Here is a 144,179-nt window from a genome sequence, read left to right on the forward strand (position 1 = left end):
ACATGTATAAACTTTTATAGGATTCTGAACATGATTTCATTGGAACTAACAGGACAGTTTTAAAATACAGAATTTTCAAATATTTGAATGTTTTCTAATTCAAGAAAGTTTATCCACAATTTTTTAAAAAACTCCTAATTGTGTTTTGTATTTATTATGGTAGAGGTTTTGCACAAATTTTGCTATATTTTATTCATAGGCATTTAATGTTTTTTTTGTAATTAATGACATTATTTAAACACTTCTGCTTATATTCTAGAAAACAAAAAAAATAGTTTTATAATTTTTATTCTATAGTGGATTTGCATATGCATCTACTGGGTGTCTTTATAACAGCTTTGAACTAATTTTTATTATACTATTATATTTGAAAAAAATATTATATTTGTTAGTTTTAACACCACAGGTCTTATAAATCTGATGTACATAGCCATGGAAGTTCAGGTTTAGAATAAGTTATTTCATGAAAAATTCCTCCTACTCAGATCCCAGATTCATGTACAGACAAGTGTTAATATGTTGTACTTGTATTAGTGTTATACTTTTTTTCCTCTCTGGTCCAAAGTACTGCTTAAAGAGTTTCACTTTAGATACTCTGATTTTATTAAGCTGTCATTTTCTACCTCCCTAAATCCAAGCCTTGTCTCTAATACTCAGCTGAAGAGGAATATGACAAATCTTAACTTACTAAGAACGAAACTACTTCTGAAACAAGAGGTTATCTATTATTTCTCCTGTGTTCAATGCAAAAAATGCAGGAGGATTTGTACTAAGTAAGTGAGATTGGATTTTTAAAAAAAATTTGAATATATAATTCACAAGCTGCTAGGTTAAGATAGGTTTGGTTTGGGATAATATACTTTGAACTTTTCATTATGTCTATGTATTTACATTTGAATGAGTATGGCAAATATCTCGTAGTTAGCAATGCTTCAAGACAAATAATGAACTGCTTTTTACTTAGATGCTCCAAAATAAATAATGAAGAATAGTTACTTGGTGTTAGCAAATTGGCCTACTTCTCTAAATGCTAACTTCTGTAGGGAGAGTTTTCACTTTAGCATTGAAAACAGGAGAAGGGTTAAGTGCTCAGGTTTCAAGGGACTTCTGTGCATACAAAGTAAACTGATACAGGTGCAGTTAAAAATAAGTAAGCGTTGAATTAGCTATCAGTAAGATTGCTGAAGGAGACATCAAATCTGTAAAGCAATGACATTGTTGATAATTTGGGAAGTAATTTTTCTAGAGTAATCAGGGGTTGATGATGCAATCAATAATAAACTAGACTTGTTTCTTTCTGGATTATTCTAATATTTAAAAATTAATATTTATACATTAATCAGTCAGCTAAGGTATTCACAGTTCTGAACTATTTTTGATTAAAATCTGAATCTTAGTAATGTACTATGGTTTTTTCATGGGCCAGTTAAGGTTTGAATTTATAATTAAATGCATAAGGATTTCTTAAAAAAAATTCTGACTCAATTTGCAAAACTGGAAAAGTAAAAGTCTCTATGTTTCCAGCAATTGGAGGAGTTGATATGTGAGGAGTAGGGGTGGTAGTTATTCATAGGCTGTTCTCACTTAAAATGTTACCGTATTGAATATTTGTCATGGTAACAACAGAGATGGCTTACTGGTGTACAATAATTTATTTTATATATGTAACAGAAGAATATTTATGTTTTATTTTATTACTAAAGCTATTATCCATATTAGTCATTCCTTAAGATTTGAATAAAAGTAATCAGTAGGAACTCAATTGCTTTTTAGGAAAATCCTGTAAATCACAAATATCTACCTGTTATTCTATTCATGCTTCAGGTATGTCAAAATCCTGTGACCTGTTATTAGGGGAATATAACTTATTTGTTTCATAATCCAAATTCAAAACAAAGAGAAACATTGACATTTTAAGAATGGTTCTATAACCAACTGACTTGGAGATGGTATAAAAATCACTTTGTGTTTATTGAGCATACAGTGTACAAAATCATGATGCAATCTCTTATATATTCAAGGATTCTTATTAAGAGTTGGCCCAGGAAACAAAAATTTTATCAGATTTTGAGATTTACATTTTATTACAGAGTTGATTCTCAAAGAAATTACCAACAAGGAAGAATTAATTATTTTGGAAATTTTGCCTGAACATAAGTTTTTACTTTCTGTTCCATGTTTTTAATCCAATACATGGCTAAAAGAACCCAGTTTCTATTATTTGTACTCAGTAATGCTATTTTTTTGGCGGGGGAAAGGGTACCTAAATCCTTCTATTTTCTTGGAGAGCTTTCTTTTAAGATTTTACTTATTTATTCATTAGAGACACACAGAGAGGCAGAGACATAGGGAGAAGGAGAAGCAGGCTCCCTCTGGGGAGCCTGATGTGGGACTCGATCCCCAGAGCCTGGGATCATCACCTGAGCCAAAGGTAGACACTCAACCACTCAGCCACCCAGGTGCCCCTGGAGAGCTTTCTTGTTAACTGGTATGTCAAGATGTCCTAGATTCATCTCGTATTTTTTTCTGTCCAGAATGGGACAGAAAATTAGTCATTTTGAGAATGAGAATTAGTCATTTTGCCACAAAACTTTGGTTCCTTCTAATAGGATATGATAAATCAAGATTATTATTAGTGCTAGGAAAGCAAATTGCTGCTATCCTAGTCATTGTTCTAAGATGTTTTTAATGGGTATAACTAAGGATTATACTAAGAATACTAGTTAGGAAAGATACATGTGTATATGTGTGCATGTGTATGTATACATATATGCTGCATATAAATATTTGAAGGTAAAATACCTCATGTTTTATAGTGATATTTCTACTCTGTATGTGGCATTACAGTATTTTTTTACTTATTTTTTACAGTATTTTTTACTTAGCCTCTTCTATACTACATCTCAATCTCCTTAATCCCACACTAATAGTTCTAGTTTTCTAGAAGAACAGGGCTGATAGAATTAAATTAATTCATAATTACATATTTGCAATGCCTTCTTTACATTTACTAGTTTTAGATTAATATTAATATTAGATATTAATACTGTTATCGCTAATTATATTTTACTAAAAATGAACAGTATTGATATATGCTGGCGCCATTATCCTCCCCAGTTTTCAATCACTGTACTGTATCTAAATTATCAGATCAAATAGGCATTGCATGCTATTCCCCCCCTTTTAATTCCCATTTAATTTTGATTCTATAAGAACTATATATTCAATATTCACCACCTCTCCCTTATCCCTTGTGTCTCTAGTCATTTTGTTTGTCTGAAGCTTATTCTAGAGCAAAATCTTTAGGAGGATGTCACAGAAACCATATTCTCTAAATTTGTACTGGCTGATAATAGTTTTGTGTTTTATACATGAATGTAAATTTTCCTGGATATAAAATCCATGGTTCACATGTTCTTTCCTTGAATAACTTAAGTATGTTACTCTATATTTTTGCATTAAAGTTACTGTTGAAAGGTCTGATGATAACCTAACTTTATTTTCCTTCCAAGTCACATGCTCTGCCTTTTACTAAAGAGGTCTTGTTGATCATTATGGTCAATATTCTCAGATGTACAGTATGTCTGTTAATGTAAAGTTTAAATATTTTCTAAAGGGGATCCCTGCGTGGCTCAGCTGTTTCGCGCCTGCCTTTGGCCCAGGGTGCGATCCTGGAGTCCCGGGATTGAGTCCCGCGTCGGGCTCCTGGCATGCAACCTGCTTCTCCCTCTCCTCTGCCTGTGTCTCTGCCTCTCTCTCTCTCTATGTCTATCATAAATAAATAAAGATAAGTTTAATAAATAAATAAATAAGTAAATAAATAAATAAATATTTTCTAAAGAAAAGTTTCCTTGAAATATGCATTTTGGTATTTTCTCTGGTGCTTTCCCAAGTTCTTTAGTACCTGTATCTCAATGGTCTTTATCGATCTTTAATATATATCGATCTTTAATATATAATCTTTTATCATTTCTTTTGTTACTTTACATTTAATTTCTTTTATTTTCTACATATACTTACCTTAAGATATTTTTTATTGTGTTGTCTTGTCATGTGTTTCTTCTAACTTAGTCTTCAGTTTTAAAGCTATTTGATATTATTTCTAGTTATGTGTAGTTATGTTTTAAATTCTGTCACCTTATTTTTTAGTGTTTGTCATTCTATGTATGTTGTTATTTCATTTTGAGGGGTATATTTTCTTAACAAATAACTTGGTTTGATATAGTACATTGCAATCTGTGCCCTTTAATTTTTTCCCTTAGCAGTTCAATACTTTCGATAGCTATAAGGATGTGATAGCATCCACATTATCTTTCCTTAAGGTAATTTTCTCTTAAATTTAACCTTGATATTTTTCTGTAGTGCATTTCTAGTTAGATTTAGTTTTCTCAAGTGTAAAGAAAAACAAAACAAAACAAAAAAAAACGCTGGACTCAAAGTTTTATCTAACTTCCCAGAGCTCCCCCTTCTGTTATTTTAGGGTAGTGTTAAAAATTATCATAAACTGCTCTCTGAGATTTTCTCCCCTCCACTTTTATTTGGATGTTCTTTTGCCTGTCTCTCTCTGGTCTCTCTCCTGCTTAGTTGTGACACCATCTTCTGCAATTGTTCCTCAGTACGAAAGGAGCCCTCAGTCCAAAGGGAGTAGATGCTTCAGACATTTTAGACCTTACTCCTAGCCCTTACAATTAAATCCTTTTGGAACATAAACTAATCTGTTTTGGTGGGACTGAACCAGAACACTGTTCACACTACTAGAAGTTTATTACCATTCTCTGACTAATTTTACCAGATTAAAAAGAAAATGTTTCAATATCAAAATATATTTGCAAAAAAGAGGTAGGTTTTGGTATTTGTTTTTTTGTTTCTTTGTTTGTTTTAACTCTTGAATCAAAAACAAAGTGAAAACCCAGATTTATTTTCTTTCACTGTACATTTTTCTTGACTTCAGCTTTCTTGTTTTAGGAAAATTCACAAAGGTAAGGTAGAAATGAAGGCAACCTTGGAGAAGAATCTGAGCAAAGATCATGTTTATGTGGATATTCAAACCCATTCAATGTTGTCAAAATTAGACGAATTGCTATTGTTGCCTGATACTGGCATAGAAGTGAAAAGAATGTCAAAAGTTTCCATAGCTACAAGCCGAGAATTCTAAATTCCCAAAAGTAGGAGGTGAATTAATATACATGGTTAGAACATCTTTAAAAATATATTTTTGTATTTGTGGCTTTGGAAACATTACCAATTTAGCAGCAGATATGTATAACACATGCTTAAAAAAATCCTATAAATACTAATATTGTAAACAAACTCATTATTTTCTTACATATATGTACTGTTATCATCTCATAATGGGCACACTTGACATAACTTTATTTCTCAAGTCACTTAATATGCTATGTTTTATCTGAATATTTCATGCCATTTGATTATGTAGTATGTACATACTGCAGAATGCCAAAATATGTATCAAAATGCATATGCTTGAAGCAAAGTCTGAATAATATGGAAGTGAGATGATCACCACAGTGCTTTAGGACACATATTCAATTAAGCAACCATTTGTTTAAAAACCAGGGGACCAAAATGTTCATGTTTTATTCAAAATTAATATCTCCTTAAGCAAATTCTAAAATATCATAGAATTTTGGTCTTCTGACTGTCCTTCCCCATAGGTTTGTTAGTCTTAATGATAAAAACTCAGTAGTTGAGATTTTCATTGCTAACCATCAGAAGTTCTCTAGAAGGATGTGCATGTTCCCTTAACAGGCACTGATATTATAATAAGTTAAAATGAAAAAATCTTATTCAGTAAAATGAATGATGATCTATATAAAGGAAAGCAATTTTTTCAGGATTCCAAATACCATTTGAAAATGTACATACTGTATATTTTACTTGCCCTCACACATAAATACAGGTATTTATTTCTTTTTGTTCATGCATGTAAATATATAAATTTATTAGGTGTACATAAATATTTAATAATTCACAAAATTAGTGAAATATATATTATTTTAAAACAGCTTCATTAGTATGTTATTTCTTTCATTAGTATGTTATATTTTTATCACTTCAGAGAAAAAACCTTCGCCTTTCATTTCTCCTCAAGCCTTTACTTCACCTCCTCCTATCCCCAAAGCATAAGGCTACTACTAATCTACTTTCTTTCTCTAAAGATTGCCTATTCTGGACATTTTAAGTAAATATAATAACATCATAGGTGGTATTTGTGACTGACTTCTTACACATAGCATGTTTTCAAGGATTATCCATTTTATAGCATCTACAAATATTTTTATTTTATTCATAAACAATATTCCATTGAATGCATACACCATTCTTCGTTTATTAATTGTTTCCACTTTTTAGCTACTATGAATAATGCTATGAATATTTTTTGTACACATTTTTGTGTGGATGTATGTTTTCATTTATCTTGGGTATATCTAGAAGAATGGCTTAGTCGTTTACCTTTTGAGAAACTGCTAGAATGTTTTCCAAACTGGTGCATCATTTACAAGCCTAACCAACAGCATCTGGGGATTCCAATTTTCCACATTCTTACCAGCACTTGTTATTATATGTCATTTTGATTATAGTCATCCACGTAGGCATGAACTAAAATCTTGTTAGGTTTGGAATTTGAACTTTCCTGATTGTTAATGATATTGAAAATCTTTTCAAGTGATTAACAGCCATCAATATATCATTTTTGGATAATGTTTATTCAGATGCTTTCTCCACTTTTAAATTGTATTATTTCCTTTTCATTGGGTTATAAAAGTTTATATAGTCTAGATACAAATCCTTTATCAAATATGTCATTTGCAAATATTGTATCTCATTTCCTTTTTAACTTTCTTGATGGTATCATTAGAGCACAAAAGTTTTTAATTTTAATCAAGTCCAATGTATTTAGTTTTTTCTTTTGTTGCTTGTATTTTTGTTATCATGTAAGGAAGACATTTTCTTCAATTAGTTTCAAAGTTTAGCTCTTCTATTTGGATATTTCCATTTATTTAGATCTCTTACTTCTTACAACAATATTTTTTAGGTCCAGAGAATGAATTTCGCATTTCTTTTATTAAATATGCATATGAGATTTTATTTCTTTTTTTCAAGTTATTTATTTAACTAATCTCTACCCTCAATATGGGGCTCAAACTCACAACCCCGAGATCAAGAGTCACATGCTCCTCCATCTGAGTCAGTCAGGCACCCCTAAGATTTCATTCATTTTGGTACTATTACAAATGAACTCGTCTTGTTTAGTATATTTTCTGGATTACATACTGCAAGTGTATAAGTAATATAAATTACTTTTAAATATTATATAAATTATAAAGTATATGAATGACTTTTCATATTAATATTAAATATTAAGATTAAATATTATTCTTATATCTTGTAACTTATGTGAACTTACTTCTTAGTTCTAGTTTATTCTAGTGGATTTCTTAAGATTTCCCACATACAAGATCATGCATCTATAAATAGAGATACATTTATTTATTCTTTTATAATCTGCAAAATTTTTAATTTCATTTTCTTGTCAACCTGCCATGACTAGAACTTCCAATACAGTGTTGTAAAAATTGAGAGCAGACATCCTTGTCTTATCCCTGATCTTTTTTTTTTCTTATCCCTGTTCTTAAGGGGGAAAGCGTTCACTCTTTCCTCACTTAGTATGTTAACTGTGTATGTTTTTTAGATACCCTTATAAAGATGAGAAAGTTCTGTTCTAGTTGTTCTAATTGTAGGATTTTTTTTTTTTTTTTTTTTTAGTGCTTTTATAATGAAACTGTATTGAATTTTGCCAACTGCTGTTTCTTTATCTATTGTCAGGATCATGAGGCTTTTATATTTTATTTCATTGATATAGTAAAATTTTACTGATATAGTAAAATAATGAATTAACTGATTTTCAGATATTAAACCAAACTTGCAACTGTGAAATAAATTCCAACTCTTCATGGTGTAAATCTTTTTATATGCTTAATTCAGTATTTTCAAATTTGGTCAAGATTTTTGCATCTATATATTGGTCTATAGTTTCCTTTACTTGTTTTATGCCTTGGTCTGTTTTTGGAATTGAAGTAATATAGGCTCCATATACTGAGTTGGGAAGTATTTCTTCCTTGTGTTTTTTGGAAGAATTTGAGAAAAAAATGATATTTAATCATTTTTAAAACATTTGGAAGATTCACCAGTGAAGCCATTTTGGCTTGGACTTTCTCTTGGGTACTTTTGTTTTTTTAAATTAACTCAATCTCTTTACTTGTTGTAAATGTATTCAGATTTTTCATTTTTTTTTCTTGAGTCATTTCCAATACTTTGTGGCTTCTTAGAGTCTATCCATTCAACAGTTATTGGGGGGTTTTCTGCAAGTATAACTTTATCTCAGAAGCATTAATAAGCTATTTTAATTTTTAATCACCATGAGGTATTTTTTTGTTTCCTTTGTGATTTCTTCTTTAACCCATTGGCTACTTAGGAGTGTACTTAATTCCCACATATATACTAATTTCCCAAATTTATTTCTGGTTTTGAGTTCTAATTTAATTCCACTGTCATTAGAAAGTAGGATTTCAATTCTCTTAAATACACTGAGTTTTGTTTTATGGTCTAGCATGTTGAGAACATTCCATGTGCGGTTGAGAGGGGGAATATTTATTCTGCTGTGATCAGTTAGAGTGTTCTACTGGTCCTTGTTAGGTCAGCTGCTTCATAGTGTTGTCCAAATAATCTATTTCCTTGTTGATTTATTGCCTAGTAATTCTATCCATATTTGAAGGTGGAATATTGAGTTCTCCAACTATAGTTGAATGATCTACTTCTCTCTTGAATTTTTTAAGTTTATGTTTCATGTAATTTAGGACTTTGTTGTTAGATACATATATGTTTAAAACTGTATTATCTTTCTGCTGGATTCCATACTCCATGGCATTAACTTTTTCCAGAACACCTCACTGTCTACTCTATCCATTTATAATTTCTTGTTTTCTCCTATACTCTTTCCTACAACCCAAACCACAGACTATCTTAAGGGGATGAAAACTGTGAGATTTAGTTGGGATGACACTACGTAATAAAGAAGCAACAAGGCCAAGCTTCCTCTGACTCAAATTTCTCAGGCAACCAACTTACTATTCAAAAGGTATGATTATATAATGGAATTACTAAATATAAACCCCCGGAAATGGACTTTAAAACTATTGGATCTACAGCAATGCAGTATTGATGAAAAATTCCAGTACATTTGATAACATAAAAAGCAACTTAAGGAGTGGTATGTATAGATGGAGGAGGAGAAAGCCACAGCCCAGAGAATAAGGGATCCCAAATGCTTGAGGATACAAGAAAGGCTGTATATTATACATATTTAGTGCAGAAGGGGAAGATAGTGGTACAAAAATCTGCATTAACTGAAATTCACAGCAAAGAAGATCACATCCCCAACAAGTTCTTATTCTTCTACATAACCAAATGTTATAGGTAGCCTAAATAATTAGTTCTATTCCTTTGAAGGAAAAGCCTTGGATTTTTTTTTTTCAGGGGTAGAAACATGCAAGTATGCACTTAAAACCTATAATACCTCCCTCCTGGTATTTACTCAATATTGCTTAAAATTATTTTAACTATTTTCCTATAACCATAGTGTTAAACTCATATATTTAAGCCAAATTCTATCCACAAGCTGTGAGTGACCTCTCAAACCATATAATTTTTGTCTGCTTTAGTATTGGTACATGTTAAATAGAGGTAATAATAGGACAATAGAATATGATTAAATGTCAAATCACATAATCTACATAAAGCTCACTCACTCATTAATTTTATAATTTCCATCATAATTTAAAAATTTAAGTTTTCATCTATTTCCCAGTTGTTATTGATTTTGATAATAATACTGTTAGAAATCAGCAAGTCCCTGTGTTTTGAATTGAGGAAATAAAGAGCACTGCAAGGGAAAAGTCAGCATCAATAATAGGGTGTTTTAGATATAAAGGTTAAAATCAAGAGCATATGAATGTGAAAACAATATCTACCACTTAATAATAACTTTTGTTTGAGCTCATACAAGTAGAAAACCCTTTAAATTGAAAAAAAAAAAATGGCCTGTCTCTGTGTTAAATAACAACAGTACAGACATTGTTCCCTATGTTAGACAATACTGAGGTCAAGCTAAAATAACTGAGTTACTTTCTCTGGGAAATATTTGCTCCTAGAGACAGGACTATGACTCACTTAACAGTCTACTTATCAAAACTAAAATCCTGCTCATCACATACTTCAAGATCCCTGACTTGCTGTGCCAACCAATCCTGAGCTATTGTATCAAAAAATTTTACCAACCCTCACTAGTACCCTTCTTTGTAAGATGCCCCTTAAAATAATCCAGTCCAAGTCCTAAAACCAGTTTTTCCTCTAATGTCTCCCTCTGAGGCAATGTTAAGACTCTTTTGAGGTGGATTCTCCGTAGGGTACTAGGTCTAACTTTTTGATGGAAAGGTTTTTCTGGCAGTCTCCTGGGAAGGCAAAATATGACACTGTATGAATACAAATGTACATATTGTGGGACTCAAGCAGTTAAATAGTATTTAAAAAAATGTGATTTATTGGATAGCCTGACTTGATGAACTGTTACATGGCTTTCAAATACTTTTAACATTTCTGAAACAATTCTTTTGAAAAACTATTATTTATGTAATTTACATATTATAACCTTTTATTAATGAAAAAGTATGATATAACCTAGCATTCCTTTAGTAATCTAGTTTTATTAATTACAATTATATTAGTTTTATTAATTACATTATATTAGTTTATTAATTACTAGTTTTATTAATTACAACTATATAAACTTAAAACTGAAATGTGTGACTTGTAGTAAAATTTAAGTCACATTTTAAAGACTTTCCTAATGACCACATAGGCAATCTGGTTGAGTTTAATACCTCATCCTCAACATATCTTATGCCTATACAATATCTGAAGATAAGGATTGCCAAAACATAATTATTGTACTTTTACAAGGAACAGTCAATAAATGTTGTTAAATACCTTATAGGTATTAAATTATCATTTCTTGCTTTTATAAAATAATCAATTCCTAATTATAACTTTCTTCATAAAGATGATGCTGTAATAATTATGTTCTCCTTCTGTGCCCTATGCTTCTTTCCCCAAAGAGCATAACAGTATTATATGAGTTGAAATTCTGATGCGAAAAAAAAAAAATTAAAAAAAAAAAAAAGAAATTCTGATGCGGATCAATAATATAGGACTAGAGAAGGTGTCACTTTTTGAATAGAAGATTCAAGAAAGTACTATTAATGACTTATTAGAACAACAACTAACAATTGACACAAATTTGGATTGAGAGACATTATCAAGTATGGCTTCAATAAAACTAAGTTTATAGATTAATTCAAAATAAGCTATTTATTGGCAGATATTCTTCACCAATTTTCTATTGGTGATGGAGCATAATTTGTTCATTCTGTCTCATATTGTGCATGTTATAAATCTGTGTAACATGAATTTTTTTAGCAAAACTTATATCCATAGAATCAAGGCAACTGTAATACTACTAGCTTTATCATATATCCTAAATTAAATTGAGGCCTCCATTAAAGAGTTTTCTCTATATTAATCATACAAATGAGACAACTGAATTATAAGTAGAGCATAGAAAATGCACAGAATACTTTTCAAAGGTTCAATTCAAAATTAAGCCCAAAGCCTTGAACTTTGGTTTTATTTTCCTACTATTAAAAAGCACCATTAAACAAATAAATGTGTAAAAGTGATTGCTTATTCTCTTTTGGGATAGCAATAAACTCCAATCCATGTAAAGAGACGATTTGTTGTTAATAATTTGTTCTCATTCTCTTCAAAAATGAGATTGGTTTCTTTGGATATCAACAGTGTCCCTGGTCTCAAAAGCTTTTACCAAATAGAGCATATCATAAGTTGTGAGGTTTGATATTCAGTGATTATTATAGCTGCATATATGTGGAAATGCTCTTTCAAGGTTGTTTTATTTCCTATTTGCCACACTTCATACCACAGAGTAGTACCTAAAAGTTAAATGCATTTTCTTGAAATGAGCCACATGATAAAACAGTGCATAAGAAGAAGGCAATAGGGTGCAGTGCAAGTGTGCTGTGAAAATGAGTAAACCAGATGTCAGCAATGCTTGAGCTCAGTTGTGGATGTGTTAATTTTCCCCTAGATCTGCTCGGGAAGCTGGCAGCCAGAATCCCTTGCCTCACAGATCAGGGAAATAGCTCAGAGAAGGCTCAGAGGCAGAAAATGCAATTGACAGGGGAAATTCATTGAAGGCTTTTTTTTTTTTTAAGTGAGATTATTTTTAAGTAGTTTTTTGTTATTGTTGCTTGGTTGCTTAAGAGCAGACTTTACCACTAAAAATTTCAAGATATAAAATGTAATGGAACAGAAGAGAAGAGGATTTTCTTTTAACTCTAGGTTACCTGATTGAGCTAATCAACCCCTATTCATTATTGAATGGATCAAAAAGAAGAATATTAGGTTAAGTGAGTAAGTGAACGTTATTTTCTGGGTCTATGGAAAACAAATAGTTCAACCCATGTGTTTAGATTCTATATACAGTGTTTACACCCGGTCAGAGTGAAATATTTCAGCATTCATCCTAGCAACAGTTTAAGAATGAAAGGCAACTATGTTTGGGTCACCACCATAATGTTTCCATAAAATTGATGACATTTTATGTTTGAAATAGCTGGTTTTGTAATTCATGGAATCAAAGTTGAATTTAAAAATCAGTCTTTCTTTAACACCGGTTTTACACACAAATATTTATTTAGAAATGTTGCATAGCCTGCTAGTTGTCCATCAATATCTATTCTCCCCATTTTCTATAACAGAGCTATACAATTTTAGTTGTACATCTGGCTGCTCAGAATAATCTACTTTACAACCTCTCTTGTAGTTAAGTTTGGTTATATGACTAATTAGTGGTCAATGATAGCACTGGGAGTGGTATGTACAAATTATACAAAATGTCCTTTAATGGCGGGGGTGGACAACTTCTGTTTACTTTCTGTGGTTAGAATACAAGCATGGTGGCTGGAAAGCTAGAGCTGAAGAAGCTAAAGCATTCACTGGAAGCTTAAGGCTTTGAAATTAAGAAATTTCTAACACTGACAATGGGAACATCACTGCCGCTCTGAAACACCTGTGAAGTGAGGGACTTTTATGTGACAGCAAAGCAAACTTCTTTTTTGTTTTAGTCATTGTTTCGACAGATTTTGCCATTGTCAGCCCAACCTTATGTACCAGGAACTGTCAAAGGGGTAGAGGAAACAAAATCGCCTGCTCTCATGCGTTTATTCTGATAGAAGCTAAAAAAGTGGGTTAAAGTGATGGGAAGGTCCAAGACGGAGGATTTTCCTGTCTATTTCAGGGGGCCAACGAACTTCTATGATGAAGTGACATTTAAGCAGAAAGTTTAAGGAAGTATAGAAGTGAACAATGCAGAACCTGGGGAATAAAACATTTAAAATTCTGATGGAGCTTATTTCCCTTGGAAGGTTGGTTGATCAGTAAAAAGGCCGCTGTGCCAAGAGCACAATAAGTAGTGGAGAGAGTGGTAGAGAACGTAAGATGCCATGTGCCATTAAGAGACTGTGACTCTTACGAGATAAAAAGCTTTGGAGAGTCTTTTCTGGCATATCGATAAAGATTACTGGGATAACTGTGTTACATGACCAAAAGAAGTTAAAGTCTTGCCAAATGTTGAAAGGAAATTTAAAAAATACATGATTCTTCAATGCAATATTTTTGCTCAAGAACAGAAAATGTGATGATTTTTTCTGAATATAATCCATGACTTGAACATAGGAATTGCTCTGATCCATATGTAAAGATTTTGTACTCAGCAATATGTGTGTCATTTAATCTTTACAACAATCCTGAGATATTTTGCATCCTCATTTTACATATGAGGACAAGTTTCCCAAGATCACATAAAAAATAATTAGTAAAGACAGTTGTCAGACTTGGAAAAAACTGAGTCAAGACCCTCTTGCCTTCTCAGCAGCTCTCTTAACCATTATGCAATGTTGTCTTCCCATTAGATTCCACCTGTAAAATGACTATTCAATAAGAAATTATATCATACAATCGATAGAACATGTGAAACAATTCACATGTTAACCATTTTATTTTAATGCATTCTATATCACCAGAACAGAGATTTTTTTAAATATAACTTAAGTTCATTTAAACCTGTGATAAATAAATGAAGAAGTACAAAAAGGGTTAAGGCAGTCCTAAATTCACTGTAGTTAATAAAAGCTTTTTTGAGTTTTGTTTATTTCTAACTGGTGGAGAATTAATTTGTCATGTTCCAGGGGGTGCCAAGCGCCAATTAACACCCCATGTGTGGTTAGCACATTTGTAATGGATTGGCTGTATAGTATGATAGAAACAAAAGGTTTAGGCCTCAATACTTACAATTGCTGGGTCCAGTTTCTGGGTCTCATGTTAATCCAGAGGTAGACACAAGGACCGAGCGAGTTCATTAGTTGCTTATTGAAGATGGCAACATCACCCCTGGCCATTCCCTATTTGTAAGGTATCCAAAAAAGTATTTTGATTAGATTATACCTAAGGATGCTGTCCTGGTCATAAGGCAGAACTTTAAAAATATATATTTTTTGAAAATGCAAAGAGGCTCATATTCTTAAGCTATATAATTAAGGACATTTTTATAGCTTCATAAAATGATATCTGCTCGTTTCATCCAATTGTTGGTCAGTTTACTAAACAATCAAATTACAATCTGTTCTTTGTCATGAGGCAGTCAAGTTTTTAAAACCATATTCTGATTTTTCTTTTACCATATTTTGATATCAGGATATAGTCAGGTATTATTCAAAGAAATATTTTGATTGAGTTCTAGTTTGGATTATTTTAATAATTTTAATTTAGGTTGTTGAAAGATAGGGTAGAATTTCAATTTTCAATTAGTGTTGTATTAATGTAATAAAAGCCAAGCTTCTTTTCCAATTGCAAGATTATTTCGGTAATTGTTAATGTCCTCTAGCCTTTGTATTTAATATGGCAATGCTAGTAAACTGGAGTGACTTTAAAATGATGGGGGAAATAACTGTAAATGTAGCAAAATGTAGTTTATGTTAATAAAATAAAGTAAAATGGTGAGAAAGAACTGGAGAGTGCCGTGATGTAACAGGAGTATTAATAAAGAGAATTATGCCAAGTACAATAATTACCAGTCATGTCATGGCACTATTCCCCTTTAGTGTTAATTGCATCCCCCCCCCCTTTTTTTCCAGGCATGTGAGAATAGGAGTGGCAAATTATGCTGCATAAGCACTCATTTATAAAGATTTCATTTCCCTTAATATAGTAAAATACATGTAACCTTACTGTAAACAAAAGTCTGGAATTTTAGTGAGTATGTCAGAAGGCAACTTCCACAAATAAAAATGAATCACTATTTTAAGATATTGTATTTTACTTAGTTCATTATGTTAATCCATCAGTCCCTTAGATGATCATACCTACTGACCAGTATTTTTTCCCTTTGTGTATCTCATGCTCCTTTCCCCCATCATTGGCCATTTTGGTCCTGTCTTAAGTGATCAGTTTAGGGTTATTTCATCTCAACTTGAAACAACATTTTGAATGAATACTCTGACAGGAAGCAATAAGAATAGAAACTCTCTCTTCCTGGTCATATGCTGGAGTGCACAGTTCTATTTTTAGGAGACTAGAAAAGATGTTCTCGCTGTAGCTATCATGGGTCACTGTGAAGAATGTGGGCAAATAACAGGGCAGCAAGAGAAAAGACTAAGAAAGCTGACAGAGACTGAAAGTAGCTAAGCTTTTTCTTCCAGAAAAAGACCATTAAATGATACTGCCTCACTTTTAATATTAATGAAACAAGTGGTTGCTTTTGTTGTTGTTTTGTGTGTGTATCTTTAAAGAAAAGACACTCATCAAATTTTTCTGTTTAAAAGCATTCACCAAAGAAAGGAATAGAATACTAACTACAAGGCATCCAATAAGATCTTTTATTGAATAATGAAAGAAGGATGATATCAATATGTTTTTTATCTGGTCAAGAAATTCTCTCTAAGAGTCTTTTGGTGCCTAGAGTTCTAATGGGCTTACGACCACTAATGGCTTTTTAATCTCATCGTCTGTAATGTTAGAGTTTTAAATCTATTTACTTCAATTTCCTGACATGCATCAGAGACAAAGAGGGTATTTACTGGCTTTGTGGGCTTTGTGTTACATTTTTTATTACATTAGAATGTGCCCAGACTTTTTCATCAGCAACTCAAAGGGATGGTTTTGGTGGAAGGGAAAACAGAAGAAGACAAGTCATCAAATATACATTTTCAGAACTATCATTTTAAGTGATACCAAGGTTCATGTTAGACTCACAGTGTAGGGGTGTTTACCTAGAACTTTTGGGCAGTGTTGTCAGTTTGTGAGTTTTGAATGGGCCATCTGAAACCAACATGGTTCTCTTCTATTTATTTTACATTAGATTACATTTACATTATCTTCTGCTATTTATTTCATAATCCTTTATGGTTCAAGCTCTTGCTTTGTCTTGATCTGTGTTATATCCTGTATATATAGGATATATATACTTTATTTATACTTTATTATACTTTGTTTCCTCCAAGTAGCCTGATGCAGAGGAGGATCACTTGGGTATCTTGGACAATTCACTATGTTTCTCTTGTTTTGTTGTTCCTCAGATGTAAAATTAAAAGATTACAGTGTTTTCTTACCTGGAAGTTTTTAAAAAGTAGACCATGTACGTCAAAATTACTTTGTAAATGTCCACCTATTAAGGAGAACCACAGCCTGGTCTACCCTGGAGAAAAAAAAAAGATAAGTAAATCAAGTGAAAGAATCAAAAATGCCAAATAACAGTATATGGCATTCTTTCTTTCCATTCTATTTTCCATCATCCTTTCATAAAAATAGCACTTTGGAATAACTCTTGAATACATATAATTTATTTTAAAAGCATCCAGAAAATAAGTTTGCTTTTCAGAGACACAAGTAAGTACAAGGTAAGCTAAAATTAGATTTAAAAAAATTAAATATAAATTCAAATATTAACTCACTAAGCCAGTTATCACTAATTGATTGTGTCCTTTTCTTCTCTCCTCTTTCACTGCACTTTGTTTATGCTCCTGCTATGGTACTTAATAAGTAATTAAAAATTATTGTGTAATATATCACCAAATCCTATGAGGTACATTATTTTACAAGCTTGGAGCTAACCAATAGTGCCTGGCATAGAGTAGAGTCTCAATTATTATAGTTGAACTGAATGACTAAATCATTAACTCAAGTCTATTTCAGATTATAAATGATCAAAAGTAAAGTCATGATATATTTAGTAATTAGATAAGCCAGTAAATGTATTTGCTAAAGCTTTTTAACACCAATTACTGAAAATAAGCAATATTTCTCATTGTCCTCTCCTTAATCAGAAAATTAATCAGAATAGCTAGCTCTCTCAGTGCCATTGGTAACTGAGAGTCTTATTTTATTACATAAAGATGGAAAAAATATATATGCTATTTATTAGCATGAATTGAATTAAATATTCTCTGAAGACCTAAATTATTGAAGGAAATTATTCAGGAACAATTTCTACGTATAGGTCTTACCACTATTTAATTTTAGCATGTTCATAGGAAGCAATTCCTAAGATTCAATCACAGCAAATATATTAGTCAGGATTGGTTAGAAGATTCTGGAATTACCCTAAAATTTAAATGGCCCACAACCCAATTTTATTTCTCACTCAGAATAGAGAACCCAGAAGTGGACCCTGAAATGTATGGTCAACTAATATTCGATAAAGGTGGAAAGACTATCCATTGGAAGAAACACAGTCTCTTCAATAAATGGTGTTGGGAAAATTGGACATCCACATGCAGAAGAATGAAACTGGACCACTCTCTTTCACCATACACAAAGATAAACTCAAAATGGATGAGAGATCTAAATGTGAGACAAGAGTCCATCAAAATCATAGAAGAGAACACAGGCAACACCCTTTTTGAGCTCGGCCACAGTAACTTCTTGCAAGATACATCCACAAAGGCAAAAGAAACAAAAGCAAAAATGAACTATTGGGACTTCATCAAGATAAGAAGCTTTTGCACAGCAAAGGATACAGTCAACAAAACTAAAAGACAACCTACAGAATGGGAGAAGATATTTGCAAATGACATAACAGATAAAGGGCTAGTTTCCAAGATCTATAAAGAACTTCTTAAACTCAACACCAAAGAAACAAACAATCCAATCATGAAATGGGCAAAAGACATGAAGAGAAATCTCACATAGGAAGACATGGACATGGCCAACAAGCACATGAGAAAATGCTCTGCAACACTTGCCATCAGGAAAATACAAATCAAAACCACAATGAGATACCACCTCACACCAGTGAGAATGGGGAAAATTAACAAGGCAGGAAACAACAAATGTTGGAGAGGATGCGGAGAAAAGGGAACCCTCTTACACTGTTGGTGGGAATGTGAACTGGTGCAGCCACTCTGGAAAACTGTGTGGAGGTTCCTCAAAGAGTTAAAAAGAGACCTGCCCTACGATCCAGCAATTGCCCTGTTGGGGATTTACCCCAAAGATTCAGATGCAATGAAACGCCGGGACACCTGCACCCCGATGTTTCTATCAGCAATGGCCACAATAGCCAAACTGTGGAAGGAGCCTCGGTGTCCATCGAAAGATGAATGGATAAAGAAAATGTGGTTTATGTATACAATGGAATATTACTCAGCAATTAGAAACGACAAATACCCACCATTTGCTTCAGCGTGGATGGAACTGGAGGGTATTATGCTGAGTGAAGTAAGTCAATCGGAGAAGGACAAACAGTGTATGTTCTCATTCATTTGGGGAATATAAATAATAGTGAAAGGGAATATAAAGGAAGGGAAAAGAAATGTTGGGAAATATCGGGGAGACAGAACATAAAGACTCCTAACTCTGGGAAATGAACTAGGGGTGGTGGAAGGGGAGGAGGGCGGGGGGTGGAGGGGAATGGGTGACGGGCACTGAGGCAGACACTTGACGGGATGAGCACTGGGTGTTTTTCTGTATGTTGGTAAATTGAACACCAATAAAAATTAATTAAAAAAAAAAAAGTCTGATGTAGTTTCCTGAATTCTCCAGGGTAGTATACCATTATGCAGTGACTTAGCAACCTATTTGTTTTTCTTGAGTCCATCAATGCCAGAAGGGGGCCACCGGAATAACTACAGAAAAGTAAGAGACAGCTGGAGTATTACAACAGATGTTTATATTGTTAAAATCTAGAAGAGGTACACATAGTTGTCTTCCAAAAATTCACTTGCCAGAACTAGTCCAATGGCCCTGCTTAATTATAATGGTGCTAAGGAATGTGGAAAACACGTAGATGTTCATGGACATTAAATGTTTTTTACCTCAGAAAAGAATAATGAGACTAGCCCATCCAAGAAGATTGGATAATGAGACTGATAATGAGACTAGTCAAACCTGTGAGGTTATTTGGAAAGGAAGGTTTTAATAAGCTGGGAAATTTTAACAGAAATTGATGAAATACTAGCATCTAATAGGCCAGCCTGGCTTATACCTTAATAAGAATAAATAAAAATGACTCTTTTAACATGCTTCAAGGCAAAGGGCCACAGCCAACACTGGTCTTGACAAGCACACTAATAATGGCAAGTAAATTATTTATAGTAGTATATTGTTTCATAGATGTATAGGTTTGAGTCTTAATTCCACTACCTGTCATTTTGTGATTTTGAGTAAGACTTCTTCGTAAATCAGTATCGTCATCTAATTGCAAAAATTAGTAGACTTAACTGTCCGATAACTCTGGGAGTTATGGTGAGGATTAAAGGAACTGATATTTGTGGAGATCTTTGATTAGCGTCTGGTACATAAAAATAACAAATTAGTGTTTGTCAAACATTTTTTTTAAAAAACCACTTTATTGATTTTCTTGGCATGTTTTAAGTACTTTTGAGAAAACATTCTAAAAATTCAGAGAATAAAAAAATCCTGGCAGATAAGAAAATAAAGTATCAGAAAAATATGTTTTAATTGTTGCTGTCCTCTCTCTTTTCTTTTTCTTATTCCACTACCACGAATCTTTTTTTTCAAAGTATGTGCATGCACACGTACACACACACACATAAATAGCAGACCTAGATTATTAGGCTGAGTTTATTCAAGTTGAGCCATAAATTGAAAGACTCTAAAATGGAAGCTAGAGTCCCATTCTAGAAGCACAGACACCGAAATATAAAATGAAATAAAAATAAAATAATAAAATAAGCAAATAGATTGATAATATGCATCAGATTAAGAATTATCAAAGGAAACATAGTAGACTCTAAGAGAATTGCCCTTCCACTCTCTCAAAGAAATTAAGGTCAAAATGGGAAAAATGGAAAGAGAGATATAGTTATTTAAAAAAAAAGATAAAGCAACAAAGTAAGTTGAAAAATTGGATGAGTTGAGGAAAAAAATGGAGTTAAATATTAAAGCTATTACAGAAGTAACAATAAGAAAATGGTGAATAGTTAGTGATAGAAAGCAAAATCTGTAGAAAACCACACTAAACAAGAAATGAAAACGATAAAAGAAAATATGATAGCTAGAAATTTCAAAGAATATGTTGTGCAAAATTAACATCCCCTTAAAAGAGAAAAATTCGGGACTCCTGGGTGGCTCAGTGGTTGAGTGTCTGCCTTCAAGCCTGCTTTTGGCCCAGGGCGTGATCCTGGAGTCCCAGGATGGAGTCCCACATCAGGCTCTCTGCATGGAGCCTATTTCTCCCTCTGCCTGTGTCTCTGCCACTCTCTCTCTGTCTCCCATGAATAAAGAAATAAAACCTTTAAAAAAAGAAAAGAGAAAAACTCAAGAGCATCAACTGAAGACAAATACTTAAAATAATGGAAGGCCTGAATCTGTACTTTGTTCTTTTTAAAGATGTATTGTTATGACATCTTGTCTTAATGTTATCATTGTATTCTGAGTAAGGTTTATTTATTTTAATACTCTCCTTACATTCTTTCTTTGGATATGAATTAAATGGTGTCCTTGTTTAGACTATACACGTGCATTTACCTCAATCTTGAAGGCCTTTGTTTCTAATTGTACAAGTGTATACTTGAATAAGAGTAATTTACAAAATAGTATCTATTTCCAGATTTTCCATTTTTAGATGCTTCTCCATTGGGAATGAGAAGGCAATGAGAAAAAAAACTTCTTAGGAAGAGATGCCTCTACAATACGGGGATTTAAAGCATTGAAATGAAAATGATAAACAAAAGAACAAAAGCTTATGGCACAAACAGACCAAAAAAAAAAAAAAAAAAAAAAAAAGAAAAGAAAAGAAAAGAAAAAGAAAGAAAGAGAAAAAAAGGAGGATTGGGAAATTAGCTCCTAATGAACTAATTGTCCTGTAAATTACGATTACAAACTCTAGACTAAATAAAACAAAAACATAACCTCCTCCCTCCCACAAAAACAAATCAGGCTGTTTTGGGAGGGAGTCAACATTTGAAGTCATCCATACTGGTGGCTTGTCCACTATTTGAGGCCTTACCCTGATGGCTACTACCGTTTCATCTGGTGGTACCTTAGGTGGGTTTAATTCCCATAATAAATAAACTCTGATCTTTCTAGAATCACAGCAAAAAATTCCAGGGTAACTAGAAATACCAAAACATGAAAGAAAAACCCCAGAAAAGATAGCCCCAGAAAGGGAACCCCAATTCTTTGTATAAATTCAACCCAAATTTTTGGCTAACTCTTGAATCATGCCAAGACTGGCTAAAACTGAAGGTAGCTCATAGTGATGTCAAAGCACTAACCTGAGACATTGTCCACTGCTGGCTTGGTCAAGGCTGTGCTTTAAGTGTGATGAGGTTAACTGACTGCTAAGATTTAAAAAAAAAATTTAAATAAAAAAAAAGAAAAATAATTGAAGAATGTGATTAAATCATGAGTACGTACAACATTAATATTCACACTGTTACATTACTAAAATAAAAATTACTAAACATAAGAGAAGTGAGGAAAATGTACCCCATTCTCAAGAGTAAAGACAATGAACAAGCATGGCAGCTTCACGGTGACTGCATACAGAACTGGCAGACAATGACTTAAAGTAGCTATTAGAACCAAGCTTAGAGAAGTGAAGGAAGAGATTCAAGATAAATACAAAGACGTAAAATCACCATAAAAAAATATAAAATATAAAAAGGACCAAAATGAAATTTTAGAATTAAAATAATACAGGGGTTCTTGAATGGCTCAGTTTGTTAAGTGTGTGACTCTTGGTTTCGGCTCAAGCCACTGCCTCAGAGTCATGAGATGGGGTCTCACATCTGTCTCCATGTTCCATGGGAAGTCTGCTTGGTATTCTTTCTCCCTTCCACTGCATCTCTTCCTGCTCGCACACTCTTTCACACTCTTTCTCTCAGTAAATAAATCTTGAAAAAGAAAAAAAAAAAAGATTAAAAGAATTAAAAGATAACAATATCTGAAATAAAACATTCACTCATTGGTTTAGTAGCAAAATATAGATAACAGGAGAGTCAATAGAAATTATTTCATTGGGGATCCCTGGGTGGCGCAGCGGTTCGGCGCCTGCCTTTGGCCCAGGGCGCGATCCTGGAGACCCGGGATCGAATCCCACATCGGGCTCCCGGTGCATGGAGCCTGCTTCTCCCTCTGCCTGTGTCTCTTCCTGTCTCTCTCTGTGATTATCATAAATAAATAATAATAAAAAAAATTTTTAAAAAAAAGAAATTATTTCATTGGAAGATGCAAAAATTTTTACAAAATGAACTGTGCTTCAGGATCCTATGGAATAGTACCAGTGTCCCTCCCACATCTAGGTCATCAGAGTTCTAAAAGGAAAGGAAAATGAGAATGGGGCAGAAAAAAAAAAAAACTGTGTGGAAAAACTAATGGCCCCAAGCTTGACTAGTTTGGTAAAATATAAAAATATACATATATACATTTACAGTTTCAAGATGCCATGTTTTAAGAGAACTCCAAGCATGATAAATTCAAAGAGAATAACGCATATGCATATAACAGTAAAGTTGTTTAAAAGGAAAGGCAAAGAGTAAATCTTCAGTAGTCAATGAAATATCTCATATTACATCCAAAGCAACATTGATTTTAATTACAATGAGTTTCTTTTCTGAAACAACAAAGTCCAGAAGACAGTGGAGCATTTTTTTTTTTTAAATGCAGAAAGAAAAGACAGTACAGGATGTATAAAAATAACTTCCAACTTTATTAAAAGAAGAAAGTCAACTGATTTAAAATTAGGTCGCTGGAACAGACAACTAAGAAATATATCCTTATGGCAAATAAACATATGAAAAGATATACAACATTATTATTTATTAGAGAAATGCTCATGAAAACCATTAATGAGATACTGCTCCTTACTCTTAAAATGGCTAAAATTAAAAAGAGTGACTATAATGATAATTTGCTAGAATGGGGAGAAACTGAAATGATCATACACTACCTTGTAACCCCTTTACTGAAATATTGTAAGGTTTAGAGATGATAAAATGTCTGAAGTTTGCTTATGTCACATTACCAAAATGACTTATAAATACATACACCAAACTAGCAGAATATGTAAGGGAGAAATTTACAAAGATGTAATATTAGAAGATTTTAGGTAATTTCTTTAGACCAAAAAAGTACAGAAATAGGTTATTTAAGATATACACACCTTATACATGTAAATATATATACACACCATACACAGTATCACATGTAATATGATATATATATATGTATACAGATTATATATATACTCTGGAAGCAGATAATGTAAATAAATTACATAGTTTAAATCTAATTACTGCCTAAAAAGCAGAATTGTAAGTATTTGCTACTAGACTTCCTTCTATTCAATCCAGCCCTCCCATTTCCAGAAAATCTCCACATGTCATCTTTCCTGTTAAGATAAATCTGTATGCCTTCTCCTAAACACTCCAACTCCTGCCTATATTCTAGATACTGTAAATATCCCCCTCTAGACTTTATAAAATAGCAGTTTATTAGAAGGGGCATAGTTAATAATTAACATAGAAATATGATTATTGAGAAATGACAAATACTAAACTTGACAATTGTACATTAATAATTAATTGTTTAAAATCTCCATTGCTATTACTTTAGAACTATCTCATAGATTTCATTTACGTTAGTGAGAAACGGAATTTGGGAAAGAATGACTGGAGAGCTGTTCTGCCATAATTTTTGACTTGCTTTTTTATTGGGATTGATTTTCCAGTAGGTATATAGTTTTCTTCCTCAGCACTCCAACATTAGTCTTCCATACCTATTTTAGCACACTGGCTAAAATACTAAGCTCTGGAGAAAGAGAGACCTTGATTTCAATTTGAAATCATACATTTTGTAATTCTGGGAGCTTGAGCAAAGAGCAATCTTCAGCTTTATGTCCCTCACCTATGAAATGGAAATCTTACTATATCCTTTAGAGTACATAGTAGAAGCTAGGAAAGTGCTATTTATTATTATTATTATTGACCACCCTCATATTTGTTAGCAAAAGGAATCACCTCTAGTTCCAGTGTGATTGACAGGATTAATATCAACGACCCTACAATACAACACTGGAAATGTTCTATAGTCTATCATATACATACCCATTCCCTTCCAAACTATCAATGCTAGCTCTCATTACTCAATGTGTTTTCTAATACCTAATTAAATGCAATTATTCTGTCTTGTTGAGCTTTTTCATAATGTAAGATTTTAGGTCCAGTGTCTGACTGCAATAGTATGTAGGGATAACTTCCCTAAACAGAGAAGACAGAGCAATTATAAAGTGTCACAATAGGAAAATCTAGGATCCTTCGATCAACCCTGATACCTTGGGATAGATCTGAGACAAGCCTTAACAAACATGTCTCTGAAAAAAATTGACATCAGCTTAAATTAAATTTATTAGTTTTTTTTCTCAAAAGTCAATTCCAAAACGTGACAGTAAAAAAAGGTGTGATCTTTATCCAAAAAATAAGTAGTAGAAAAGTTCCTGATGAAAGTGATCATCTGTCAATTTACACATTCAAATGTTTTTACTAATTCTTATTGAACATACTCTCTCCCTGTTAAAATTTCCAAGAATTAAAAAAAAAAAATCTAAATTATTCAGTGGGTTGGGGAAACTGTAAAAACTCTGAGTAGATTGTAAGAAAAGCACATTGCTGTCCCTAGCATCTAACCTTCTGTGACTCCTTTGGGGTAATACATTTTTAAGTATTGCCTTCTTCTAACCAACTCAACAGTTATTTAGTACAATTCTCTGGATAGATTTTATAGTTTTTCAGAGATGCCTACCCCATGTTTTTGAATGGAAATACTCTATTAACTTTGCACAACAATTTTTTGGAGGCCTATTTGGCATAGAGTTAGATAAGAAATGCCAAAGTTTAAGTGATGTGGCCTTGTAGTTCTCCGGCTGAGCTATAAGATAACTCTCACGCAGTTTTGTGAGTTGTTCAATAAATTCTCTGTTGAAAGTTAAGGGCAAGTATGTTCAAGTGCACTTGAAAATGATTCATCATATCCTGGTTCTTCTTCCCATAATTTGGAGAATGTGAATTAAAGACACTTCTCTAGTTTATAAGATAATGCAAAGTTTTAAAATGAAATTCAAAAGAGTAAAACATTCTCTAGGAAAGAGTAAACAGATAATGACAACGTTTAATTAACAATTAGGCAGTGCAGTAAAGTATCTTTATTTTTGAAACTATTTGGGTGTTTCTGAACAAACACCACGTATCACTCTTTCAGACTCTTGCAGAGATGGTAGAAAATAAAACAGATAAAGCCTCTCCTACCAAGAAGTTTTCATTCCACTGATAAATTCTATGGAGTTGGAAATAGCTTTTCATTTTAATAAACCAATGTCCAGAATTTTGCAAAAGGCCTTTATTTTCCCCATTTGGTGTTGTATCTGAAGAGATGAGAGTAGAAACATTTACAGTAATAAAGCTATCAAATAAGATACTTATTTCTAAGACTTTTCTGAAAGCATTCAGTCTTAAAACATCATTTAATCTTTTATCTCCCAAGACAAAAAGGAAAAAAATATATTGTTGGCTTTGCCTTTGTGTACTGTATTGAAGTATTGTGAGGAACTTAAGAGTTGGACTCTTTTAAGCTTATTGAAGCTAAATAACAAGTCACCCATTTAGCATTCAGAGCCAAAAAAAAGATGACTGAGGTCATATCAGATTAAACACAAACACTGAGGAATTTCCATCTGGTAGGGCATACTTATAAAAGCATGGTAGTTTTATCAATATCATTTTTCTACTTCATTAGCTTTTTTACCCTGAAGGCTGTCGAGTGGGATCACAGATCTCTTCACTATTAGTCTACTTCTATCAAGCTGTGAGAAAAATGGCAAGAAATTTTATTAAGCCCTAAAGGACAACTGTGAATAGATCCAGTTCCTTTCTCTGCCTTCACCTCCAGAACTTTCTGGCAATTCTTGAGGTGCATTCAAAAAAAGGCATGCACTTTTATGAATAGAAATGTTCCCTCACTTTCCTTCTATTGCACCTCTAGGAATTGTATGAATGCTCTTTGAAACTAGTGAGAAAAAAACTGGAGTCGACTCTAATCAGAGTAAACTAAGTAAGGCAATTATTTAATAGAGAAGATTATCTGGCTTCTATTACCTGGACCCACCATGGGGCCAGATATGCAGAGAAATTTTGATGCTTCAAACACAAAACTATTAGAGCAAACTACTTAACTTTCTCAGATTAACAGCATGGTATGGGAAATCCTCATGTATGTCCCGCAAAATTCCTCAAACCTTTTTCCCTACATAGGATTCAGATAGCCTAAGGATTCCTTTGGTAATTCAATTTTTTTACAACCCCAGTTTTACTGAGAAATAATTGACATATATCACTATATAAATTTTTTTACAACCCCAGCTTTACTGAGAAATAATTGACATATATCACTATATAAATTTAAGCTATATAGTATGATGGTTTGATTTACATATATTGTGAAATGATTACTATAATAGGTTCATCTATCATCTATCTTCTCATACAGAAATAATAAAAAGAAAAAAAGAAAGAGGGATAAATATCTCCTTGTGATAGGAACTCATAGGATTTATTCTCAACAAATCTGTACACCACACAGAAGTATTAGCTTTAGCCATCATGCCATATACTACATTTCTAGTATTTATCTTACAGCTGCAAATTGTTTCTTTGACCACCTTACTCAAAGTTCCCTTTTCCCCACCCTCCACCACTAATAACTGCAAGTCTGATTTTTTCTGCCATGAGGTCATGGTTTGTATATTCTTTAAAACTCCACATATCAGAAAGATCATCCATTAGTCATCCTTTTCTAACTTATTTCACTTAGCAAAATGCTTTCAAGGCCCAATATGTTGCCACAAAGGTAGGATATTCTCATGGTTATGGTTGTATAATATTCCAATGTGTGTGGTATATATTATTATTGCATTTATGTTACATACATATATATGCATATATATATATAATAACTTATTTATCCATTCATCCAACAGTGGACACTTAGGTTATTTCCATGTCTTCTTGGCTATTGTAAATAATGTTGCTGTGAACACGATGGTGAAGCTATCTTTTTGAGTTAGTGATTTCATTTACTTTCGATCTATTGCTGAAAGTGGAATTAATTGTTGGATTGTATGTTAGCTTTATTTTTAATTTTTTGAAGATTTTCTATATTGTTTTCCATAGTGGCTGTACCATTTTACAATCCCACCAATAGTTGTACGAGGGTTTCTTTTTCTCCACATCTATACCAACATTTGTTATCTCTTGTCTTTTCATAAGGGTCATTCAACAGGCATGAGCTGATATCTCATTGTGGTTTTAATTTGCATTTGACTAATGATGATGTTGATCATCTTTTCATGTACATGTTGATCTTTGTAGATCTTCTTTGAAGAAATGTCTATTCTGGTCCTTTGCCCATGTATTTAATTGGCTTTTTTTTTAACCTATTGAGTTATGAGTTCTTTAAGTATTTTGGATATTTCCCCCATCAGATACATGGATTTCAAATATATATTTTTTCCATTCCATAGAATAGAACTAAAACCTGTACGGCTGTCATTTGGGGACTCAAATCAGGCCAGAATATGTACCAAATTCCCTGGTCAAATGAGGCCACTGATTCTGCCTTGTAGATCAGGAGAACCACAGGCTGTGTTCTCTGTTCAAGTGTCACTGAAGGGAGTGCTGCTGTGTGGACTATACAGCTTTCTATGTGCTCTGGTTATGTCCTATAGTCAGGCTGAATTTATAAGCAGGACTACAAATTAGATTCCATGTCTTGGTACAGTGGGATAAGCACTTTTAACTCTGGTAAAGCTGTTGGTTGTCTTAATTCAATCCAACCTATATACCAAGTTTCCTGACTGAACAGGACCACTGGGGGGTTTTTTGGGGGGTTTTGTTTTTGTTTTTTGTTTTTTGTTTTTTTGTTTTTTGTTTTATAAACTACTAGCTCTGTCTGCTGACCTCTAAGCTCCAGTGCCTCTGGACCACATAGCTTCAGGAATGCTCACCAGCCCTTCTAGTCAGATAGTTTTGGACAACACTCTACACAGTGAGTGGAGCTCTGCGGCAGCAATCTTGCCTGGATGGGTAGACCTCTCTGCGTGGTACTGTGCTGGCCTGGGGGAGGGCCAATGCAGTCAACGAGTAGCCACTTTTTAATGTTCCAGTGCAGACTGTCTTGGTTTCTGTGACCCAGAGGTATCCTTCAGTCTCAGCCTTACTTGCCATTCTCAGTGGTGTCTTCCTGGAATAGTTGTTAGATGTTCTCGTGAGGTGGAGGAAAGTCAGGAGCAACCTATGATGCCATCTTGGTGAAATCACTCTATTCTTTTAGTTTCAATGCTCAGTTTCATCATTTCCTTTTTTATACATTTCAGTTGAATCTGTCTTAGATACTGAAACATGTTTCTTAGATTCTGGTTTACTTGTGGGTTTTTTTTTTTTTTTTTTTGTTAGTTTGTTTTAATTTCTTCAGTGCTGCAATGTGTAAAAAAAATATCATCATTGTCATCCATTTTGATTCTTCTCCTTTTGTAACCTTCCATTCCTGTTAAAGAATATATATCAGGGGTTTAGTCTAAAAAACAGAAAAATCTTGGTGGGATTGTAGAGGTTTATGTCCTTAAGTAGAATCTGAAATGAATTTCTTGAGGTACTGTAACACTGATCCACCAGCTCTTTAAAATGTTTCTGTGAAGAGAAGTTAGAATCAAAAATATCAGCCAGCAAACTTCAGTGCTGAGCACTAATATTAATAATACATTGCTGTTTTCCTCAGGATCTCATCAGCTATTACACTTTTTAAAATAGTAATCATATCATTCCCCTATGCAGCCACAATTCCCTGCTCAGTTTTTTTTCCCTAGAATGGCATTAGACAGAAAGTTCCCCTGGTTTAAAGCTTCTTCTTTTTTTTTTTTTTTTTTGATATAGTAGTTGACAGCACTTTGGGAGAAGCAGGGCATCTTTAAAGTTTCAGTATCTTCTCAAACAATCTTTCTTGGCTTCCCCTGCCTCTTGGCTACTAAAAATATGAAAGGCACTCAGCAAAATCAACTTGCAATTTCAAAGAATTTGGCTGTTTTCAAGTCAACTTTGTTTAAAATGAATTTAAATATAGCTCATCATTTGAAACACCAAAACTCATACATACAAATAACCTGAGGGCAGCCCCAGAATTTCTGGAGTCCTGGGAGAATGAGACAACCAGGTGTGCAGAGAACCTAAATGTAGCATGTTCTTGAAGGTTGGCCCACTGTTAATTCACAGCATTCTGCAAGTCAGCAAAACTCAAAATCTACCAAATCAGCTTTCTGCTTTATACCATATTAAATATATTTTGTTTTTGATCTCTTGGTAATTATAAGCACACAGACTTCTGAAATATAAGTGCATTTATCAATTCTTCAACTACAGAAAGAAAATTTTAACTATGCTGTAGTTTTTCCTGGGAAATCTTCAGGTTTAAAAGTAAATAAATCTCAGTGTGATACAGACATTTGCTTTCTTATCCTTTGTCTTAAAGGTCTTTTTCCTCTGATTTGGCAAGATATGTAAATGTTGGATCTTATCACATTTTTGAGCTGTCTGATTAGGAGAGGCTTCCTTGTGCCCACGCTGTTCCATTGTATCTGGAGCTCCAGTCTAGCTTACTACTTTCTGCTCTTGCCATCATGCAGTGCAATGCTGAAAACTCCTTTATCTCCAGGAGAAAGTGCGCTTGATAGGATGATGTTTGAGCTTCAAAGCTACCAGTGCTGACAGGGGCAGAATTTGGAGAAGGCCCTGCATCTTTTCATTTTCTTCAGGACTTATACTACACTCCAGTATCACTCTCGCTCTATTAATACCAAATTAATTGATTCAATTCAGTGTAGCAAGTTAAAGAAAAAAAGTCTGATATAGAAAAAGACAGTTTTCTGGCTAAAAAAAAGAAAATTTTCAGGATTCAATATTTAAACCCAGAGTTTCATTCTTCACAAGAGAAGATCCTTTGAGTCATCCTGGGTAGATCTTTCAGGGTCTGACTTCAGGTCTCTACTCAGCTGCTTCTGCCATAAGAGGACCCTTCTTCAAATATCCCTCACCCTTAAGAAATTCACTTCTCTGACTGAAGTCTCTTACTCACGGAATCATTCCTGTTTCTTATGTTGTTTCCCCAAGTTTATTTTTAATTAAATCAAAAGGATGTCTATACATTGTTCAAGGGAAGATTTTAATTCTCAAGAACAATGTAGTGTATACCCAATTGAAGGATATATATTTGTGAAATTGTTCCCTGTATTTAGAAACAGTCCATTATACTTAAGATTATTGCTTGATTTCTTAAGTGATTTTCATTGCAGTCTGCCAGACTAAAAATTCTATTTCCTTGCTCTACTCTATTTCATGATGCAACTCTATCTTATAATTTCTATAAGAGTCTTTAGAATATCCATTTCAGGAAATGCTTGATTAAAGCCAAAAATTACTTTAAAGTACACCATTACTACATAAATCAATATCCTTAAAAAGGAGGATGATATGGTAGATATGCAGATAAACATTAAGTCTTATTTTTAACTATCTTCATTTCAAATTTTTGATCTCTCTTCATTCCTTGGCTCTAAACAATGGTATCAACTTTCTGTGTATCCTTCTGTATTTTTAAATATATACCATTCATTGAAAATAAATAAAAGTGAATTGTGACTTTATTATTCACCTGGCCATAACTTTGCCGCAAATGTAACTGAATGTTCAATTTTTTTTTCACTTTCAGAGGAGTCATATACAGTGTTGCATATGAAAACAATGTTCGACTGGAGAAAATTATCTATTGGATCCCCCCCCCAGTTCTCATCTCTCAATGGCCCAATGTCTCTGCACTTCTAGAATATGTCACACTGGTCCTCTAGGCAGTCACTTAAGCAGGTAGTCTCTCTTTGCAAATCAAGTGCAGTTAGTATTCAGGAATCCAAGTAGGGGCTTGGAGGCATTGGTTCTATGTATTAAGTTTGGCCTTGGTCTATAATCAATTGATCTAATGCTATCAATATTCTTTTTGAACCTATCAACAACTATAATGCCATGAAAATAGAGTACCCTAATAAAAGTATTTCTTTTTGAATTTTGAGGAAATAGTGGGAATTGAAAATCATTAAAAATGTTTCATTTCAATTTTCAAAACAGAACTTTTTAAATCAAGTAATTTAAGAAGAAAAAGGGATTACTCATATGCCTACCAGAAAATAGATCATTAAAAATATTATCAACAATTTCAAGATAACTACAATAAAATTTTCTTCTCCAGTATGTTACATCTTGAGTAAATAATTCTTGTTCCTCTGGATCTTATTTTAAGTTATTTGTTTTCATAAAATATATCTGCTTCTAATCTAAAAAGAGTTCTGGAAATTCTGATCTAGGTATCTGGTGTTATGTGAAAGTTATCTAAACATCTGCTCAGATCCCTCCACTAAGGCTTGCTCTCTTCCTCCCTGTCTCTTTTTCTGAAACATAGTTTTACTTTTTTCTTTTGTGGTTTTTTTTTTTTGTGATAAATAATACAAGTAACATGAAATCTATGCTAAAAATGTTTAAGTTATGAATACATTACTGTTACTTATAAGTACATTCTTGTATAGCAGATTTCTAGAACTCATTCATCTTGTATAACTGAAAATTTATATCCATTGAACAGTGATTCCTGATTTCTTCCTTGTCCCATTCCCTGGCAATTACCATTTTAACTTTATTCTTCTGTGAGTTAGGCTTCTTTAGATATCTTAGATAAGTAGAATCATGTAGTATTTGTCCTTCCATGAGGGATTTATTTCATTCATTTAGCATGGTGTCTTATTCGTGTTGCTACATATACTGTGTCTTATTCACGTTACTACATATACTGTTGAATACTCTATACCTAGAGTTAATGGAACATCACTAATGTCCAATAAATAATATTTTAATAAATGTTCATCTATGACACATTCTACTTATATTATGAACCAAAATTAAGCTTTTCCATCTAAACAAACAGTTGGAGTAGCAGTATAAGCTATATAGACACATGGGGATTTTCTTCACATAAAAATACAAAATCATCCAGTTTAATATATTGTCCTCATAATTAGTAGGCATATTTTAGTACAACTGGTAGCAACCAGTACTACTCATACTACTTATTCCCTATGTAAACTAGTCCTAGTGTACTTTCAAAAACCCATTTTAATGTAATAGCAATCTCTAAGGACATGAAAATAAATACTTATTCAAACATTTAATGAGTGATGAACAGATGTCCTCTTATTACTATTTCACATGCACATACATCTTTATAAGAGCTTGAATTCTTTAATCCAGTTTGGCCTTTTTCATTATCATTTCCTAATTTAATATGCTCTTACTACATGAGCGTTGATGAGGCAATTACTGGTCTTCTTATAAAGCATCACAAAATAGGAAAGATAGCATAGAAGCATGCAGAATCTGTATATTCTACTTATATACAAATATGACTACTATATTTGTATCATAATTTATGCAAACTGCATCATGCCCTGGCTAATTTCAAATGAGTACTAATAACATCTCTAAAAATGAAAAGACAAAAATGGCAGAAACAAAAAAAAATGAAAGTCAACAATCAACACATGCTAAACCTGCAGAAGAGCTTTCCCTATATTGTTGCATTTTAATATTAAAGGAAAAATGATGAGAACTTCTCCCACTAAGAACAGTAACATGGAGCAATGAAAGAGTTCCAAGAAAGATAGTAGACCTGTCTGCTAGAGGAGGTTGTGAATAGCCTGAAAATTATGGAAGATGAGAGGTCTTTCCCAGACAGCAGCTGACACTATCTAAGTGGTGTGACAGCAAGATAAATCCTCAACAAAGGAATGGATGGCTCCAGAGTAGGTAAAAACTCCAAAAGGCATCCAGAAAATCCATCAGCAAGAAATTCTGGTTCCATCCCAGTGACCAGAGTTCAGAAGCAGGACTCAAGTCCCTCAGTGTCATTGATTAAGAATGATGCTGCTTTGGGATCCCTGGGTGGCGCAGGGGTTTGGCGCCTGCCTTTGGCCCAGGGTGCGATCCTGGAGACCCAGGATCGAATCCCACATCAGGCTCCCGGTGCATGGAGCCTGCTTCTCCCTCTGCCTATGTCTCTGCCTCTCTCTCTCTCTCTCTGTGACTATCATAATTAAATAAAAAAAAATTAAAAAAAAAGAATGATGCTGCTTTTTAGTACCAGAATGGGATACCAAGATCAGAATTCAGTAAAGAAAACTGGAGTATGAAGTAATGATTAAAAATAAGACAAAATCCCACTGAGAAGAGCTAGGATGCAAGTCAGAGCAAAAGTACAAGAAAAGAGGATTTAATGCTGCCAAGAGACAGTCTGAAGTTCTTTAAACTTTTCTGCTTCTGGTCCAGATGGATCCTAGATAGGTATCAAATGGTCACAAATATGGGATAGGAAGAATGTAGGCTAGGGATGCAGGATCAGTATCTTACAAATTTACCTTTTTAAAAAAGATTTTATTTATTTATGAGGGTGGGGGCACAGACACAGGCAGAGGGAGAAAGTAGGCTCCATGCAGTGAGCCTGACACGGGACTAGATCCCGGGTTTCCAGGATCACGCCCTAGGCCAAAGGTGGCGCTAAACGACTGAGCCACCTGGGCTGCCCCAAATTTTTCTTAAATAGATCAGTTAGGTGGGTGGTAGGGCAATCAAGATAAAAATAATTTAGTGCACATTTTTACTGTTGAACAGATGGATTTGATTTTCTTTTAATTTTTTAAAGCTTTATTATTTTAGAGAGAGAAAGAATATGAATGGGAGGAGGGATAGAGGGAGACGGAGAGAGGGAATCCTCAAGCAGACTTTCTGCTAAGCATGGAGCCTGACACAGAGCTTGATCCCACGACTCCAAGATTATGACCTGAGATGAAATCAAGAGCTGGCCATTTAACTGAGCCCCTCAGGTGCCCCAAGCAGCTTATTTTAATTCTGACTTTGTCCTCATTAACCATACACTTTCAGATAAATGAGTCACTTAACTTGAATATGAAATGTACATACTTCATTTACAAAATTAGGATAAGACTATATTTGTTTTGAAGATGAAATTGAGTTATATAATACATATAGCCCTTTATCACAGTATAAATAAGCAGTTGCCTATAACTAGACACCTTAGCATATGAGTACTTACTGAAAGGTAATTTTGCTTTGTCACTGAGGCCTATACAAGAGTCCATGTAAAGTATCAGCTAAATAGTACACTTCACCAGACTCTAAAGTTAAGAACCTGCTACAGAATTGTGAATGGGAAACACTAAATATATAAATAAATATCTTTTTAAGAGATATAAACTAAGTTGAAGTTTTTTATATGATTTTTGTTCCTACCATAACATATATATCAAATATGCTCTTTGTCCTTTATAATTGAAGCCTATAAATTTCAGATACTCTTTTTAAAAAGTAAAGGTCGATCTCAAGACAATGCATTATAAATGTTAAGATTTTTTTCACTATTATTACAATTTGCTTTTTGAACATTTCTGAATATCTCCCTATGGTTAGTGATTTTTATACACCTTTCAGATGTTTCGAAGTCAAGATAATAAGAAATAGTGGCTCTATAATGCCCATACAAATTTAGCTTATTAGCATCATGGGCATGATGTGGATATAAAATCCATCTCTGGCTGGGATGCCTGGGTGGCTCAGTGGTTGAGCATCTGCCTTCGGCTCAGGTCATTATCCTGGAGTCCAGGAATCGAGTCCCACATCAGGCTCCCTGCAAGGAGCCTGTGTCTCCCTCTGCGCCTCTCTCTCTCTCTCTCTCTCTCTGTCTCTCATGAATAAATAGGTAAAAAATATTTTTAAAAAATCAGATCCATCTCCAAACTGAATATGACGTAATTCTCATGTCTACAACATGGAAGAATTTCTATGGCAGGTTAGCACAAGGTTCTACCACAGCTTGCTGCAAAACAACTATACTTTTACAACAAATGATTCCTAAAAATGAATCTTTAAGTGAAGAGAAAAAGCAGAGGATAATATGGACTCTTTTTCTTTGAAATAAATCTGTTTTAAAATGTTAGCTGGCTTCCATAATTAATCTTATTATGAGTGCTTTTTATTAAAAATACTTTCCTGGAAAAATTATCTAATCATTTAAACAGCAATAATGTACTTTTATGAGGGCACATTTCTAATTATACTTCTTTTGTCTCTCAATAGGTACTAGTTTGTTTAGGCTATTCAGGGGGAATTTCTAGTGTTTATTTAGTATTCTATTTTGGCAAAACCAATAAAATATTTGGTTGATTCATGACTAAAGAATTTGATTACTATAAATAATTTAGTAATATGTTTAAAATAAAAAGGATTTAGCACTGAAATTCAGATAGAACTAAGATAACTGAAATCAAAAGAAAAGGAAAAAGTAAGATTTTCAATTTATAGGGAAAATGTAGATATCAAATATAAAAATCATCTCGAATTTGCACCTTCATTCCTCCTATATACTCCCAGATATTTTTATGAGTATGTATAAGTATGTTGGTGACTTTCATTTACAAAAGCTAATCAGAAACTGACTTATATTGAGTTTTTGTGTTTCTCTCTGTAGAAAATCAGCTTTCAATATAAAAAATTCACTAGCTATATATTCAAATATCACCACTGGAAAAATATAGTATTTCTAGGAAAATAGTTTCATTTTAGCCAAACAGAATAATTTCATACATCCATACATACATATCTAATATTACAGCTTTATAATAAAATAGTTATTTTCTTTGGGGGAATTAGCAGTTAATTATTTAATATAAATAAAATGAGATCTGTAATGAAAGAGATAAATGGTAAACATTTTTCCCACAATTACTTTTATTTGTCAAAATATAGTTTTCTAAAGTCCTAGTTGAAAAAAATATATAAACACAACATAATAAATAACACATTAAGTGTGTGGTATGTCTCTGAGCTTTATCTGCCTTAAATCACTTAATCCTTAAAATAGCCTTGTAATATATATCAAATAGCACATCATGTTGTAATGAAACCTGAAGCTAATACAAGGCTATATGTCAATTGTACTTCAAAAAAACATTCTTGTGAAGTTGACTTATACCCATTTTACAAATAAGGAAACCTAAGTTTGAACTGGAAATGTTACATGCTCAGAATCACAGTCAGTAGAAATGTTGATATTACTACCAAGAAATTATATACAAACTGAAAATGGGAATGTATCATTTCTATAACTTGCAGATGCATGCAGGTGTGCATGGATGGTGGGCCAGGCCAACAGTGGTGTGGCTAGTAAAGTGTCTATGAGACAAAATTTAAGGGAGTGTTTGTTCTCAGAGTTGTGAAAATGTGAGTCAGTACTTGAATGATTTCCATGGTTTTTTTTTTTTTTTGTATAATTAATGTACAATGCTAAATTACTTTCAGGTGTGCAACATATCATTTCAAAAATTCTATACATTTCTCAGTGCTCACTATGTTAAGTGTAGTCACCATCTGTCACCAAACAACATTATTACAATATTATGGACTCCATTCCCTATCCCATATTTTTCATCTATATGACATATTTATTTTATAACTGGAAGTTTGTACCTCTTAATGTCCTTTCTCTCCTTTAGTACTTGCATGACCTAATAGTGGATGCTTCCTTAAATTGTGTACCCAGGTACTTCACTTGCCATATGCCCAAAATAGAAGTGTGTTGGTCCTGGAAGAGTATTGATCTTTCTTCAGCATTTCCGATCCTCTGCTTTCCTTTCAGAAACTATGTCCAGTGATTGAAACTTGATGAGAAACATCCTCTCAGTAATTAGTTTTAAATATTTGCAATGGAAACTTTATGATTTCAAAATGAAAGAACATAGCACTGTACAGTTCCTACAGTTACCTGTAGAATAAAGCAAATACCCGAATCCTATGCTCAGTACCAGGAAGTACTTAAAGAAGCCAGAAGTTCATGCAGAAAAGTGAAAAGGAAACTATCTCATGTTGAAGGCACATTCAGAGTCAAGCGCTTTCCTCAACACTCAGTAGATACTTACTGAGCACCTGCAAGGTGATAAGCATTAGTCTAACCACTAGAGATAAGTCAGTGACAAAGATAAAAATTTCTGATCTAAACAGAGTATGCATTCTACTAGAGGAGATAGAGACAATTTACAGAATAAAATAATAAATTATCTGGGATGTTAGAGGACAACTACCACTCCAAGACCCCAAAATGATTGAGCCTCTTTACAGAGCCTCCAATCTAGCCCCAATCCCCATCGCCAATCTCCTAAGTATGGAGAGTCCTCTCTGTGTGTACATCTATAGACCAAGGAACAAAGTGTTCCTGTTTGGGTCCCACATGTGAAAAGCTATGACTTGATGTCTGGGAAAAATACATGGACCCTCATGGTGAGGAATGGGGCTTGAAGTGGAAAGATACAGGTTCAAAATTTGAAGCCTGGGAATTTTAAATGCAAAACTAGACTTCATTACTGTGGTGAAAGTACACTTGTCAAGGTAGAAGGATAAAACATATTCCAACTAACATTTTGTTACTTTGATATACAACTATTAAATATTTATATTTATAGTATATGGACCTCTGTTTATACTCTTGCCCAGGCCTAGCAAATGTTAGATGCAGATCAGTTAGAAGAAATCAATGTTACAGAAAAAATAATGCAGAATAGTGAAGAGGATTAGGCTCAAAAAAAAAAAAAATGGAATGAGGGCTGCAATTTTAAACAGAATGCTTAGAAAAGAGCTCACTGAGGAGCTTGTGGAACAGACTTGAAAGAGGTAAAAGAGTTAAGCATGTAGTTAGATGGAGACTTCCCAGGCAGTGAGACAGCTTTTCCTTAGAGAGGAGTCTAACTGGATGGTATGAGGTTTGAGGAATAGCAATCAAGTCAGTGTCTATGGAACAGACTAAGAGATCAGGTCAGAGATGTGGAGACAGGTGGAGCATCATGTTATTTTAGACCTCCAGCCTGTCTTTTCTTAAAATATGGAAACTTTGGAGGGTTTCAAACAGGAATAATGGGAATGTGACTTATATTTGTTTAAAGGATCATTCAGGCTATTATACATATTTTTAAAAGTCATTCATTGCTTTGTGTTGAAAATCAGAAGTAGGGGGTGATGACGGGAGATGAGTGACCAGTTAGTTTATTGCTGACAAAAGTTTATGGTGCATAGAACTGGGATACTAGCAGTAGATCTAAGGAGGAGTGCTTGGATTCTGGATTCTTGATATACTATGAACTTTTGAAGTTTCTTTCCAGGACAAAGCCTTGAACAGAATTTATGATTACCTATCACAACTCCTACTGATTTATGGGGAAAAAAACTGGTATATTTGTACAATACACAAGATTAAGTTGGTTTTAGCATATAATTACAAGTATAACGTTTTGAACATTTTAGTAGAGAATTTTCACTGTACATATTATATAATTTTGCAAAATGTGTACACTAATATGTCTAATGTGTAGGGTATACTGCCAATACACTGGCATAGTTAGGTATCAAAGTGATAAACATGAGAAAAATAAATTTAATTTGTTTGGTACCATACTATTTATTCATTTATGTAATATATAGTTGCAATGAAAAGAAAGTCACTAGAACATAGAGTCAAATTATCGTCAGAATTTATGTTAAAAAGTACTAACACTTCAGAGAGTAAAATTATAAACTGGCCACATACAATTTTGTAAAGAAGTTATTTTTACTTAATTTTGGTACAAATGCTATGGTAGGCAGAATAATGGCAACCCCCAAAGATGTCCTAATCCCCTGAACCTGTGAATATGCTGGGTCACATGGTAAAGGAGAACTAAGTTTACAGATGGAATGAAGGTGACATAAATGGAATCAGGTGAACTTGAGGTAAGATTGTATTCTGGATTATCCAAGTGGGTCCAATGTAATCACAAAGATATTTATATGAGAGATGTAGGTGAGTCATGCTAGAAAAGTGATGACAAAGCAAGATTGAAGAGATGTGGTGTAGAATATGTGATATGATGGGATAAGATGAGATGTGAAGATTCAACCTGCCATCCCTAGCTTCAAAGATAGAATAGGGCCATGATCCAAGGAGTGTGAGGACCCTCAGGAGGAGGAATATGGAGGGAAAAAAAAAACAAAAATGAAACTGAAAAAGCAAATTATCCCCCTAGACCTACCAGAAATAAATGAAGTCCTGCCAACACCTTGATTTAAGCCCAGTGATAGGCATTTTAGATTTCTGACCTCCAGAACTGTAAAATAATGAATATGCATTGTGTTAAACCTCTAGGTTTGTAGTAATTTGTTATAGCATCCATATAAAACTAGTAAAAATATGAATCTAAGGTATATCAGATTGATCTATGGTTATAAAATGCAACTACTTTAGCTGAACTCTTTTGAAAGATTTTATTCTTGATAAGTCCATTGGGTAAAAGAAACCCAACATACCCTCTAGCAACAGAAGGTCACAAAATATCCCTGTTGACTTGGCCTAAGTTCTAATTAGCAAAAACGTCTCCAACCTACCCTTACCTCAGCCTCACACCATGAAAAAGGAAACTAACCTGAGTAAGGAAACTAACCTGAGTATGTTTAATGTAAGAAATTAATCTGGAATGGTCTTTGAGGGCTACCTGGCTGGCTCAGTAGGTAAAACACATGACTCTTGATCTAAGGGTTGAGAGTTTGGGACCCACATTAGGGGCACAGACTAAAAATAAGCAAAAAATCATTATTTTTTTTTTAAATGGCTTTGAATTAGAAGTCCATCTTGCAGAAAAAAATACAAATATTCTCCCTAGGAAAGCATTTTTACCTGAGGCCCCTCAAATATCCATAGAGTATAATAAAACAAATATAAGCACAAAGATAATCAGTAGATGTGGAAAGACACCATTGTGAAAAGTAGGAGATATAACATACATAGAATTGAACCTCAACAACTTCACTATGGAGTTACCAACCAGGAAAACATAAGTGTATATAAATAGAGATATATAGGAGTGAAATGAAAATTCGATTAAGGATCAAAAAATTATAAAAATGCTTTAGGACATTTTCCATAAACAAAACAGAAGCCCAAAAAAGAAAATCATAATTATACAATATTAAACATTCAGGAGACAGATGAAGTAGTATACTGAATAAAGCAGAACAGAGAATGAAAACCACAAAGACACGGGAAAAACTGAAAAAGTCAAAGAGAAAAGGCAGATTACCAATCAAGGAGATAGTTATTTTGACAGAAGATTGTTTTAGAGTGTTAATAGGAACCAGAAGGTAATGAGTGCTTTTTGAAAGTTCTGAGAAATAATAACTATCAACTTTGAACTATGTATTAAACAAAATGATCATTTGAGAATAAAGTGATAGACCTATAATTAAAATAAGAAAGCAAAACAATTACTAATAAATGAATTCAGTGTACTGGAAACTCAGGAACTGGAGGAAAATGAAGGGTACGCAAAACAGCCTAAACTTGTATTTGTTATATTTTATCAAACCAGTTGTGGGATCATCATTGATTATCAGGATTCTTCCATAGCCTTTTACATTTGAGAGATTGCATTATAATTCTTAAATGATTATAATATGAGGAAATGGATAATAAAAGCAATGTTATACATTTATAACAAAAATACATTTATTTATAAATGACAATTTAAGAATACTCTAAGAATTCAAAGGGAGAAAATCAATACATTTATTTATAAATGACAATTTAAGAATACTCTCTAAGAATTCAAAGCGAGAAATTCAAGATAAGAAAAAGTAACAAGTTGAACCAAATGTTGCAGCTTCCATTGATAATTAGCATCTGGAGTATTGAAAGTAAATAAGTCGAAAACAAGCAAAGGCACAATAGAATAATTAACTGAGTTGAAAACCATAGCCTCCTTAACAAATTCATGTGCAAAGTTAATCTTCCATTGCTCCAGATCAAATGAATACAATGAGGATAGCAGATGGATTTCATATGGCAATTTAAAAATATCAGAGATAAAGTTCTTATTACTAACCAGGAAGAAAATTTATTGTCTAAATACCAAAAAGAAATCAGGAAACCTCAATTTTCTCTTATTTAATTATTTTTTAAATAATGAACACTTGGCAGTATATCTAAATATCCAAGCTGAAAAATTATAAGTGGTTGTTTTTGAGATGTCGAAAATTGAAAAAAAAAATACTGGTAGGTAAAATTTAAGGAAGCTATTGGGACCTATACATGAAATTGAAGTAATTATATATTAGTACCAATACAAATACTAATACTAAAATTACCTCATAAACATATATTACACCTTATATTCAAGGTTTTATAAAACATTTACAAACTCCTTATGATCTGACATCTATTTCTTTTTATCATTTTGTAGACCTGTATAAACATACACATATTTTATGTATTATAAACATATATATCTTCATATATATTTATTCATTTATTTATTATCATTGTACTTTGCACAAAATAAGCAAAACACTCAAAGGACAAAAATGAAGTAAAAGCAAGAATTGAAAAAAAGAAAAAAAGCAAGAATTGAAAGAGGTAATTTAGAGTTGAAGTTTCCAGCTAACCTAAGAATATCTTTTATTCTCTGGTGGCCTTTAGCTTTTTTTTTTTTCCTTGATGATGCAAGACTCGGGACCAGACACAAAATCAGGGCACACCTTAACAGAATTACCCTACATAAAGCTTAGACTTGAAGTTCATCAAGTATGAACTAAGAAAAAAAAAAAAACAATACTATAGAATAGGGTATTGTGGAAACATGCAGACTTTTACATTGAGTAAGAGGGGAAAAATAATCCAACAAGTAAATTTTAATTACAAGTAGGATTTTGTGCAGGATTGTCTCCCACAGTCAAACTTTGACTAAAAATTTTCCCTTGGTGCCTGAGAAAAGAAAAAACAGATCCTCTCTGGAACAAAACCCCTTAAGCTAATGCCTCAAAAATTCCACAGAAAAATTCCTAAAGTGAAGTCATAGTCAAAAATCATAAAACAGCTGAGGACACAAAATATCATGAGAATGAGCCAGAAGAAATAATAGACAGTCTTCCAAAGAAGACACAGAAGTTGGGGAAATGAAACAGGAGTTTCTTTACTCTGGTGGAGTTTAAATACTTCCAGTATGGGGTTGGTGAAAGATTAATAAGAGCAAATTCATACAACTAAATATCATCTAGATTTGAATTTTTTAATTCTATAGTTACATTAAACTGAGTGTTGTAATCCTTCTTAAATATATTTAATGTGGTGGATTAGAAGGTCTAGAGAAGATAAGGAAGGATATGGGAATTATCTCCCATGTGTAATTAGCCTTCCTTTAAAAATTCAGTAGGTCTATCCACTTGAAGGTTTAATGTGACAGCTCTAGGACCTTATATCTCCAAATCAGGATCAGAGCTTTGAGCTAACATTGTCTTGGTAGGAAGGGGGAACCTCAAGGAGTTTAGATCTTACTTTCTATTTCAAAACAAAACATCAGATCAGTGTATCCTAAGTTTCATTTACTAGCTAGACATTAGAGAGATAACTTAGTATATGAGAAACCAAAAAAGGATATAATATTGATGATTAGTATGACATTTTGGCAATTAACATTCATATTTTCCCTTCTGAGGGCTGCCCCCATATGCACATGAAAGCTAGAAATGGGTGGGTGTAGTTGACACTGCTGGAGTGATGTGTATATCCCTCTCCTGGAACAGTGTGCTAACTCTGAGATTCCATTAGTGTTTTCTGCTAATGGCTCGATTTATCCGGTCTCAGATGACTCAGGACCTAGAGAAGCCTCTTCACCGGGGAATGCCCAATGGACTTTAGCTGAACCCATATCTTTGCCTGACTTCTTTCCTTATCCTGCTTCCTTCATGAGTTCCTTACAGAACTCATCTGAGAGTTCTCCCTCAATAAATCATGTACCCAGACATCATCTCAGGCTATTGAAGTAGGAAACCCAAGTTAAGGAAACATTTATGTAAAATTGTTGATTTTTTGTTGTGGTAAATTGCACATGGCCAAACATTTGAAAACTAATAACACTCACAATATAAGCTTGTTGTTATTACTTGTTCCTCCTCCCTATCAGACACTCCTCTATGCTAAGCAGGTGTATGTATCATGAGTACATGTGTGTTTTAAAAATCTGTAAGTAAATGTGTTTACATGAATTGTGTTAATAAACCAAATGTATTCATCTTTGTGTGAAAGTTCTGATGGGAGTACCCAGCATATTTGTACACTTCTGGGCAATATTACTTACATTCTAAAAAAGAAAACAAAAGACAAAAGAAAAGGTCCAATTGGAACTGGCTGAATCTGGCCATCTAGAGAAAAGAGTATCCTGGCTGTTTCAGTCTGTTGCTATTTTTATAGCTGCATTATAGGAAGAACTCATCTACTAGAAGAGACATCACTGGGATAAAAACATGAAGCAAATAAATTTCATAAATCTGAAGTTACAGGAGAATAAATATTTTTCATAAGGATAGTTTTCAGTAGAAATTCCTTATGTTATCATGAACCACCAATTAAAAAGATGATTTCTTTTTAAATGACCTTTTATTTTTTTCCCTAGTTCTTCCTTTAGAAGTGCTTGGACATTGTTTACTTGTTTTTGTAAATAAAACAAACAATGCAGATGGTTTCACTAGTTCTTTCTAACTACTGCCATCTCATTTAATACCCAAGAAAGAATTTACTTGATTAAAATTCTTCTGTGCTTTTGTCAAATACTCTAGTTGGTTTCAGAACTCATTTTCAGCACTACCTTGGACTCTGGGAAGGTATCTAGTGAGCAAGAGAAAGATGTCTTGGACCAAATAGTTGCACTTACTAAGAGGACTATTATTCTAGCTAGTTAGCCTTTTATGCATATACTCATGCACCCATCCACTCAATAAGCGTCCTGAATGTTTAATATGTGCAAATAACTAAATGAGAGTCTGAATATTAAAGATGGACAAGGTAAACTTATGTTCTAATGGGACTAGAAGTGTAGAACTGGAAGTTGAATATCTAATAATAATAATATGTCACAAAGGATCATATGCTAAGAGTTGTAGAGGTAGGATAAACAAGGCTCAAGCATTTCAGAAGGGAGAACAAGGAAACAGAGATTTTGTTCAAAAGAAAGCGGTTCTCAACTGTTCTCTGGTTAATCAGAAATGAAGAAATCCTTTACTTAAAAAACTAGAAATTGAACATATACTATCAAGAACTCATCAGACTGGCACTCAACAAGCAAAATTGTGGATTACTATATATGAAAAGAGTGAAAGGTAAATTTTAAGGTCAAGGAACCCAATCTATTTCCGTTGGAAAGACATGGAAAGGAGTATCCAAGCTATTTTTATGGACCATCACATTTCTACATCTTGTAATTCTTTGAAGCAGCCATGTCAGATGTAGAACAAATGTTGTCAAGATTCTACTTAATTTCATTACAAAGCTTTCAAAATGAATTTTTGGCTAGATCTCAAAACCTTTAATAATGTTCATTTAATCTACTACTATTCTGTCCTAGGACTAAGAGTCTAGAATTTAAGGACAAAAACTTTAACTTAGCAAACATCTAGTTTTTCCAACCTATCAAATGCCCAACAATGTTCCTTGTTAATCTTGTTGAGTATTGTTTCCTAGATGGTCTTAGAAATTTTTTTTTTTTTTCTGGTTGTAGGAACAATATACAGATTATATTAGGATAGTTGCAAATGAGAAGTTAACCTCAAAATATATTATTTAGTTTATTTGTACAAATAAAATACAGCATAGACTTCCCAAAGTGACTATTTTTCATGTTTCCTATATTTTGTAAATTATTTTTGCCTACTTCATCAATTATTAAAACATGTATATAACATTTCTAAATAGGTGGTAGATTAGTCTCTTTCTCTCCAGTTCTGTAATGTTTTATTTAATTTTGTGGATATATCTTCAGATGCATAAAAGTTTAAAACTTGTATCTTCCTGATGGATTAAAATGTTTATAATTATATAATGACTTCATTTACCTCAATAAAGATTTATTTCTTTAAATATACTTTAAATTAAAATTATCACAGTAACAATATTTTTTTGCCTAATATATTTCTAGTATATTATTTTTTTTATCTTCAGCATTTCTGCAGCTTTATATTTAACTGTGCCTTTTGTAAAAAAAAAAAAAAAAAAACTTCTTTTAGCCATTTTATTCAACTCTGTCTTTTCCACCTGTGAGGATTCCGTTTGCTTCTGCCATGTACCTGGGGTCATCATTCAGGGCCACTTAAACTAAATTCTCAGCTTTCTGAAGTGTTTTGGGCCATGCAGGTAATATGAATTTTTTTGCCAATAATCTTGAGGGCTGGATTAAAGTAAAAAATTCTCAGAGATAAATTAATCTGTTCATTTGGCACTAAGATTTAAGACTGGAAAACTTTCTGCCATTCCCATGAAAAGTTGAGTAAATTTTACATTTATTCTTACTTTGAGATCTCTGAGGTCTCATATTAATATGGAGAGCAGGGTGGTATTAAATATTAGAAGAGAGATTCTACATAATTATCAAATCCAGTCCATACAAATGCTGGTGGAATTAAAATTTCTATCTTCAAACATTTCTTGAGGACTTAATAGGTTTCCATATAATCCAAAATAATGAGATCAAACTTTCAACAGGCTTTCAGTCTAGCTATTGATTGACTTGGTCATTAAACTATATCTGTATTCTGTCCATTTTGCTTCTTGGTTTGGTCTCTTCTTACTGAGCTCATCTTTTTCTAAAAGTTCTTTCCCTAATATCGTCTTAAGTTTCAAACTGTGTTCAAATTAGTCATCCTTCAATATACAAATTTATTTTGAAGTCAACATTTCTCAAACTCTAGTTCATGATTTTCCCCCACTAAAGCCATCTGACCTATGGTCACATGGTGCTCTGTAAATACAAGGATTCACTTACTGGAGCAAATTAAGTGATTTTTAGAGAGTACAATATGCAGTAACCATTCACAAAGGGAAGGAGGGAGGAGGAAACTACCAATATTGAGCCTCAACAATGTTCTCAATTCTGTTTTCTTTTTTAATGATTTTCCATTGCTTTTAAATCTTAGAGTTTAGAAGAATATTAAAGCTCATGTTATATAACCCTTAATCATATGTCAATAATATTCTGAAATATTCCAATTACATGGCTATTCATGTAGCCTATTCCTGACACTTTCTCTAATATGCAATTCATTTAATCAGAAGACAATCACATTGCTAGCTAGCTCTAATTGTAGACTTTTTTTTTATAAAACAAAATACAGACTCTTTTTCTCCCCTAATCATCTTGATTCTAAATTGATAACCTAAAATCTCTGTAAGATTAGATACATTTGACTCAAATTCTTCAGAGTTATCAAGTAGGGTTAGAATATGATTTTCATCAGAACATGTACCTAACTGAGCAATGCAGATGGGATCTTGAACGTTTACTGGATCAGAAAATAGCACTCATCCATTCATAACCATATGTCAATTATTCCAAATTTATGGATTGTTTAGCCATCATTTGTTCACAATTTTGTCTATATATTTTGATTACTCAGGAGTTACTTAAAATTACCCATCCTTAGATCCCACTACATGCAAATTAAAATAGTATCTCTGTGCATATACTGGGACACTTGAAATTTCCTCAGGTGATTCTAATACGTGGCTATGTCTGAGGCCCACAGTTTTCACAGAGCCTTCAAGTTCTATTATTTCTCAAGCCTTTACTGCTTTCTAAGGTTTTTGTTTTGTTTTGTTTTAAGATTTTATTTATTTATTCATGATAGACACACACACACAGAGAGAGAGAGGCAGACACACAGGCAGAGGGAGAAGCAGGCTCCATGCAGGGAGCCAGATGTGGGACTCGACCCTGGGTCTCCAGGATCAGGCACTGGGCTGCAGGCGGCGCTAAAACGCTGGGCCATGTGGACTGGGGGCTGCCCTCTAAGGTTTCTTCTAAGGTTGACAAGGCTTTTTTCCCTAGAGATAAAATATGAGATAATTTAATCAGGAATGAGCTGCCTTTTTTGAAAATAGTAAAGAACTTCAATGGCATATTGTACTTTTACTACAATGTTCTTTTTCTTTAGAGGGGGAGGGGCAAAAGAAGAGGGAGAGAGCAAACCTAAACAGGCTCCATGCCCAGTGTGGAGCTGGACGCAGGGTTTAATCTCACAACCCTGAGATCATGACTTAACTGACTGAGCCACCCAGGTACCCAACCACAATGTTCTTTCTGCTTCCATTTTCCTCTCTGCTATTATCATCCAGCAGCTGAGAGATTTTGTGATCTCTACTCCCACTATAATAAGAAGTAATCTACTATCAATTACTTTCCTTTTAACTAGCGTATGTCTGTGCAGTTACACTCTGAAATCTCTGAAATCATGCGTTATTATGGAATACCATATTCTCTCTCTCTCTCCCCCCCCCATTAACTTCTCTGGTTCCAGAAGTTATATTAGTCATTGTATATATCAGTTGGATAATACTAGGATGTAGAAAGAATTTAAGATTCTATTTATTGGGCAGCCTGGATGGCTCAGCGGTTTAGTCCCGCCTTAAGCCCAGGGCCTGAACCTGGAGTCCCCAGATGGAGTCCCACATCAGGCCATCAGGCTCCCCGCATGGAGCCTGCTTCTCCCTCTGCCTGTGTCTCTGCTTCTCTCTCATTCTGTGTCTCTCATGAATAAATAAATAAAATCTTAAAAAAAAAAGACTCTATTTATTTGAGAGAGAGAGAGAGAGCATGTGATAGTGGGGAGAGGAGCAGAGAAAGAGGAACAGAGGGAAGGTGACCAGCAGATGCCATGGTGAGTGCAAAGCCAACATAGGGATGAATCCCATGACCCTAAAATCAAGACTTAAGCTGAAATGAAGAGTCATAGGCTTAACCGACTAAGCCAGCCAGGTGTGCTGGAATTAGAAATAATTTAAAAAAATCTTTGGGATTCTTTTTCCATGGAAATACCCTTGGGTTGTCTTATTAAAGCTTTTTATTATAACTATTTTTATAGACTTAATAGCATATTTTGAGATTTCCCAACTTACCTTGTCAGTTAACAATGCTGCATGAATATTTTGCCACGAAAGTATGCTGAATATTTTACTTTTTTATGGTGCTATGAACTGCGTTCCTCAAAATTTGGATGGTGAAGTCCTAACTCCTATGTGATGGTGATTAGACGTGGGGTGTAGAGGAGGTAATTAGGTTGATATGAGGTCATGAGGATAGGTCTTCAGAAATCAGTGTCCTTTAAAAGAGACCAGAGCAGGCAAGTGTGCACACATCCTCTTTCCCCCCTTCTTTCCCTGTATCACCCTATTGCTACCCATAGTGGCCTACTTCATACAGTGAGTGAATGTTTAATTTCTTCAGAAACAGTGGAACTTTTCTAAAGTGTTAGTATCATTTTACATTCTCACCACAACAACCAGTTCCAGATCTCTTAGATCCTTACCAATACCTGGTTTGGTCAGTTTTAGTGATGGGGTAGATGTGCAGTGTTATCCTATCAATTTGCATTTTCCTAATGACATGATGTTGAGTGGTTGTTGAGTGGTTTTTCTTTCTTTCTTTCTTTTTTTTTTTTGTTAATTGTTTTGAGTGATTTTTCATGCGTTAATTGCCAACAATTTATCTTTTTAAAATAATTTCTGTGTCTGATTTGTCATCTTTTTACTTAGTTTTGACAATTCTTGATATATTTTCAATAAAAGTCCTCTAATGGAAATATTGTCAATATATTCTCCCAGTCTTGGTCTTTTCAACAGTTTCTCTAGAGAAGACCTTATTATTTCTAATGAAATTTAATTTGTTCATTTATTCTTTTACTGGTTATTCTTTTGCTGAATTAATGACATTTTCCATATTTCCTATATTTCCTTCTGCATTTTTTACAGTTTTAGGGTTTTTTTTTTTCATTAATGTATATGGTCCATTTTGAGTTATATTTGGAAGTAATTTTTCTACAATATAGATGCCAATTGTTGTATCAATTTTGATTTAAAAATTATTCTTTCTCTTGGGGCAGCCCTGGTGGCCCAGCGGTTTAGCGCCGCCTTCAGCCCAGGGTGTGGTACTGGAGACCCAGGATCGAGTCCCACATCGGGCTCCCTGCATGGAGCCTGCTTTTCCCTCTGCCTGTGTCTCTGCCTCTCTTTTTCTCTGTGTCTCTCATGAATAAATAAATAAAAATCTTTTAAAAAATTATTCTTTCTCCACTGAATTGTTTTTGTACCTTCACTGAAGGTCAATCATTTATTTATATGTTTATTTCTGGACTTTCTCTTCTGTTGCATTTGTTCACTTTATTGATGCCAATATTTTCATGTATTGATTAATATGTTTTTATAGTAAGTCTTCAAATCAAGGACATATACTCCTCCAAATCTCTTCTTAAAGTTATTTTGGCGATTTGTCCTTGCCTTTCCACAAGAATTTTAGAATTCACGTGTTAATTTTACATTATAAAAAGAATATTTAGGATTGGGATTATATTTAATCTTCATTTTAAATTTTTTTAATTTAAGATTTTATTTTTTTTTAGGGAGAAAGTGAAATAAAGAAAACACAAGCAGACAGGAAGGGCAGAAGGAGAGGGACAAACAGACACCAGCACCCTACCCCTGCTGCTGCTGAGCAGGGAGCCCAAGGAAGGGCTCAAATCCAGGACCTAGGGATCATGACCTGAGTCAAAGGCAGCCACTTAACCAAAGGAGCCACCCATGTGCCCCAATCTTCCATTTAAAGAGAAATATTGAATGTTCCTCTTTCTCCTTTGCCGCCTGTCCCAGTGTGACAATACAAGCCAAGAAGAGAGCCCTCACCAGGAACCAAATTAGTGGACAACCAGATCATTGGGCTTCCCAGACACTAAAATGGTGAAAAATACAAATTCTACATTTTAAGTCACCCAGTCCATGGTATTTTGGTACAGCAACACAAGCAGACAAGGGTATATGGCATTGCATTTTATATTTTATCCATTCATCTTGACTTATTTTCAAATTGCTTGCTATGATCAATAAACCACAATAAAGATTTTTATGTATAGAAATTTAACTATGGAAAAAAAAGAAAAGAAATTTAACTATGGGATGCCTGGGTGGGTCAGTCGTTGAGCGTCTGTCTTTGGCTCAGGTCATGGTCCTGGGGTCCTGGAATCAAGTCCCATTGTCAAGCTCTCACAGGTAGCCTGTTTCTCCCTCTGCCTATGTCTCTGCCTCTTTCTCTGTGTCTCTCATGAATAAATAAAAATTTAAAACTCTAAAAAAATTAACTATATTTCTATTTCATAAGGTGTTTTTTCCCCTCCTTCCAAAGGAATTTTAAGCATCCAGTGATGAATTACAAGCTAGAGCACACTATCAACCTTGCAGAATCAATGGAAATAATTCTACTTAACTGGAAATAATTTAGTATTTCTTCCTTATATACTGTTCAACTCAACTTCAGCTCTTTATGGTCTGCTATTTTGTATGTATCCTTTTCGGTGACCAGTCATGTTTAAATTTTGCTTCTTTCCACATTCACAAACTAGTTTCTGAAAAAAAAAAATTAAGCATGTTCTTTAACACAGAGAAATATTATTTATTTCCTTTTCCTTATAGACCTGAGGATATAAAGCAGATGTTTAATAAGGACTTGGCAAATTAAAGTAAAAAGAGGAAGGATGTTTTTTTAATTTATCACTCTTGTTTTTATATAATGGCTATGTTTGACAAAAAATTAGTATACATGGCATGCCACTTATGTATGGGCTTGTGAAAATGATAGGACAGAATAACTAAAACTGGAGATTTAGATTATCACATGAAATTAGGACTGTTGATTTATTTCAGCAACATTTCTTATTGTTATTTCTTCACATACAAATGAGCAGAGTTAAATAGCTAAGTTAATATATTTATTTCTATTTTTTTTAAGATTTTTTTATTCATGAGAGAGACAGAGAGAGACAGAGACAGAGACACAGCAGAGGGAGAAGCAGGCTCCATGCAGGGAGCCCAACATGGGACTCCATCACGGGTCTCCAGGATCACGCCCTGGGCTAAAGGCAGCGCTAAACAGCTGAGTCACCCGGGCTGCCCTCCTATTGTTGTTCTAACATAAAAGAAGACTTACCTTACTGATGAAAATCCTATTATTTCACAGTCACCATAGGGCAAGCCTACATGTGAGTTCAAAATGTAATATGCAGTATTTAAAATTATGTACATCCTAAGTCTCTATAAAATTATATAACCTGGCAATTTGAAATCCCAGAGAAATTAGCACAAGCTGAACCTCAGAATTCCTCCAATCATAAACAGAAAACGTGCAAAGTGATAATATATTTTCGTTTCTGAATTGTAAGCAACTGATATGTTAATAATGTTTTTTACTGTTCTCCATTCTATCCAGTGAAGAGTTAGTCTGGTTTAAATTATGTAGCCTAATAAGCAATGATGGTATAGCTATTTTTTTTATTCACTTGGAAAATGTAAGAGAATGTAACTACTTTGAAACTTATGATGACAATTTTAAGGCCTAAGTAGCAGATTCCAATAGCTCTGGTAATTTTTTTCCTCATAACTTTAGGCTTTCACATTTTAGATATCAAGTTCACCTTTATCTTAATATATATCTCATTTTAATATTTATCTTAAACACTGGCTCTAAGCATCTGCAGAACTGCCCCTAATTTCTTACCAATTGAGATAATCAAGTAAACTAATTTCTGTGAATGTGTTTTCAGTTGTTACTTTGGGCCAGGAATATATTCACTATAACTTAAAAAAAAAATCCTTCATTGTTATACTAAACAAGCCAACACAAGCATTTAAAAATATTTACAATAGATCCTATTTACTAGACTATTTATTAGATACTCCAGTCTTAAAATTCTAGCCTGTCCATAAATATGATAATTTTAACATTTGCCATCTATTTCCTTCCCAGAAGTAATACTCTCAGCAGGCTCACCACTTCTGACATTTTCTTTCGTTTTACAGAGATAAGTGGCATCCTGGAAGTGCCTTCCCTTCTCCCCATCACATTAGCATTCATAATATTAATTGCCAAAAATTACCAGCTGCAAGAAGTTTTCTCTAACAAAGCTGTTCTATGGCTTTCTCAAGACAATTTAGTACCATTTATGTCCCAAGCAAACACTTAGGTATGTAAATAGGAAGAAGCCCACAGTATAATTAATATTTAAAAGGTAAAATGTCAGACTCAGCTAAGCAATTTTTAACATCCTTCCCCCCTCCACCCCTTTTGCTTTAACCGCATGTTCTTCCTAGAGTTGAGCTCTGGGATTTTACTGAGAAAGCTACAATTGATCACAGCTAAGTGTTTTGCTATAAAGTGCCAACAATTACCCAGGCATGCAGTGCTGAATTCAGGTTTGGGAATGAATATATTTAACTCTGAAACTTCTATTGCTCATTTGAATATTTCTATTGAAATAATTTATTTAACCCAAGACAGCAAATTATTTGAATTAAGTTAGTACAACAAAAATATAAATCAGGGTCAAGCAAGTAAGAGGCAGTTGGCAAATTCTCCACAATTTGATACATATTGATTAATCACCTGCCAATAAAAAGGCGAATATTGCATTCATCTCAAAAGTACAATGAATTCAAATTACCTCTATTAGCCAAGAGGTCAACTTTATTCAGATGTGTTGGTCATTCTTGAGAGTTACATCAATTTCTGTCACTCTTAGAAAATGCACAGAAAGCAAAGGGTCTCTTCAAGTTAAAAAGATGATTACAAGAAATAAAATATATACAATTGTCTGAAATATGTACTTATTATAAAAGCGGGTGAGTATTGTGACTTATTTGGAATTCCAATGTCTAAATTGAAATCTCAAGCTCTTTCTTGAAAGTTTCTAGGTCTCTGAAGGTGCTAGGAAATTCTATAAAAGAAGACGGTGTAATGGAAATCAGAACTTGAAATCAGAAGAAAAGACAAAAGGAATAATTGGGTAAAACCAACTCATCCTAACATAAAAAAACATTTTGGATTTTAACAAATGGCAAGACTCAGTTTGAGTAGGACAAGTTAGGACAAGCTACAAACAAAAATAAAGCATTCACTGGATATTCTGGGACTGGCATGTGAGAAAACAACAAAGCATCAGAACAGAAGCACTAGGTAAGACATTCAAATAAATAATTGGGAATAATTTGCAAAAGTAAAGGTATGCAGAAAAGATATCTTGGCCAATTCCAAAATATATTCCTTTAAATCTCTACTTGTAAACAAGCATATGTTATTTTCTACTTTACTCATAAGTGTTTCTTCATTGTTGTTTTAATATATTGAATATATTTCTACTACTTCAAAGTTAGGATCCCAGTTGTCTTTCACACCCATCTCAATGTAGCAGAAACTCTTCTCCTTAAATGTTAAGATACAATCATAGGTTTATACATGGCATTGTCAGCAAATTACTTGCAACAAATAAGGGACTATAGCTCCAGAATGTGAACTCTGAATTAGTTCATTCCCATCACCACATGTTAACAATCTCTATATTTTATGGAAATACAAATTATCATTCCTTTAAGATAGTTTATACAGATTCCTCTATTAAACAGAGAATGCTAAACAAAAGGCTACTTTTGATTTTTAATATTTATCATTTGCAAAATGTATTATCTTGCCATAATATGGAACTACTAAATGTGTTACCACCAACTGCTTCCTTTAAAAAATTATCATATTGTTATGTGTCTTATTCACCTCTTTGAAAGATTATCAGTAATCTTCTGTTATAATGAAGTATTGAATCTTTTTTAAGCAATCTCTACTTCAATTCAAATTTCTTGTCTATGATTTAAGAATTGAAAACACAAATTGATAGAAGTATTTGTAAAATAAGGAATAAATGATCTCTAAGTAATAGCCTGACTGGCTCATATATTTAAATGTACACGTGTGTGTGTGTGTGTGTGTGTGTGTGTGTGTGTATACATTTTCCAATAGTTACGTTGGTTTCTCAAGCATCTTTAAAATTAGTTAAAGCAATTGCCTGAAATTCTAAGTTAGTTGAGTTTGCTTAAGTAAGGTGTGACTGAACATACTTAAACTTAATTCCATTCCCCTCACACCAGGCCCACCCCATATAGCCTTCTAAGAATCTCAGGATTGCCAATAATAAATGAATGGTGGCTATTTCATTAAAGTCATCTAACTCTTTAGTAGTAGTTAACTCATCTATTTATTCAACAATAGACTAAAATGAAGCATAAGGAGCTACAGGGCAGGGCCTTAAGTGGAACTAATTCAGAGATATCAAGATTATGCTAAAAAGTGACCAAGAATAAGAAAATAAATGACCTAATTATGAATTGGGCAAAAGATTTAAACAGACACTTAACTTAGGAAGGTTACAGATGACAAATACATGATAAAGTATCAACATGATTAGTTATTAGGAAAAGACTATTTAAAATAACAAAGTATATTATCTAACCAAAGTGCTATCATCAAGTTGATATGTCATGATATAAATCAAGGTGATGCAAGTTAGATGCAGTTGGCAGGAAGAAAATTATTTACAATTTGGTAATTACTGATTTATTACCTGCTACCCCTCATTCTATGTATTTCATTCATCTCAAATTTGAAGTCATATTATCTCTATTAACGGAGATTTTAATTTATAAAATTACAAAAATTATCTTAAAATTATTCTATTAATAAACATTTTAAAAAGTGAGATATAAAGTACTGATGAACATGTTGAACAGTCAGAAGTTTCATATATTGCAGTGGGAATGCAAAATGCTATAACTACTTTGGGAAATTGCATGACAATTTCTTATAAACTTTCACTTATTATTCTCTACTACTTTATCCAAAAAGAAATAATAACTTCAGCTTACACAAACATAAAAACCTCTCTTCTAATGTTTACAGAATTATTCATACTGGCAATTAATATGGACTAATCCAAATGACCTTCAACAAGTGAATGGATAAACTGTTACACATCCATACAATGATATACTACTCAGAAATTAAATCAAAAGGAACATAACTACTGATCCATGTAACAATATAGATGAATTCCTGCATTTTTCCAACTGAAAGAGGTCAGACTCAAAAAGCTGCATAGTATATAATCCATTTCTATGACATTTTTAAAAAGGTAAAAGGATAGAAATGGAGAACAGACCGATAGTGTCCAGGAGCTTACGAGTTGAGAGTTGACCACAAACAGCAACATAACAAAATGTGGGTGGGAGGGGATGACTCTTGATCAGGATAAACAGATGACTGTGCAGTTTTCAAGTCATAGGACTATATGCCACTAGTAAAATTTTACTGTATATGAATTTTTAAAGAGTAAAAATGGAGAAAATGAGAACATGTAGAGATTATGTCTATGTACCCAAATAACTGTATCAAATGACATCCAAATATTTTAGTTGCTATTAAGCCCATAAAAATAGGCTTCAAAATAGGATGGAGGCAAGACCATGAGATCAGTTAAAAGAATAATAATATGTTCAAAATCAAGTATGTGATACTGATAAAGATACAGACATACACATATACCCATACTATTTACTCTAAATATGAAAGCAGGGAACAGAGCAGAAGCATGGATAGTATACAGATTTTATTCCATTTGCTAACTTCAATAGCATGCTGATAACCGTCTAGGATAGGGTCACATGTTGAGAAGTATTCTGAGGCCAAATCCAGACTCAATGTTATAGAATACTATGACTGATTGATGGAGCAACAGGGAAGCAGCAGCATGCATATATGCCATTTTTAAAAAGATTTGTGGAATATGTGGAATAAGTAGATCCATCAGAGCAGAACAAGCTAATAGAGTTAGGAGATTTGATGTAATAGGAAAATCTTCCTCATCTTAACATAAATTTAGATACATCACTTCTCCCCATTGGACCTTAATTCCATCCCAATGAAAATGATGAGGCATTTGTAAAATGTACTATTTTTTTCAGAAATAATTTTTTATAGACTAGTTCAGAAATTCTTCTCTAAAGTCAGAAGTCTTTAAATATAAGGCAGTAAAACTTGCTTTCACCAACACTACCAGAACAGAAACCAACAAAAAATGAAAATCAAGAAAACAATTACAAATAGGGAAAAGGATCAACATTTGTTCAAATATTAACTCTTAAAATGTCAACTGTTTCTAAATATAAATATAACTCAAAAACATCACTACTCAAAATGATAGTAGATTTCACTTTAGAATGTAAGTAAATGATTGCAAATTTCCCTCATAAAAATACAAAAGTGAAAATAGATGAGTTTGCCAGAAACAGAAATGTTGAACAGACACACTGGGCAAATAGCTAATGAAGAAAGCATAATAAGAAGTACAGAAAAAAGATCTGTATGTGTAAATAATTATATGAGTCCATGTATATATAAATCCAAAGAACATTGTAAGGGAAGCATTTCATAAAGACCTAAGTGAAATTATGGGTTAAGGGAATGCAGAGTTTCTTTCTTTTTTTTTTTGAATGCAGAGTTTTATGAGCATGCATATTTTTATACTTTGAATGTATAGTAGGAAAATATCCTACAATAAGTGAATTTTATTTTCACTAATTAATGTTAAGGATATAATCATGCAAATATAAAAAATATAATAAGGATGTTTAAGTATAATGCTATTTACAGTAGGAAAAATCTGAGTAACTTACATGTACAATAACCAAGGGTTTGTTAAAGGCATGGTGGATAATCCATTCAGAGAAATTTTGTGACAATTAAATTTTTTTTAAATTTTTTATTTATTTATGATAGTCACAGAGAGAGAGAGAGGCAGAGACACAGGCGGAGGGAGAAGCAGGCTCCATGCACCAGGAGCCTGATGTGGGATTCGATCCCGGGTCTCCAGGATCGCGCCCTGGGCCAAAGGCAGGCGCCAAACCGCTGCGCCACCCAGGGATCCCTTTTGTGACAATTAAAATCATTTTGTTATATAGGTATTTGTAAATATAAATGTGGATGTACATGATATCTTATTATATGACAACTCAGTATATAAACAATTATTTAATTATGATAATTGTGTATTTCTAAAAGACCAAATTTGCATTATTATATACATAAATAAATCTACAAAATAATGTTACTAAGAAGTGGGTAGGGAGTTCAGCAATGAATCTATGCATATTGAAGTCTTCTAGGATTATGTTCAATTTAGAAGAGGCTGCACAATTATCTTGTCTAGGCCTCTCTGGGATCCATTCTTGCCACTTTAGTTCTATTAACATGGAATTTGTTGTCATGAAGCAATAGATATTGAAGTCTAATATCCAGAGGGAAAGATATCATAGAATATGTGCAAGAATTATGGTTGGGATCCATGCTTACAGATGCATATTTAAGTGGTCCTTAATTACTGCTTTTCAGTTATTACCTTACATGAAGAATTTATACTGTATAGTCTAGAACAAAATTAATTTGACTTCACAAACAGGCAAAATAGGGACTCGAGGTTTATAAACAAGACAAAAGGTACTGCCTGTTCCCTTTTTGTGGTTCCTTATTAGAAATCATCAAAGCAAAAGAAAACAATCTTTGTGAGGGACATGGTATAATTTTTGCCCACAGAGATGAGCTCTAGATAGCCAAGACGCCCAACTGCTTTGATTTCCAGATTTACTAACACCAGGGTTTCGCAATTGCTACCGCCTAGTTGGCCAAAATCACCGTGTAAACCTGTGGTATGCTGGCTTAGACTATGCCATACGGAATACCTCTGATATATAATACCAGTGTTCTCTATAATTAAAGACACAAAATATAAATAAGAAAAATAATAGTAATTTTGAATAATTGATATTCATTGAACACTTAGTATGTGCCTGAAATTGTGCTACTCAGTTTATATTCATTAAGCCATTTAATCTACACAACATCATTAGTGAATGCAAAGGTATTGAGTAATCTTCAAGATAACAGCATATAAGAAACTGAGAGTATGCATATAAGCATACTCAGAACTCAGATTAAAATGTCTTTTCTAGAATGTTTTTAATAATTTCCTCAGCTGTCTATATTGATGACAGTTTATTAAATAAAATATTCTTTATTACATATTATAGATTACACTATATATCATATATTTACCATTTATTATATATAGTTTAATAAATAATATACATAGTAGATAATACTATACTACATATATAGTACATGTATATATATACACTATATACTGTGTATTACTATATATTTAGTATACATATGAATATATGCACTACATATATATTATATATATATATATATAAACCACTTATGTTGTACTGGTAACAAGTTTATATTGCAATATTCTCTGGATATGACTTTGTTTTCCTGTCCAGAAGATCATAAATCAAAGCTTTTGCAGTGTGGGATTTTGAGTATTACTAGTGGCAAACCCTGACCACTGGGCATTAATGTTTGATGCGCTACTATTTTATCTTTCAGCTCATATTTGCTTATTTCTATAATCTGTTAAAAAAGCCAAACCACAGATCACTGTCAGTGGTAACTCATCCAAGACATCAAGACACACAGAGACAAAATGTCTCTCCTGATAATGACTTTGAGGATGTCTCCTTTCTCTCACAGTTTACCCATTGCTTTGTTCCTAACAAAGGGAAACTAAGCTTCGGTAGGTAACACAAAAGAGTGGGATACGGAAATCTTAATTGTTGAATTTGACATACTTGTGAAATTCTAAAAAGCAGTGGTCAGGAATAGCATCTGTTTGTCTACCTACCCCTGCTACCCACCTACCTACCTATTACCTATCTTTAGATAATTGAACTCCAAACATGCCGTTTCCTTTCATTCCCTACAAATGACTTTTGCATATACCATTTTCTGTGCCCTTAATGCTCTTGCCCTACCTCTACTAGTTATTTTTTTAATTGCAGCATGAATGTGCCTTCCTAATAATTACCTTCCTTGTAGATTAGGTAACATGCCCTTCATTCCCTCTTAGAGCATCATGTACATCATGTAAAATATGTATCATAGTACTTTTCTGGGTACTAATGATGTTTGCTCATCACTGTATCCACAAACCCAACTGCAGTAAGTGTTACATAATAGGTTCTCAATTTAGGGGTACCTGGGTGGCTCAGTGGTTGAGCATCTGCCTTGGGCTCAGGTCATGATCCTGGGGATCCAGGATTGAGTCCCGCATTGGGCTTCCTGCGAAGAGCCTGCTTCTTTCTGCCTATGTCTCTGCCTCTCTCTCTCTCTCTCTGTGTGTCTCTCATGAATAAATAAATAATTAAAAAATAGCTTCTTAATTTATTTTTTTAAAGGCAGTGAATAAATAATATGACATCGAGTTAAATGGTTCTGTCCTATTTCTGGTAAATGGGATTGCAATAGATAAGCTTTCCTTGTTTTATGAATGCTCTGAGAATCATGATAATTTTACATCAGATAGTTAGGAAGCTGGTTTGGCAGTAAGCCAATCATACTGAAACTGGTACATCTCTTTTAGAATAACATTGTCTTAAGCATAACAATTTTTGTCTTCAGAGAAAACACAAAGAATGCTCAAAAACACAGCTACTACAATTTGCTTGTTCCCTACTTCTGAAACATGAGTTTGTATAATGCACTGCATTTAGGTAGTTTCTCAGGGCTTTAGATGGTCTTTTTGTTGTTTTGTTGTTGTTGTTTTGTAAAGATTTTATTTATTTATTCATGAGAGACACAGAGAGAGAGAGAGAGAGAGAGAGAGAGAGAGAGAGGCAGAGCTATAGGCAGAGGGAGAAGCAGGCTCTATGCATGGAGCCTGATGTGGAACTCGATCCTGGGACTCCAGGATCACGCCCTGAGCCAAAGGCAGACGCTTAACTGCTGCGCCACCCAGACGTCCCTAGATGGTCTTTTTGAATAGGTGCTCTATCTAAATGGCAAATAACTATCAAGGGGTTAATATCATCTTTTTTATGTTCAATCTCAGGATTTTACAGATTTTGTATCAAACCTACCTTTACTCTGGTGTTAGTCTACTCAGTGATGTCCCACCACAGACTCCTATAAGCAGGCTTGTCCCTTTATCTATTTATATGATATCCAAAATAAATACATTTTATCTATAGATTTCATGTTAGCATCAAACCTTTTGCTTTCCTGGAATTTAAGTTACTGCCTATGCAGTTTGATTCCAGGCTGGATCCAAATGAACAAGTAATCAGGATCTCCACCAAGTCCCTTGTGAGGCAGCTGCTCTCATCCCTTGTAAAACTAATGGGCATGATAAAGCCTTCCTGAAAAAGATCCTCCAATCCTCTCCCAGAGGAACTTGTCAAGTGTTCTTTTTGTACTCTCTTAAAGCTTTTAGAAAAAAGTAAAAGCAAATATATTATTTCTTCAACTTATTTTGTTCCTTTTTCCTTATTTTTACAATTCGTTTATTTAGTATATCAACCATACCTTGATATCAAAATTAAATAAATACTGAAAAACAAACCTGTCATTCTACCACCCTTAAATCAGCTATTTCATTCAGTCTTATAATACTTGACCATATCTGAGCATGATTTTTATGATACACATTTATAATTAAAGCTTTGTCATTTAGATTATTAAATCTGTATAAAATTTGTCTCATGATTTTATACTTATATCCCATATTTATCAGTTTTCCTTAGAGAAAATCCCATTTCAACAGGGGCATTTTTGGTGCTATGTATTTTTTTAAATTATTTTTGTACTGGTTTCCAGAAGTAATAATTGGAGAAACCTGGCCGAATTTCTTATGCTAATTATTCTGAATTGATAATTTTTTAACATCTTAGTTGTGTATTTAAATTGTGCTTTTAGATACTAATAACATATTTCATTAATTATAACATGCATATTTGATCACAGGTAGTATTTCTGAAATTGCAGTTCATCTTCCAATTGACATTATATTACAATTGCTTTATCGAGCTGTCCACTTTGATTGCCATCATCTGTACATGTGCAAACACAAAAGCAAAAGCATTAGCCTTACAAAGCATATTTCTCAGGCTCAGAAAAAAACATTCCAGAGACAATAGTAAAGCACATTTGACCTTTAGGAACCAAATGATTAAGGGAAGGGATGTGGCAAATTTTAAATCACTTGTTAACTTTTCTCCATAAGACAAATCACATGCTATCAGTAGATACAGGAGGAAAAAAACAATCTATTCATGATGAAAACTTAGAAAAGAAGATTACCTCCTCAAATTAGCAAACAACATATACAAAAAACCTACAGCTAAAATCATATAATGAAAAACTAGATGTTTTCCTACTAACAAAATGAAAAACAAATATATCTGTTCTCATCACTTCTATTCAATATCATACTGGAACTCCTAGCTAAGGCAATAAAATGAGAAATAAAAAATAATACAAATTGGGAAGGACGACCTAAAACTGTCTTTGCTATTATATGACATGTTTGCTACATAAGAAATCCCCCCAAATTACAAAAACTCCTTAAACTAGCTAGCAATTATAGCAAGGTTGTTGCCTACAAGTTAATATACAAAAGCTCCTTGCTTTCTGAGGTAACATCAATGAAATCCTGGAATTTAAAGTTGAAAAAAATGTACAATAACACCAAATAAATAAGTAAATTTGAATAAATCTGAAAAACAATGATATACGTATCAGATCTATATGAGGAAAAACCACAAAACTCTGATGAAAGAATAAAAGATCTGGAAAAAATCTGGAGATAGTCTATGCCAGGATAGGAAATATCAATATTGTCAAGATGTGAGCTTTTCTCAAACTTATCTATAGATTCAACATAATCTCAGTTAAAATCCCAGAAAATTATTTTGTAGATATTGACAAAATGAATCTAAATTTTATATAAAGAAGCAAAAGACACAGAAGAGCCAACACGATATTGAAGGAAAAGCAAAAGTTGGAGGATTGACAGTGCTCAAATTCAAGCCTTACTATAAACCTATATAGTAACTAAGATATCGTGGGATTAGCAAAAGAATAGATAAACAGAAAAATGGAAGAGAATAAAGATCCCCAAAATAGACTCATACAATTATAATCAATTGATCACTGACAAAGGAACAAAGACAACTCAATAGAGAAAGGATAGTCTTTCCAACAAATATTACCAACACAATTTGAAAGCTACATGCAAAAACCTGAAATTAGACACAGAACTTAAATGCTTCAGAAAAATTAACTTAAAATGTTTCACACATTTAATGTAAAATACAGAACTATAAAATCATAGAAGATAACATAAGAAAAAACCAAGCTGACCTTGGCTTTGACCATGACTCTTAAGATACAACACCAAAAACATCATCCAAGAGGGGGAGAGAAAAGATAAGCTGGATGTTGTTTAAATTAAAAACTTCTGCTTTACAAAAAAACAATGTCAAAAGAATGAGGACACAAGTCATGGACCGAGGGGAAATATTTGCAAAACACACATCTGATAAAGGAATGTTATCAAAAATAAATCTTAAAATTCAACAATAAGAAAACAAACACTCCAATTTAAAAAAAAAATGGGCCAATGACCTTAACAAATTAATTACCACAGAAGACATATAGATGATAAGCATATGAAAAGATGTTCTACATCTTTTCAGGAACACAAAGAAAATGAAAAGACTTTTTCAAAAAGACATATGCACCCCTACGTTTATTGCAGAATTATTTACAATAGTTAAGATATGGAAACAACCCAAGTGACTACCCATAGACAAATAAAGAAGACACAGTAAATATATATACAATGGAATATTTAGCCACAAAAAGGATGAGATTTTGCCATTTGCAACAACATGGATGGACCTAGAGGAATTATGTTAAGTGAAATAAGTCAGAGAGAGAAAAATACCATATGATTTCACTCATATGTGGAATCTAAAAACAAAATGAATAAACACACAAAATGGAACCAGATCTACAAATACAGAGAACAACCTGATGGTTACCAGAGGGAAGGTAGACACAGGGATGGGCAAGATGAGTGAAGGGGAGTGGGAGATACAGGCTTCCAGTTATGAAATGAGTAAGTCACGGGAATAAAAAAAAATACAGCATAGAGAATATGGTCAGGGCAGCCCCGGTGGCCCAGTGGTTTTGTGCCACCTTTGGCCTGGGGTGTGATCCTGGAGACCTGGGATTGAGTCTCACGTCAGGCTCCCGGCATGGAGCCTGCTTCTCCCTCTGCCTGTGTTTCTGCCTCTCTCTCTCTCTCTCTCTCTCTCTCTCTCTCTCTGTGTGTGTGTGTGTGTCTGTCATGAATAAATAAATAAAATCTTAAAAAAAAAAAAAGAATGAAGAATATGGTCAATGATATTATAATAGCACTGCATGGTGACACATGGTAGCTACACTTGTGGTGAGCATACCACAATGTATACAGTTGTTGAATTATGTTGTACACCTGAAACTAATGTAATGTTATGTGTCAACTATACAAAAAAAAAAAAAAGACTGCTTAAAAAAAAAAAAAAGAAATTTACTGTAAAAATTTCAATACATCCCAAGCTTCATATATACATTAAAATATTTTCTATTAAATGTAGTATTTCTAAGTTCAGATTCATAAACTAATTTGAAAAATAAAAGCTGATTTACTTCACTTTACTGAGAAGTACATTTTCAGTAAAAATTTAAAAAATGAAACAACAGTGAACGGCAACTATTGGAATAGCCAAAATCCAGAACACTGAGAATGCCAAATGCTGGAGGGGATTTAGAGCAAAAGAGCTCTCCTTTATTGCTGATGGAAATTCAAAATGGTACAACCACTTTAGAAAATAGTTTGGTAGTTTCTTATGAAACCAAACATACTTTTATCATACCATTCAGCAATTGGGTGCTTCCTTGCCAAAACTTGGAAGCACCCAAGAAGCCTTTCAGTAAGTGAATAGAAAAATAAGTTATGTACATCCAGACAATAGAATATTATTCAGCACTAAAAATAAATAAGTTATTAATACACAAAAAAGACATGGAGAAATCTTATAAGCATATTGCTAGATGAAAGAAAGCCAGTCTAAACAGACTACATATTCTATGATTCCAACTACATGACATTCTGAAAAAGTCAAAACTATGGAGATAGTTAAAATATCAGTGGTTGTCAAGGGTTCATAGAAGGGGGAAGGACAAATGAATTGATGGAATATAAGAGATAATTTTTAGGGTAGTTGAAATGTTCTGTAATATTGACATTGTAAAGGTAGATACATGTCACTAGACATGTGTCAGAATCCATAGAAGGTACAACATACTGTGAATCCTAAGGTAAATTATAGATTTTAATCAATAATAATTATCAACATTGGCTTATCAATTGTAAAAATATGCATGTAATAATAAGAGACACTGTATGTTAATGGATGAGAGAGAATATGGAAACTCTGTACTTTTTGCTTGCTTTTTTTTTTTTTTGTAAACCTAAAACTTTTTTTTTTTTTTTTTGAGACAAGGAGGGAAAGGGAGTACAGAAGTACAGAGTAACAGAGAAACAGAAAATCTAGTACAGCTACTGTATTATGAGGTAGAGTGGTATAAAATGCTGCTTAGCAGTAGAAACCAAATGTAATACAGTCATGTAAAAACTCAAAGACTACAAACTTTGAGTTTCTATTAAACTACCAAAAAAGCCACTGAAATGTAAAAAGTGATGATACAATAAAAATATATATATATTTGGTCTTTGTTCTCAGTTTTTGACACAGAGCTCTAAATCCTTTGGATTTCCCGAGTGTTACAGGTGACAAGAGTATCTTTTGTTTTAATAAAGTTATTATTGTTGAGCCTGTTGATACCTTCTGGATGGAGGCTGGTTGCTAGAGGAACCAACCAGATGATCAGAGGGTTGGAACTTTCATCCTTATACCTGGACCCCTGGAGAAGGGAAAGGGACTAGAGATTAATTCAATCACTAATAGATAATGATTTCATCAATTTTGTCTGTGTAATGAAACTTAGGGTTTGAAGAGCCTCTGGTTGGGTGAATGTATTCACATGCCAGGAGACTGGCATATCTCAGCTTCATGGACACAAAAGGTACTGTGCTTGGGACTCTACTGGACAATGCCCCTTATATCTTTTGCATTTGGTTGTTCCTGAATTATATCTTTGATAATAAAGTGGTAATGGTAAGTAAATTGTATTCCTGATTTCTGTGAGCCATTCTAGCCAAGTTATTAAAATTGAGGAGAGGGTTGTGGAATGCCTGAGTTAATAGCTGATTGGTCAGAAGTACAGATGACAACCTGAGGCTTGTGAGTGGCATCTGAAGTAGTGGCAGTCTTGTGAGACAGAGCCCCTAACCTATAGTATCTATGAAACTACAATAGGCAGTGTCAAAACTGAATTAAACTTTAGGATGCAAAGTTGGGGTCTACACAGTTGAAAAACTGGTCAGTGTGGGAGTAAATCGCCACACGTTTAGTGTCACAAGTATGAATAACAACAGTACAAGCAAACTAAGACACTCAAAATTTTGGAAACAAAGTTTGGGAGAAGATTGATGGTGGGGGAGAGAGGGAGCAAATAGGTGGTTATTGCCTCCAAAGAGGTTTAAAACTAAGTACAGATAGATAGAAGAACTTTTATAAAAATTCTATTAAACTTAAGTCCTCTAGGGATCTCATCTTTGTAAGTAAAATGAGAATACTATATATTTCTTAAAGACAAGTAGGAACATCATTAAGTGCATTTTAAAAAAGACTATAAACTCTAAAACAGAAATGAATAGAAGCAAATTTGACCCCAGTCTTTTAGATTGAACTCTTAAGAGAGATACCATGGAGTCCATGTCCTGCTCAGGAGGATAGAGAAAAATGATAATCCAGATGACAGGTAAAAAAAAACATGTAACAACTGTTGAGAAAATGCAAACAGTAGACACCAATGAAGTTGAAGCAAATTTGAGAGCTAGTGATAGTAATAGGGGTACTTTTTCATATCATCATTTGAAGGTTGATATAAAAAACCTGGAAAAAGTTACTGAAAACCAATTCATGTTGAACCAAGGAAACTTGAGTCCTTTAGATCAGAAATAGTGTTTTATATTTCCCAAATTGAGACTTTATATTTAACTGTATTAACAGGAGGGGGATCACTGTCAGTTTTAAGCTAAGGTAAATAGTCAAATTTATGTCATTTTTATCCACAGTGATGATTCTTTTGTCTATTTGTTCATTGTTAGGTGTCCTTTTTTAAAGATTTTATTTATTTATTCATGAGACACAGAGAGAGAGAGAGAGAGAGAGAGAGAGGAAGAGAGAGAGAGAGAGAGAGGCAGAGACACAGGCAGAGGGAGAAGCAGGCTCCATGCAGGGAACCCAGGACTCCAGGATCATGCCCTGGGCCAAAGGCAGGTGCTAAACCACTGAGCCATCCAGGCATCCTGATTGTTAGGTGTCTTGAACTCAAAGTTTTTATTAGGTAAACTCTCCTTGACAATTCAGATGGTATTATGGGGAGCTTCCAGATTCATCTGATCTGCAATTTAAACAGATTAGGAAGAGTTTTCCAGTTTCACACTGAGTTTCCAATTTTACACTGATCTCTTTACATAATTTGTGGGAACGTATAGTAATCTGAAGACCAAGCATTTCACTAAACATCCAAGCACCCAGGGAATTGGATTCTAGAACAATAAGAGCCCAAAGACCTCTCTAGAAAGGTAAAGAGTGAGGCATCACAATGAACTTGTTCCCAGATAAGAATCTTTGAAATCATAAGAACAAAAATCTCAAACAATAGAGAAACATAGGAAAGCTGATGTATGTAAGGGTATATGAAAGAGGATATGACTTATGTCAAGTGTTGGAGAATTAAGGCACACTTATATAATTCTTTTAACAACCTAATAAAGACATGATATATTCTCCCTATTTTGTTGAAGAGAAACTAAGGCTTAGAGAGTTAAGGATCCTATCCAAGATCACACAGATGGTAAAAGATAAAGCTAAAATATAAACAATTTACAAAACTGGTTAGTTCATCAATTCATCAGATAATAGCCAAATGAATAATTGTTATATACACAAACATATCTTTTTACTTGCAGAGTGGCAAAAGGTATGCCCATGTTTGCAGCATCTATGATAACAACTGCTGAAAATTATTTCTCTATCAGTCACTTAACAGTCACTCCTACCATTTGAAATGGCATAAACCTCTTTCCTGTAGGTCATTCTGATGGAATATTTTGGAGATCAGAACTCTAGCCAAACTACTAAAGTAAGACTTCCAGATAGGAACGAATCTGTTCTGGTAGTTTGGTTTCACTCTTTGAAAGAAGTTGATAACACACTGGCTGGACAGGAAACCTACATGTTCATATAATATGAAGGCATGATTTCTTTTTGTTCAACTGCTTTCCAAGGCAATGGAGACATTGCAATTGAACTAAAATATGCTATTAAAGTCAGTATAATGATTCAATTTGTACAGCTTTTGATAATAGATTTTCAAGTCAAATGAAGACATAGTGAGGAAGCAGTACCTAGTCAAATTGTCTCAATTTAAGTTTAATATGACAGTGAACAGATGGAAATCTGAACTATCATTAAAAATGTAGAAAAATATGAAGAATAAAATATATGGATGCAATACATTTGTATATATGCATATATTATACAGGAAGAAAGAATTTAAGACTTTTGTTAGATGTATGATTTTTAAATTAACAATTTCAGTAATGTAGGAAAAATTAGAATTAACTGTGAAGTATCCACAAGACAAAAGAAATCACATAACAAAACCTATAACTTTAACAGCAAAATCTATTTGAAACATGTAATAGAATGACATTAATCTGAACACTTCCCTCCTTTATTATATATGTAAGACTCAGTAGAGCCTTTATTAGGTCAAAAACAAGTTACTCTTTATGTTGGAGAAAGGGCATGACACAGTAAGTGTAGACTCCAGAATTTCAAATCTCAGTTCCTCTGCTAATTAGCTATGCAATCTCAGGCAAATCACTGTTTCCTCATTTACAAATTGAGATCAAATGTAGTCATAATTATTCCTTTCCCTTGTTAGGAAGTTTAAATGAGATAATGCATGTGAAGTTCTTTAGAGCCTAAATCCTGGCCCAAGTGAATGCTGAGTGAAAAACTTTTATGCTCATGTCATCATTTAGAGATGAAAAATCGAGGGAGAAGGAACTTGTGTAATGTCACAGCACTGGAAAGAGACAAAGATAAATACTTTATATAAATCATTTTATAATCTCTGAAATGTCATATAAAACCACAAAATTTAACATTATTATTATTATTATTATTATTCCCTTCCGATATTCAAAAATATGCCTAACTTCATTATCCTTTTTGATAAATGAATAGTCAATCTTTTAGTTTAATATTAAGCACCTTTTAAACTAAATGTTAAGAATCAAATCTATCCAACTTTCCCTTCCCCCGAAATATTTAGATTTCTCATTTACATAGATACAAAAAAAACCAGTTCTGATATCTAAAAAGTATAACAAGATAATGGGACTTCCACAAAATTAATCTCCAAGCTACCATTCAACTATCTTTTTCTTTAAAATTCAACTTTTAAAATTACAGCCTTATTCCAAATTCCATTAGTTCCTTGATTTGAATCATCCACATCCCCCACTTTAATGAAATCCAGTGCCATAATTGCAGTCATATCCTACTTGACCTTCTCATATAGACCGACCTGAATGATTGTTCCCTACTTCTTGAGAGAACCCTTTCTCTGAACTACTGTTTTATATATCAGACTATTCCTTCTTGGCTTATTGTATGTGTACCTCATTCAACCTTGTCCTCAATTGTCAGGGGTGCTGGGATTTTTTTTTTTTTTTGCCTCTTCTTCTCCTTGTCTTCTCTATCTATACATTCTTACAAGAGAATTATATCAGAGACCATGGTTTCAACTACCCTTATTCTGATGAGTTGAAATATCAAGACCCCCAAATTCCCAGCTCTTTCTCATTTGTCTACCTGTACACTAAATATTCTATCTTGAAGTTTTTGCACTTATTAAGCTTATCATATTCATAATGGACCAGTGATTATCTATGAAATTCTACCTTTTTCTCTTTTCTATTTCACCACATACCTAGTCATTCATGTCAGGAAACTTAGAGTCACATTCATCTCCCACATATATCTAGTTCCTCATTGTAATTAATTTCTAAGTATTATTGATTCTGCTATAAAACTATTACATGAATGTGACATTACTGTTTCATCTTAATGGAAGCTGTCTGTGTTCAGAATCACACAAATAGTTTGAATTATTATGATATTTTTCTAAATTTCTCACCTTAGTCAGGTCTCCATGTTCATGGTAAAGTCATCTATAAAGAAACTAAACCTGACATACCTTTACTAGGAAACATATACTGTATCTCATCAATGATTTCTGTATTAACCACAAACATATTGCCTTATCATATTGAAAAAAATATGTGTTTGTAGTTGGCAGTGATCAAATAGTTAAACACAAGTTCTGAAGAAAAAGCTGGATTCTATTATTGGCTTTGCCATCTATTTATTGTGTGATCACCGACAACTTGTTTAGCTTCTTAGAATAGGTGAAAAGAAGGCACCTGGGGGGCTCAGTGGTTGAGCATCTGCCTTCAGCTCAGGTCGCGATCCCAGGATCCTGGTATAGAACCTGGCATTAGGCTCCCCACGGGAAGCCTGCTCTGCCTCTGCCTATGTCTCTGTGTCTCTGATGAATAAATAAACAAGATTAAAAAAAAAAGAAGAACATGTGAAAAGAGCTCACAAATTATTAATTGTATATAAAGTTGGGGTTAAGTGAAATTTCACCATTTAAGTGAAATCATACAAATGAAGTGAAGATACAGGTAAAAGGAACACACAAGAAGACATTTGATATGATCCATAGATTTGTGAGGAGTAGTTGAATTTATTTTTAGTGTTCCAGTGCCCAAAATAAAAGGAGAACCATAATCAGACTATTCTGTGTGTGATTACAAGAAAAAAAAAGGAATCTTTTTAATGACTTTACTCCTCAGTCAACTCTACACACTTTAACCATCTGCTATCCCACTTTATTCTAGTCTCTTTATCATTTGTGTAAGAGAATTAAAGAGAATTCCTAAGTATTACTGGATATAAGATCAATATCTGAAAACCAAGTACACTTTTATACCAATATCAAAGAGTTGGGAAGTATAATTTAAAATAATGACATTTACAATAGTAACTGAGATATAAAGTATCTAGTATAAATCTAACAAAGTATGTGAAAGACCTTAATAAAAATAATAAAACTTTATTGAAGAATCTTAAAGCCTCCACAATCAAAGAAATACACCATACAGAAATACAGTTAGGAAGCCTCTGTGTCGTGAGTATGCTGATTTTTAATCCAAATTAACCTACACATTTAATGCAATTTTAATCCTTTATTTCATAGAATCAAGAAGTTAGTTATGAAATTTGTAGGAAAATAAGATGAATAAGAATAATAAAGGTTATTTTCCAGAAAAATAAGATCAAGGATTTACCCTTCTAGACACCAAAGCTTAATAAAAAAGCTATGGGATTAAAAACAAGGTGGTACTGAATCAGATGTAAACAAATTAAGCAAAGATCTCTCTAATAAATGAAAGAAATGTTGTTTATAGATTTTTGCTGCATATAACCAGAGAAAGGATACACTATTAAGGATATGATGCAGGAAATTATACTGAAAATTTTGTGGAAAATAACATAAGCAAAATATTCATGGATGTGAAAAATCAACATTATAAAATGTCAGTTCTTCCCAAACTGATGTAAATATTTAATGAAATTCCTATCAAAATACCCACCAGGTTTTTGTCAATATAGATGTACTTATTCTGAAATACACATATTCTGAAATGTGCATAGGCCCTCAAATAGCTAACAAACCAATCTTTTGAAAGGAACCTGGGTAGCCCAGTTGGTTAACCATCTGACTCATGATTTTTGGCTCAGGTCATGATCTCAAGGTCATTAAATCAGCCCCTATCAGGCTCCATGCTCAATGGGGAGTCTGCTTGAGAGTCTCTCTCTCTCTCCCTTTTCTTCTGCTCCTCCCCTTTCACTAGTGCTCTCTCTCTCTCTCTAAAGTAAATAAATAAGTCTTTAAAAAGACCAATCTTTTGAGGGCAAAAAACATAGAGAAAGAATAATTTTGAAATATTCACTATACCAAATAAAATATTAAGACTTTTTTTAAAGATTTTTATCTATTTATTCATGAGAGACACAGAGACATAGGCAAATTGAGACACAGGCTTCCAGCAGTGACCCTGATGCAGGACTTGATCCTAGGACTGGGACCACAATCTGAGTCAAAGGCAGAAGCTCAACAACTGACCCATTTAGGTGCTTCATTATTAAGACTTTCTATATAGATACAGTAATCAAGACCATGTGGAATGGACAGGAGAATCAATACATAAATCAATACAACTCAACAGAGAACCCAGAAACAGCCCTATGCATGTATAATCATGTAATTTTTGATAGAGTGTAAAAGTAATTCACTGGAGGAAGGACAGCCTTTTCAAGTGGTGCTGAAGTGACTGGAATCCATATGCATTAAAAAAAAAAAAAGTAAATGTAAGCCTTGTACCTTCTATACAAATTAACTCAAATTAGATCACTATGTTAAATGGAAAACACAAAACACTAAAACACAGGAGAAATCTTTAGATCCTATGGCTCAATGAAAAAACCCTTAGGCTTTATACCAAATCATTCACCATAAAAGAAAAAAAGTAAATCAAAGGGTGAAAAGGGTAAAAGACAAGCTACAGACTAAGAGGGAATATTTGGAGAACACATATCTGACAAAAGACTTACATCTAGAGGATATAAAGCACTCTCAAATTTCAAATATATATCTGTATGTATAGATAGTATAAAATATATATTTCTGTATATTATATAAAAAGATATGTATTAATTATATATATCATATATCTTATATATTGTGGATAAAAGATATAGCTACATTTTGCTTCAACAATAACAACAACAACAAAAATTGTAAAAAGACAAATTCCAACCAGGATGTGGTGAAACTGAATCTGATACATTGTTGGGGGGAATTTTAAATGGTGCAGTCACTCTGGAAACTTTATTTTTTTTTAAATACTAAACATGCATTTACCATGGGACCCAGAAATCATAATCCTTGGCATTTATTCTAGAGAAATGAAAACTTATTTCAATATAAAAGCCTCTACATGATTGTTAAAGCAGTTTTATTTGTAATTATCAAAAACTAAAAACAATCAAAATACTCTATTATTGATAACAGTTAAACAAATTGCTATATCCATAGCATGGAATACTTAGGAAAAAACACAAATCAATGCAGCAACTTGGACTTATGGTGAATGGAAAAATAATAATTTAAAGAGTCATATATGATATGATTCCAATTATATTGCATTCCCAATATGACAAAATTACACAGATGAACAAATTAGTGGTTGCCTAGAGTTAAGAATGGTGAGAAGAGAGTAGGTGTGACTATGAATAGGTTTAGTATAAGGGAAATCATTTTGTATCTTGATTGGAGCAATTACATGAAGCTACACATGTGATAAAATGATAGTATTTTCACATAAAGTATGTCAATGTTAATTTCCTGCTGTTGCTATTGTGCTATAGTTATATAGGATATGACCAGTGGGGGAAACTGAATGAAAGGTACAGAAAAACTGTTTCCCTGTAAAGAGAAATTATCCATGGAACTTCTTATGTATCAAGAGTTATTTCAAAATAATTTTTAATTATATTAAAATATAGAACCCTGTGATTTCAGGGTAGAAAAGACTTCTTTAAAGGCACACAATACACAAACTATAAAGGATAAGACTGAGCAGTTAATCTAAATTAAAATAATTTATGTCAATGAAAAATAATGTTAAAAATGAAAAGCCAATCTATACATTAAGAAGTATTAATAAAACATAATCACACACACACACACACACACACACACACACACACACATATAACAAAGAAAGAAAAGAAAGTCAGACAAACCAAAGAGAAACAGATCAAGAAATGCATTAAGGAATTCACAGAATAAGAAAACAGAATGGTCAATAAACATACAAAAAGTTCTTCCACCTCATTAGTAACCAAAGAAATGCCAATTAAAAGAGTGGAGAATATTTTCTTTCTTGAATACTTAAAAAATATTTCTAGCACTGAGGCAAGTTTAGTTTTCTTTTCTTCTCCCCAGATATATTAATAATATTTGCTTGAATGCTCAAGGAGTTCTCTTAGAAATCTGATATCCTTGTCAGTCTGTCTCATTTTTAATGTTCCTCTACTGATTTTTAGGAAATATGGTGGCCTCCTTAATGATATAAATTCAAGTAATATTTTTGTAAGGTTTTCTTTTTTAGATAGAATTATTTTTATATTGCTATCTGATACTTTTAGCAAGTTCTCATTTGGAGGTTATGAATTATAAATATTTTGGATCATCTTTGTATATATTCCATAACTATGATTTCTATCTAATACTGTGTAACTTTTTTCTTCTTCTCCTTTTTTTGTTTTAAATTTTTATTTATTTATGATAGTCACACAGAGAGAGAGAGAGAGGCAGAGACACAGGCAGAGGGAGAAGCAGGCTCCATGCACCGGGAGCCCAACGTGGGATTCGATCCCGGGTCTCCAGGATTGCGCCCTGGGCCAAAGGCAGGCGCCAAACCACTGCGCCACCCAGGGATCCCTAATATCCCATTCTTAACAGTAAGTGCATAACCCATACAAAGAACCAATAAGAAAACAATAACTTTGAGGAGCAATAAAAAACAAATGTACCTAACAGACACATACAGATTATTCCATCCAAAGCAGTAGAATGCACATTTTTCTCAAGGTCACATGGAATGTTTTCTAGGACACATCATATGTTAGACCACAAAACAAATCTCAATAAGTTTGACAAAACATAGATATCACATCAATATCTTTTCTGAACAACAGTATAAAACTAACAATCAATGACAGGAGGAAAACTAGCAAATTCACAGGTATGTGGCAATTAAACAATACATTCCTGGACAACAGATGCATCAAAGGATACATCAAAAAGGAAATTATTTATTTATATATATATGTAAATATGTTAATATTATATATATATATATAAGCTCTTGTTCTTTTCTTTTTTAAATATTTAAAATTTTTTCTTTGCCATATATATATATGAAATAGAAGCACAATATACCAAAACTTACAGGATGCAACAAGAGCAGTTCTCAAAGGAAAGTTTATAAGGATAATCACATACATCAAGAAAAGAATCATAAATAAACAACTTGAAGAACTAAAAATAAATGAACAAAATCCAAAGTAAGCAGATGTTAGGAAACTATAATGATTAGAGCAGAAACAGAATAGGAAAACAATAGAAAATATTAACAAATGTAAGAATCATGTAAGAATCATTTTTTTGAAAAGAAAAAAAATGGCAAACCTTAGCTAGCTAATCAAGAAAAAGAGAAGACCTAAATATGCACTAAGATCCTCAATATTCGTAAGAGCCCTGTGATTTCCAGCTTGGTGCTCTCAGCTATCATTTACATTCTCTGGAGAAGTTTCCGACACCTGAAGAATTAGAATACCTTTCACATTGAATTTAGAGCCACACAGAAATTTCAGACAGAAATGCTGTGAAGGTGTTTCTTCTAGGTTCTTCCTTTCTTCTCTACATGATATAACATTCCGCCCACTGCTGTTCTTTGGAGGATAAGTCCAAGCTGATGGTGTGGGAGCTGCTGTATCAACAGCCCAAATGTAGCTATGGAACTCTCTTCATCTAGTATAATGCCTATCTAATTTCCCGTGTCTGTCATCATGAAAAGCTGTATTTCCCTTCGTAGTATGGGGAGAAGACTTCAATGACAAATACACTTTTGTTAAACCATATGGAAGGAAATTAGTGTAAGTTGAAACTATCACCCTATGTCAAAACATCCAAGCACTCTATATATGCATAAAATATACTGGTGCCTATATTTGTGAACTCATTAATTTCTTACTGAAACTGAGAAAAGAACTTTAAATACTAAAAAAGACTCATTAGTATCTGTTTTACTTTCCTTTCTGAAGGGAGGGTGGAGAAAGAGCTAGCTTCTCTTGCCCACCCAATTTGGCCATAGTGTTTCCTAACTGTCTATAAAAGAATTTTGAAAGTCTTTGAAATTCCCATCCCCCTTTATCAATTTCAATCTATTAGTTTTCTATTGGAGCCATTCTGCATTTTCTTTTCTGCTCAAAAAAGGCACTTTCAGATTTTTTTTCCCCAAAAGGAGAAAATCACTAATCTGTTCCCTGGAGAATAGGGTTCTTTGCCCTCATGGTATGCAGTGAATGGATTGTATCTAACAATAACATCAGTTGGGTTTTATTTCTCTGAGAAATGACAGGTCTCCCTGGAATTAAGTTGACCTGATAATTCAAAAATGGCAGAGTATCAGGGTCCTTCGTTTCACTGAATTGAGTTGTAGATGTCACCCTTTCTACTAGGGATAATATATTTGATTTTTTTATTTGTGACTTCTTTCCAAACAGACAATAAATTCAGTGTTTCATCAGTTATCATATGCATCTGCAGCACACGTTCTATTTCTCCCTGTGGTGATTTATAAGCATGATTTCAGCACAGAGCTATTTCTGTAAACAGAGTTATTTCTATTTTCTGCCTCAACTTATCTTCAGTCACCTCCCTCCGCCAACCCTGACTTCCTTATTATCTTCTTCATTGTTAATACTGGATGCTATAAAATATTGTAAGTTAGAACCTCCTAAATGATACTTATTAGAAAATGTCCTCATATATAAAGGCTATGCAAATTTAAAATTTGAATGTTTAGATGGGATACTTTATCAAATTCAATATCAAACTGACAATACCCTCTATAACAACAATTTGCCAAATGGAGAAATGTCGTACTCTGAATGAGCATTATCTTTCATGCTGATAGGTGAAATTAATGAAATAATTAAAAAGCCATAAAAGGAAAATGAAGAGTGTCAGAAGACACCAACAGGATTGAAAACAAAATATTTCTGGCAGTGGAAATGTGTCTGCAAAAAAGAAAAAAAAAAACTTACCACTTTCTCCAATCTCAAGAAAGAGGATGCTGTTTCATTCACAAGCTAAACAATTTTACATGTAGTTCTCATATTTTCTTTAATATTCTAGAACTTAATAGATTTGTCTTATATCAGAGTGAAATATTCTTCCCATAATTTGTCAGGATTGAGAAAGATAGTTAAGCACCATATATAGGCACTTTTAAAGAAAAATTTCACAATCTTGCCATATTTTCTATGAAAGATGCAATGACCTTTGCAACATAAAAGCTAAGAGACAGGATCAGATAAAGAAACACAAAGTATCTCGTATACCAAATCACATCGCAGGGACCACTGAATTGTTATGAACCAGAAAATCCTCATTTAAAACAAACAAAAACAAAAACAAAAGTCACCCTTTTTGATACAGTATTCTCCCATTTTTTTATGCTTGGACACACTGTTTCCTGATCTTTTTCACAACATAGTACCTATTAGAAAAATACAGGATGAGGATGAAAAACAGTCAAATTTCAATGTTGTGATTTTTCAAAGAAAAAAAGAGCACTACATAGAAACCTTTCAGTTGAACAACTCAGTTGAAAATGTAATTTAGTTTTGAACATTTGACTTGTGCAGAAAGCCAAATGAACTTGTTCTATAATAAGAAGTTATTCTACAGTGAGAAAAAACTTGCTCAGTAATCAAAGAATCATATTTGTTTACATTGTTCTCATGTCACTCAGAAGAAATAGTAGTAGTTGGCTCCTGTTCGAAACTGAAGGCAAAGGAGAATGTGTATCAGGGAGCCCTCTTAACCCAACCAAACTCTTGGATTCATTCACTGTTGCCCATCTTCTTTAGTCTTCCCTCTAATGAGACTCATTAGTGCTTTCCACAGAGAGGGATCATATAGACCATACCTGTATGATAAAATTATTTCCTCTATTTCTCCCTTTTTAAAATAATATTTTTTGAGTCAATTCTTATGGCTTAAAGAATACAGGGAAGGAAATGATTAGGTGCTGCAAATAGCCAAAATCCTAAGAGAGGATGTTAAAACACTGGTAATCATTATTTAACTGTAACTATTAGGCAAAGAAACTGCAACAGCCACCAAGGATGAAAAATTCCATCTCTTAATCTGTTGTGAAAGAGGACAATGCTCCCCTCTGTTGCTATGAGGTTATTCAAACTAGGAACTAAATTACATGCTAGATTTGAACTTCCAGTTAGATGGTCTGAAACAACCATATCTTCATCTACTAACCTGGGATTTCTATCCATTCCTATTTGTCAACATAATCTGATTGAATATTTTTCCCTTTATACACACACACACACACACACACACACACACAAATTTGTTTAGTACATAGCATGGGAACAGAGAAGCATAAGCTACTTCATTGCTTTGCTGAAGCATGAGTGTTTGCATTACTGAGGTATTTTGGGCAAGATCTAATTCAACATCTCTTACTGATGAAGAACTCGGGCATCTCTTAGAGATGAGGCATACCTAAGCTCTGAGCAGACTCTGGAAAGTCTGGTACTTCTGAACTTATGAGTCAGCAAAAATCAGCAGAAGAAATGAGTGAAGGTCATTGTATCCATATTTTGAAGGATTGAGGATGTTTAACTCATCATGCACAGTAAATGTACAGGAAGGTAACATGGTGTGCTATACCAAGCCCCTTTCAGTAATGAAGGATTTATTTCCCTCACTGCTGACAGTGCCACCAGGAGATCTCAGTTCTCCACCCACTTGGGGTTATGGATTCAACTGAGGAGAACTAGTCTTGTTCAAGATCAGTCCCTTTGTCAAGATTTTTGCATTTGATGATCATTTTAGGGATATAAAGAACAGTCATTTCACCTCAACATGGGACAGTTAGACCTCCCTGTGGGACCATCTGATGTTTCCCTTGAAATGATGTTCCTCTGCTCAACTTCTTCCTCTGTTCTATTTCTTTCCCTCTCCCATCTTCCCTTCTCCACTCTTCCTGTCCTTCCCCCCTTTCTTCCTCCCCCTCCCTTCTTTTCCTCTTCCTATTTTCTCCTTTCCCTTTACTTCTTCAGGGATTAAATTCTAGAGACTCCCAAAAACTCCCTGCATGCTAATCTGCTTATTGGAGAAACAATCTCCTACTGCCAGGTAATTTGGTCCTCTCTCAACAATAGTCAAAAAAAAATGAATGCTTCTGGGGCTAGGGTTGTTTGTCCCTTTTATATTTTTCTGCTATCAGACTCTAATTTTTTTTAGCATATATTAAAGGCTAAAGGGAGTGAGAAAAATATGACATAGACATTCTTAATTAATCAGGATAAAGATACTTGAATATCCCAAAACTTCTTATACAGTTTCAAATAAGAATTATAAAAAGAATTATAAAAGTCCATTATTTTTATAGCTTGAAGGATGAGAATTATTCCAGAAATATATGATGATAACTCCTGTTTTCTCAGTCAAAGGAAAAAAATGTACTTTGTGATAACTCATAATGCTTATATAATAGTCTCATGTGAAAGATCAGTAAAAATAGAAAACAAACAAGAAATCCCAGATATAGGAAGTGACATTTATTGGGTACCTACTACACATGTGACACTGTGCTAGGCATCTTACATCTGTCATCACTCTTCTGACAACAATGCTGTGGAGTTAATATTCTAAATTCCTTCTAAAAATGAAGTAATTGAAGCTCAGAAAGAATAAATTACTTGCTCAAGGTCAGGAAATTGGAAACAGCATTTAAATAACCATCTAAAACACAAGTCCATGTTCTTTCTCTATGTTATACTCCCAAAGATTAGAAGAAAATGAGAATATTTTCAAATCAGATTACATTTTGAGAATGTAGGCTTTATTAATTAAAGAGTTTAGATGGAACAAATCACAGTGTCTTTCCCAGGCTAGATTATGGAACACATAAATCCCTCCTAATCATGTAATAACTTCAAGATTTGCTAAGTCAAACCATTTTCTGACTTATTCACTTGTGCTCCCCATACTGGTATTAAGGCTTATTCAGTAAAAGATTTATTATAGTCGAACCAAGCCTGAAAATAGCATAAAATTTTATGTGCAAAGTTATTTCTTGCAAAGGAAAAAATACTTATGCATAATAAAGGTCATGTCTTGAACTGCAGTCTGGACATTTGTATTACTGTGAGCCAGCAAAGCCTTTGTCCTGATACTCCAAGGTGTGAACTGCCTGCTCTTAAGACTATGCTTTTACTCATTTCACAAATTTTAATCCATGGTCATTACCAAAATTAGTTACTGGATACAATTTCTCATTGGGAAGAAGCTGTTTTCAGAAATCAACTTATTTTTAATAACCACAGTAGATAATAATGACACTGAAAATGTGAAAATTCTATTAGGTCAAATTTAAATTTTAACATTACATAAATAAATTAAACTGATAGTGAGAAGAAACTAATTCAAATTCCTCAGTTTATTCAAAATTAATCTAAAATTTCTAAGTAGCAAGTTCAATAATTAAGCCAAAATAATAGAATGAGATTGTATTGATTGTGTATTTTTAAGTATTTACATCAACTATATCAACATGGACTGCTTTAAGTCCATTTATAAGGCTTGGAAACTTCATTATCGTACCCAAATTGGGGGTTAACATGTGATAGATCACTTTTAGCAGGTAATTGATCACTCACACTAAAGCAAAAATAAAATATTATGCTTATTATCAGTAATGTGTAACTGATTGTGGAATGGGAAGAAAGACACGATCTTAAAGCCACAACAAGGTTTTACTTCGCTTAGGGGCTGGAGCTTAGCCAAAGAAGGGACAAACAGGATGACTCATGAACATCAGATGTTGTCCTTCACTCTCCCTATCCTTCCACAGTCAGAGCTGCGACTAATAAAAACGGAACTTACTTCATTCTGGCTAATGGAAAATGGACTATAATTGTCTCGGGAAGATACATTAGTCTTATCTCTATGAATTTCTACTTGTATCATTATTGTAAGACAATTACACTTACACTGGACTGTATAATAGGCCTAGACGTCCAACAATAAGGACTGTAATTGATTATAGTTCATTATATTCTCAAATAGTTTGAAGCAGAGTTTAAAAAAAAAATTAGATTTTATTCTGCAGTGAAATTTAGGAGCTTGTTGACTCTGTCCAGCCTGTCCATTAACTGAACTCAATCATGGATCAATACTCTAAAATGTATGATTGATTACAGAGACATTGATTTGAATCAATTAGCCTATTGTATATCTATTAAGCAACTACTAAGTGCAAGACAATGTCTAGCTAGTATGGGGATTTAAAAAGTATATAACCCATGATCCCGATTTATGGATTTTGTAATCTGGTTGAGACAAAATACCAATGCAAAAAGTTGATGGTACAGAAATTAAAGAATGCAAAAAACACAAACCACTCTTGGTATACTATAGCAAAAAACTATTTGAAAATGGAATCTTTAACCCAGTTTGTATTTTATTAATCTTATAATTGAGTTTTCTATTTAGGTGCCAAGTTGTGATATATTTTAAACTAGAAGCAAATAACATTATGCAAAATTGTGTATTTAGCTTGTTTTAATTATAGAATGTGCTTCCCTGCTAAACTGAAGTAAATATTTTGGAATATAGAATGAAATTTAGAACCCCTCATTTTACAGTAAAAAATCAGGAGATATTATAAATCTTCTCCAAAGTAATTCAGCTGATTGGTGACAGAAGCTGTGCTACTGGTCAAGCTCTCTTTACTTGAGTCTAACACTCTCATTTCACCATCTTTTGAATAGAGCTTTACATAAAAAGAGAGTATTTTTATGTTTCCCATCCATTATTACACTTGACCACTATAACACTCCCATGAAGTAGTACATGATGATGCATTAGGGAAAACACATCTGACAACTGATATCTAACATTTGATATTTACTGAGAAAATGCTACAAGTCAAGTATTTTTCTAGGCCCTTAACTATTCAGAAAACCAGGCTTACAAAAGAAAGGCTAAGTCTTATACCCAATAATGCATACCTAATAAGAAACAATATTAAAGTATTCCAACAACATTCAGTGCTCTGTCCAATTGGCCACTCTGTCTACCAATGACATCTGGTTTTCCTTACTTAGAAAGCAAAAATTATTAACAAATGCTATGTGCTAGTAAAAGATATTATAGCTGAAAAATAGAAATAAGGCCCTTATCCTGCCATTGATGTTCATAATCAGATAGTAGCCAATATATATTTAAATAAACAATTAGACTGCAGTGTGATGAGGTGCTATATGGGAGGTACATTCTTATCAGAAACTCAGAACTCTGATTCCTTTCTTCTTCCAAATTAAGTTAAAAGGCAAATGTGAGACATGCATCTGGTTATAGAATGTTCCAGGTAATAATTTTTTAAGCTCTGTACTTACCTGAATTTATATTTATTATTGTGTGACTGGTTATATTTATATGAAGAGTATCTCAAGAATTGAATGAACTGTGCAAATTTTGACCATTTAATCCCCATACACATTTATAATCAGTTATTGATTCATCACTCTTCATATTACTTGAATATTACAAAACTGTCAAAAGTGGATACTAAAACTTAGAAATAAAATGGAAGAATGGTGTTGATTTGTACATTCATTTTAGCCTTAGGGGAGAAAATACTTACTGCATTGAGAAGTAAGAATTCAACACTTAGTACACCGGGTGTTAAACAGATTTTTCCCAAAGAATATAACACTTTGTAAAAACAAGTAACACTTTCTAGGTTTAAAATGTGGTATGTATTAAGTGTGTTGTATGTTCTATAGAACATTGTTAAACTTAATTTCTGATTTCAATTGTCTTTTCAGAATTAGAAGTATGCAGAGTAAATGAGAAATCTTTAAATTTGAGGGGATAAAAGGTGATAAGTTGGTGCTTTTATTACCACTGCTAAAACAATCCTAGAATGCTTTAATATTAAAATGTTTTGAAAAACACCTTCACAAACATTATCTTATTTGATCCTTCAGCACCCTATAAGTTTGATTTACTATTACCACCCTCTTTTTGGGATAATGAAATTGTGAACCAGAGAAATTAAATGATGAAAACTATTTCACTCTTCTCGTAAGAGTCCAGTATGATATTCCAATCCAGGTCATTATCCCTGCTCTTTCCATCATATTTTGTTTCTTTTTTAAATGATTTTATTTATTTATTCATGAGAGACACACACAAAGAGAGGCAGAGACATAGGCAGAGGGAGAAGCAGGCTCCCTGTACAGAGCGCGATGTGAGACTCAATCCCAGAACCCCAAAATCATGACCTGAGCCAATGGCAGACACTTAACCACTGAGCCAGCACACCCATCCTATTTTGTTTCTGTTAGTTGCATGATGTTACACATTTCATTGGAATTATTTATAACCATTCAATAAAATGTTAATATATGCTTGGATTTTAAGTCAGATTTATATAATTTACATGTAATTTTTTCTCTTTTCAGTGGCCAGTTGTATGAATTTTGTCATACACATAATTGTGTAGTCACTACTTCTAGCAACACAGAACAGTCCGATTACCCCAACATTCCTTTATGCCTGTGTAGTGACTTCCTCCCTCTCATTCTAGCCCCTGGCAACACTGGCGTTTTTTCTCTTTCTGTAGATTTTCCTTCTGAGAATGTCATAGTAACAAAATGATATAGTCAGTTCCAGCTTCATGGGAGTGTAACCCATATAGTCACATACATCTGCACTTATAAAGGTCCTGTGCTTGGTTTAATGTTCTGCTGTCACTGTATTGAAAGCCTTAATTTTTGAATTTTTTTTTTTTTTATTTATGATAGTCACAGAGAGAGAGAGAGAGAGAGAGAGGCAGAGACACAGGCGGAGGGAGAAGCAGGCTCCATGCACCGGGAGCCCGATGTGGGATTCGATCCCGGGTCTCCAGGATCGCGCCCTGGGCCAAAGGCAGGCGCCAAACCGCTGCGCCACCCAGGGATGCCGAAAGCCTTAATTTTTGAACAATAGGCCCCATATGTCTATTTTGTACTGGGCCTTACAAATTACATAGCCAGACCAATATACGTCGTGTAGTATCTGAGTCTGGCTTCTTTTTAACATAAGATATTTTAGTTCATCTGTATTATTGTGGCATAATTGGTTCCTTTTTATTGCCAACTGGTTTTTCCATTTTTTCCATTGTAAGGATCTACCACAGTTTATTCACTGACCAGCTGAAGAACATTTTCATTATTTCTAGTTTGATCAATTATAAAAAATTACTATAAACATCTGCCTATTGTTTTTGTGTGAACATACATTTTTATTTTTCCTACATAAAGATCTAGTAGTACAAATGATGAGGCGTGTGTGTGTATGCATGTGTGCATTTGTTAAGTGTTTTGAGAATTTAGTATCTGTGGGCAGGAGGTATTAAATGACAGGAAGACCTAAAACTTGTAGCTGGTGAACTGCATGATCTTGAATAAGTCATCTGATCATCTCTTTCCTAACTCAGCAATTTCTTGTATATTAGAAGGAAATGAAAATAATATTTATGGAAATGGAGAGAAAGTTTATAAAATTTTAGGGCAAAATGTGTTCCAGAATTTTATAATAGGCAAGCTTTATTTGGATCATTTTAAAAATAAATCTATTTGTTGCCCTAAACAGATTTAGTTTAAAAGTTTAAATTAAATCTCAGTGTAGCACAGCTTTCAGTACAGCTAGTATTCACAAAATTATCTTGTGCATTTAGACCCACTTCATAAAAATGGAATGCTATCTCAATCCATGACTTTTTTTGAAGAAAATAAGGAATGCTGAGGAAACAATGAGTTTTGTATGGGTTTTAAAATCTGCTTCATTGTCCATGTTCTGGGATGGCTCTGTGAACAAGGCTCTCTCAAGACCTACCTGTTGTTCTGTTTCATCACTCCCCACATGTCCTTCATCTTCCCAACTTGTTCCCTCTTCTCATTTTTGCCTTACTGCCCTCCCCCCTTTTTAAAGCATATTACTTATGAGTTTTCCCCTATGATCTACCAGATTATTGGCTCTTCAAAGACAGAAAGTATGTCAGTCATTTCTGTCTCCACAGATGTAGCAAATTAAAAGCTTTCTTCTAAGTAAGAAAGAAATCTGAAAACTACAGTGTGGTTTTAGTATTCCTTACCAAATTTTTACACTCTTCACATGCATATTCCACTATCTATTTTAAAGATACTTTCTTACAATAGAGTTAGGAGCATCTTGCAGCTTACTGTTACCATTAATGGTTCAAAGCATCTTGTGGAAATCAAGAATCTGTCAAAACAGATTTTTCTCATATTTGTAACTAACATGGAAGATGTCTATAAAACTCTAAACAGTTCTGAAATTAATTTTCAAAAGACTTAGTCAAAGTGCTTTTATAATGTGATTATTCTCTGCAAAATAAAACAGAGAAAAAATATATTCTATTAAATAAAGGAACCACAGACTTCCAACCAGATAAGATTACATAGGCTCATCTCTGCCTATTCCTTCCCACTAATTATAACTATAAATCCTAGAAATAATGCAAGTGTTGAACAAAAGAAAAATCTTAAAGAGGAGAAGAGAAAGGTTGGAGGTTAGGGTTGGAAACCAAGGAATGGAGGAACAGCATAGTGGCAGACAATCTTACTATCCCCTCCACCAACTAATAGTGGCAATAATCTAGACCCAGGACCTCCTGATCCAGCCAAGAAGGAAACATTAGAGGTCTTGCTAACAATAAGAAGTCAGGTGAAATTTACCTCTTATCAGCTGGGCCTGAAACTGCCTTCCTACCTTAAGACAATATGTGGCTGGGCGACACAGGGTAAGGGGGCACCCCACAATGAGTGGTCAGCAAGGGAGAAGCTCTCCATTCTTCATAGGTACAACCATCTCACTGTAACAGTGCCAGCACAGGAAATACTCTTCATTCCTACAGGCCACTCCTTCTCCAAAAGAGGCAGCCTTTAGCCAATCACTGATGGAAGATGGCGAAGGTCCCTTATTCCTTGAAACAATAATACATAGGAACATGTTTTCCACTGAGGTCACTGAATTCCCCAGAGGGAATAAGCTTAAGTCTCCCACAGTGTTAACTTGTTTAACATACTCTTTATTAGCTTCCTACCTTCCCCTTTCTCACCTCCCCACACCTTTACTGGGTTTTCCTATATATATTAGGAATATATATATATATATATTAGGAATATATATATATATAAGGAATATATATATATTAGGAATATATATATATTAGGAATATATATATAATTTTATATATATATAAAATATATATATATAAGGAATATATATATATTAGGAATATATATATATATATATATATATTTTTTTTTTTTTTTAAGTAGGCTCCATGCCATGCCCAACATGAAGCCCAACTAGGGCTTGAACTCACTACCCTGAGATCAAGTCCTGAGCTGAGATCAAGAACCAGACACTTAACTGACTGAGCCACTCAGGAGCCCCCTTCTATAATAATTTTCTAAATAAAATATTTGCACTTGAATCTTTGTCAAAACCAAGCTAAACAGTCTCTATTTTTAATCAAATAAGACATAAAAGAACAAACCAAACCAAACATGTACAAAACTCTTTCTCTTCTAACCATTTGGTCTTTGTAAACACTATTTTAGACACTTGAAAATTTATAGATGCATACTTAACAAAATTTAAGTTTACTCAATATTGAATCCTGCTAAAAGATATGATAACTTTAGAATATTTCTCACTCCTTTCACACTCCCATGCTTTATGATGTTATTCTCTAGGTTTTTAGTTATCTCTTACTCCTTAATTAGATAGTATAATTATTTCAGACATTTATTGATTATATTTGTCTACATGTTACCAATTTATTTTTTAAAGTGAGTTCTTCCAATTCAGATGTTTCTTTAAAAGATTCCCTGTTTTTCCAATGTCCATCCTTTAGAAGTTTCTTTAGCGAAAGTCTACTGATGATAAGCAATTCTCTTAATTTTTTTTACCTTTTTTAAAAGTTCTTAAATTTCCCCACCCTCTAAATCCCCTGCGTATACAATGCAAGTTTGATAATTATTTGTTGTCTTCTATTATTAATATTGAGAGGTCTGTTTCTAATTATGAATTCTTTATAACATATATTCTTTTCTCTCCAATTGATTCTAAAATCTTCTCATTCATTGTCTTTGGAGTTCTTCATTTCACAATGATGTAATCAGGTCTGACTTGTCTTTATATTGTTTGATACTGATGCTTACTTGGTCTGAGGATATATATCTTTCATAAATTTTGGAAATTTTCAAGTACTATCTCTTTGGATATTACTGCATTCATGTCTTCTGGAACTGCTATTAGAAAAAGTATAGTTTTCCTATTTTGTTCTCAACAATTTCTAACTTCCTCTTCCTTTTTATAGTTTATTTTCTTCCTTATGCTTCATTCTTTTTTTTAATATTTTATTTATTTATTCATGAGAGAGAGAGAGAGAGAGAGGCAGAGACACAGGCAGAGGGAGAAGCAGGCTCCATGCAGGAAGCTTGATACGGAACTTGATCCCAGGATCCAGGATCATGCCCTAGGTTGAAGGCAGGTGCTAAACCACTGAGGCACCCAGGGATCCCCCCTTATGCTTCATTCTAAGTCATTTCTTCAGAACTTTTTTGTGATTCACCAATTTCCTTTTCAGTTCTAACACAGTTTACTCATCCACTGAGTCTTTAAATAAAATGCTTTATTTTTCACTTCCAAAACCTTATTTAGCTAATTTAACATATATCTTGTCTTTTCTTTAAATAAATTCTACTTAATATTTTACATACTTAAATATATTAATATACTAATTTCATATTTTGAATGTAATATTTCAATTACCTAGATTTCTAGGAGTGTGAGTCTTCTGCTTTAGTGGAGTTTTTTATTCTCTTGAAAGTTATGGGGGCTTTGCTCACCACCCTTACCCTTTCTAAATTGTTAGTTCACGGAACATGGATTTTCATCCTTGGTAATGCTTTATAATCTGAGCTAAAGATATGTTACATTTTAAAATATTCACATTTTCTTTGGCTAGGTGCCCTGTGCCACTGTAAATTCTGAGTCATCTTAATTTGTGGACAGATTTACTATTTTCTTTGCCAATTATATTTAGATTCAAACTCCAAATTTGAAGCAAAAAAGACAGGTGCTTGACATTTGTCAACAGAGATTGCTTTTCATCTAGAGGCTATAATAAGACAGGAGAATTTCCAGTAGACATATACTATTTTCTAGTTGACTCTTCTCCTGAGACTGTAGTACTTTATTGATACCAGGGTTATATGGGCCTTAATTTCCTATTTCCAAATTTTCCCTTACTCTAGGCTTGATGTATGCTTCTGTGTGGTCCAAAATCCTAGTCCCAATAGTCACTAAGGTAGGCAAGCTCCCTGGGTAGATTTTATTTCCAAAACAGCTTATCATTATTATTTCCCACTGTGGCATCTTTATATTTCAAGCCTTACTATTTATATAAAGGAGAGGGCCATTACATATTATACAGAATTATATGATCTTGTGGTTGTTTTCAATAAATTTCCATTTATTATATTGCTAGAAACAGAAATAACACATACATAGTTGAAGATTTAAAGTAAATAAGTTAAAATAAATAAATAGAAAAAATCAACTAAAATTAAATGCTGGATGGAAATAAGAGGTGAGAGTGACTTTAGCAAGATTTTGAAGCATGTAAATTTTAGATAGCATCAATAGATACAATAAAAGAAATAGAGAATGCGTTACATACAGATACCTTGTATAAACATTAGAAGGATTAAATACAGAATGTAAACTTTGAAGATTATTAGATGAAATATACTCTAAAACATTTAGAACACAGACTACATCAGAAAAGATAATCAAAATACATAGACCAAGTTGTTACTTAAAAATACACACCTGCATGGGAAAATATCAACATTAATGAAGTCAAACAACAACAATGAGGAAAATAATCGAAATATTTCATAAAGGTAATTTTTATAAGTAAAGATCATTTACAAATAAAAAGTAAACAAAACAACATAGTAAGAGAAAGAAATAGGTGAAGGACATGAGAAAAGAGTTCACAGAAAAGGAAATATATGTGTTTCTTCAACATATGAAGTTACTTGAACCTCAAAAGAATAGATTTGCAAATTAAAACAGCTGTGATATATATACTCTATTAAAATGCTGAAAATTTGATAACTCATTGTTGACAAGAGTATGGAAAACTGTTTTGCTTGCATATTGTTAATTTGTGAAAATTGGGCTATTTCTATGCAAGACAATTAAAAAATATCTAGCCAAACTAAAAATGAACAAACCATTCGCCAAATGACTTTAAAATTTTAACCTACAAGCAATGTCACATGCAAGCAAATGTTTTTTTTTATAATAAATTTATGTTTATTGGTGTTCAATTTACCAACATACAGAATAACACCCAGTGCTCATCCCGTCAAGTGCCCCCTCAGTGCCCGTCACCCATTCACCCCCACCCCCCGCCCTCCTCCCCTTCCACCACCCCTAGTTCATTTCCCAGAGTTAGGAGTCCTTATGTTCTGTCTCCCTTTCTGATATTTCCCACACACTTCTTCTCCCTTCCTTTATATTCCCTTTCACTATTATTTATATTCCCCAAATGAATGAAAACATATAATGTTTGTCCTTCTCCGATTGACTTACTTCACTCAGCATAATACCCTCCAGTTCCATCCACGTTGAAGCAAATGGTGGATATTTGTCGTTTCTAATGGCTGAGTAATATTCCATTGTATACATAGACCACATCTTCTTTATCCATTCATCTTTCGATGGACACCGAGGCTCCTTCCACAGTTTGGCTATTGTGGACATTGCTGCTATAAACATCGGGGTGCAGGTGTCCCGGCGTTTCACTGCATCTGAATCTTTGGGGTAAATCCCCAACAGTGCAATTGCTGGGTCGTAGGGCAGGTCTATTTTTAATTCTTTGAGGAACCTCCACACAGTTTTCCAGAGTGGCTGCACCAGTTCACATTCCCGCCAACAGTGTAAGAGGGTTCCCTTTTCTCCGCATCCTCTTCAACATTTGTTGTTTCCTGCCTTGTTAATTTTCCCCATTCTCACTGGTGTGAGGTGGTATCTCATTGTGGTTTTGATTTGTATTTCCCTGATGGCAAGTGATGCGGAGCATTTTCTCATGTGCATGTTGGCCATGTCTATGTCTTCCTCTGAGATTTCTCTTCATGTCTTTTGCCCATTTCATGATTGGATTGTTTGTTTCTTTGGTGTTGAGTTTAAGAAGTTCTTTATAATCTTGGAAACTAGCCCTTTATCTGACATGTCACTTGCAAATATCTTCTCCCATTCTGTAAGTTGTCTTTTAGTTTTGTTGACTGTATCCTTTGCTGTGCAGAAGCTTCTTATCTTGATGAAGTCCCAATAGTTCATTTTTGCTTTTGTTTCTTTTGCCTTTGTGGATGTATCTTGCAAGAAGTTACTGTGGCCGAGTTCAAAAAAGGTGTTGCCTGTGTTCTCCTCTAGGATTTTGATGGAATCTTGTCTCACATTTAGATCTTTCATACATTTTGAGTTGATCTTTGTGTATGGTGAAAGAGAGTGATCTAGCTTCATTCTTCTGCATGTGGATGTCCAATTTTCCCAGCACCATTTATTGAAGAGACTGTCTTTCTTCCAATGGATAGTCTTTCCTCCTTTATAGAATATTAGTTGACCATAAAGTTCAGGGTCCACTTCTGGGTTCTCTATTCTGTTCCATTGATCTATGTGTCTGTTTTTATGCCAGTACCACACTGTCTTGATGATCACCGCTTTGTAGTACAACCTGAAATCTGGCATTGTGATGCCCCCAGATATGGTTTTCTTTTTTTAAAATTCCCCTGGCTAAAAAAATAAATAAAATAAAATAAAATAAAATAAAATAAAATAAAATAAAATAAAATAAAATAAAATAAAATAAAATAATAAAATAAAATAAAATAAAATAAAATAAAATAAAATAAAATAAAATAAAATTCCCCTGGCTATTCGGGGTCTTTTCTGATTCCACACAAATCTTAAAATAATTTGTTCTAACTCTCTGAAGAAAGTCCATGGTATTTTGATAGGGATTGCATTAAACGTGTAAATTGCCCTGGGTAACACTGACATTTTTACAATATTAATTCTGCCAATCCTTGAGCATGGAATATTTTTCCATCTCTTTGTGTCTTCCTCAATTTCTTTCAGAAGTGTTCTATAGTTTTTAGGGTATAGATCTTTTACCTCTTTGGTTAGGTTTATTCCTAGGTATCTTATGCTTTTGGGTGCAGTTGTAAATGGGATTGACTCCTTAATTTCTCTTTCTTCAGTCTCATTGTTAGAGTATAGAAATGCCACTGATTTCTGGGCATTCATTTTGTATCCTGCCACGCTACCAAATTGCTGTATGAGTTCTAGCAATCTTGGGGTGCAGGCTTTTGGGTTTTCTATGTAGAGTATCATGTCATCGGCGAAGAGGGAGAGTTTGACTTCTTCTTTGCCAGTTTGAATGCCTTTAATGTCTTTTTGTTGTCTGATTGCTGAGGCGAGGACTTCCAGAACTATGTTGAACAGCAGTGGTGAGAGTGGACATCCCTGTCTTGTTCCTGATCTTAGGGGAAAGGCTCCCAGTGCTTCCCCATTGAGAATGATATTTGCTGTGGGCTTTTCGTAGATGGCTTTTAAGATGTTGAGAAAAGTTCCCTCTATCCCTACACTCTGAAGAGTTTTGATCAGGAATGGATGCTGTATTCTGTCAAATGCTTTCTCTATATCTAATGAGTGGATCATATGGTTCTTGGTATTTCTCTTGCTGATATGATGAATCACACTGATTGTTTTACGAGTGTTGAACCAGCCTTGTGTCCCGGGGATGTTGTGCTTAGAAGACCTATCGAGGGTAGAAAGAGCTAGATTGAAGTCACCAAGTATAAGTGTATTATTATCTAAGTATTTCTTCACTTTGGTTATTAATTGATTTAAATATTTGGCAGCTCCCACATTCGGGGCATATATATTGAGGATTGTTAAGTCCTCTTGTTGGATAGATCCTTTAAGTATAATATATTGTCCCTCTTCATCTCTCACTACAGTCTTCGGGGTAAATTTTAGTTTATCTGATATAAGTATGGCTACCCCTGCTTTCTTTTGAGGACCATTTGAATGGTAAATGGTTCTCCAACCTTTTATTTTCGGGCTGTAGGTGTCCTTCTGTCTAAAATGAGTCTCTTGTAGACAGCAAATAGATGGGTCCTGCTTTTTTATCCAGTCTGAAACCCTGTGCCTTTTGATGGGGTCATTAAGCCCGTTCATGTTCAGAGTTACTATTGACAGATATGAGTTTAGTGTCATCATGATATCTATTCAGTCCTTGTTTTTGTGGATTGTTCCTCTGAACTTCTTCTTAAATGGGAATTTTAAGATTCTCCCTTAAAATTTCTCGCAGAGCTGGTTTGGAGGTCACATATTCTTTCAGTTCCTGCCTGTCTTAGAAGCTCTTTATCTCTCCTTCCATTTTGAATGAAAGCCTTGCTGGATAAAGTATTCTTGGTTGCATGTTCTTCTCATTTAGGACCCTGAATATATCCTGCCAGCCCTTTCTGGCCTGCCAGGTCTCTGTGGAGAGGTCTGCTGTTACCCTAATATTCCTCCCCATAAAAGTCAGGGATCTCCTGTCTCTTGCTGCTTTAAGGTTCTTCTCTTTATCTTTGGAATTTGCAAGCTTCACTATTAAATGTCGAGGTGTTGAACGGTTTTTATTGATTTTGGGGGGGGGTGTCTCTCTATTTCCTGGATCTGAATGCCTGTTTCCCTTCCCAGATTAGGAAAGTTTTCAGCTAGGATTTGTTCAAATACATATTCTGGCCCTCTGGCCCTTTCAGTGCCCTCGGGAACCCCAATTAAATGTAGGTTTTTCTTCCTCAGGCTGTCGTTTATTTCCCTTATTCTAACCTCATGGTCTTTTAATTGCTTGTCTCTTTTTTCCTCAGTTTCCCTCTTTGCCATCAACTTGTCTTCTATGTCACTCATTCGTTCTTCCACCTCGTTAACCCTCATCGTTAGGACTTCTTGTTTGGATTGCATCTCATTCAATTGATTTTTAATTTCTGCCTGATTGGATCTAAATTCTGCAGTCATGAAGCCTCTTGAGTCCTTTATGCTTCTTTCTAGAGCCACCAGTAGCTGTATAATAGTGCTTCTGAATTGGCTTTCTGACATTGAATTGTAATCCAGATTTTGTAACTCTGTGGGAGAGAGGACTGTTTCTGATTCTTTTTTTTGAGGTGAGGTTTTCCTTCTAGTCATTTTGCTCAGTGCAGAGTGGCCAAAAACAAGTTGTACTGGGAAAAGGAGAAAAAGAGACAGAGAGAAGGAAAGAAAAGAGAAAAAGAAAAAAGCAAGAAAAAAAGAAAAAAAGAGAGAAGAACAAGAGAAAGAAAAGGAAAGGGGAAGAAAGGGGTGGGGGAAGCAAACAAGTCAAAAAGCAAAAAAAAAAGAAAAAACACGGGGGAGTATCTTCTGATTCTGTATAATTTAAGTCCCTTGACTTCCCCTGGAACTTGTCAGTCTCGCTGGTCTTCTGGGGGAGGGGCCTGCTGTGCTGATTCTCAGGTGTTAGCACTTGGGGGAGCTGCTCTGCCCCTGCCTGGTGCAGGGCTCAATGGGGGTTGTTTACCCCGTGAGGCCCCAGGAGGGACAACCTCAGTGGCGGCGGCCAACTCTGGAGCCCTGGAGTCAGCTCCTGCAGTAGCTCCAGAGCTCTTGGTCTACAGAGCCTGGAGGCTCCGGGGTGGGGCCGCTGATCTGCTCAGCTCGGGGCAGGAGTGTCCTCGCTGTCTTGGGCCCTCCCAGCCTCTGCCTGTCCCGGGGGAGGCCGGATCCTGGGCTGTGTCCTGGCGCCCTGTGCTCCGGGGCCTGCGCTGTTGGATTCGCGCTCCCGACCCGCAGCCCCCTCCGTGGAGCCGCCGCCCGAGCCCCTCCGAGCTGCTCCGGGTCCGCCGTGCGCGCTGCAGCCCTTAGGGAGCTCGGTGCACTCTCCTGGGGTGCAGGTGCCTGTTAGTGTCCCAGGGAGCCCGAGGGCATCCTCGCCCTCCTGGGTCCTGCTCCAACTCCCTGCGAGGCCTTTCCGCCCGGGAAGGTTGGTGCAGCTCCTGCTCCTCCGGGACGGGGCTCTCCTGTCCTGGGGACACTCGCCCCGGCCTCAGCCCGGCTCCTCGCGGGGCCCCTCCCCCTCGGAGGCCTTTTGTTTCTTTATTTCTTTTTCCCCGTCTTCCTACCTTGATAGAAGCCGAACTCTTCTCACTGGAGCATTCCAGCTGGTCTCTCTTTAAATCTCAGGCCGAATTCGTAGATTTTCAGGAAGATTTGAAGGTTATCTAGGTAATTTGTTGGGGACAGGTGATTTGGGGACCCTACTCCTCCGCGGTCTTGCCCCTCCTCTCCCAAACAAATGTTACATATGAAGATATTCACTGTAAAATAGTTTATAATAGCAAAAGATTGGTAATATTCTAAATGTCCGTCAGTGAGGAATTGTGGGGAATCCCTGGGTGGCTCAGTGGTTTAGCACCTGCCTTTGGCCCAGGGGATGATCCTAGAGTCTTGGGATCGAGTCCCACATCAGGTTCCCTGAGTGGAGTCTGCTTCTCCCTCACCTGTGTCTCTACCTCTCTCTCTCTCTCTGTGTTTCTCATGAATAAATAAATAAAATCTTAAAAAAAAAGAGGAATTGTGAAATAGTCCTTATAATGAAATACTAAAATAATAATGCAGTACTATATGCAACAATATATGACAAATTTTTTAAGTTAACAAAAGAACAGAGTACATAATATTCTAGTATGTGTATATTTGAACATGTTACATTCATATTTTTATAGAATATATTTAAAAATAAGAATATCTTTAAATTTTATAATAAGATACTAATAGTCATACTTGTTTCCAGAGAGGAATTCTGAATGGTCATGGGAAGTAGTGAGAATTAGTATAATTTTTTGATGAATTTCTTTTATCTTTTTAAATTTTATACCATGCGCCATATAATCTATGTATCCACCTTTCCACATGCACAGGTATTAGTTTTTAAAAAATTAAGAGCTTTTTTCCAAAAGGAAAAACAAATGGCTTTTAAAAATCTTCTATAGTTTTCCTGAATTGCAGATATGTTCTCTATGTAATTTATATAAAACAAACAACTACTCTTGTTAGGGTAATACTTTAAAAGCAAATATGTCTCTAAATTTGGGAACAATCTTCAACAGTAACTCCAATTGTACAAAAGCCCTTCCCACGAAAAGGACACTGAAATGCTCTTCCCACTGCCATAGGTTACAAATAATGCAGACTGAGCAGAAAGAATGAAGATTCTAGAAAAGAGACTCACAAATTTAATTGTATATCAGAATCACTATCACTTTTTTAAGTGTTTTTTCTTTGTTTGATTTTTGTTTTGTTTTTAGAGAGAGAGTGTGTACAAGCATGGGGAGGGCAGAGGGAGAGAGTCCCAAGCAGACTGCACTGAGCATGGAGCATGATGTGAGGATGGATCTCAGGATCCAGGGATCATGACTTGAGCCAATATCAAGAGTCAGACACTTAACCAACTGAGCTACCCGCCTGCACCTCACTATTGCTTTTATTTTATTTTTAAAGATTTTATTTATTTATTTATTTATTTATTTATTTATTTATTTATTTATGTAAAACACAGATTGTAGAGAGAGAGGGGCAGAGACACAGGCAGAGGGAGAAGCAGGCTCCATGCAGGGAGCCCGACGTGGGACTCGATCCCGGGTCTCCAGCATCAGGCCCTGGGCTGAAGGTGGCGCTAAACCACTGATCCACCCGGGCTGCCCATCACTATTGCTTTTAAAACCGTGATTTCTGGTCTCCACTCCCAAAGTTTCTGATTACGTAGGTTTTAGTTGGGATCTGAAGAATTGTTTTTCTAGTATGGTTTCAGGTGTTGCTCATGCTGTCTGGTGACAACAGTTCGAGAACCATTGTTCTCAAGCAGTAGATGATAATTACAGAAAAAGAGTACAAATACAAAATGTTAAGAAGAGAAAATTTGTCCATTCACAAACAACTAACAATTTGTGGAGGATATTAAAGGATAGTAAGTATTTCAATTAAATTTAAAGTACACACACAGCCAAAAAAAATATCCTTGTGACTTTTAAATAAGGGCTCTGGGAATTCCTGGGTGGCTCAGTGATTGAGCATCTGCCTTTGGTTCAGGACGTGGTCCTGGAGTCCCAGGATTGAATCCCACATCAGGCTTCCTGCATGGAGCCTGCTTCTCCCTTTGGGTCTCTGCCCCCCCCCCCTCTCTCTCATGAATAAATGGGTTAAATATCTTAAATAAATAAATAAATAAATAAATAAATAAATAAATATTCTGCAGAAAGAGGCAGAAATTTCAGGCAGATCATTTTGAGTCAAGAACTATATGAAACACTAAAGAAGAGCCATCAGAGCACAGACACATCATTATCCTGGACACACTTATTCATGGTTTAATGCCATCTTACTCTGAAACTCAAAGTATATTATTTAGGAAAATGGATAAATAGTGTGTTTCATATCTTTCTTTGTGAAACATCCTCAATAATGACTTTCTTTTTCTATCATTATAAATCATTAATTTATTCCAATCAGGTATACGATATAAATAACTGGACTGAACACACTTTGATTAAAAGTCAAAATTCCAGCATTCAAAGTAAGTAACCCTAGGCAGGCATCATCCTTTATAAAACATAACACCCATCTAACTGATGGGTTACTAAGTATTACATGTTACATATTAATTTTCTCATTTAAATTTTCTATCAACTCTATGAGCTAATGATATTTTATTAATAAGGAAATCTAACCTCAAAATGAACACTTTTCTTAAGGCAATATACTCAATAAATAGTATAAAAATTAAAATTTAGATTTTTTCTAGTGCTAAAGCATATTTTCAAAACATCACTTATAATTGAATATGCAGAGGCTGTGTATCAAGGCTTACTAATCATTAAGCTATTTTATCATATAACACAAGGGGTTTTTCTATTGCCTCAAAACTATCTTTATAATTTCAAAGATTTTTTTTCGTATTTTTTGTAATATATAAAGATGTTTCACATTTTCTAGAAAGGTTTATATATTTTCTAGAAGTGAAACAAAAATATATCCATTTTTAAAAATATTTTATGTATTTATTTATTCATAAGACACAAGGAGAGGCAGAAATACAGGCAGAGGGAAAAGCAGGCTCCCTGCGGGGAGCCTGATGAAAGACTCGATCTCAGGACCCTGGGATCACAACCTGAACCAAAGGCGGATGCTCAACCACTGATCTACCCAGGTGTCCCAATCCAAATCTTTTTTATATTAATAGTAATTAAGAATATATGCTCTAACAATTAAATCCCTGCCTAGTATAATTGCCAAGTACAGACAATTGCATTTTCCACAGATGTTCTCCACAAAATCTCATCCAGTATGTACTTTATTTAATGGAAAATAACACTTCTCTGAGGACTATGTTCAATATTGAATCTGGGCAGATTTTGTCCCTCCCTGAACTAAGAGAAAATAGTGGAAAAGGGATGCCCTGGGGGCACAGACAGTTAAGTGTCTGCCTTCAGCTTAGGTCAGGTCATGATTCCGGAGTTCTGGGATTGAGTCCTGAGTAGGGCTCCTACTCAGCAGAGCCTGCTTCTCCCTCTGCCTGTCACTTCCCTGCATGTGCGCTCTCTCTCAATCTCTGACAAATAAATAAATAAATAAAATCTTAAAAAGCGAAAAATAAAAAGGTGGGAGAAATGTCACATAATTTCTAAGAGTCATAAACAGAAATACAGCTATAGTACACAGCTTTCAAAGACACTCTCCAGTAATCCCCACCTCCTAGTATTTGTGTCCTTGTGAAATCTTCCCTTGAATCTGACCTAGACGTGGTGCTTATATTGAAGGAATAGAATGAGCCAAAAGAGAGATAGGATGTGATTTTCATGATTGGTTAACAGAAACTAATCTCTTTTGCTGGATTTTCTTTCTGTTGCCCTCTCTGTCAGTATGCATGCAATGATGACGCAAGCTACCCTGTTGGAGAGGCCCACACATCAAGGAATTGAGAATGACTTTTGGCCAGCAGCCAGTGAGAAACTAAGACCCTCGGTTCAATAGCCTATTAGGGACTGAATCCTGCCAACAACCAAAGTGAGCAAGCTTAGAAGCAGAAATGTCTCCAGTCAAATCTTAGGAAGACTATACCTCAAGTTGACACCTTGATTACAGCCTGTGAGAGACCCTGACACAGAAGATACTTAAAAGACATGTCCAGATTCCCAGTTATGAACAAAACAGAATAAAAAGCAAAAACAAAACAAAAACAAATCGAACAAAAAAGCAAGTAAAACAAAAAGTAGGAGGTAATAAATAATGTTGCTTCATTCAACTCATTTTGTATAATTTGTTACACAGGAAGAGACAGCTAATAAACAGCTTCCACCTGGGACTGTAGAATGCTTGCTCTTGGAAACCAGCTAGCATTCTATAAGGATACCAAGCAGTCATATGTAGATGTTCTGAAAGACAGCTCCAGCAGAGATCCCAGCTGACTACCAACATCAAGGACAAAAATGTAAGCAAGCCAGCCTTTCTGTGATTCTAGTCTGCAGTAGCTGAGCTGTCTTGATTTGAAACAAGCATGATTTGTTTCTGATGAACCTTGCCCAAGCAACAAATTTGTAAGTAAAACAAATTCTTATTATTGTTTACATCCGGAAATTTTGGGGTCATTTTTTATGGAGCAATAAATTACTGAAATATTAAGGGACATAAAATATTTGTGTACATTTAGTGTCTATGATTTATTATTAAAAGCCTATCCTCAAAGTCAAGCCAAAGAATAAGTTTTATTTAAAGATTAAAGACAAAAATATTATCCTACCAAGACATAAAAAATTATCCTATCAAATGGCTGTAACAGTTGAAGAATTAACACATTTACAATGCGTATATTACACTACAAATATTTTGTCCTTTAAAAAATTTACAAAATATATATTCTATACTTCCATTTCACCTCTCTTAATGCTCAAAAGAACCATTAACTTGTTATTTTGTTGAACAATTAACTAGGTTTTGGTAACTTAGGACATATCAAAGAATATAGAAGGTAGTCAAATGTAACCTTAATGCAAATATGATTTTGTGTTTTATAATTTCATTCACCTATAATTGAAATATATTCAGTTTCACTTGTTTAAAGTACACAATTGGTTCTGCTTTGACACATATATAAATTTGTGAAACTATCACCACGATCAATATAACAAACCTATCCATCACACTTCAAAAGTTTCCTCATGCCACATTGTAATTCATCCCTGTCATTACTCCTGTCCTGAAGAAACAACTGATCAACTTTTACCCTACGAGTTATTTTTCATTTTTGAAAATTTTATGAAATGTTTAAAACTAGCACTTTTTTTTTTTTGCCTGCTTCTCTTGCTCTGCATGTTGTTGCAGATAACAAGAGCTAATTTACTTTCAATTGGTAACTCATATTACAATGTATGGACCTATCACAATTTATCCATTTATTTATTGATGAATGTTTAGATTCTTTCCAGTTTATATCTATTGCTAGCCATTCTGCATGTTTGGAATTCATTGCACTCTTCTTAGAATTGTTCTTGAAGCATACTTGCTGACTATTGTTCTAATCTAGGCCAATTTCTTTTCATTATACTCAGAATAGAGTTCCAGTATTTCTTATATAATTACATCCTGTTTCTGATTGCTGTAGCACTTTTGCTGGAAAACATCCTTAAGAAACTTCCTGAGAAGAAATGTGCCATAGGTATGCTTTCCAAGTTGTATTTCTAATAGTATTTTAATTAATATTGCAAAGTAACATTGTTAAGTTCAAAAGTTGCCTTGCAGTGTTGATCTCCATTATCTTCTTTAATCACCAAGTTTCTAATAAAAATTAAAAAAGGCTGTCAGATTTTACGTTATTTGATTTACTTTGTGAAGTAAAATTCTAACTCTCCTTGAAAGAATTTTCTTTAGTTCCATGAAATTTTATGGGGTTGTACTTTGGTGTAGGTTTCTTTACTTAAGTTACATTGAGGACTTCTGGGGAAAATGACTAAGTAGGAAATTTCAGCACTCACCTTAACCCATGGATATACCTAGGTAACACCCACATCAGTGTAAGAAAGCCCCCCCCCCAAAAAAAATGACCCAAAACTGGTAGAACAGCTAAATGTAGAGAAGAGGCCATATCAAAAAGGGTAGGAGGGGGATCCCTGGGTGGCACAGCGGTTTGGCGCCTGCCTTTGGCCCAGGGCACGATCCTGGAGACCCAGGATCGAATCCCACGTTGGGCTCCCGGTGCATGGAGCCTGCTTCTCCCTCTGCCTATGTCTCTGTCTCTCTCTCTCTCTCTGTGACTATCATAAATAAATAAAAATTTAAAAAAAATTTAAAAAAAAAACAAAAAGGGTAGGAGGAACAGAGATGTGCTAAGGAATGAAACAGACCAGTGGGACTGACCTCAGGAGGGAGGGAGCCATGGTTCTGGAGAGGGGAGAGAAAAGGACCCTGCCAACCACACCAAGCATAGGAGGCCTGCACTAGAAAGATGAATCCTCAAAACATTTGGCTCTGAAGATCAGAGCAGAGTGGTTTTGTGAGGTTTTTGTTTTTTGTTTGTTTGTTTTGTTTTTTACAATCAGTGGGGCTTTCCAACTAGAACTTGAAAAATCAGCTGGCTTAGCTCTGGGAGAGCCAGTAGGGTGACAGGTGTCTAAGAGAGCAAAACAGCCCCTCAGAGATCCATTTTAGAATCAGCAATTCGAAAAATACCTTGGGTATACTGGAAGGAGATTTATTTAATAAACTTGGGGTATATGCTGAAGGTACAGTGAACTTTAGGAGACCTCTCTAAGAACCAAAGAGCCAGCCAGAGTCTGCTGCCTTGCCCCCGAGCCTAGATGCATAGACACCTGCAGAAATGAGCACAGTGCCAATGCTCTCCACCTCACTTGCTAAAAGCTGCCCCCATGCACTTCTGTGGAACTACCTCCTCCACACTGGACAACTTTGGCAGGAGTTTTTTCAAGTGGATGCAGTATCACTTCCACAATAAGACTTTACTGACACTGTGTGCCTTGCCCCTGAATTCTCCTATGGATCTACTCACTCTAATACACACATGGAAAGAGCTCATCCAAAGTGCTACTACAAGCCTGCCAGTGTACAAACAGCCCTGACAGGGGCTAGCACCTCTCCAAACTAACTCCTGCCCTGGGAAGAGGGGAAGATAACCACAAACATCAGTCCAACTGCAACCCAAGCAGTGGGCTGGAAGCACAGAGCGAATCTGATTGTAAGCCCCAACCACAAACAAAAGCATCTCAGGAGACAACACAAGGAGAGCATCTTGTACTTCAGTGCTACCCAAGCTCTGGCAAATGCCTGGTCTAATGCCCACTAAAAACATGGAACAAACCCTGCCCATAATAGGCAGAGAGCCATTGCAGATGACTACATGAAGGTAAGCATGGCTCAGCCACAACAGAGGGTGCATGCAACACACATAGGAGGCCCCCTAGAAGTTCCAGGTCCTGGTAAACAGGGCACACTGTACTGCAGGGCAATATAAGACTTCTTAATAAGGCCACTATTTTCAAGATCAAAAGACGTAGCTGACTTTTGTAACACATAGAAACATATACAGAGAGTTAGATGAAGTGAGGAGACAGAGGAACACGTCTCAAATGAAAGAACGGTACAAAATCACAGCAAGAGGTCTAAATAAAACAGATATGTAATATGCCTGATACCATATTTAAAGCAATGGCCATAAAGATACTCACTGGACTTAAGAAAAGAGTAGAGGACTTCAGTGAGACCCTCAACAAAGACATAGAAAACATTAAAGAGAATCAATCGGAGAAGAAGAACTCAATAACTGAAATACACAACATGGAATAAATAGCAGACTAGAGAAAGAAGAAGAATGGATCAGCGACCTGGAGGGCAGAATAATGGAAAGCAATCAAGCTGAACAGGAGAGAGAAAAATTAATAACAAAAAATGAAAATAGATTAAAGGAACTCAGCAACACTATCAAGCATAACATTTGCATTATTGCGATCCCAGAAGGAGCTGTGAGAGACAAGGGGGCCGAAAATTTATTTGAAAAACTAATACCTGAAAACTTCCTGAATCTAGGGAAGGAAACATAAATCCAGATCCAGGAGCCACAGAAAATCTCCAATAAAATCAAACCAAGGAGGTCCAAACAAGACATATAATAATTAAAATGGCAAAAAATAGTGATAGAGAATTTTAAAAGCAGCAAAAGAAAACAGTTACATAAGGCTGCTAGCTTATTTTTTCAGCAGAAACTTTGCACACCAAAAGACAGTGGCATGATATATTCAAAATGAAGTGAGGAAAAGAACCCTCTAACCAATAACATTCTATCCAGCAAGGCCATCATCCAGAATAGAAAGAGAGATAAATAGTTTCCCTGAAAACAAAAGTTAGAGGAATTCAGCACCACTACATCAGCCTTACAAGAAATGTTAAATAGGATTCTGTGAGTGAAAATGAAAGACCAAAAGCAGGAGTAAGAAAAGTAGGAAACACAAAAGTAGTAAAGTTAAATGTATCTATTAAAAATTAGTCAAGGGATTCATGAACTAAAAGGATGTATAATATCATATCATATATTTAAAATGTAGAGGGATAGAGGAGTAAAAAATAAAGAGAAAACAATCCAAATATAACAAGAAAGCCAGCAAACCGTGACAGTAGAGAGTAAAAGAAGAAAGAGGCAGAGAAGAACTACAAGAACCATAAAACAAGTAACAAATGTCAATAAGTACATGCTTATTAATAATTACTTTGAATGCAAATAAACTAAAATATCCAATCAAAAGACAAAGTGTGACAGAATGGATAAAACAAATCTATATATATATATATTTTATATACACACACACACACATATATATATGCCTACAAGAGACTCATTTCAGACCTAAAGACATTTGCAATCTAAAAGTGAAGGAATGAGAAAGGATTTACCATAAAATGGAAGTGAAAAGCCAGAGTAGCATTATTTGCATCAGTTAAATAGACTTTAAAACAAAGATGATAATAAAAGACATAGAAAGATCCGTTATTATCATAAAAGAAACAACTCAATAAGAAGATATAACAATTGTAAATATTTATGCATCCAACATGGGAACACTCAAATACATAAGGAACATAAAGGAAGTAATTAATAGTAACACACTAATAGAAATTAATTAATACGAAATTAAAAATAAACCACAGAAAATGTCTGAGAGAACAAAAAGACATGGAAGTTAAGTAACGTGCTACTAAATAATGAAGGGGTCAACCAAGAAATTAAAGAAGAAATCAGAACAATAAACAGAGACAAATGAAAATGAAAACACAATGGTCCCAAATTTTGGGGATGCAGCAAAACATGTTCTAAGAGGCAAATTTAAAACAATACAGGCCTACCTCAAAAATCAAGAAAAACCACAAATATGTAACCTAACCTTACACCCGAAGGATAGAAAAAGAACAAAAAAACCCTAAAATCAGTAGAAGGAAGGGAATAGCAAAGATTAGAGCAGAAACAAACAAAATAAGCAACTTAAAAAAAAGTGTAATAAAAGAATAAAAAAGAAAAACAATAGAACATTCAATGAAATCAGGAGGAACTGGTACTTTGAAGAGATCCACACAATTGATAAACTTTTACCTAGACTTATCAAAAAAGGAAAAAAAATGTATATATAGAGAGAACACAAATAAAATCAGAAATGAAAGGAGAAATAACGACTCCACAGAAAAACAGAGGATTATATGATAGTATTATACAAAATTATATGCCAACAAAGTGGATAACACACACAAAAAAAATGGATAGATTTCTGGAAACTGGTTCAGGAAGAAATAGAAAATTTAAAGAGGTCAATTACTAGCAATGAAATTGAATCGGTAATCAAAAAACTGCCAACAAACCTAAGTCCAGGACCTGAAGGCTTCACGGGGGAATTCTGCTAAACAGTCAAGAAGAGTTAATAGGTATTCTCTCAATAGGAGAAAAAAAAAAAAAAAAGAGGAAGGAAAGTTTCTAAATTCATTCTATAAGGCCAGCATTACCCTGATAACAAAACCAGATAGCTGGGCAGCCCGGGGGGCTCAGCAGGTTAGCACCACCTTCAGCCCAGGGCCTGATCCTGGAGACCCGGGATCGAGTCCTGCCTTGCGCTCCCTGCATGGAGCCTGCTTCTACCTCTGCCTGTGTCTCTGCCTCTCTCTGTGTCTCTCTCTCATGAATAAATAAATAAGATCTTAACAAAACAAAACAAAACAAAAAAACAGATAGCCACTACAGAAAAAGAGAGAGAGAGAAAGAGAGAGTGAACTACAGGCCAAGATCTCTGATGAACATAGTTGCAAAAATCCTCAAAAAATACTAGCAAACTGATTGCAACAATAAGTTTTAAAAATAATTCACTACAATCAAGTGGATTTATTTCAGGGATGCAAGAGTGGTTCAATATTTGCAAATCAATCAATGTGATACATCACATCAACTAAAGAAAGGATAAAAAAAAAAACATTATTTCAGTAGGTGCAGAGAAAGCATTTGACAAAATACAACATCCATTCATAATGAAAACCCTAACAAAATAGGTTTCGGGGAGACATAACATAATAAAGGCCTTATTTGAAAGAGCTACAACATCATACTCAATAGTGAAAAATTAAGAGCTCTCCCCCTAATATTGGGAACACGAAAAGTATGTCCACTCTCACACATTTTATTCAACATAGTTCTGGAAGTCCTTACCGTAGCAATCAGACAAGAAAAAAAAAAAACAAACAAACACCCAAATTTGTAAGAAAGAAGTAAAACTTACACTATTTTCAGATGACATGATACCCTTTATAGAAATCCCAAAGACTCCACCCAAAAACTACTAGAACTGATAAATGAATTCAGTAGTCGCAGGGTGCAAAATTGACGTACAGAAATCTGTTGCATTCCTATACACTAATAAAGAATTAACAGAAAGAGAAACTAAGAAAACAATCCCAGTTACAATTGCACCAAAAAGAATAAAATACCTAGGAATAAACTTAACCAAAGATATGAAATACCTGACTCTGAAAATCATAAGAGACTGATGAAGAAATTGAAAACACCAAAAAGAAATGGAAAGATATCCCATGCTCATGAATTGGAAGAACAAACATTATTAAAATGTCCATTCTACCCAAAACAATCTACATATTTAATGCAATCCTTATCAAAATACCAGTACCATTTTCCACAAAACTATAAGAAACAATCCTAAAATCTATATAGACCTACAAAAAATCCCAAATAGCCAAAGCAATCTTGAAAAAGAAAAACAAAACTGCAACTATCACAATTATAGACTTCAAGTTACATTACAAATCTGTAGTAATCAGAATAGTCTAAAACTAGTAACAAAAGGAGACACAAAGATTAATGGAACAGAATGGATAACCCAGGAATAAACCCACAGTTATGTGGTCAGTTAATCTTCAACAAAAGAGACAAGAATACAATGGGAAAAAGACAGTTTCTTTAACAAATGGTGTTGGGAAAACTAGACAATTAGATGCAAATGATTGAAATGGACCACTTTATTACACTCTACACAAAAATAAACTGAAAATGAATTAAAGATCTCACTTGATACCTGAAACTAGAAGAATCCTAGAAAAGAGCAAAGGCAGTAATTTCTCTGATATGGGCCATAGAAACTTTATTTGAGATATGTCTCCCGAGTCAAGGAGAACCAAAAAATTAAACAAACCATTTGGGACTACATCAAAATAAAAAGGGTTGGCACAGTAAAAACAAAAAGACAACATACTGAATGAGATAACATTTGCAAATGACATATCCAAGACAGAGTTAGTATCCAAATTACATAAAAAATAAAAACTCAACACCAAAAAACCCCACAAGTAATCCAATTAAAAAATGGGCAGAAGACATGAGCAGACATTCCTCCAAAGAATACATACAGATGGCCAAGAGACATATGAAAAAATGTTCAACATCACTTTCATAAGGGAAATCCAAATCAAAATCACAGTGAAATATCATCTCACACCTGTCAGAATAGCTAAAATTGAAAACACAAAAAGCCAAAAAAAAAGAAAAAGAAAGAAAGAAAGAAGAAAGAAAGAAAAAAAAAGAAAGAAAAGAAAAGTAAAGAAAAGTAAAAAGAAAAGAAAAGAAAAGAAAAGAAAAGAAAAGAAAAGAAAAGAAAAGAAAAGAAAAGAAAAGAAAAGAATCCTCATGCATGGTGGTGAGAATGCAAAGTAGCGCAGCCATTATAGAATCAGTGAGAAAGAAAAATAAAACCATATGAAATCATAGATTTCACTCATAGTTGTATATCAAGAAGCAAAATAAATGAACAAAGTGAAAAAGAAAGCAAAAATGGACTCTTGACTATAGAGACCAAACCGGTGCTGAGGGAACCGGTGCTCAGGTAACTGGGGGAAGGTAAGTAGGGCGGTGGGTAAAACAGGTGAAAGAGATTAAGAGTATACTCATCGTGATAAGCATTGAGTAAAGTATAGAATTGTTGAATCATCATGTTGTACATCTGAAACTCATATAACACTGTATGTTAACTATACTAGAATTAAAATTAAAAATTACCAGATGTATTGAGTTACAATTTACATATATACACATGTTATATATTCACCAGGTGTAAGTACATATTTCAAGGATTATTTTTCAAATTTAATGAGTTTATATAGTTTTGTCACTACCACAGCTTATATTCAAATCATTTTTGCCGGGGATCCCTGGGAGCCACAGCGGTTTGGCGCCTGCCTTTGGCCCAGGGCGCGATCCTGGAGTCCCGGGATCGAGTCACGCGTCGGGCTCCTGGCACGGAGCCTGCTTCTCCCTCTGCCTGTGTCTCTGCCTCTCTCTCTCTCTCTCTCTCACATCATGAATAAATGAATAAATAAATAAAATCTTAAAAAAAATCATTGTTGCCACTCCAAGAAATTCCTCATGCCCCTTTTATTCTTATCTCCTATCCCCAGAAAAATCACTTTCATTCTTTTTCTATAGATAGATCTTTTCTAGAAATGTATATAAATAAAAAAAAGAAATTTATATAAATGGAATCATACTCTTTCCATGTTCTACATATTTTTTCTTTTTATTGCTAATTAGTATTTTACTATATAGATTTATACCACATTTTGCTTATCCATTTGCCAGATGATATATGTTTGTATAGTTCCCATGATGGGGGAGGCTATTATAATAAAACCATTATAATCATTTGTACAAAGTCTTTGTGTAGATATGTTTTCATATGTCCTAGCAGATGATACCTACCTAGTTATATAATTTCTGGCTTTTATGTTAAGTATATGTTTACCATTTTATAAACCTCTTGTTTTCCAACGTACCTGATTCATTTTACATTTTTCTCAGCAATGTATGAAGGTTCCAGTTTCTCCACATTTTTACCAATATTTACTAAATTCTTTTACTAGTTATAGTACATTTTTTGTTGATTCCTCAGGTTCTTCTATATAAATGATTATGCTATAAAGACACTTTACCAATTATTTTCTAATCTCTATATTATTGATTTATTTAGCCTTATTAAAATGGCTGGAACATCTAAGAAATTATTGAATATACATATATATTTATTTGGATATGTATGTATATTTGGGTGCTGAATATTGAGGATAATACATTGCTGTCTGCCTAGATTTTGTTGTCTTTAAAAGTGATAGTTGTTTTGGAAGATAGTTAATTGTAGAGCAGCTTGATCTCTTTGAGATTTAGATTTAGGCTTTGTTACTATATAGTCTAATTTAGTCCTCCTAGACATGACCTTTCAGGAGTCTCTACTGAATGCCCCAGGTTTAAACAGTCTCTACTCTGACTGATTAGAACCTAAACATTTCCTAACATTGTGTATTCTTAAGTACTTTCATTTTATAGAGCTCTGATAGTTATTTGTTTCGTCTTGCAGAGTTTCAATCTATGCATGTCCTGCTTAGCAATAGACTCCAGTGGACCCTACAAAATTTTTTGAAACTCTTATTTCACCTAGCTGCCTCCTCTCCAGTAATCTTCCAGCGTCCTAGATTTGTTGAACTTTGATCTCAACCTTCTAAAATTGGCATAACAATTGTGTTGGCTTGGTTTTTTCCCCCTCTATGGTAGGCTTCTGGAAGTGTCTCTGGGCAGAAAGTCAGGGTAATAACTGTGATTACTTTTTTTTTTGTTTCTTTGTCAACTATGCAATATCTAAATAGGTATCTTATACATATTTTTCAAAAATTTTAGTTATTTTCAGTGGAGAACTATTCCTTTACCAATTAAACCATGAGGATGGAAGCAAAAATCCCTTCCATCTTTTTTTCAAATAAGGATTTGATAAATCATTACCCTTCTGATCATGTTAGTAATATCATTTTTATTCCTATACTACAATTTTAATAAGCTCATCATGAAGGTTACCTAGTATCTTTGCACAAACTGCCATCTTGAATGAAAAAACAACACAATTTTGTGCTAGATATGTTTATAAGAAATATCTTTGAGAAAAGTAGCGCTACTTATGTTTATTGCAACACAAGTTGGTTAATCAAGAAGTACTTGGGAAATTTCTGGATGCTACGTGGAATTATGAAATGTGCCATTTTCCATAGTATCTGGCATAGTGATTTTTCAAATATTAGATAACAATATATGTCTCCAGATGCTAATGCTCAAGACATATGATAAACATAGTCCCAGACAACTCTTGTAAAAATATTCATATTCAAAAAATAATATCTGCCTAATATTTTTAAAATTCACTCAAAATCATAGGGTTCAAGGGAAATCTAAGGGAGAAATGATTGGTCCCCTTAAGTCTAACATATGTCTACATAACTCATGCAAAAAAACAGACCTACATTTTCATGCTCTATTTCTATCATTAAGCCACAGAAAGATTTTATCAATCCATTTGTCAGTACCTGAATATCACTGCTTATAAGCCACAAGAGAGTTCTATAAATGGAAGTATTCTAACATATTTAAGAGATTAATCCTACAGAATAGAATGTTTTGACAGGACTCTGATCTCCCACAGGCAAAGCTCTAGAGACATTTCCTTTCAAAGTGGCAAACCATTATCCTGTCTCAGTATTCTAGTACTAATGACAATTTTTTGTCATCTCAAATGATTAAAAAATAAATATGGCAAAGAAAGAAGCACTCTGGCTGGCCAACTGGGTAACTATAATCACTAAGTGGCAAGGTCAGGAAAGAGGAAGAATGCCTGTGTCTTTGTTTCAAGGATTCTTTATTCTTCTAGCATTTACATGATTTCCCAAATACAGATTGTTTCTTCATAAAAGGAAAATTACTTTTTCCAGGCAGACAAATATTGGGTTCTGGATTCTGTCACAGTGTATCTAACGTTATTGAGATATATTAGAGACATTCATAATTCGTGGGGGCCTATGAGTTTGAATTATGTAGCATTGTTTCACCCACTCTTTAGGCTGGTGCTGACTTGCACATAAAGTGCAAATATCAGGGAAAAATTTTATTCATTCATCTCATTCAGAGCCATTTGAGAGACCTGGTTTGTTTCAGGATTGTCCTATATGGGAAAGCTTCAAATTTATTCCACTAAGAAGAACCCAGAATGTGAATATTTGGCAAAATTTTTTGAATTTCTCCTTCCTTCCATCTGAGATGTCAGCACCCAACCACTAGTAGTATGATGTTCTGCATGCTTATAAAACCATAAAGTATACAATATGTGTTTATACAAATACATTCTCATATTTGATAAGTAGTTTGAATATTGAGCTCAAACCTTCACTATCTTTTTGTTCTAAGTGCTTAGCAGAGCTCTTTGCATGTAGTTGAAACCATGTAAATGTTATTAAAATTATAACTTCTCTAAAAAAGACTATAACCTCAAGTCAGTCAACAAGTTTTCTATGAACAGCCCTAGCATACTCTACATCAGGACCCACATCTTAAAGACAACTAATCAAATGTTTCAAAGAGCTTCTAAAAGGTTGTTTAAAAAAAAAACTGTCAGAAGGTCTTGGTAACTGGAAAGAGGAAGTTATTATTGCCATGATCTAGTCAAGACAAGCACATCTTTGGTTAAACAGCTATTAGATCTTCCTTCTTGGATAGTATGATTTTATTAGTATTATATGTTTGTTTGTTTCTCAGATATTCGGAGAATATAAAGAGATTAAATACACAATTAGGATGTGATCAGGTAATCACTATGTTATAAAATAGAACTTCATCGTCCCCGTTTTCATATCTGCTCAGATGGATTTTCTTAAACTTTGGTGCTTCTACTTACAAAAGCCAAATATATTTACTGTTATAGAAAAGCCAATATATTTACTGTTTGTGTTATATAACACAAAGGTTATATACACACAAAGGTGTATATACACAAAGGTGACACAAGCTGAGTTTTCTAAAGTAAATAATGTCCAAATTGTAGACATTAGTGGATGAACCCTAGTAACTTCTAAATATTGCTCAAAGTTACTTATTACTTAGCTGACTTTATGCAGCATAACTATAGTCCCAGAAGACTTGACAATCTCTAATAAAATGTATAACAAAAAGTGAAAAATCCAAACTCTCCATGTAAAATTTCAAAATTTGGAATAGTATTCAGGGAATAAAAGGATCAAATGGTAAAAAGAGTCAGATATTTCTGGTGAAATGTTTTCTTAATACATGATTATTTCTAGTATTAATATGATAATAATAAAAGCTGATACTCCTTAACTGATAAACATGTGCTAGCATGTGCTAAATACTTCACATATGATAAATTAACCATGTGCTAAATGCTTCACATTTTACACTGCATTGACAGTTACAGACCTATGAAGTATATGTATTATTCTCCCCATTATAGAAATGAACAAACTTAGAAAGATTTAGCTATTTTGCCTGATGTTACATAGCTAATAAATGGCAGAACTTAGACATAAACTCAGTCTGAGTTCAATATCCATGGCCTTACCATGAAATAATTTCGCCACCTCTGGATTTTTCAGGGTGAAATACCATTTTGAACTCTATATCAAAATATACTGAAGTCACACACTGTTTAATGCATGCATTCAAACTTCCATGGTCCACCAAAACATAGATATAATTAGCCTAAGAGTTAGTAAACTCTAGGCTTGCAAAAGATATTGCTTTGAACGGATCTAAACACCTCATTTTATAGACTAAGAAAGTTAAGACTAAATATTACAAGTAATTCAAGCAAGTCAGTCAGGATCTAGGTACCTGATAGCCAATTCTACTCTTTACAAACTCATAAATCTTAAAAAAAATAAAGGCAGACATGTAAACTTACAATAGGAATATAATAATTTCTCTGCAAATAAATGCACGTAAAAATAGTGTGAAGTTAGAGAAGGAAAACAAATGAGTATGAATGGATTAGGATAGTCAAAAGAGTGAAGGCATCTAAAAAGAATATTAACAGAAGAATAGAGTGGTTAATCCAAAGGTGACAAGCAAAAATTAGCATACTAGAGAATGCAATCTTTTTTTTTTTTTTTTTCAAAAGCTTTAAGACATTACACACTCTAGAAAATAACTCACTCTCTTCGGGTTATGGATGATAATGTAGACATTAAGGGAAATAAGAATGCAGGGTGCTGGATAATAAATATTAGAAACATTCAAAGGAATGATAGATGTATGGACCAATGTGGCTTAGGTTTGACTCAAGAGAGAGAATTAAGTAAGAGTTATAATGGAATAACCATGTGGATGAGTTGAAGGGATGGCTATTCCACAGGAGAGGAAATGAATGGCAAAGGCAATGAGGGGAAAAAATATTAAGGTTTATTGAATGAAAAATTACCTTACATCTATACAAATATCTGGCTTGTTAATTGGTCTCTAAACTTATTAACAAACTTGTAGTAAATTGTGTACTTCCATATAAATACATGTTCTTTTACTAAAAGCAAATGTAAACTGGCACAAATATATTTATCTTAAAGAGGAAGATCAAAAGATGATCAATCTATGTACCACAGAGGGACTACTCATAAATTCATAAATTCAAATTTTCTTATTTTCATGTCCAAACTGATCATTTTTATATAAATTATTCTTCTTTCATTAATACAAATACAGGTTATTAATAATTTGAGTTTTTACTGTTTTCAATTTCTACAGCAGAACCCTAGGCTCAGTCAACATTTTGATAAACACTTTCTCTTAATTACAGTGCTCATTCTTTCCTTAATAACGGTATAAATAAAATTTTGATTCAAGGATTTGCTAATTTTTCTTTGCTAAAGACATTAAGTTCTGTTTAGCCACTTGCTGTAAGCATATAGCAAAAATAATAGAAAAACGCACACATAAAACCATACATTCATAAGAACACACATTTTAAACAAATATATGTATATTCTAAGCAATTACTAAATAGATATTTAAGCATTAAAATGTCAACCATGGAGACATTTCATGGCCATCCATCTTCTTAATATTAATAATGTGTAGGTCTAAGAATAGGTACTTAAGTCATCTTGACCTAAAGTTATAGTTAGAAACTGGATAATGGGGATGCCTGGGGGCTCAGCAGTTAAGTGCGTCCGTCTTCAGGCCAGGGCATGATCCTGGAGTACTGGTACTCCAGGATTGAGTTCTACATCCGGCTCCTTGAATGGAGCCTGCTTCTCTCTCTGCCTATGTCTCTGCCTCTCTCTGTGTCTCTTGTGCATGAATAAATAATTTTTTTAAATAAAAGAAAGAAACTGGATAATGTGTAGGTTAATTGGCAAATTTCTAAAATTGAAGGCATAAACTCCTGAAAACAAAATTTACGTCATAATGTGGGAGTGCTATTTCTAATAAAGCGTAAATGAGGCAGGTTACTATAAAACCCACCCAGGAAGGCAAGCCTCATCCTTCAGTGATGAAGAGTGAATGTTGAACAAAAGAATAAAATCGTACCACCATGAGGGGCAAAACAGTAGTTGTTAGCAAAGAACAAGTTCAGAGCCAAGGATTCAACAGTGGTTGGTAACCACAGCATGAACAGAAATATATCTCTCATTGAATTATTATCCAGAACATTGGCTGGCTTAGTGAATGAGAACAAGTTTAGAGTTAATGCTACATGTGCTGCAGTAGACAGATTTAAATAAATTAAATGTGTTCATCTGTATTCTGATGAAGTTGGATAAGAATTTTCATAGGTTGAATATATTCAGATGTGTCTTATTACATTGATATTTATCATCTGTATCTTCTATAGCAGAAAAAAAGGTCTGGCTCTCACACACTGAATTTTATAATTTTCACGGAGTTTTAGGCTCCTTAGTTGCCAAAATGGTTCTTCCAGGTTGACTTAGTACTTTTACCCTCTATATCCTCAAGGCAAAATGTACTTCTTTACTTGCTTATGCTTATATGTAACCATTCATTGCTTGTTTGTAATTAACTGCTTGTGTTCATGCATTTTACTCAGTGGTCTACAAATTGAATGAAAAAGAATATTTATTTATCAATTTACTTAGTCTTCATTGATTGAATAGGCTAGCAGGGATGTATTCTCTCTTTGTTCCCTTTCTTTTTCTTTAATCACAGAAACTCAAGTGAAGTATGATAGCAGAGTGATTAATCTCAGGGTCATTGGAATCATTCAATAGCTACTCAAATCACATCTCTACCACTGTGCTGTTATTAAATACTTAAAGTTTCCCAGTTTAGGCTTACATATCTTCGACAAAATGTAGAATTCTTTAAATCTATTTAACTTAATCTAGTTCATTTAAATCAAGTTAATTTAACTTTATTACTGACTTTTGTCATTAGAGGTAAGACTCTACCATGTTTTCTTAAGATATTATAAACCACGATGAGGATTTCCCAAGAATAAGACTAAGAAAGACTGAATATATCTCCTTTAATTACACATAGTACTAAGGATATTGTAAACACTTTTCCTAATCAAAATTAAAATTAAAATGAGTCATGGAGATGCAATACACATCATGGTGATTGTAGTTAAAAATACCGTATTGTGTATCTGAAAATTGCTAAAAGAGTAGATTTTAAAAGTTCTCATCACAAGAAAAAGTGTGTAATTATTGTGTGGTGATAGATGTTAACTAGATTTATTGTGATTTCACAATATATACAAATATTGAATCATTTTGTTGAACACCTGAAACTAATTATTATATGTTGATTTTAAATCAGTAACTTGTTTTCAATTTTTTAAAAATCTGTAAACCCAAAGTGGGGCTTGAACTCATAACCCTGAGATCAAGAGTCACATGCTTTACCAAGTGAGCTAACGAGGCACCCCCTCTCGGTAATTTTTTAAATTATGTTTTTTAAGACAAGTTAATAGTACTTTAATCTGTGCACAGTTACTTTAAGAATTTCCTACTGGTATACTGGAATCCACAAAATGTGGGGAGAATTATTAAGAATCAGTCTGGCCCTACAGCAAAAAACAAAACAAAACAAAACAAAACAAACAAACAAAAAAAAAAACACAAGGATATTAATGTAAAAATGGCCAAATTCTAAGGAGTATCAGCTCCTAACTTTTCTATCCCTTCACCAATCAGCTTATTCCTAGTCATCCCTGCTTTCTAAATGGATCCCAATACTACCAAAGGTCAATATTTTGGAAGATTTATCCTCATTAACAAGTGCATCAGTGTATGGTCAGAATCTTCATTTAATTGAACAGCTAGCAGAGGCTGCAAGCTCCACTGCTTATGTGGGTCAGTATAAAAGGTAAATGAGAAAAAATCTACCTGGTATAATAGGGGAAAGAAAAGACAACAGGAAAAGAAAGAAGAGAGTAAATTTAGAAGGGACATCAACAATTTAGCTCCCAAACTGCAATGTGCACACAATTTACCTGGGCATCTTGGTACAATCAAGATTCTGATTAAACAGGTCTGAGGTGGGTTCTCCATCTTGCCTCTCACTAAATCATAAAGAAAAATAAGTGTAGCCTCATAATATTTTCCTTATGTATTATCTTCTTCTATCTCCCAACAGAGACCCTCCTTGGCACTCACTCCTCACATTGTTAGGTGAACAGCTAGTTCGGTTTTGACCTAGAGGCCAGCAAATGGGAATGCAAGGCCCATTATCAGGAAAGTTAGCTGTCCTGGCAGCATTCCACAAAGCCAAAGGAATCCAGATCAAACCAGGCAGGCCCAAGACAAAGAGGGCCTGAGACCCTGACCAAGTGAGGGAAAAAAAGTGAAACACCCTGCTCCCAAAAAATCTCCTTCCAAATAAAAAATGTCACCCCTTAGTTAACAACTGTGAATGTAAGATAGAGACCCAAACTCTGGGGTTCACAGCTCTCCTCTGAGTTTACCACCTCTTATATCTCCAGCCTAGACTCATTCATTCATTCATTCATTCATTCATTCATTCATTCATCTTAATGGCTTGATAGCTCATTTCTTTCTTTTTTTTTTTTTTTGTATTTTTTTATTGGAGTTTGATTTGCCAACATATAGCATAACACCCAGTGCTCATCCTGTCAAGTGCCGCCCTCAGTGCCTGTCACCCAGTCACCCCATCCACCTGCCCCCCTCCCTTTCCCCTACTCTTTGTTCGTTTTCCCAGAGTTAGGAGTATCTCATGTTCTGTCACCCTCAGTGATATTTCCCACTAATTTTCTCTCCTTTCCCCTTTATTCCCTTTCACTATTATTTATATTCCCCAAATGTGAATGAGACCAAATAATGTTTGTCCTTCTCCGATTGACTTACTTCACTCAGCATAATACCCTCCAGTTCCATCCACGTTGAAGCAAATGGTGGGTATTTGTCATTTCTAATGGCTGAGTAATATTCCATTGTATACATAGACCACATCTTCTTTATCCATTCATCTTTTGATGGACACCAAGGCTCCTTCCATAGTTTGGCTATTGTGGACATTGCTGTTATAAACATTGGGGTGCAGGTGTCCTACCGTTTCACTGCATCCTTATCTTTGGGGTAAATCCTCAGCAGTGCAATTGCTGGGTTGTAGGGTACTCTATTTTTAACTCTGAGGAACCTCCACACAGTTTTCCAGAGTGGCTGCACCAGTTCACATTCCCACCAACAGTGCAAGGGGGCTCCCCTTTCTCCACATCCTCTCCAACATTTGTTGTTTCCTGTTTTAATTTTCCCCATTCTCACTGGTGTGAGGTTGGTATCTCATTGTGGTTTTGATTTGTATTTCCCTGATGGCAAGTGATGTGGAACATTTTCTCATGTGCTTGTTGGCCATGTCTATGTCTTCCTCTGTGACATTTCTGTTCATGTCTTTTGCCCATTTCATGATTGAATTGTTTGTTTCTTCACTGTTCAGTTTAATAAGTTCTTTATAGATCTTGGATACTAGCTCTTTATCTGATAGGTCATTTGCAAATATCTTCTCCAACTCTGTACGTTGTCTTTTAGTTTTGTTGACGTTCTTTTGCTGTGCAGAAGCTTTTTATCTTGATTAAGTCCCAGTAATTTATTTTTGCTTTTGTTTCCCTTGCCTTCATGGATGTATCTTGCAAGAAGTTGCTGTGAGCAAGTTCAAAAAGGGTGTTGTCTGTGTTCTCCTCTAGGATTTTGATGGATTCTTGTTTCACATTTAGATTTTTCATCAATTCTGAGTTTATTTTTGTGTATGGTGTAAGAGAATTGTCTAATTTCATTCTTCTGCATGTGGCTGTCCAATTTTCCCAGCACCATTTATTGAAGAGACTGTCCTTTTTCCAGTGGATAGTCTTTCCTGATTTGTCAAATATTAGTCGACCATAGAGTTGAAGGCCCATTTCTGGGTTCTCTATTCTGTTCCATTGATCTATGTGTCTGTTTTTGCGCCAGTACCACACTGTCTTGATGATCACAGTTTTGTACTACAACTTGAAATCCAGCATTGTGATGCCCCTGGCTCTCGTTTTCTTTTTCAATATTACCCTGGCTACTCGGCTTCTCTGATTACACACAAATCTTAAAATGGTTTGTTCCAACTCTCTGAATAAAGTCAATGGTATTTTGATAGGGATTGCATTAAATGTGTAAATTGCCCTGGGTAGCATTGACATTTTCACAATATTAATTCTTCCAGTCCATGAGCATGGAATATTTTTCCATCTCTTTGTGTCTTCCTCAATTTCTTTCAGAAGTGTTCTATAGTTTTTAGGGTATAGATCCTTTACCTCTTTGGTTAGGTTTATTCCTGGGTCTCTTATGCTTTTGGGTGCAATTGTAAATGGGATTGACTCCTTAATTTCTCTTTCTTCAGTCTCATTGTTAGTGTATAGAAATGCCACTGATTTCTGGGATTGATTTTGTATCCTGCCACACTGCTGAATTGCTGTATGAGTTCTAGCAATCTTAGGGTGGAGTCTTTCGGTTTTTCTATACAGTATCATGTCATCTGCAAAGAGGGAGAGTTTGACTTCTTTGCCAATTTGAATGCCTTTTATTTCATTTTGTTGCCTGATTGCTCAGGCTAGGACTTCTAGTACTATGTTGAATAGCAGTAGTGAAAGTGGACATCCCTGTCGTGTTCCTGATCTTAGGGGAAAGGCTCTCGGTATTTCCCCATTGAGAATGATATTTGCTGTGGGCTTTTCATAGATGGCTTTTAAGATGCTGAGGAATGTTCTCTCTATCCCTACACTCTGAAGAGTTTAGATCTGGAATGGATGCTGTATTTTGTCAAATGCTTTCTCTGCATCTATTGAGAGGATCATATAGTTCTTGTTTTTGCTCTTGATATGATCTAACACATTGATTGCTTTACAAGTGTTGAACCAGCCTTGCATCCCGGGGATAAATCCCACCTGGTCATGGTGAATAATCTTCTTAATGTACTTTTGAATCCTATTGGCTCGTATCTTGTGGAGAATTTTTGTATCTGTGTTCATCAGGGATATTGGTCTATAATTCTCCTATTTGGTGGGGTCTTTGTCCGGTTTTGGAATTAAGGTGATGCTGGCCTCATAGAACGAATTTGGAAGTATTCCATCCCTTTCTGTCTTTTGGATCAGCTTCAGTATTGATTAGTGATTATATTATATTATTGATTATTGTTTCTTCTTTAAACATTTGATAGAATTCCCCTGGGAAGCCATCTGGCCCTGGACTTTTGTGTCTTGGGAGGTTTTTGATGACTGCTTCAATTTCCTCCCTGGTTATCGGCCTGTTCAGGTTTTCTATTTCTTCCAGTTCTAGTTTTGGTAGTTTGTGGTTTTCCAGAAATGTGTCCATTTCATCCAGATTGCCTAAATTATTGGCATATAGCTGCTCATAATATGTTTTTAAAATCGTTTGTATTTCCTTGATATTGCTTGTGATCTCTCCTTTTTCATTAGTGACTTTATTAATTTGAGTGTTTTCCATTTTGTTTTTAATAAAGCTGGCTAACGGTTTATCTATCTTATTAATACTTTCAAAGAACCAAATCCTGGTTTTATTGATCTGTTCCACAGTTCTTCTGGTCTCTATTTCATTGAGTTCTGCTCGAATCTTTATTAACTCTCTTCTTCTACTTGGTGTAGCTTTTATTTGCTGTTCTTTCTCCAGTTCCTTTAGTTGTGAGGCTAGCTTGTGTATTTGAGTTTTTTCCAATTTTTTGAGGGATGGTTGTATTGCAATGTATTTCCCTCTTAGGACTGCTTTTGCTATATCCCAAAGATTTTGAACAGTTATATCTTCATTTTCATTAGTTTCCATGAATCTTTTTAATTCCTCTCTAATTTCCTGGTTGACCATTTCATCTTTTAGCAGGATGGTCTTTAACCTCCACATATTTGGGTTTCTTCCAAATTTCTTTTTGTGATTGAGTTTAAGCTTCAAAACATTATTGACAATCCCAATCTTTTGGTATCAGTTGAGACCTGATTTGTGATCCAGTATGTGATCTATTCTGGAGAAAGTTCCATGTGCACTTGAGAAGAAAGTGTATTCAGTTGCGTTTCGATGTAAAGTATCCTGCCACAGAAACGAGACAGGGATGTCCACTCTCACCACTGCTGTTCAACATAGTTCTGGAAGTCCTCGCCTTAGCAATCAGACAACAAAAAGACATTAAAGGCATTCAAATTGGCAAAGAAGAAGTCGATGTAAAGTTCTGTAAATATCTGTGAAATCCATCTGGTCCAATGTATCATTTAAAGCTCTTGTTTCTTTGGAAATGTTGTGCTTAGAATATCTGTCATTTGCAGAAAGTGCCATGTTGAAGTCTCCCAGTCTTAGATAATGGTATCATTATCTAAGTATGTCTTTACCTTGGTTATTAATTGATTGATATACTTGGCAGCTCCCACATTAGGGGCATAAATATTCATGATTGCTAGGTCCTCTTGTTGGATAGATCCTTTAAGTATGATATAGTGTCCCTTTTCATCTCTTACTACAGTCTTTGGGATAAATTTTAATTGATCTGATATGAGGATTGCTACCCCTGATTTCTTTTGAGGACCATTTGAATGGTAAATGGTTCTCCAACCTTTCATTTTCAGGATGTAGGTGTCCTTAGGTCTCAAATGAGTCTCTTGTAGGCAGCAAATAGATGGGTCTTGCTTTTTTATCCAGCCTGAAACTCTGTGTCTTTTGATGAGATCATTTTGCCCATTCAAGTTCAGAGTTCCTATTGAAAGATATGAATTTAGTGTCATCATAATACCTACTCAGTCCCTGTTTTTGTGGATTATTTCTTTGGGTGCCCTCTTCCTTTTACAGAGTCCCCCTTAATATTTCTTGCAGAGCTGGTTTGGTGGTCACATATTCTTTCCATTTCTGCCTATCTTGGAAGCTCTTTATCTCTCCTTCTACTGAATGAGAGCCTTGCTGGATAAAGTATTCTTGGCTGCATGTTCTCCTCATTTAGGACCCTGAATATATCCTGCCAGCCCTTTCTGGCCTGCCAGGTCTCTGTGGAGAGGTCTGCTGTTAATCTAATATTTCTTTTAATCTAATATTTCTCTCCATATAAATTATAGATCTCTTGTCTCTTGCTGCTTTAAAGATTTTCTCTTGATCTTTGGAATTTTCAAGTTTCACTATTAAATGTCGAGGTGTTGAACAGCTTTTATTGATTTTAGGGAGGACCCCTCTATCTCCTGGATCTGAATGCCTGTTTCCTTCCCCAAATTGGGGAGGTTCTCAGCTATGATTTGTTCAAATATGCTTTCTGGCTCTCTGGCCCTCTTGGCTCCCTCTGGAACCCCAGTTATATGTAGCTTTTCTTTCTGAGGCTGTCATTTATTTCCCTTAACCCTTCTTCATGCTCTTTTGTTTTTCTCTTTTTTCTTCAGCTTGCTTCCTTGCCATCAACTTGTCTTCTATGTCACTCACTCTTTCTTTTACCTCATTAACCCTCGTCATTAGGACCTCCAGTTTGGATTGCATCTCATTTAATTGATTTTTAATTTCAGCATGATTAGATCTAAATTCTGCAGTCATGAAGTCTCTTGATTCCTTTATGGTTTCTTCCAGAGCCACCAGTAGCTTTATAATTGAGCTTCTCAGTTGGCTTTCTGTCATTGAATTGTAATCCAAATTCTGATTCTTTCTTTTGTTGTGAGTTCTTTTTCCTAGTCATTTTACTCAGTGCAGAGTGGCTATATGAGTGGGCTGCATCAAGAATATCAACCACGACCTAAGTAAATTTCACCCTAAATGATTCTGCTGAGGTCAGAGACCAGAAACTGAAAACAAAGATCAGAACAAAATAAAACAAAAGGACCACTAAAGTGAAAAAAAAAACAAATTTTAAAACAAAGTAGTAAAACATAAAAGGTCAGGAATCCTAAAGAAGAAGAGAAAAAGCAAAAGAGAAAAGAAAAAAAAGTGAAGATAAAAAAGGAGGTGACTGGGAGATGGTGGTGGTGATGAAGTTGTAGTGGAGGGAGAATGTAGTCTACCTAAGGAGTCCTAGAGGGTGATTCTTCTGTTTCTGAGTATATTAAGTTCTGTATGTTAGAAGATGCTCAGTCCCAAATTTATATAAACCAGAAATACTTGTAAAAGGCCCCAACATTGACCACCAAAATATAAATGAGATAAAAGAGGGGGACAGAATGGGAATGAAGAATCTCGCAGAATGAACAAGTATGGTATACCACTTGGTTCTGGGTGCATACTGGTCGTGTTTTAGAAGGTATTGACTTCCACCGTTGTAGAACAAAATGAGGCAGATTTCTCAATACAAAACAAAACAAAACAAAACAACATATCTTGTATATCTCCCAAAATGAAGTTGCATATGTTGAAGGGAATCTAGAAGTGGAAAATATATCTAGGACCTGTAATTGCAGAAATATGAAAGTCAAAAAGGAAGAATCTTAAAAATGAAGAGGTGGTAAAATATTGTGGTTAAGGTGAGAAAAGAGACAAAAAAATTGGAAATTTACAGTCTGATATAAAAACGAGTTGTACTGGAAAAAGGAAGAAATAAAAAAAGGGGGGTATCCTCTGGTTCCATATACTGTAAATCCCTCCACTTCCTCTGGAGCTTTCCAGCACTGCTTGGTCAAGAACTTGTTCTTCCCCTGTCCTTCCAGCTGGTCTTCTGGGGAGGGGCCTGCTGTGCTGGTTCTCAGGAGTGTGCACCTGGGAAGCTGCCCCTGCCCCCCACCAGTGGAAGCTGTAAACCCCGTGGGGCCTCTGTCCCTTGGTGGCCCCGTCCCGTCCCAGGCACAGGGTGACACCAGGAGGAACAACAACAGTGGTGGCGGCCAGCTCTCCAGCTCTGGACTCAGCTCCCACAGTAACTACAGCAGTTCCCAATCTGCACTGGCCTGGATGCTCCGGGGGTGGGGGGCGCTGATCTGCACAGCTTGGGGGCACCCCGCGGCAGGAGAGCCCTTGCTGTCCTGTGCCCTCCCCACCTCCGCCTTTCCTGGGGGGAGCGCAGGATCCTGGGCTGTGTCCCCCAGCGCCCTGGATCCGGGGCCTGTGCCACTGGGATTGCGCTCCTGGGGCCTGGGCTCCTGAAGGCAGCAGGACGCAGCCCCCTCTACCCAAATCCCCCTCCCCGCCCCCAGCTGCTCCCGAGGCCCCGCTGGGCATGCTCCAGCCCTTTGCGGAGCTCCGCCTGTGGTGTGGCACACTCTCCCCTGGACGCACTTCCTCTGATGGTGACCCCGGGAGGCTGGAGGCTCCACTGCCCCTCCTGGGATCCTGCCCAAGTTCCCTGCTGAGCGCCTTTCCATCCAGGAAGAATCAGGGGCGGATTGTTAAAGTTCCCGCTTCTCCAGGGCTGGGCTCTCCTGTCCTTGGAAGCTCTCATCAGGGCCTTACCCGGCTCCTCGGGGGCCCCTCCCCCACTGGATTCTTTTTTATTTTATTTTTCCACCTTCATACTTTGTTAGAGGTGAAAACCCTTCTCTCTGTAGCGTTTCAGCTGTTCTTTCTTTCTTTATTTATTTTTTTTATTTATGATAGTCACAGAGAGAGAGAGAGAGAGGCAGAGACACAGGCGGAGGGAGAAGCAGGCTCCATGCACCGGGAGCCTGATGTGGGATTCGATCCCGGGTCTCCAGGATCGCGCCCTGGGCCAAAGGCAGGCGCCAAACTGCTGCGCCACCCAGGGATCCCTCTTTCTTTAAATCTCATGTCAAATTTGTAGGTTTTCAGGATGATTTGAAAGTTATCTAGGTAAGTTGGTGGGGCCGGGTGAGTTGGCGACCCTAATCCTCCACCAGCTTGCCCTGCCCCTCAGCCTGAACTCATTTAATAAACTCTTCACTCACACCTCTCAGAACAAGACTAAAAAGCCTTTGGTAACACCCCTAGGAGCACTGGGCGAGGCCTCAGGGCCTGGAGTTCTCCCACATTCACCCAGAAAAAAAGAGAAAATATTTTTAAAAATCTCCTTTCTTATTTCATGACTTATATCCATATATAAATATTTTTTCTAATATTAAATACCAATTTACTAAATGACCAACATTTTTCTGTCCAACACTTGCTTTTTCTGTATTTTCTTAAAATAATTTTAAAATTTAGAACAGTTTTAGATTTACAGAAATTTTTCCAAAATGGTACCAAGAGTTTTCATATATCCCATTCTCAGTTTCACCTATACCTTATGTTAGTATGGTACATTTGTTGAAATTAGTGAACCAATATTGATATTGGCCCCAGATCTCCTGGCATGGATGACTCTGGGGCTTGCATTCAGGAGTCCCACATGACTATAGCAAACAAAGAAGCAGTTCATTCCTCAGCTATATACTGGAGTTCAGTGCAGAGGGAGCAAGCAAAAATGTCCATCTCTGAGTTTCTCCCTGGAAGGGTTTTAGCCACATTATAACCAGCTGCTACCAGAGGGTCCAACTTCTAATCAGCAGGCTGAAATGCAGACTCTTCACTGTGTGTGTGGTGTGGGTCCCAGCATCAAATTTATAACATTATTTTCTCTTAAATCAAGAAGTTACTCTGTCTAGCTTCCCCATTTGGAGCTTGTTACTGTTATTTGCTTGTTAACTTATTTAATGACTTGATCATTTTAGGGCTACCTAGTTCATCTCCACACTGTGAAGCCTCTGATATTGCTGCTCAGGAGGCTGACCTGGGGTATGCCTAAAGTTCCTAACAATAGTTTTGGTAGGGTTTTCTTTCACTGCCTCTTTCTCTGATCACACTTGCTGTAAATTTGTAATTACCAGCTGATTGCTACATTGTTTTCAACAGTGCCCTACAGTATAAACCATTTCAGGGATTTATCCAAATCAAATTCAAGTTTCTTGAGAGGACTAGATCTTGAGGTAGGTTTTAGATTTCTTTTAAAACCAGAAGGGCTCTTTTCAACTCTTTCTCCATTTGAGCCTGACTGAAAAGAGCCTCCTAGCTCAATGGAAATTTAGCCTCAGCAGCAGGTAGCTGGGGGGGAGGGGGATGGATGAGAAATGCTGACATTCTACCCATACCAGGAATACAGCCTTCTGAATGGGAGATGCAGGGAGAGAGAGCCCTGTGTGTTGGTTTTACTACTCTTGAGTGGAATTCCCATCTTGTTCAGTTGGGATGACAAAGGTTCAAGCAAAGTTCTTGGTTCAAATACCAAGATCTCTCAGCTCTTACCAAGTTTAGAAGATTTTTTTGAATAATGTTTTATCATTTGCTATATGTCTGCAGGGTCATTTTCAGAAACTTTAAATAGGTATTTGTCTTTTAATAGTTTTAGCCACTTTCACTGGGGAACAGTTCCACAGGGATCCTCCTACAATCATACTGGAAGTGGGATCCCCTGGCATAAGCTTTTCTACTCTGACAATTCAACTTATGGACTAACAGAAATGAAAACAAGTCTATACTTCATAGAAAAATATATCAGTTCAGTTTCCAAACATGTAATAAATCAGAATTCACAGTCTTGTATCAATGATATCACTGTTCAGACTTTTACTGTGTATGCTCATTTTAGAGGAGTTTTAGAGGCATTATCAACTTAATTGTATCTGATAAATTCAGTGACAGTTATTAGTGCTAGTAAGAAGTGGCATATGATTATGAAATTTAAGATAATAAAGAAAATTGGAAATGAGAAAACCGTACATGTTGCATATTGGCGTATATAATATATTCAATATTGGCAAGCTCTTTGGAGGACAAAATATTAATCATGCAGTGTGCTATATGCTCATGTAACTAATTCATCACAGAAAAGTAAAGGCATTATGCATTCAGTAATACATAATGATGACAGCATATTCCAGTTTTGTCATTTGAGAAGCTTAATATTATGACTAGAAAATCAATATCAATGTTGGATGCCTCTTTACCTGAAGTTAAGTCTAGAGAAGGCCAGAAGTTTGTTCAAAAATATAAAGCCTAACTATGGAAAGAGCACCCCTGAAAAAATATTACTAGCAAAGAATAGATAGCAAGGAATTAGTCTATAATTTGAAAGTCTGCTTGACTGTGCATAGATCACAAAGAAGTGGTGATTAACTTAACAAGCCCATTGGTAAGGAAAGGTATATGAAAAGGTATTGCCTGAGTTAAATCTTGAAGAGTGGAGGTGTTGGCATGACAAAAGAGAAGTACATTTACGAAAGGGGAAGTATCTTCTCAAAGCCCCCAAAGACATGCCATCACCAATTACCCTTCAAAGCCTTCAAAATTACTTAACCAAAGAAAAACCTGTCTCATACATGGAGAATAGATTACAGAATGTTTTACATATAGGTAAGGTAAAAGGAGAAGGTTATTTCTACTTTAACTGGAAATGCTAGATAATATTTCTTATTCAGTATCCAGTTGGTAATTGTTTCAATACTCTAATTGATTTTATATGAATATATACATATGATAAAGTATCTAAAGCTTTGGAATGTCATCAGATTATAAAAATACTGTGATCTTGGGAAAGCATGAATATGTTTGAATTTAATTTGGAACTTTATTTTAAGAATGCTGTATATTAATTCAGGTTAAAATAGATTTGCTAATATCACCTTTTAATTTCTATAATTACCATAATAGGCCTACAACATTTTTGAAAGAAAACATTTTGAAAATAAATGTTCCAATTTATTTGAATCCTATGACATACCTTTTAAATTTACATAGCCACTGTGTAAATGTCATGTTGCTCAAGATGCCTTCAGCCATTTCAATTTTTTCCTGCCAGTCTCCAATTTATGCATTTTTGATGCCTTTTACTTTATGGCAATGACCTTAAATTTCTCAAAAAGCTTATTCCAGAAATATTTTCCTTTAAGAAATTTAGTTCTCTTTACTGCACTAAAGGGAAAAGTGTTAGATCCTAGGCCCAGTGAAATAAGACACAGACAAGAATACTTCCTTAAATAGTGAGAAACTGGGGCAGCCCTGGTGGTGTAGCCGTTTAGCCCTGCCTGCAGCCCGGGGTGTGATCCTGGAGATCCGGAATCGAGTCCCACGTCAGGCTCCTTGCATGGAGCCTGCTTCTCCCTCTGCCTGTTTCTCTGCCTTTCTCTCTCCCTCTCTCCCTCTCTCCCTCTCTCTCTCTCTCTGAATAAATAAATAAAGTCTTAAAAAAACTGTCATTACTTAAATAGAGAGAAACTTGTTCATTTACCCATCGTTAGTAATATACCTATCTTTTCACTTAAACTATTTGAGCACTCATAATACGCAAATCACCATGAAATTGAATAGATTAAGGACCTGCAGAGGCAAGGCCTTAACACTGAAGATGCTTTTTTCCTTATGAAATCTTTTCCCTGAAGAGTCAGGAGTCACTTCAATCCATTTACCAGCCTTTGGTTTCCTTCATCCTTGTTGATATCATGCACAATTCTTACACATAAATACCCATACTGACTACAACTAGTCTTCAATATTTTCCTTTTTCCTCCCAATTTATCACTTTACCACTTCATTTTTCCTTTCTCACAGTAGCTTCTCCATTATACAAGCTCCATAGGGCAAACAGATCCATTGAATATCCTGTCCTCAAAGTGCTTTGATCTTCTCATGTCACATGACCTTCTATTCCGTTATAGACAGACCTTGAATCTCAACATTAATCTAAAATTGACAGACTGGTAATGGATGAATGAGAGGACAAACTAGTTAAAAAGCTGTTCTATTTCATCAGGTAAGAGGTGATGTGACCCTGAATCATGACAGTTACATTGTTTGCTTTTAAAGAATAAATGTTGGATTTAAAAGATTTGGGAAGGCAAAAATAGACTTGGTTTCTGGCTGAAGGTGAGCTAAAAGCCCAAGAATGTAAGGTTTTATCTAAAATGCCTAGGTGGTGGAGCCAGTACCTGAATTTAGGAATATATAAAAATCATAGATTGTAATTGATAATATGATGTGACATCACTAATTTTATACATAATAAAGGGAATAAAATGTAATACTGTAATACTAGGGCAAACATAATACTATTAACAGAAAAATCCACGAAAGTGGAAACAGAAGAGAGAGAACAGGTAGAGAAATAGAAATAAATATAGAAAAGGCAGACTTAAAGCCAATTACATCAATAATTACATTAAGTGTAAATGGACTATACACTCCAATTAAAAGGCTGATGTCAGTCTGAATTAAATAACAAGCCCCTAATGCTGTGCTGCCAAAGAAAAAGGTAGCTGAATGTAGTTGAATGTAAAAGAATAAAAATGGCAAATAACTAAACATATAAATTTGGTGTGACTATATTAACATCAGACAAAAAGAGTTCAGAACATAAATTATTAACAGGTGTAAGGGGGGAAATTTGAAATAATGAAGTGATCAATTAATCAGGAAGACACAAAAATCTCAATATTTTTATACCTAATATCAGAGCACACCAAAAGAGAATAAGGCAAACCTACAATTACTGTTGGAGTTCTTACACCTCCTCCCAGTAAGTGTTCAAATGGAGAAAAAACAAGTACGAATAAGTGACCACAACAATGAAAGCCTGTGTATTATTGTCTGTTATATCCATCCCCTTCCATTATACAACACTAGCATGAACAGCTACAAAATATAATCACTATTCAAATGCACGTGAAACATTCACCAAGATGGGATATATACTATAAAATAAATATCAATTAATTTTAAATATTTTACAAAGTCTTCAGGAGGGAACCTAGCAAATGGTTTAAATGAAACAGTATCTAGCATTCACATGATACTAGAAATAGTATCTCTTTCCCCTAGCCAGGCTACAAAGCTACATCATTCCAAACAATGGTTTTGCCTTTGTAGTAGGCCTACTGTGATACTGCTCAAGACCTACCTCTCAAAATCTTAAAAATCGGAACTCAAAAGGATTACACTGTTCCCAAATAACTAACCTACATCTTTCAGCAAAACCTAAGCATATTTATAGAAATGAAATTATATCTAACACCCAAAAAGTTAAAAATTTTTAAAAATATTTTATTTATCTATTCATGAGAGACACACGGGGAGAGGCAGAGACACAGGCAGAGGGAGAAGCAAGCTCCAAGCAGGAAGCCTGATGCAGGACTCGATCCCAGGTCTCCAGGATCATGCCCTGGGCTGAAGGCAGGTGCTAAACCACTGAGCCATCCAGGGATCCCCCGAAATGTTAAAATTTACAGTGTCTGGCAGTCAATACAGATTTATTGGGTACACAAAAGAACAGGAAAATATAAACAATAATTAGGAAATAAATCTAACCTAGAACTGACAGAACTGTTGGAATTAACAGACAAGGACATTAAGTACTTATAATTGTATTTCATATATTCAGAAAAGTAAGTAGAGACATGGTTGTTATTAGCAAAGAACAAATTAGAATCTTCAAGTGAAAACTACAATGTATGAGATGACAAATGCACTGGCTGAAATTAACAGCCAGGGAAAGAAAATTAGTGAATTTGAAGATACAGCAATAGAAATAATGCAAAAGAAACACAATTTTGAAAAACCTTTAAGTAGCCTAATCTGTAATTCAAGTCCTGAACAAATGAGGGTATGAGCAGTAAAGATATTTGAAAAAAGTCATTTTCAAAGCCTTTCCAAATCTGATGAAAACTAAAAAATAAATAAATAAATAATAAATGAATGAATGAATGAATGAATGAATAAATAAATAAAGTGTTTCACAAGTTCAACAGAACACAAACAGAAACAAGAAGAAAACTATATGAAGGGACCTTGTGATAGAATTATATCACAAGAATAAGAGAGATAAAGGGAAAATCTTTAAAATCAGTCAAGAAAAAAAAGCATTATGTGCAGATGACCAAAGATCGTATTTCTCATAGGAAAAAAATAGAAGTGAAAACACAGTGGTACAACATCTTTAAAATAACAGCATTAAAAAAAAAGCAACAAAACTTTGAATTGAGAACTGTATTCCAAAACAAATATATTTTTTCAATAATGAAGGCAAAAAAAATCCCCACAAACATTTTAGATATATAAAAGCTAAAACAATTTATCACCACAAACTGCATCACCAAAAATATTAAAGGACATCCTTCAGACAGTAGGGATATATATATATATTTTTTTTCAGTAGGGATATATTAAGTGAAAATATTAATCAAAAAGCTGCAGGAGAAAAAAAGCACTGAAAATGGCAACTTACATGGGTAAATACAGGAAATTTTTCTGGCTATTTAAGTCACTCCAAAAGGCAAGAAATAATAATACATAATTTATTTTTAAAATAAAAATATGAGGTTTATAATATGTGTAAAAGTGAAATGTGTGACAATAATAGCAGAAGAGATAGGAGAAGAGAAATGGACTTTACTACTATAAAGGGTCAGGAACTTAGCTGAGCAGAGAGAGAAAGTGGAGTTGCTAGGTGTCCAATTAAAGTAGTAAGCCAAAAAAAAAAAAAAGTAACAGTGATACCATCAATCATTTACCACAATAATATAAGTCAGAAGCTAAAATCAGAGAATGCTGACTTCCCTTGTTTCACTTCCCCCCATGGAACAGTGCACCAATAGAGGTAGATTAGCACAGACGTGGGGGTTGTCTCTCTGTCTAGAAGGTCCTAAACAAAGAGTTCAGAAAGTTTTATAGACCATGGGGTAGAGACAGGGCAAAAGGGGAGGACCAGGACTGGAAAGTACTGGAGTACTCAGTGAAAGAGGTAAAAAGGGTCTTATGTTTTCCCCCTCTTAAAGAGGCCTCTGAAGAGGCACCTGAAAAAGACCTATGCCCAAGGTCGAAGATGATGAAATACAGGTGAAGACACTGGAGTTAGGATGTTGCACATAAAGAGCATGACCAGCCAGAGGGACCTGAGACTTTGCCCACACCTCCTTTAAGAGACTGCTGGCTGTACAGTACAGCAGGTGTGGGGAGGGCAGCTTTTCCCCATCAGTCTTGTGAGGCAAAAACCTTTTAATTGCTTATAGCAAGGCCAGAAAATTCACACATTAACTAGGAGGCTAACTCTTCATAGAGGTATCCATATTACATGTGAAGTATGATGATATCACTTGAAAGTAGGCTGTGATGATTTAAAGATATGAACTAGATTCTTATAGCAACCACTAAAATACCAATAACAGTTATAGCTAATAAGGTAACAGAGGAGATAATATGAAATCATAAAAAATTCATTCAATCCAAAAGAAGACAGTAAGAGTAGAAAAGTGAACATATAGCACATGATATAAACAATAAGCATATAGCAAGATATTTAAACCCAACCATATCAATAATCACATTAAAAGCAATTAATTCACATGCCCTAATGAAAAAGAGATTGCCAGATTATATTAAAAAAGCACAAGACCAAGCATATGTCACTTACAAGAGAGGCACCCCAAATATAAAAATACTTACAGTACGAAATACTTACAATGAAAAAAGTCCACTTAGTTAATACTTAGGCGAAGAAAGCCACAGTGATTATATTAACATTGAAATTTATTTAAGAGGAAAGAATACAAGGGAGCATAATATTCTTCGGATATTGTTACCAATATTACAATAATATTACTAGGACTACCCAAGCCCTACCACTATGTCTGTCTCCTTTGGATGATATCTCTAAGTGTCTTGGAGTTTATTATCATGCCCCTCCCTTCCATGGCATTAAATTGAAAGACTTGTGCAACTGCAGGAATTTTATAGTCATACTTTTTAGTCTCCAGTTAGGATAAACTTTGAACTTTAATGTTTAGTCCAGAGTATCCTGTGAATCAGGTTGAGTCTGGAACTAGACTGAAATCATTTTTTAGCTTCTTCTCCTTCCTGCCCTGCTTTTCTTATTCCATTACAGGTTTCATTTGGAAGAACTTCCTTAATAAATCATTTGCATGCACACAAATCCTTCTTTCAGGGTTTGCTTTCTAGAAACTGACCTAAGATAGAAGTACCTGTGAAGATGACAGTCAAGAAGGTTTCCCTGGAAGGAGTACAACATTAAGTAGGAAAGAAAATCATACAGTCTGTTTTTTAAAAGTTGAAAGCACAAACCCAAAGGTTTTGAGAATTATCTGTATAGTATTTTCCCCTATTTCCATTTAAGATAGTGTTTTTAACTCCCTCTATTTTACCAATAAATTATTTTACCAAGTTAAACCTATGGAATGACGTTTTTCTTGGGCTTTAGGTTTGTAAACTAGAACCACTGGCTATTTTGCTCATATAAATTTCCATTATTATAGTAATTCTTCAAATTAATCATAAATAAGGAGGAAAAACAAAGGCAATTTTGCAAGTGAGCAGCATCAGAAAAAAGAGAGGTCTATATTCCATCATATAAAATTAACCTACAGTCAATTATTGGAATTTGCTGAAGTTGCTGCTGAAGGTATATAGTTTTCTTTCTTTCAAAGTTGTCTTAACCTAGAGTCCCTAGATGATATTTAATGAAATGAAATATAAAAGGCTTGATATAGATCATTTGTTTTTTCCTAGACAAAGAATCAAAACTTTCATGAGATCCTCAATGAGACTGAATTCCTCCCCCCAAAATCGTGCTTTTGTTTATGAATGCAGAAAAAATGATTTTGATCACTCTGCAGACTTCCCAGAACCAATGGCCTTCTTAACTTCTTCAATTTCACTTTTGAGAAAATGTTCCCTCTCGAATCTCCTTTCTGTCCTTATTTTTCTTATTCTATGTTTCATCTTATTTTTCAAAATACCTAATTATGTTTTCCCATAAATTATTCTTTGACTACTTTTGTTTCTTCAAGGTCCCTCAATGAATTCCAGGAATCCCATGACTTCATGTTGCCTCCTCTGTTGGAATCATTTGTGTTTGCCTTCAGCCCAAGTGTTTCCCAAAACTTCATTCTTCCTATCCTCACCTTCCTATTAGCGTATCTGCCCAGATGTCACATTCAAAATATCCAAAATTTGCAATATTTCCCCACAAAGACACTATGTTCTTCATATAAAAACATTAGTACAGATAACTATACTTTCTAGAAAATGATTATATAGACCCTCTCAAAGAAAAATGCACACCATTATATGGTTCAGACAAGTTACTTGGGAAAAACACATCTGGACCGATTCCTAAAACATACCAGAAGACCACGCTGCATCTTTTGGTTCAAAGTATAGATTACTGTCATCATTAAGGGCTCCTGCATTCTTACATATTTGATAATACACATATAGAGTGGTTTGTGACTTAATGCTCCATTGGTTAATCAGCCTTTTCTGCAGGTTCATCAGCAGGTTGAGCCGGCTGTGCCTTTCTCTGTGGTCTTTCTTTAAGACCTTCCAGGAGTGGAGATACATCATCATCATCATAAATCGTAAACTCCAAGTCTTTACCAACAATTCCAATGAAACATTCTTTGTAGTTAGGTCCTGTTCTATAGGAAGTGTCTCTCGTAAGGCACGCAGACCATGTTTAACCAGTTCATTCAAATTGCACTCCATAAACCCAGACATACGTCTCTCCAAGTAAGTACGAGCTGATTGAAAATGGGCTCCAATGGACATGGCTCTAGAGTCAAAATCGTTGGCAGATGGACAGGTTTGGAAAATGTGAGGGCCCATATCATCATAACCAGCAATAAGCAGTCCAACACCATATGGTCTCCGGCCATACCGTTGTGTTGGTATCTGGGTCTTGCTTCCAATTAGAGATACAAGACGAGACACAGGAAGAGGTCTGTCAAATACAAATCTGGAATCCAAACACTCCTGGCGCATAAAATTACATAACAGTCTAGCATCAGCAGTAAGTCCCACAATTGAGATACCAATATGCTTATCAACATGAAGAATTTTCTTCTGATGAGCTGCAAGCTCTGACTGTACTCTCTTCAATGCAACCAACACTGCATGGGTTTTTGATTTCAGACCAACTGTGGCTGAACCTTGTTTGACAGCTTCCATTGCATATTCAATTTGATGAATCCTGCCCTGAGGGCTCCAAACAGTGACGTCATTGTCATACTGGTTGCAAAACATGGTTCCAGGGAGGGTCCCGCTGCAGCCTCCGGCAGAGGTGGTGGCTTCAGGATCGAGGCCTCCTATTTATTTCTACAGTGTGACTCCCCATCAGTAAGACTGGAAACCACAAAGTCAAATTGCATGCCTCTTTTCATTTATTTCTAATTTCTGACAGTAAGTCCTATTAATTCTTCAGATTTTATCTTGAAAATATTCTATTCCTACTGTCATCATCTTATTTTTTTAAATGATTTTTATTTATTTATTCATGCAGACAAAGAGAGGCAGAGTCACAGGCAGAGGGAGAAGCACGCTCCCTGCAGGGAGCCTGATGCAGGACTCAAACCCAGGATCCCGAGATAAAAGGCAGACGTCCTGAGCCAAAGGCAGACACTCAAACACTGAGCCACCCAGGTGCCCTGTCATTATCCTGTTTCAATCTCTTCACATATCCAAGGTTTTCTCTATTCTAAATTATTCTATAAACTCCCGGGTATGGTTTCTAAACCTCACCTTTGTCCATGTTCTTCTGCTATTCAGACTCTTCTATATTAAGCCACTATTTACTGAATCTTATTCCACAACTGGAAAACAAAACAAAAACCCATCCACCTTCCGTATTCTGCCCACACCAGCATCTGATATGTCTCTCCTTCTCATTCTCTAAGTATCAATAAATCTCATACCAGCCAGATAAATATGTCTTCAACTTTGAGCCCTATGACTTTGCTTATAAATTTAATTTTAATGCCATTCCCTATATCAACAATTCCTTAACTTCCTTAACTCTAGCACTCACAAAACTTTTTTTTTCTAATCTTGCCATCTTGCAGAAGCATCTCCCCTCATCCATTTTGTTTGAAGACAGTCTTAACCTTAAGTATCCCTGAATTTGATTCACTCTTTAGTGTTTTATACATAGTAGGCTGTTAATGATTTTTAATGAAAAAAATTTTCTATTTTATTTACATTGGTTAGTTAAAAGACTTAAATATTAACTTTTAAAATGTGTTCTTCTCATTGTTAAAGTATCTACACTATCCCAAACAATCTACAGATTCAATGTAATCCCTATCGAAATTCCAACGGCATTTTTCACTGAAATAGAATAAACCTAAAATTTCTATGGAACCATGAAAGACTCTGCATAGCCAAAGCCATTTTGAGAAAGAACAAATCTGGAGACATTACATTCCCCAATTCTAAACTATATTACAAAGCCATCATAATCAAAGTAGTATGCTATTCACGTAAAGACAGACACACAGATCAATAGAACAGAACAGACACAGAAATAAACCCACGCATATATGGGCAGTTAATTTACCATGAAGGAACCAAGAATATACAATGAGGAAATGACAGTCTTTTCAATAAATGGTGCTGGGAAAACTGGACAACCACATGCACTATTTGAATAGTGCATATTTGAATGCACTATTTTATACAATATACAAAAATTAACTCAAAATTGCTTAAAGACCTGAATATAAGACCTGAAACCGGGGGGGAGGGGCAAGATGGCGGAGGAGTAGGGTCTCCAGGTCACCTGTCCTCAGCAAATTACCTAGAAAACCATCCAATCATCCTGAAAACCTACGAATTCGGCCTGAGATTTAAAGAGAGACCAGCTGGAACGCTCCAGTGAGAAGAGTTCGCGCTTCTATCAAGGTAGGAAGACGGGGAAAAAGAAATAAAGGAACAAAAGGCCTCCGAGGGGGAGGGGCCCCGCGAGGAGCCGGGCTGAGGCCGGGGCGAGTGTCCCCAGGGCAGGAGAGCCCCGTCCCGGAGGAGCAGGAGCTGCACCGACCTTCCCCGCGGAAAGGGGCTCCCCGGGAATTGGAGCAGGATCCCCAGAAAGGCGGGGACGCCCTCGGGCTCCCTGGGACAGTAACAGAGGAACCGCGCCCCGGGAGAGTGCGCCGAGCTCCCTAAGGGCTGCAGCGCTCGGCGGGACCCGGAGCAGCTCGGAGGGGCTCGGGCGGCGGCTCCGCGGAGGGGGCTGCGCGGCTCCGGGAACAGCTCGGCGGCGGCGGCTCGGGCGGAGGAAGAAGCTCCGCGGAGGGGGCTGCGCGGCTCCGGGAACAGCTCGGAGGGGCTCCGGCGGCGGCTCCGCGGAGGGGGCTGCGCGGCTCCGGGAACAGCTCAGCGGCGGCGGCTCGCGCAGAGGAAGAAGCTCCGCGCGGAGGGGGCTGCGCGGCTCCGGGAACAGCTCAGAGACGCTCGGGCGGCGGCTCCGCGGAGGGGGCTGCACCGCCGGGAGCGCGAATCCAACAGCGCAGGCTCCGGAGCACAGGGCGCCGGGACACAGCCCAGGATCCGGCCTCCCCCGGGACAGGCAGAGGCCGGGAGGGCCCAGGACACCAAGGACGCTCCTGCCTGGAACTGAGCAGATCAGCGGCCCCGCCCCGGAGCCTCCAGGCCCTGCAGACGGAGAGCCCCGGAGCTACTGCGGGAGCTGACTCGAGGGTCCCAGAGCTGCCCCCGCCACTGGGGCTTCCTCCCGGGGCCTCACGGGGTGAACAACCCCCACTGAGCCCTGCACCAGGCAGGGGCAGAGCAGCTCCCCCAAGTGCTAACACCTGAGAATCAGCACAGCAGGCCCCTCCCCCAGAAGACCAGCGAGACGGACCAGTTCCAAGGGAAGTCAAGGGACTTAAACTACACAGAATCGGAAGATACTCCCCCGTGGTTTTTTTTTTGTTTTGTTTTTTGTTTTTTTGTTTTTGTTTTTGTTTTTGTTTTGTTTTGTGCTTTTTTTCCCTCTCTTTCTTCTTGATTTATGATTGCTTCCCCCACCCCCCCTTTTTTCTTTTTTCTCCTTTCTTTCTTTTTCTTTCTTTTTCTTCTCTTTTTCCCCTATTTTTTTCTTCTTTCTCTTTTTTCTTTTTCTCTTTTCTTTCCTTCTCTCTCTTTTTCTCCTTTTCCCAATACAACTTGTTTTTGGCCACTCTGCACTGAGCAAAATGACCAGAAGGAAAACCCCTCAAAAAAAAGAATCAGAAACAGCCCTCTCTCCCACAGAGTTACAAAATATGGATTACAATTCAATGTCAGAAAGCCAATTCAGAAGCACTATTTTACAGCTACTGGTGGCTCTAGAAAAAACCATAAAGGACTCAAGAGACTTCATGACTGCAGAATTTAGATCTAATCAGGCAGAAATTAAAAATCAATTAAATGAGATGCAATCCAAGCTAGAAGTCCTAACCACGAGGCTTGACGAGGTGGAAGAACGAGTGAGTGACATAGAAGACAAGTTGATGGCAAAGAGGGAAACTGAGGAAAAAAGAGACAGGCAATTAAAAGACCATGAGGATAGATTAAGGGAAATAAATGACAGCCTGAGGAAGAAAAACCTACGTTTAATTGGGGTTCCTGAGGGCGCGGAAAGGGACAGAGGGCCAGAATATGTATTTGAACAAATCCTAGCTGAAAACTTTCCGAATCTGGGAAGGGAAACAGGCATTCAGATCCAGGAAATAGAGAGATCCCCCCCTAAAATCAACAAAAACCGTTCAACACCTCGACATTTAATAGTGAAGCTTGCAAATTCCAAAGATAAGGAGAAGATCCTTAAAGCAGCAAGAGAAAAAAAGTCCCTGACTTTTATGGGGAGGAATATTAGGGTAACAGCAGACCTCTCCACAGAGACCTGGCAGGCCAGAAAGGGCTGGCAGGATATATTCAGGGTCCTAAATGAAAAGAACATGCAACCAAGAATACTTTACCCCGCAAGGCTTTCATTCAAAATGGAAGGAGAGATAAAGAGCTTCCAAGACAGGCAGGAACTGAAAGAATATGTAACCTCCAAACCAGCTCTGCAAGAAATTTTAAGGGGGACTCTTAAAATTCCCCTTTAAGAAGAAGTTCAGTGGAACAATCCACAAAAACAAGGACTGAATAGATATGATGACACTAAACTCATATCTATCAATAGTAACTCTGAATGTGAACGGGCTTAATGACCCCATCAAAAGGCGCAGGGTTTCAGACTGGATAAAAAAGCAGGACCCATCTATTTGCTGTCTACAAGAGACTCATTTTAGACAGAAGGACACCTACAACCTGAAAATAAAAGGTTGGAGAACCATTTACCATTCAAATGGTCCTCAAAAGAAAGCAGGGTTGCCATCCTTATATCAGATAAATTAAAATTTACCCCGAAGACTATAGTGAGAGATGAAGAGGGACACTATCTCATACTCAAAGGATCTATCCAACAAGAGGACTTAACACTCCTCAATATATATGCCCCGAATGTGGGAGCTGCCAAATATTTAAACCAATTAATAACCAAACTCAAGAAATACCTTGATAATAATACACTTATACTTGGTGACTTCAATCTAGCTCTTTCTACCCTGGATAGGTCTTCTAAGCACAACATCTCCAAAGAAACGAGAGCTTTAAATGATACACTGGACCAGATGGATTTCACAGATATCTACAGAACTTTACATCCAAACTCAACTGAATACACATTCTTCTCAAGTGCACATGGAACTTTCTCCAGAATAGACCACATACTGGGTCACAAATCGGGTCTGAACCGATACCAAAAGATCGGGATAGTCCCCTGTATATTCTCAGACCATAATGCCTTGAAATTGGAACTTAATCACAACAAGAAATATGGAAGGACCACAAACACGTGGAGGTTAAGGACCATCCTGCTAAAAGATGAAAAGGTCAACCAGGAAATTAAGGAAGAATTAAAAAGATTCATGGAAACTAATGAAAATGAAGATACAACCGTTCAAAATCTTTGGGATGCAGCAAAAGCAGTCCTGAGGGGGAAATACATCGCAATACAAGCATACATTCAAAAACTGGAAAGATCTCAAATTCAAAAGCTCACCTTACACATAAAGGAACTAGAGAAAAAGCAACAAATAGACCCCACCCCCAGCAGAAGAAGAGAGTTAATTAAAATTCGAGCAGAACTCAATGATATCGAGACCAAAAGAACTGTGGAACAGATCAACAGAACCAGGAGTTGGTTCTTTGAAAGAATTAATAAGATAGATAAACCATTAGCCAACCTTATTAAAAAGAAGAGAGAGAAGACTCAAATTAATAAAATCATGAATGAGAAAGGGGACATCACTACCAACACCAAGGAAATACAAACGATTTTAAAAACATATTATGAACAGCTGTACGCCAATAAATTAGGAAATCTAGAAGAAATGGACGCATTCCTGGAAAGCCACAAACTACCAAAACTGGAGCAGGAAGAAATAGAAAACCTGAACAGGCCAATAACCAGGGAGGAAATTGAAGCAGTCATCAAAAACCTCCCAAGACACAAGAGTCCAGGGCCAGATGGCTTCCCAGGGGAATTCTATCAAACGTTTAAAGAAGAAATCATACCTATTCTACTAAAGCTGTTTGGAAAGATAGAAAGAGATGGAGTACTTCCAAATTCGTTCTATGAGGCCAGCATCACCTTAATTCCGAAACCAGACAAAGACCCCACCAAAAAGGAGAATTACAGACCAATATCCCTGATGAACATGGATGCAAAAATTCTCAACAAGATACTAGCCAATAGGATCCAACAACACATTAAGAAAATTATTCACCGTGACCAAGTAGGATTTATCCCTGGGACACAAGGCTGGTTCAACACTCGTAAAACCATCAATGTGATTCATCATATCAGCAAGAGAAAAACCAAGAACCATATGATACTCTCATTAGATGCAGAGAAAGCATTTGACAAAATACAGCATCCATTCCTGATCAAAACCCTTCAGAGTGTTGGGATAGAGGGAACTTTCCTCGACATCTTAAAAGCCATCTACGAAAAGCCCACAGCAAATATCATTCTCAATGGGGAAGCACTGGGAGCCTTTCCCCTAAGATCAGGAACAAGACAGGGATGTCCACTCTCACCACTGCTGTTCAACATAGTTCTGGAAGTCCTCGCCTCAGCAATCAGACAACAAAAAGACATTAAAGGCATTCAAATTGGCAAAGAAGAAGTCAAACTCTCCCTCTTCGCCGATGACATGACACTCTACATAGAAAACCCAAAAGCCTCCACCCCCAGATTGCTAGAACTCATACAGCAATTTGGTAGCGTGGCAGGATACAAAATCAATGCCCAGAAATCAATGGCATTTCTATACACTAACAATGAGACTGAAGAAAGAGAAATTAAGGAGTCAATCCCATTTACAATTGCACCCAAAAGCATAAGATACCTAGGAATAAACCTAACCAAAGAGGTAAAAGATCTATACCCTAAAAACTATAGAACACTTCTGAAAGAAATTGAGGAAGACACAAAGAGATGGAAAAATATTCCATGCTCATGGATTGGCAGAATTAATATTGTAAAAATGTCAATGTTACCCAGGGCAATTTATACATTTAATGCAATCCCTATCAAAATACCATGGACTTTCTTCAGAGAGTTAGAACAAATTATTTTAAGATTTGTGTGGAATCAGAAAAGACCCCGAATAGCCAGGGGAATTTTAAAAAAGAAAACCTTAGCTGGGGGCATCACAATGCCAGATTTCAGGTTGTATTACAAAGCTGTGGTCATCAAGACAGTGTGGTACTGGCACAAAAACAGACACATAGATCAATGGAACAGAATAGAGAACCCAGAAGTGGACCCTGAAATGTACGGTCATCTAATATTCGATAAAGGAGGAAAGACTATCCATTGGAAGAAAGACAGTCTCTTCAATAAATGGTGCTGGGAAAATTGGACATCCACATGCAGAAGAATGAAACTGGACCACTCTCTTTCACCATACACAAAGATAAACTCAAAATGGATGAGAGATCTAAATGTGAGACAAGATTCCATCAAAATCCTAGAGGAGAACACAGGCAACACCCTTTTTGAACTTGGCCACAGTAACTTCTTGCAAGATACATCCACGAAGGCAAAAGAAACAAAAGCAAAAATGAACTATTGGGACTTCATCAAGATAAGAAGCTTTTGCACAGCAAAGGATACAGTCAACAAAACTAAAAGACAACCTACAGAATGGGAGAAGATATTTGCAAATGACATATCAGATAAAGGGCTAGTTTCCAAAATCTATAAAGAACTTATTAAACTCAACACCAAAGAAACAAACAATCCAATCATGAAATGGGCAAAAGACATGAAGAGAAATCTCACAGAGGAAGACATGGACATGGCCAACAAGCACATGAGAAAATGCTCTGCATCACTTGCCATCAGGGAAATACAAATCAAAACCACAATGAGATACCACCTCACACCAGTGAGAATGGGGAAAATTAACAAGGCAGGAAACAACAAATGTTGGAGAGGATGTGTAGAAAAGGGAACCCTCTTACACTGTTGGTGGGAATGTGAACTGGTGCAGCCACTCTGGAAAACTGTGTGGAGGTTCCTCAAAGAGTTAAAAATAGACCTGCCCTACGACCCAGCAATTGCACTGTTGGGGATTTACCCCAAAGATTCAGATGCAATGAAACGTCGGGACACCTGCACCCCGATGTTTCTATCAGCAATGGCCACAATAGCCAAACTGTGGAAGGAGCCTCGGTGTCCATCGAAAGATGAATGGATAAAGAAGATGTGGTTTATGTACACAATGGAATATTACTCAGCAATTAGAAACGACAAATACCCACCATTTGCTTCAACGTGGATGGAACTGGAGGGTATTATGCTGAGTGAAATAAGTCAATCGGAGAAGGACAAACAGTGTATGTTCTCATTCATTTGGGGAATATGAATAATAGTGAAAGGGAATATAAAGGAAGGGAAAAGAAATGTTGGGAAATATCAGGAAGGGAGACAGAACATAAAGACTCCTAACTCGGGGAAACGAACTAGGGGTGGTGGAAGGGGAGGAGGGCGGGTGTTGGAGGGGAATGGGTGACGGGCACTGAGGTGGACACTTGACGGGATGAGCACTGGGTGTTTTTCTGTATGTTGGTAAATTAAACACCAATAAAAGTTAATTAAAAAAAAAAAAAAAAAAAAAAAAAAAAAAAAAAAAAAAGACCTGAAACCATAAAATTTCTAGAAGAGAACATAGGTGCTAAGTTCCTTGACATCAGTTTTGGCACTATTTTGTTTTGTTTTGGTTTGGGTTGTGTGTGTGTGTGGGAGGGGGTTGTTTTGTTTTGGTGGGGGTGGAGGTTTGACACCAAAAGCGAAGGCAACAAAAGCAAAAATCAACAAGTGGGACTACATCAAACTAAAAAGTTTCTGCTTACCAAAGAAAACTTAACAAAATGAAATGGCAATCTAGCAAGTGGGAGAAGAATTTGTTAATCCTAAAGCTGATATGCAATTAATATCCAAAATGTATAAAAAATGCATACAACTCAATGGCCAAAAATAATTCTATTAAAAAATGGGCAGAGGATATGAATAGATACTTTTTCCAAAGAAGATAAAGCCAACCAGTATATAAAATCATGCTCGATATCACTAATCATCAGGGAAATAGAAATCAAAACCACAATGAGATATTACTTCATACCTGTTAGATAGCTATTATCAAAAAAAATGATAAGCAAGAATTAGTGAGGACATGGAAAAAGGAATCCTTGTGCTATGTTAGTAGAAATGTAAATTGGTACAGCCACTGTACCAATATCCACAATTTCCACAGCCACTGTGAGAAACAGATGGAGGTTCCTCAAAAATTAAAAATAGGGATGCCTGGGTGGCTCAGCAGTTGAGCTCTGTCTTTGGCTCAGGGCATGATCCCGGGGTCTGCGATCGAGTCCCACATCAGGCTCCTTGCAGGGAGCCTACCTCTCCTTCTTCCTGTGTCTCTGCCTCTCCATGTCTCTCATGAATAAATAAATAAATATTTTTAAAAATTAAAAATAGAACTATCATATGAATCAGAAATTCTATTTCTTGGTATTTATCTAAAGAAAATGAAAATGCTGGGATCCCTGGGTGGCGCAGCGGTTTGGCGCCTGCCTTTGGCCCAGGGCGCGATCCTGGAGACCCCGGATCGAATCCCACGTTGGGCTCCCTGCGTGGAGCCTGCTTCTCCCTCTGCCTGTGTCTCTACCTCTCTCTCTCTCTCTCTGTGACTATCATAAATAAATAAAAATTTATTAAAAAAAAAAAAAAGAAAATGAAAATGCTAACTCAAAAAGACATCCATCCCTATCTTTACTGCATCATTACTTACAGTAGTCAAGGTATGGAAACAACCTATTCGTCCGTCAATGGATGATTAGATAAAGAAAATGTGGTATATATATATATATAAATACACAATGGAACATTCAAGTATAAAAAAATGAAATCTTGCCATTTGTGACAACATGGATGGACTTATGGACATTATGCTGGGTGAAATAAGTCAGAAAAGGACAAATATCATATAATCTACTTATATGTGGAATCTAAAAAAAAAAAAAAAATCAATCAAGTAAGCAAGCAAACAAAAAACCCCACCAAACTCACAGATACAGAGAACAGATTTGGTTGGTGCCAAAGTTGGAGTGTGGGAGGTGGGCAAAATGGGTGAAGGGAGTCAAAGTGTACAAATTTCCAGTTATAAAATAAGTCATGGAGATGTGACTATACTTAATAATATTGTATTTAATCTTTGAAAGTTACAAACAGTGAATCTTAAAAGTTTTCATCACAAGAAAAAATAATTGTAACTATGGTGGTAGATGTTAAGTAGACCTACTGTGGTATTTATTTTGCTATATATTTAGATATCCCTCATTACGTTGTACATCTTAAACTAACAATGTATAACGATCATACCTCAATTAAAAAAAAATAAAATGTGTTCTCCTTGAGGAAACAGACTATAAGTTATGTTTCAATTCATGTTAACAACTTCTGGAGTCATAGATAAAGAAGGCCAGGACAAAGAAGTGTTAAATAAACAGCATGTCCTGTGCACAAGACAATCATTGGTCAGGCCATAGTTGGTGAGCGGCATATTCCCACTAACTCTGAAAAACTCTTAGAAAGAAAAATTACTATTAGCACAGTAATTTGGTTGAACGAATATTGTGCCAAATGACTTCGAATTTACAAGCAGTTTCATGAAAGATTGCTCCCAAAATTACACGCCTAGAAATAGCAGGCATTAATCACATCCTACAAGGATGCATATATTTTGCAAAAGCCAAATCCTTTTGTAATTGGATACAATATATAATGTGACATTTTAACAACATCACAATATATTTATAAAATATAATAATAGTCTAATAAAACATCTATTACAGATGTTAAGAGAAACATGACTGTAGGATCTACCCACCTACAAACAAATGTAAAATAACAATTTCTTGACTTTTTTTTATCATCTGAGGGAGGGATAGAAGGTAGTTAGATAAGGTTCAGGTAATATTTTTTAATTGTTAGCTTAAACATGAAAATTTTCAGGTATTTTACTTCAAAAAAGAACCTGAAAACAATGTTTTGAAATAGTTAGGAGAGACGTCTCAATTCAGCAAATATATCATAAATATTTTGTACCTATTCCTCAATATGCATTTAGTATTTTATTGGTATTTTTTCCAAACAAGATAATTTTCCTAATTTTATATCTAGGTACCCTAATAAAATTCTTTCAACAACTCTCTGACTAGTGTGATATTCCCACTCTAACAGATGAAGAAAATTGTGTCAAAGATTATAAACAATTTACTATTAAAACTATGTTTTCGGTCAGAAGTCAACTATTTAAGAATTGAAACTTTTTATCTCTAGGGTATATAATGATCTTTTATGTTCACTGAACACTTAAAGTGTGTATGCACAAAACCTCATATGCTTCCCTAAAAATTACTCGAATGTATGTATGCGTGTCAATATCTGCACAAATATAGTAATGTAACTATATCATATTTATGTAAGTATTTAAGTTACATAACATATTTGTACACAAATTTTCACTTAATGTTTCAATTTCATTGATGTCTGAACACTAAAACATAGTATTAATAGCTATGTATAACATTTTACCCACATATATGCATATTTATAGTTATATAACATCTATATTTTATACCTCATATACTATTATGTGCAACTCTTAGACTTTGGTTGCAGATGTAGTAAAAAATATAATACAATTCAATTCTCACTAATGAAGGAGAAGGGAAGAAATGCCTATTGGCCCTCTTGACATAAGAAAAACATCCAACAACATGCTATGGTTGCCTTGATTTTTCAGCTAAGATATAAGTATAATGTATGAAGAACTGTAAGGCTGCTTATATCTGTGATCCGGCTGCTGTCTCAAGAGAAAGAACCAAATCACAGAAATAGATGGTA

General features: G+C 35.0%; 1 pseudogene; it reads right to left on the reverse strand.

Annotated features, from left to right (window-relative positions):
• Positions 1-132,128: 132,128 nt before the first annotated feature.
• LOC121495747 lies at positions 132,129-132,919 on the reverse strand (annotated as a pseudogene).
• Positions 132,920-144,179: the final 11,260 nt, after the last annotated feature.

This window comes from Vulpes lagopus, chromosome 7 (assembly GCF_018345385.1).
Source record: "Vulpes lagopus strain Blue_001 chromosome 7, ASM1834538v1, whole genome shotgun sequence".
NCBI lineage: Eukaryota > Metazoa > Chordata > Mammalia > Carnivora > Canidae > Vulpes > Vulpes lagopus.